This window comes from Phoenix dactylifera, unplaced genomic scaffold, assembly GCF_009389715.1.
Source record: "Phoenix dactylifera cultivar Barhee BC4 unplaced genomic scaffold, palm_55x_up_171113_PBpolish2nd_filt_p 000007F, whole genome shotgun sequence".
Lineage (NCBI taxonomy): Eukaryota > Viridiplantae > Streptophyta > Magnoliopsida > Arecales > Arecaceae > Phoenix > Phoenix dactylifera.
The window spans coordinates 3698278-3839103 of NW_024067666.1; the positions used below are offsets into that span (position 1 = coordinate 3698278).

Sequence of the window (140826 nt, forward strand, 5' to 3'; positions counted from 1 at the left end):
CTTCCTCGTCGACCTCCGGAGTCATTTTTGACTTGTAAAGGGGGCTCGGGCTTCCCATGGACCCGGCGACTCCTGCCGGAGTTGAGAGGATCTGGGGAGGCTCTGTTGATTTGTAGCCCTTTTTGAGATCGAGGGGGCTTAAGACCCTATGGTCGGACCTCGGAGCGCCTCAACCTTGGTCGAGGGATCTCACGTCAGGTCGGCGGGTTCGTGGACGCTTTGCTGACCTGTGATACCTCCCGAGGTCGAGGGAGCCTGGTTCTCTACGGTCGACCCTCGGGGCATCCCGACCTTAGTCGAGGGATCGTTCGTCAGGTCGGCTGGTCTGGGCACGCTCTACCGACCGGCGACGCTTCCCGAGGTCGAGGGAGTCTGGTTCTCTACGGTCGACCCTCGGGGCATCCCGACCTTAGTCGAGGGATCGCTCGCTTCGGGGATCGGGGATCGTCGACCGCTCCCGGGGGTCCACTTTGTGGCGCCCCGGGTGGAGCCACCCTTTCCACCCCTCACGGCGCCTTCCCGAGGTCGAGGGAGTCTGGTTCTCTACGGTCGACCCTCGGGGCATCCCGACCTTAGTCGAGGGATCGTTCGTCAGGTCGGCTGGTCTGGGCACGCTCTACCGACCGGCGACGCTTTCCGAGGTCGAGGGAGTCTGGTTCTCTACGGTCGACCCTCGGGGCATCCCGACCTTAGTCGAGGGATCGCTCGCTTCGGGGATCGGGGATCGTCGACCGCTCCCGGGGGTCCACTTTGTGGCGCCCCGGGTGGAGCCACCCTTTCCACCCCTCACGGCGCCTTCCCGAGGTCGAGGGAGTCTGGTTCTCTACGGTCGACCCTCGGGGCATCCCGACCTTAGTCGAGGGATCGTTCGTCAGGTCGGCTGGTCTGGGCATGCTCTACCGACCGGCGACGCTTTCCGAGGTCGAGGGAGTCTGGTTCTCTACGGTCGACCCTCGGGGCATCCCGACCTTAGTCGAGGGATCGCTCGCTTCGGGGATCGGGGATCGTCGACCGCTCCCGGGGGTCCACTTTGTGGCGCCCCGGGTGGAGCCACCCTTTCCACCCCTCACGGCGCCTTCCCGAGGTCGAGGGAGTCTGGTTCTCTACGGTCGACCCTCGGGGCATCCCGACCTTAGTCGAGGGATCGTTCGTCAGGTCGGCTGGTCTGGGCACGCTCTACCGACCGGCGACGCTTCCCGAGGTCGAGGGAGTCTGGTTCTCTACGGTCGACCCTCGGGGCATCCCGACCTTAGTCGAGGGATCGCTCGCTTCGGGGATCGGGGATCGTCGACCGCTCCCGGGGGTCCACTTTGTGGCGCCCCGGGTGCAGCCACCCTTTCCACCCCTCACGGCGCCTTCCCGAGGTCGAGGGAGTCTGGTTCTCTACGGTCGACCCTCGGGGCATCCCGACCTTAGTCGAGGGATCGTTCGTCGAGTCGGCTGGTCTGGGCACGCTCTACCGACCGGCGACGCTTCCCGAGGTCGAGGGAGTCTGGTTCTCTACGGTCGACCCTCGGGGCATCCCGACCTTAGTCGAGGGATCGCTCGCTTCGGGGATCGGGGATCGTCGACCGCTCCCGGGGGTCCACTTTGTGGCGCCCCGGGTGGAGCCACCCTTTCCACCCCTCACGGCGCCTTTCCGAGGTCGAGGAAGTCTGGTTCTCTACGGTCGACCCTCGGGGCATCCCGACCTTAGTCGAGGAGGCGCTACGGGGGGCCGCAAAGGTACTACCCCGTTGTTGGTGTCGAGCGCCACGGGGGACTGCGAAGGTACTACCCCGTCTTTCCGAAGTGTCGAGGGGTCTGGGCACGCACTGTGGACACTCGGGGCATCTCGACCTTAGTCGAGGAATCTTGCACCAGTCGACGTTTCACCGTCCTGCGATTCTTCCCGAGATCGAGGGAGTTTGGGACTCTACGGTCGAGCCTCGAGGCATCCCGATTTTGGCCGGAGGATCTGAGGATCACAGACGACCCAATATTAGAAGAGGATTACAGTCATCAAAATGAGAGAAATATTTGCAGAAAAAGGAGCCGAGTCCATTATCCTGATTATCTTGAACCCCTTGGGGTTTCACTGGTAGTACATTCGTAAATTCTCGGAGTTCCAGCTTCGTGGGATCAGAGTCCCTTCCAGGGACTTCAATTTGTACGCCCCTGGCCGTTGTACCCGGGCGATTTGATACGGTCCTTCCCAGTTTGGGGCGAGCTTTCCTTGCTCGGTTGGTTGAGAAGCCTCGGCTTTCCTGAGGACGAGGTCCCCTACGTTGAAGAGCTTGGGCTTAACTCTGGAGTTGTAGTATTGGGCCGTTCGCTGTTGATATCTCGCCATGCGCACCCGGGCGACCTCTCTTGTCTCTTCGACGAGGTCCAAATTGCTCCTGAGCTGGGAGGAATTGGTATCGGGGTCGTAATGCTCCACCCTCGGAGAAGGCAAGCCGATTTCCAATGGGATGACGGCCTCAGTGCCGTATGCTAGGTTGAAGGGGGTCTCTCCCGTGGGCAGTTGGAACGTGGTCCGGTACGCCCAAAGGACATTGTACAAGTCCTCGACCCACTGTCCTTTGGACCGATCAAGCCTAGCTTTGAGTCCCTGCAAAATAGTTCGGTTAGTTACCTCAGTTTCCCCGTTTGTCTGGGGATGGGCAACCGAGGTGAAGCGATGATCAATGCCGAGCTCAGAGCAAAACTCCCTGAAATGAACATTGTCAAATTGTCGACCATTGTCAGATATAAGGATACGGGGTAGTCTGAATCGGCAGATTATAGACTTCCACACGAAGTCCCGCATCTTTTGCTCGGTGATCCGGGCGACAGGTTCGGCCTCGACCCATTTGGTGAAGTAGTCGATGGAGACGACCAGGAACTTTCTCTGTCCGGTGGCCAGGGGAAAGGGCCCCAGGATGTCGATCCCCCATTGGGCAAACGGCCAGGGGGCGATGATGGAGGTCAGCAGAGCTGAAGGTCGGCGCTGGATATTGGCGTTTCGTTGGCACCGATCGCACTTGCGGACGAAATCTGTTGCGTCCTTCTGGAGTGTGGGCCAGTAGTATCCCTGCCGCAGGATCTTATGGGCCAAGGCTCGACCCCCCAGGTGATTTCCGCAGATCCCTTCATGGACCTCTCGGAGGGCGTAGTCCGCCTCGGAGGGGCGGAGGCATCGGGGAGCCTGGCGCTTAATTCGGCGAGCCTCCGTCTCGTCATGAGGTAGAGTTCCGTCCTGAAGATAGCAGACGAGCCCGTCGATCCAGCTTGGCTCGGAGTCGATGCACATAGTGGGCTCGGGTTCCTCCGTGCTGGAGACCCGAAGATACTCGAGCGCTGTTCCCTTGGGAAGCTCGCTCATGCGGGAGGTGGCCAGTTTGGATAGCTGGTCTGCCCTGAGGTTTTCCGCTCTGGGAATATACTGAATATTGAAAGAATTCAGGGCAGATGTGAGTTCCCGCACCTTTTGGAGATACTTTTGCATGGATGGCTCTTTAGCTTCAAAATCTCCTTGGACCTGGTTCACCACCAGCTGGGAGTCGCTGAAGGCCGTCAGGTCTCCCACTTTTAGTTCTTTCGCCAGCTTGAGCCCGGCGATGAGAGCCTCATACTCGGCCTCATTGTTCGAGGCCGGGAACTCGAGGCGCAGAGCTTGCTCAGCCACCACTCCATCTGGACTGGTGAGGATAAGTCCGGCCCCGCTGCCCCCCGGGGTCGAAGACCCATCCAAGTGCAGGACCCATGGCTGCTTCGGGGTCTCCTCCACGGACTCAGATGGCGGCTCGGGGTCGTCCGGAAGGGTGCACTCCACGATGAAGTCGGCGAGTATCTGAGCTTTGATAGCCGGCCTGGGCCGATATTCTAGGTCGAATTCCCCGAGCTCGACCGCCCATTTGGCGATCCTCCCCGCACGATCCGACCTCTGCAATATCTGCTTCATAGGCTGGTCGGTTAATATAGCTATCGTGTGGGCTTGGAAGTAAGGCCTGAGTCTCCGAGCCGAGATGATGAGAGCGAAGATGGTCTTCTCAAGTTTAGAATATCGGGTCTCAGCATCCCTGAGAACCCGGCTGGTGTAATAGACCGGCTTTTGGAGCTTGTCTTCTTCCCGGATGAGGACCGAGCTTACTGCAGCTAGGGAGACGGCCAGATATAAGTAAAGAATTTTGCCCTTCTGGGGCTTGGTGAGCAGCGGGGGAGAGGCCAGAAGGCTCCGAAGCTCTTCAAAGGCTTGCTGGCATTCTTCTGTCCACCGGAAGTCTTTCGGCCGTTTGAGGCTCTTGAAAAAGGGGAGGCAACGCTCGGCTGATCGAGAAACAAACCTTCCCAGGGCGGCTACCCGCCCCGCGAGCCGCTGCACCTCCTTAACTGTCTTTGGAGGCGACATCTCTTGCAGTGCCCGGATTTTCTCCGGATTGGCTTCAATTCCGCGTTGGGTCACTATGAAACCCAGGAACTTGCCCGAGGTGACTCCGAACGCGCACTTCGCCGGATTGAGTTTCATTTGGTATTTTCTGAGCTTGGCGAATGTCTCGTTGAGATCGGCTATGTGGTGTTCCGCCGCTTGGCTCTTTACCAGCATGTCGTCCACATAGACTTCCATGTTCCGGCCGATCTGGTCTTTAAAGATTTGGCTGACCAGTCTCTGATAGGTGGCCCCAGCATTTTTCAGGCCAAAGGGCATCACCTTGTAGCAGTAGGTGCCCTTGTCGGTGATGAAGGCCGTCTTCTCCTCGTCTTCTGGCGCCATTCGGATTTGGTTGTATCCTGAAAAGGCGTCCATAAAAGTTAGCAGTTGGTGTCCTGAAGTGGAGTCGACGAGCTGGTCGATGCTCGGGAGAGGGAAGCTGTCTTTTGGGCAGGCCTTGTTCAGGTCGGTGTAGTCCACGCACATACGCCATTTTCCGTTGGCCTTCTTTACGAGGACTACGTTGGCGAGCCAATCCGGGTAGGAGACCTCCCGGATGAAGCCGGCTCCGAGGAGTTTGTCCACCTCCTCGGCCGCAGCTCGTTGTCGCTCAGGGGCGGAGCCTCTTTTCTTCTGCTTTACAGGCCTGCTGGTTGGCCTCACCTGGAGTCGGTGGACCATGACCTCGGGGTCAATTCCTGGCACGTCCGCGGGCGACCAGGCGAAGACGTCAGCGTTGTCCCGCAGGAAGCTGACGAGGCGATTCCTCTCATGGGCGCCGAGGCCGGAGCCAACCTGCACGGTTAGCTCGGGAAAATTTTCTTGTAGTGGGATTTGAATAAGGAGCTCACCGGGCTCTACTTGCTTCTTCCAGAGGGTGTCCCTCGCATCGAGGGTTTCTATGGGCAGTGAAGGGCCCATCGGGCGGTCTGGTGCCTCGGCTGGTTGCTTTACTGTGTGGGCCGCCATGTAGCATTGCTTGGCGACCAGTTGGTCTCCGCGGACCTCGCCCACTCCTTGGCCGGTAGGGAACCGCATGAGCAAATGGCGAGTTGAAACCACGGCTCGAAGGGCGTTTAACCCTGGGCGCCCAAGGATGGCGTTGTAGACCGAGGGCAGACAGACCACCAGGAAGTCCATCCTCACAGTGCTCTCCCGGGGGGCGAGGCCAACTGTGACAAGGAAGCTAGCCTCACCTTCAACCGGGACCGCATCTCCGGTAAACCCGACCAGCGGGGCATTGATTCTCCGGAGGTGTCCTTCTGTCAACCCCATTTTTTGGTAGGCATGGTAGTACAAAATGTTGGCTGAGCTTCCATTGTCAACTAGGACACGCTTTACATCAAACCTATTTACAATCATTGAGATGACCACAGCGTCATCGTGAGGGGTCTCGACCCCTTCTAAGTCCTCGTCCGAGAACGAGATGACTTCATCAGTGCGTGGGCGCTTCGGGGGTGCTCCCTGGGCGGCTGTTCCTGCCGAGGTCCGCCCAATCATGTTGATGGTGCCGGCGATAGGCCTGTTGCCGCCAGGATTTTCGGTTGGTGCGACATTCTCCGCCGGCCTCCTTTCCTCATGTCGGTTCCTCACGAACCGGTTGAGTAGTCCCCGTCTGATGAGCGCTTCTATCTCGTCCCGGAGTTGGAAGCAGTCCTCCGTGTCGTGCCCGCGATCTCGGTGGAAGCGGCAGTACTTCCTGGAATTTCGGAGAAATCCCGTGTCTCGCATAGGAGGCGGGGGTCGGAAGAAGTCCCGACCCTCAATTTCCATCAGGATCTCGGCCCGAGGAGCATTGACGGGTGTATAGTTCTCGTACCTCGCCTGGTACGTCCGGGGCCGTGGTGGAGACCTCGGACGAGGAGGTGTCCTCTGCTGAGGTCGCCCCTGCTGACGGGGCGGGCTCCTCAGTCTGGGGAGATTCTTCTCTCGGCGGGGAGACCAGCTCCTTTGTCGACCGCGCTCCTCGCGGCGCTTCTTCCGCTTCTTCGAGGTGGGCTCGATTGCCCCCCGCCTGGAGGCGACTGCCTCCTCGGCCTTGGCGTACTTCCGGGCTCGGGCCAGCATTTCGGTGAAGTCGGCCGGGAAGCTCTTCTCGATGGAGAAGAGGAATCGGTAGGAGCGGACCCCAGTCTTCAGAGCCGACATGGCTATCGACTGGTCTAGCTCGCGAACCTCCCATGTGGCGGCGGTAAAGCGGTCCAGGTACTCTTTGAGGGACTCCCCCTCCTTCTGCTTGATGTCCAGGAGGGAGTCTGATGTCCGTCGCTGGCGCCGGCTGGCAGCAAAGTTGGTGGCGAACTGCCTGCCGAGCTGCTCAAAAGAGGACACCGTGTTCGGCTTCAGACCAGAGAACCAAAGCCGAGCGGTCCCTCGGAGGGTTGCTGGGAAGGCCTTGCAGAGCATGGCCTCCGAGGACCCTTGTAGGGCCATGAGGGCCCGATAACTCTCCAAGTGGTCGAGGGGGTCGGTGATTCCGCTGTAGGGCTCCACCTGAGGCATTTTGAACCTCGCGGGAACTGGCTCGTCCTCGATCTGGCGGGAGAAGGGGGACTTGGTAGTGAACTCAAAGTCCCCTTCCTGTCTTGCCTTCTTGCTGTAGAGTGCCGCAATCTGGCGCTCCAGATGCTCGACTTTTCGGTCGAGCTCCCCCACCCGTGGGATTGTCGCTGTGGTTTGCGCCAGCTCACGGTGATCCGGGGCTGACTCCGCCTCAGAAAGTTGGGGTCTCCGGTCGAAACCTTCTCCCGGTAACTCTCTCCGGGGAGAAGCTCGTTCTCCATTGTTGGCTCTGGAGGAGCCATGCAAATTTTGGCTGGGGAGAACCGGGCCGTTGGGGAGACACTCCGGCGGGGCCTGGGCCTGCGGGGGAAGTGTCGGTAAAGCCTCCACGCGCCGCAGGCCCTGAACGGCGGCGGCCAGGGCCTGGACTTGCTGTGCCAGGGCATTGAACTGTTCCGGCTGGACCTGAGGAGCTGGGTCAGCCGGAGTTGGAGAATTCTGGACGGAGTGTCCAGGACTTTGCGGGGGACGCCGGGAGACGTTAGAGGCTCCCTTACTTCTCAACTTCATGACTGCTACTCGGTCCCTTCCTCTAGCGCCAACTGTTGCTGGAAATTGGACCCGGGGGCAATCTTCGGTCGAGGAGAGGGAGCGACTGTTAGTCCTCACGGCGGGGCGGCGGTCTGTCGGCGGGCGGCGTCCTCCGTCCGGGGCGGTCGGAGAGAAGGAACAGCAGGTCCTCGCAGCGGGGCGGCGATCCGTTGGCTGGCGGCGTCCTCCGTCCGGGTGCCTGCACACGAACCGGTGGCCGGGTTCTCCGGCGCCGGCCCTCCGACGCTCAAGTCAGGGAGGGGGCAAATAGTGGGGAGAAGGAGATAAACAGTGATTTTTGGGTGTATGAATGTTCCAATCCCCTCTTGAGAGGCCAAGGCTCCCTTTTATATGCGGGGGTCGGTTTACCTGTGATGTAACAGGGCGAGGCCGTAGTACGGCTTGGCATGTTGTTCAGGTCGGCGCTCGGTCAGGCGAATCATTGCACTGATGTCGGCGGTATGGCCGAGATCAGAGACTTATCATAGTCGACTAGACCCTGCTGGGTCGATTTGCCGTGGAGAGCTGGGGATCCGTAGATGTCAGGAGCCATGCGCATTTATTGTGGAGTAAGTCGGAGATCCGCATTTATTGTGGAGTAAGCCGGAGATCCGCATTAATGGTGGAGTAAGCCGGAGATCCGCATTTATTGTTGAGTGTGCCGGAAGATTACAGCGGCCATGCGCAATAAATGCCGGAGGGGTGTTAGAGTACGGTCCTCGGACATCGAGGTTTCTCTTAGGTCGGAGGTTTCGGGGTCGGTCGTCTTGTGGCCGAGCGTTCCGAGGTCGGACGCTGACTTCGGCTGTCCGGGGTCGGAGGTTGTACGGCTTCTTAGGGGCATTTATGTCATTTGGGGGGAAACTTTATTTCCCCCAACATAATCTTTGCATGTTTATTTGTTTCTCGAATTAACCTAAAGAAGCAACAGTCCATGGTTTAGTTTGACAAGTCGACAAATTACGGTCTTTCATCTTAGCTCTCACTGCTGATCTCCTTCCCTACAAAAGACAAGCTAACCAATCGGCGTCTTTTATACCGGAAAGAAAAAAAAAAGGCAAGAAGAAAAATCATATGCCAAACTCATAAACAATAAGATCATATGGAGAGGAGGGGTGGGAGAGTATATCCTGATCATGATAGCACTTTAGATAGCCCACACCAATTTAAATGAGGATTTGCAGAAGGCCAGGTGAGGAAAGTTTAGCAAAAGCAGGAGCCTAGTGTGGGCAAAGATAACCATGCGACATGCTGTAACTCACTACAACATTGTTGCAGGATGCATGGTGTTATGTAAATTGTTGAGGACATTGTGTTTGGATTTGGCAACAACCATTGCTTATAAATAGGAGCGGCTCAATGCATCTGGGGCCTAAGACGAACTCACTAAGAGGGCCTTTTTTTTCCCATTTTTCTTTGAGGCCTTCTCTGTAGTGGGCCAGCTCAAGGCGAACTCACTAAGGAGGCTTTTTTCCTTTCTATTTTGTCTTTGTGGCCTTTTCTGCGGTGGGCCATCTTTGGGCCGGAATCTTAGGCGACCGCCTCAATCGCATAAGAATTGGGCCGCCCCTGCTTATAGAATATCCAACTGGTAGGTTTTTTTCAGTTTTTCTTAGTGAAGAGCCTTGCTACCTAACTACTGGAGTAATTTAGTGCTATTTCAAGAAGTTCCTGGGTTAGACCATACCTCAATCTTTCGCACGAGCATGCCGAGGCATCTACACCAGCTCGAGGTGCAATTATTAAAGAATTTGACAGATTCACACTCTCTGCAAGTTTGAACTCGCATAATTCTTTTAGGGAGCAAGCATCAGGTAAAACAGCTAAATGACCACCATCAGCTGCCAGTCTCCTACCCTCTCCAACATACCTTACATAAAATTTTTAGTAAGTTCAGAAAGTTCGATGATAAGAAAGACACAAGATGTGATAATTTGATAATAGCCTACCGATCAATAAGTGAAGAAGCCGAGCATATGTAGATTTAATCCAGAAGGATTATCGGACTCGATGTGGATCACTTTGGCCACTACGAGTATTCATAAAAATCACCAAACTCGATATGTATCACTTTGGCCACTATGAGTATTCAGGAGGATTACCAAACTCGATGTGGATCACTATGGTCACTATAAGTATTCAGAAGGATCACCAAACTCGATGTTGATCACTTTGGCCACTACGAGTAGGACTGGACAGGGTTCAAAAACAAGATCTGCCACATTGGAAAGCCGAGTCGTATGCCAAACTTTCAGAGGCCATAACTTGGTCATACGATGCCCAATTGAGATGATCCTTTTTTTAAAAAAATTAAATATATTTTCGAGATCTACAACTTTAGGCCAACCTCCTAAGAGGTTGAATTGGACCAAACTTCTATCATTTAGGCCTATCATTTAGGCTTTGAAATGGATTGGTCAAACCGAAAGTTTTCAGGTGGAGCGATAGAAGGTAGAATTGTTATAAAAGTTGAGATCTACCTCCTCAAAAGATTTTATCTTTTTTTTAGAATATTTTTATTAATCATATTTATTTTAGGATAATTAGTACTAAAAGAGGAATCCAACCCAAATTGTGAAAGAGAGGACCTCATTAGTATTATAAATAGGGACTATATACCTCAGTTTCAGATGTGAAGAACTATTAATGAAAAAAAAGAAGACTTAAAGCCCTATTTTCAAAATTCCTCCATTTTTTTCTAGTTTTCTTTTAAAAAATTCGAGTTAAGCGGGTTGAAGAAAATTTTTCTTCTTTCCAATCGAATCAAGATTCGTCATTAGTTGCCCGACCATACCCGTTATAACCCCATCATTAGGCATATGTAGGCATATGTAGATTTGTCATTAGAGTTATCATTTATATTGTAAGGCTTTGCATTGCATGGAAAGCAATATGCGGATTGCAAAATCTATCATTGAGCCAGTGCAACTGCAACATTACGGCAAGAATTCAGGTTGTATATTTCACATGGAAGAATCATTTATTTGTTTTCTTTTTTTTTTCTTCACAATGTGCACCATTATATCGTGCAATAACTGTTAGGTGACCTACAAAGGCAGATAAAAGAGAGTTTGGAGTACTTTGAGATCTATGCTAGATACGATCCAATAATTGATGTCGCGAAAGAAGATCAATCGTTCTTTCACATCAAATATATAATCCAAACCTCTATAGGAATGTTTGCTTGGAGAGAGTTAGGCTCTAAATGAGAATGAGAATGAGTGACTCTCATTTCAGCTATATTTCGTTGGAGAAAATCTCATCCCATTCCAATTCCAAAGAAAAATTGGAATACTCCAATTCTCTAAAATTCAATCCATTCCAATTCCAAAAAAAAAATTGGAATACTCCAATTCTCTGAAATTCAATCCAGATTATTAGTTAGTATTCGAATCCCATTTCAATTCCAATTATAGTCTCAAACCAAATGCGTCAAAAAATATGACCATTTTGATTCTCATTCTGATCCATTTCATTTCAATTCCGATCGCAAACCAAACGCCCCCCCAGATTTAATTGCATATAAAAAATTCTATGCAGATGTTGGAAAGGTTCAGAAAACGTTTCTGTGATGGAGGTAAAAAAGAGCTATTTGATCAACAGCCGAGATGGTCTGGTGCCGTGATCCTCAGGCACAAGAGAGGGTAGATCTCATCAACAACTGGCTGCTCTGTAATTAGTACAGGATATGGTAGCTGTACCAGCACATTACTCTTGAGCACACTTCAATGCCTACTCCATAATTTGCACCAGATATTGAAATCTCTTTGCCCATTGAAGTATGCATTTAATGAACTTTGTACTCCTGTAAGTTGAATCTGAGATTAATATACATAAGAGACGGCTTTGCAAAGTGGTTTTTTTCCATTGCCTGTTTTGATATTTCTGGTGACATGATCTGTGAACTTTCCAGTTAAGTTCTCTTCTAATATGATAACGCATAAAGATATGGAATAATATATGTTAAACCGTATGTTATGTTTTATGAAGAAAGAAAATTTGTGCCTCTCTTCCACATTTGATAAAATTCCAGCATAACTATTCTCATATGTGCAAAGGTTCTTATCACCATTTTTTTATTGCTGCACTTCGAAAAGCCTAACTGCATAAGGTTTTACCCTTGGAGAGGACTGAAACAGTGTGATACACAACCAAGGTCTGAATAGCACATCATGCCAAACCAAAAATATTCATGGCGAGCTCCACTTATTGCCAGGCAAAGTGGATACTCTCCATGCTCCCCATGAGCTACAATGCACAGGAAACTATACATTATTCTAAAATGCAACCTTATAATGTTTAATGCCACAACAGCATTTTGCATATTGTAGTCGCTGCTTAAGCCTGCTGCATATATGTAGTTAGTTTCGAAATGGGAAAAAAGAGGAAAAGAAAAGGAAAGAATGCTGCAGATCACTCTCGCAGCTTCTAATTTACCTTCACAGTTTCGTGATACTTTATTTTCTAACTTTGTGGGATATATTCACACTTGATAGGTGAGATCCATCCGGTTTATCAACAAAAATAAATCATAATACTAGGAAAAGAAAAGAAAGAAAACTCAAGTCCAAGTATCAACTTACCGATGTGACTGCTCTACCAGCAAGTCAGGCTTTTCTAAAATAAATCAACTTTAAAAAAAATCATACCAATAACAGATTCAATGTAAAAATAAACCTATGACACGAACTAAGACAATCTTTGGCCTGTATTTTGATGACTTCACCTGCATCCTCCCAAGAAATTTATGCTTTATAAAGTTAACCTCCAAGCCATCACACAAGAGTGAGATCTACAACCGGAGATCATGTCATTTCATTGAAAACCATCACCTGTCAAAAAGAACAAAGTTACAGTCATTAAATGGAGAAAAACAGAATAGTGGCACAGCAATATATGATGAAAAGCAAAAGAGAGAATGCATGGCAACACCCCTCTTGAGGGTGCCCCCTCTGCTGTGCAGCCTCTTTCATTCTATCAATGGAAGAGGTAGTAATTCCAACGTTTGCTCAAGTAGATTGCAAAGCAACATGTCTTGACAGAATGATAAGATGCGCAGCAAGTACTCGAAGAAGAGCTTTATGATGTCATAAGAACCTCAGATTGCATCATACAATGATGAATTCATATCATAGCATGGGATACGGGTTCGTGCTAAACTCACTCACTCACCAACATGATACAGGGAGTGCATATCATTTGCAGTTTGTATTGGTATGCCAACAATCTCAATCAGTAGCAATTTTGTGCCACAGAAATCACCAAGTATAGGCTGATAGATGTCTATATATGGCCAGACTACAAATATCCAAAGTTGAATAAATCATTACCATCATTTTCTTTTCAATGTCCAAAATCTCTTCAAATCTTTTTTTTTTAGCTTTTCACTGTAGACACCTGTTCAATTTAATGCGATAATAATCTGTTACAATATTTGGGCTTCTTTTAGTAAGCATGGTGCATGTTTAATACCCATTGGTAACAACTATGCTTCCACAATATGTTTTAATGATAGTAGATTGGTCTAGTCTGACAAGTAACATATAAGTAACATATATGAAAAGTCCAAAGCAAGCCTATTTGCCAGTAGAAAGCAATTAACAACATTTCAGATGCAAAAAAAGGGAAAAAAGGAAATGTGCCTTACCAACCTAGTTATGTATTTTTGAGTGGTAGCACGATGATACGTGGTGTGTATTGTGTATGCAAAACATGCACATATACACATACCCCATCCATGGCGAGTGAATGTTTTTAAGGAAGAAAAACCAGAAAATGACAAGAGAAATGCTGGTGGCAGTAAATAATGATCTTGGCAGAGACACATAGTACAAGATGGAAAATTTTGGCAATCACTAGTACAATATAGAAAATTTTGGCAATCACCCTCTTCCTTAAACCTCCATCTACTCAGTGTTTTGTTCAGTTTTTACTGGTACAGTACACGCAAAATCATCTTAATTTTGTTGTGAAAAGATTTACCAACACCTTTTTTCTTTCTTTGTATTAAAAAAAACCCTCCAACACCGGTTCCATATTTCAGACTAAAATCAAGCTATGTTATTTTTTTCTCAGAACCTCGTTCTTCTGAAAATATAGCCCTCAAATGTGTTAATATGCTTCATTATCTCTATCCTAACTACCAATGATTACTTTGCACTATTCATAAATGATATTTTCAGGCTCTAGGATAGGCTTATATAAGTGAATCTCTACAATCCATGTAAACATGGAAAGACCCAAGTCACAGACAACTGGGCGTATTCCAGAATTAATTTACAAGCTCCCGGTTTAATGATGCCATGTAAGTTGACATTAAAAGGCCAAAAGGTACTATTACCTTTCACAGGTTTGTATATCCTTTAGAAGGACTTTAAATATAAAAGCTACAGTTTGTACATTGCCCAATGTAAATAATTAGTTTTTTGAAGATTAGCCATGTAATAAATCTTCTTGCTATCCTGAAGAAGATTCCACACTTAAAAGTAGACCAAAAACACTATCAGGACAAGACCAATAATTGGTTAACAGAAAATGTTAGGAAAGGAAAAATCATGATGGAACCCACAATTGAAGATCAATTTTTATCTATTTCTCACTGAATTAGATTTCATTGCACTACTAGTGCCCTATATAAAACTCCTCATGGCTACATTTTGAACCTGAAAATTGATTTAAAATTGATAAGGTAATCCAAAAGCAATAAATGAATAGATTTATGGCTGAGAAGACTAAACGAATTGAAGCACCAAATGGGGGAAACCAGTCACCTTGCCACAGACTGGACAGGCTTCACTTCTCTCCATCCAATCATATATACAACAGAGGTGGAAATGATGAGTGCACTGCAGTATGATCCTTGGGTTCTCAGATGTGTACTCTGCACACAAAATCAGGAGAGAAAAAAGAAGAAACACTTAACATCGAATGCTACAAGCTTACTGAAGTCTGCATTAGATAAGCATGCTGTGTAAAGAAATATTTGCTTGCTCCATCTACCCTCCAGGAAGATTCAGAACTTTGATAGGAAATTTCAGCATAACGTAAAACCACATTTAGATAGACCTTTATCAAGATTTGTTTCATCCAGAAATTAGCCATGGCAACCATGCATGATAACAGAATATATTAGCAGCACCAACAAACATTCTCTAACTGCATATAGCAAATTTTACCATCACAGTAGAAATAACTTTGAATTTCTTGGAAAAAGGTTTCTTAATTCTCAATTATCAATGTCACTCCTAATTAGAGAAGGCACATGCAGGTAGCATAACTGCTATAACACAACCTGCTTCATAGCTAACTCGGTACACGCTAAATGAAGCAATTTGTCCATTCCATAAGTGGAATATTCAATGTTACGTGGATACTAGCATCTAGCTCCTAGAATCCATATCAAATACGTATTGAAGTTGGATAAGTATCGGATACTTGGATACTCGGAATGTTCTTTGGCAATGACTTTTAAAGATCAGAAGAGTTGAACTTTTTCAATAATGAGTTTGATCCTCTAATTTGATATTAGGAGCGAATAATTGTTTGTCTTCTAGATTTGTCAAAAATGTTGGTATTGAAATAACTTTACAAAATATTATTTTGCCAATATCTTTAAGTTAATTGGAAAGAATGAGAAATATGTATATTAAAAGACCTTAACAAATAGTATATTTTTAGCATTTGCTTTTTAATATTTAAAAAATATATTTAAAGGTATAAATATAAAATTTAGTTAAATTTATATGTGAACCTATAGATTATTGCCTCTATATTTTTTCCTCCCACTAAGTGGGACACTTAGATATATGTCCATATCTTATTCTCATATCTGTGTTGAAGCAATACTAGGAATATTTACTGTAGCTAGAGATACATTAAAATGAAGATATATACAAGACCATAATCCTGCTGGAATTGGAACTGTTCTTGTTTTGGAACTTAAGATTATTTCAAGCATTAAAGATGTGTGACAAGATCTTCCCTTAGCATTATGAACTCCAAGCAGTTAGCTCATGGTGTGTCGTACCACCCCTTACAGGGCGTATTGTACCATAAGAGAAGAAAATCGGTACGATACTCAACTTCGAGTCGGTACTGCCCATACCAAGCCGTACCGCTCCGTACCATATTGACCTCTATTGAGGTGTACGAAGATGCGTACCGATCCGTACCGAAGTATACCGATCCATATCAAGGCATACCGAGATAAAAATTGAGAAAAAATGATTAGAGAGCTATTTCGATACAAGGTGTATACCATACTGTATCGAATTGGTAAGGTACTAATACAATATTAGGTACTGAGATTGCGGGCCTGGAGTTAGCTTTTACATATTCTTGTCTTCTTAACAATTCAGCATGTTTTGCTATACCTTACCTTACAATCTAAAGTTCTTGTATATTTAGAAATCAACAAGTTCATCTCATTCAATGGGAATAATCTAGTCAAGCATGGTATCTAGAATGAAGAGTATAGAGAACAGGCTTCTTGAAATGCACCTTCAAGGCAAGTTGGACACACATCTTCATCTTCAGATGAAGAATCAACATATATAGCTGCACTTGCCACTTTTGTTGACAGGTGATCCAGTGAAGACTCAGGGCAGCATATCTTAGATCCCCCTTCATAGTCAGATCTACCCCACAATTTTGTTGTGCCTATTGATTCTTTGTCAGTATCATTGATGCGTCTGAGTGGGTGAGAAACCTCATGGAAATGAGCCGATCCCTTATCGCACCTTGACACACGCCCATGCTGATGCCGTAACTGGGAACATCTAGGATCGTCAAAAGGTAAAGGCCTTGGAGGAGGATGATAAGTATCAACTATGGAATTTTCTTCAGTGAGAGATGTAGAGGCTGAAGGAGTTGCCGCCTGCTCAGATGAAGGGGAAACACGTGCTTGTTCTCTTCGAAATAATGCAATGTACTGCAAATAATACATAAAACAGAAATAAGACTTGTTATTCACATGTAATGCTCAAATAAAACTGATTCTCTAAATATTCTCTCATACCAAAAGTAACCACCATGCATCAAAACTAAAGCTGATCATGGGTCGGGCATAGACATAGACAATGTCAAATTTTAAATAGGCCTAACCCAAAGCCTGACTAAAAATGAATATAATTTAGGCCTGAGGCCTGGCCCATGATCAGCTCTAATAAAAAATATTTGCTTTTTGGAATCAAAATTTAGCCAAATATTGGGACCCTCATACATTACCTCCAAAACATAATGTTGACAACATCGTAATATTATCAGTCAAAACTGACTCAAAACATATACTGTTTCTCCATACTAAAGACATGATTTCTAATTACCTAACAAGATTTCAAGAATAAAGAAGTCAGGAGAGATAAAACAGAGGAATCATGGGTTTGTACAAGTAAATAGTGACCCTCAAACGAGCTCCATGGAAACCTAGAAGCCCACAACTATTCACATGAAAATAAATGCATGTCACATGCTAAAACATACTGCTTTCATGACATATAGAAGCATGGACTCTTGGATTACACCATTATACTTTAGACGAAGTGAAGTTCTGCTGCAACCTGAATCCTTATGAGATGTATAGTTGAAAAACTTAACAAAATAAATTAAGATAGGACAAATTAAGACTGCTAGCAACCATGCAAGGTTTAAAACCTGCAGGAACTGAATGATATAAATCTGAAGTACATCCAGGTTCTACCTAGGGGGAAAAAAACAAAGTACCTCCAGGTCACTGGACCTACAACACCATGGCAAACGAGCAGTAATTAGCAAACTGTATACAGAAATGTTTAAACATTCATATGTGGCACTGATATACCTGTGATAAGCATGCAAGTTTCAAAGACACAGAAAATATTAGTTATGGCGAGAACCTCAACTATTGCGACTAACAAGGTGTTAGTTTGGTTCTACTTCAGCCTTTAACAAGCTTTCTGAAGGGTTATAGGTGTGCATTTAATTAGAATGCTTTACTGACAGTGAAATGTGAACTGCCTACATAAGTTAATTTAAAAGTAAGTTTGCAATATTGACTAAGAGTGACAAAAGCATATAGTGTGTTTAGTAGTTAGGTATTGGAAGCTTCTACCTAGGGTAATGCACCAATTTCGGAATCTTCCCGGATTCTCCAACCCGCACCCACTCCCTAAGCATGTCCTTACCACAAGTGTATCTTAAAAATCCGCTTCCCTGCACCCACACCAGATTCTGGCAACTAGGGTTTAGCATTGTTTTTGGTTTCCCAAGAGGGCTTCACAAGAGCATTTTCTTTGAATTGTTTTAAAGGACAACAACCGTTCACATGTTTGATGTTTGGTAAATGCATAACACAAAATATGATTTTCGAAAAAGCAACATGAAAGAAAGAGGGTCACACAGCAAAAAAGAAAAAAAAGGAAAGGTAGAAATATAGGTGCAAACAAGCCTAATGTAGTTCGATTCCTGCATGAAACAAATCTAGTATGAATTGGATAAGGATATAGGAATTAGAGCTGGAATCAACCAATAGGGGTTCAGTCCAACTCATGCCAAATTTGATGGTCCAATTTACAGTTCGGCAATTCCAACTCAGATCTATTTGATTATAATGGATTGAATCTAATTCTGCAAGATTTCAAGGCTGTTTGGTTGATAAGTTCTACTAAAATAGGTGGACAAAAGACTTTAAGTGAAGGAGTTTTACAAAAATGGTTGATTGTTTTCCATAAAATCTGTTTTACCAAATTTGGTAGGACATTAAAATCTGAAAAATGAGTTTTATGAAAAACAGGTTCTTCCTTATTTTTCCTAGAACATCCTTTACAGAATCATGTTTTCTGATTGTCTGTTTTAGAAAAAACTCACAGACAACCAAACAACCCTTTATTGTCACTTGGATAAGGTACAGAATCTAGATTTAAAACTCAATGACTTGGACTTGATATGCCAATTGAGATTTGGGGTTCATGTCAGATTCATGATGTATTAAATTATTCTGGTTTGGCCAAATCCACCTAAATCTCCAATGAGTTTGCTGTGAAATGATGCAAAGCCAATATTTTATACAAGTAGTAGCTTGCAATACACATAGGTCAGACACTTTTTTTTTTAAGCTTCTCCAGCAAGTTTACTCTTTTTCTGATTTTGGTTATATGAGAAATACTTTTGATTAGGCATTACTACAATGATCTCCCTTTTTTTCCTTTAAAATCCAAAAGATTATTATTTTCAACAACAACAAACTCACCAAAGTTACTATGCTAACAGAGGTATGTATATATATATATATATATATATATATATATATATATATATATATATATAGAGAGAGAGAGAGAGAGAGAGAGAGAGAGAGAGCTTTATTCAGGTTGAAGCTTCAGATCGTGGTCTAGAATCGATTTGTGGAAAATCATCATGCTAGCATCTTGGTAATGTGAAATTGCAGTGGTGACAATACAAGTAGCTAAAGCCTCTTTGAAATGAACATATACGAGCTTTTTCACTTTTTAACTTACATAAATTTAACCAGTCAGACACAATTCATCAATTAGGGGTCAGCTAGACAAATCATACATTGCATAAGTGCAGAGGAAGGCCAATTGAAAAAGTTTACAATTTTTTCTCACGACCTCTATTGAAGTATTACCTAGTCTTTCTTGAACCACTCCAATCATTCAACATGTATTCAGGACACCAATCCTCAACACCTTCATTGTCTTTGCTACATATGACGAGACAATCTCAAACAATTACCTATCACTGGTCTCAAATGCGACATTATGTCCTTATCTATCAATAGTTTAATGCCCACTTGAGTGCAAACAAAGATATTGGCTTCAATGACTAGATCACATAAATGCCGACTCCATAGTGTCATATTTATCATGCACATAGGAAATTATGTATCATATGGCAGTGCCACTTGTTTGCAGTAACCAGTCACCTATCTAACCAAAATTAAAAGGAAAGAAAAGGATGAGAATATTGTAAAATTTAAATGCTAAAACATTAGGGAAACCTTCACTTTTTCAGGATTCGCTGCATGGAACGTGGTTCTCTTCCTTGTTTGCCATGCATATTATGTCTTGTATTGTATTAAATGTTACGATAATGAAAATGTCTAAAAGGTTAACTACTATGCAAGTCTCAGGCTTGATCTGTTGAGGTGCACTGTAATATCAAAATACTTTAGGATTCCTCTTTCTTTGGCTTTTACTATTTAATGTGCTCCCAGATTTTTAGATGGCAAGACAAAATCAAAGCTAAAAAAATAGTATAGTTTGACTGTCATATAACTTGAATTAAATGATGGAGCCGTCATCTTGTAGAGATGATGTATTCTACCTTCATTAAGTGTCTTAAAGTTGCATCCAGTCATCCTGATCAATCATCTTACCTGATATCATATTTATGAGAAAAGGGGAAGAATCTTGAATGAAGCTAAAAGGGATGCATGGGCAAGACCAAAATAGTAACTTGGATGACAAAATTTCATAATCCCAACATACTGGTCATTAGAACAAAACTAAAGTATGTCACAAACTAAAAATTTGGAACGTACCACATTTATAATCTGCTGAGAAAAGCAGCTGGAGCAGACAGGAGTATTGGGATTTTCATTTTCTTCATGATCATCGGGGCGCAAACAGCCAAAAACAGAACCCATAATAACGGTTTCCTTTCTTGTTTCAGATTAACCTCTGGTAGTAATTCTCCGGAGTACAAACTAAAAGACAACAACCTGCAATCCCAAAAAGCAAGCTACTTCTTTCTGTAGTAATAAAGCAGACTCAAACTTCGTATGAGAGAGGAGCTCCGCTCACAGATTTGAGCCTGAAACCCCTCTCCTTTCACTCACTATCTGCAAGATAAGAAATCACCTCGTTCATCAATACCCAACAAAGAAGAGGGTTTACATAAATTCAAAAACAAAAGCAAACCATGGCAAAAGACCACATTCTTTAAGCCCCGTATGAACAAACGCACCAAAACTTTATCTAGAACGGGCATTATTCTACAACCCAGTTAACAATTACTTCAAAACTACCTAAAATTAACAAAAAATGCCATCTTTGATGCAATAAATAATAACAATATAAGTATTAAAGTGCTAAAATAAAAAATAAGTCCTCCCACAAACTTCAAAGAAAAACAACACAAAGAGCAAGTCATCAACAACGCCATCCAAAAAAAAAAACCCGACAATTAATAGGAGAACAAATCAAAGTTCTTTCTTCCTAGTCATCTCTTGCTATGCCTCCTATCGGCCACAGATAGTAGGTCAGACTCTATTTTCAAAGAAAACGTACCTTTCAAACGTAAATCCCTACGAAATCCCCAGCAAAATAATCAAAAATCCCTTCCAAAACTCGAAACCAAATCAGAAAATTCGAAACAGAGCCTCATACCAAAACCCACTTCGTCTCTTCTCATCCCCGAGTCGAGACAGAGGCGAGAGACAGAGAGAGAAGAAAGGTGCCTCAACGAGAAGAAAACGTGGAGGAATCGAAGAATACCAGAAGATAAGCGCAATCGAGGTCGATAAAATCGGAAGATTTTCTCGAATCGAAACTCCTTAAACCCTTCGGATTTATCGCCGAAGAAAAAGAGCGGAAAAAGGAAAGACCAATAAAAAAAAAAAAAAAAAGAGCGCGTATCGTAACCGGACTGCGCCTCCACCTCGGCCCCTCCGGTTATCCGTACGTAATGGATAATCTCTATCCCGGATTTTATTATGATTACGCGGCTGATGTTCTCCAACCGTTCTATCAGTATAAAATCTTCAATGATGAACGGTTGAGATTATGTGGGTGCATGATGTAGAATAACGAGAGTAAAAATATCAGGAGCGAAGCAGCTTCTGAACTGTAGCCGGTTTTGTCAAGGCGGTTTTGAGAGCTGTCCTTCTCTTTTTTTGTATTTCTTAAGAATGGTGGTTTTAGCCCATCTGATAGGAGACCGATTGGGAAAGGGACTCGCCATCTATTGTGTTAGTCCACTACAGGCCTAGAAATTTATGGGCATTGATTGAGTCTAAGTTAATGACTATATGTTCAGCAGGATCAATCTCATGATGATCCAGTCACTTGGACAAGATTACTAGATTGGACCCTTTGAGAGGCTCAATATGGGGCCTGAGTTGTTTAGTGCACTCATTTGTGGGACCAGGTTAGATTTAGATGGAGCAAGATTGGTCCCACTTGATAGGGAGCTTGCAAACATTTGGTATAATTTTGATTTATTTCCTTTGATGGTTATTAAAAGAGTTGTTAGGGTGGTTGGAGTAAATGTATCTTGACTTGTTCATCCAAGCAAACCCAAAAAAAAATAATTTGGATAGTTTTGTAAAGCTTAGAGCCTATGCCATGATATAATCAATAGTGAGTCACAAAATAAGCAAGGGCAATCTTTTCTGTGTTAGACAAAATCGTTATGAACTAGGGCTCATATTCATGATTACAATCGCTTCGCTTAACAACTAAGATTGTAGGTTCAAATCTTGAATGGTGCATCTCCAATAATTTAAACCTGGGTAACTGTATGCATGCACGTTTCTTTCGCTTTTTAAAAAAGTTGGACAAAATTATACCGCAAATAAAAGATAATATTGTTAAATTTATCATAATTTGCTCGTGTAGTCCATTTAATAATAAGGTTTGCCTTTGTTTTGCTATCTTTTTGTCGCTGGGAGATTTTTCTTCTTTTTATGGAAGCATGAGATAGGAATAGGTTATTTGACCTAAAACTAATTGTGGTTTATGTCAAGTTTTATTAAAATCCAATGGGCCATCAAAAAAGAAGGGCTAGAAATAGAGAGGCAAGGATAAGAAAGAGAAAACAGTAGAAAGTTTTGAGTAAAAAACTAAGGTGAACAGCGCAAACTTAGGGTGGAACAGAACCATTAGGTGGAACATGAGATGGATTTATATACTATAAGGCAGACTAGTTTTCTTTTCTTGATAAGAAAACTTGATGTCTTAAGGAATTCAATGGGAGTTTATATGGCGATTTTTTTTTATAGTTGGAGTACTTATTGCATGTATATATGGAAAGAAAAAATATGGTGAAGGTGAATCATCTTGGACGGCAAAGCTCCATCATGAGTAACAATAAGGGTGAATCATCTACTATTTTTCAAAATATTTGCCTGACTTAAGCATCGAAGAATCTCTCACCAAACAAAGTCCAGTGACCTTCGGTGTTTTCTCTTTTATTTTCAAGTCAGACTCATAACTCCAAACAAATTTGTTTGTCCAGCAAACCAGTCCAAGTAATACAAGCAGAACTAGCTAGTCAACATTCATCCATGCATTCAGTTTGGTCGGTTAGATTTTGGCAGGAACAAAGTTGAACCACCATGGATGACAATGCTCCATCATGGAGTAAGACTAAGGGATTGAGGTGCATCTTAGAGCATATTGATGTTCACACTTCATTCTATATATGGAAACTGCAATATACGATCCCCATTAAGGTCTATAATTAATTCTACTATCCTTATATCTATATAGCAACCAGTCATCGATAATCATCAAACAATCTTTTATCTATCTTCCTATATAGATAAAAGAATAGTTCATAGGTTCACAAAAAATATATTTCTAGCTAGATCCTAAATTAAACTTTTCAACATACCTATTTTGGTTGGCGAAGTTACACGATCTACAATTACATCATTTGATTCATATAAATTTTATCATACTTTCAACATCATCTCATATATAGATTTAGCAACATTTTGATAATGTATCCATAATAGATATGTTGGACTAGAATTCTATGGATAGGCCCAAAATCAGCCAAATAAGATAGAATTATGTTTTAGCTACAACTAAATTGGATATTTCCAAAATCCAGCCCAACCTTGGATCCAATATGACCTAGCTCAGACTTATGATTAATTAACTATGGATTATAAAATGGATTAAAGACTTATTAGCGACCCAATGATTTTGAAATGTGGATACAACAGAATAAATCATACATTAGTCAAGACATGTGGCAGGTTGGGGCCTAGTCAGACACAACAAGATCCAAAGATAAGACCTAAGCAATTTTGAGATTAGAAAATATAATCAAATTTTATTGGCCAAATTAGTTGAACCAATTACATAACAACTATCCTCCTGCTCTACTAGTGTTACTCAGCATAAAATATTATGCTACCAAACCTAGTCCAATATTGGCTCTCATCATTGGATAATTTCCTTTTTGCACTAATATTGATTTCTAACATCATTTGCTCCAAGGGCCCCTCAAATAACATATTAAAAAATACCCAACCAAAAAAGATCATCTTAAATAAGTTCATTTTTCTTCTAAACTCCAAAGTTATTAAACCAAATAATAACAATAGCAACATCAACAATAATAATGACAATACTTGCATCTAGTTTTAGTAATAAGAACAATGACATCAACAATAATGAGGAAAAAGAAGCATTTGTTATGATATTAATGCTTTAGGTATTTATCATCAACATATCTTCGACTTTATGCTGAATAGATTAAAAAAAGAATCTTTGATTATTGGATACTAGGACATAAATGTGATTCTAATGATTGCTCATCCCATCAGGAACATATGCTTGATCTCTCTAAATATGCTATTGATTGGGTTTAACCCTGCCAAGATTGTTAAATAGGTTTGGGCTACCAAAAAGTCATGCTTGATCTCTCTATCGTACTTGATATCTCCAAAACCGTCGAATGTCAGATTGTTCATTGGATTTGGCCAAGCTGGAACATCATACTTGACCCTACCAACATCTCCAAAACTAAATAAGGAGGTGTCAAACTAGAAAAAGAAAGATTCTGGTGCTCCTTTAAAATCTGAGCTTGGCTTGATCTTGATTCAGGCTTAAATTTCTAGACCAATCCATCATGTTACAAACCTCATTCGAGCTGAGTTGGGTGAGCTAGGCTGATTTTGCTCATGTTTAGATGACGGGTTTCATGACAACAAAAGTTAAACACTCCAAAATTGTCAAGTTGACAAAAGTTTTAAAGTAAAAATGCCCATCTTGATTTATATGTATCCCCATGGATCTCCATAGATTATTATGATTTTAGATTAGAGGGTGCAATTTATTTACCAATTAGTAAATCAAACTACTGACGTATATTGTATTAACTCATCATTAAAATTTAGACCCCACTTGTTTTATTATTTATTATTTCACGCGGTCAAGAATGCAATATCTTTCTACTTAAATAACAATTCTATTAAGAAAATCTTGCTTACACCCTCAACCTCCTATTAGGAAGTAGGTGAGCCGGCTCGAGCCCAATACCATACCGCTAAGATTCGGCTCATTACATAAGCAAGCTCCTCAATGCGAAGCTTTAGTCAAGCCGGATAAGTGTTTGAGTCTCCACTCATTTAAAAGCCAAGCTTTGAAATTTATTCAAGCACACACTAAGCTGCCATCAAGATGAGCCTTTTGAAAAACTTTGAATCATTTGCAGCCCTAGGGCTCTCATTTCTGTTTCAGACCCGAATCCGATATATGCACCCAGCCGGATTCGGATGCTGTTCCTCGTACCGGGCTGGAGCCTTTGCCACCCTCCTATTACTCTCCCGAAGAGAGTTTCCAAACCATGCAACGAATAATTAGTAAAGAGTAAAAAGAGGGAAGCGCCCAAAAAATCGTCCGAGCGAGAGAGAGAGGAGACTGGGAGGAGGGGAAGTCCCTCTGCTCGATGGCTCCGCCGAAGAAATCGAAGAAAACCAAACGGAAAGCAAAATTCGGCGACAAAAGCAGCACGGACCCCAAACCGGCAGAACCCAAGGCGTTGGAAATCGATTGGTGGTACAGCTTCTGGCAGAAGAATTGCAATTCTGGTAGGTGATTTAATCCATCATTCTTTGTTTCTAGTTATTTATTTTAAGCTTAGAAAATGCTAATTGGAATTCGATTTTAGGTAGTGTTGCTGGTGGTTTCGCCTAATTCGTGCTAAATGTGTGTTTTTTATTGGATTTTAAGTATGATTTCTTTTTGAAGAAACCCAAAAAGGAATTTTTGATAGCTTAATATGATTCGTAGCTATCTCAGTAGAATTATTTGACAAGAAGATTTTGATTTTTCTTTTTCCCCCTTTTTATTGTTGGCTTTAGTATAAGATTTGCTTCCCGATCAAATAACCTAAAATGCTCTTAATTTTCTTGGTATTGCTTTCTCGATTTCCCTTTCCAATGGCTTTTTTCTGCGCCAAGATTTCTGATAGCCAATGCGTTGTGACATAGAATCCCAGTCTGGACTTGGATGCTACCTACGCTCCTTAGTAGTTTCTTTCGACAACCTTGATGACAATATAAAACATAATGGAAAATTTCTTGTAGCTTTCGATTTGGTACTCTCTAACATTATCTCATCGTCTATGAATGACGAATCTTAATGGAGACTCAGTACGTGGATAAATTTAAGGAATAATATAAATATCTTATGTTACTTAATTTGACAACTGCAAAGAGGATTTGAATTTTTTTTCTCTGCATTTAAGATTTTTATATAGTGTATCAAATCAAATTGGGTGGTCCTATTTTATCCATGTTGTGGATTAGTCCATATGTTCTTGGATCGGTGTTTCCAAGAGATGCTCTTGGATTGACGAAGTCAAATTTCATCTGAGATGAACAAAATATGTTATCAGTTATGGGTGGCATATTTATGCGTTGGTTAGTTTGCAAGTTGGTACACAGTTTTCTAGATCATTACAGCACCGGTTGCTTACTTCTGATCTTGTACTTGGTAGAAAGAGCTTCTGTAAGAGAACAAAATGCAGGTATATGAAACATCAAAAAGGAATGACAAGGTTTAAACACCTGCGGAGACCAAAGTAAGAGGGAAAGGAAGCAGATAGAAAAGGAAATGATATATCAATCAATCCGAAATAACAAGTAAAAAGAAAGCAACCCATACAAAAGTCAACAGCAAATGAAAACTCTCATGACAAGATGAGGACCAACCTAAATGCAGAAGCTGGAACCAAGGAAACTAAACATAGTTGTCTCCAGGAAATCTCCTTCTAGCTCCAATACAAATTATCAAATAAGTTGCCTTGGATCTTCCATATTGATCATGTGAAATAAAGGATTCCTGAAATAGTTGCAACCAATTAAACTCAAACATTATTGTTCACTTATGAAAAACAAGCAATGAAATTATACCTTCGAATAAATGACCAAGTGAAGCAGTTGACAGAAATAATAAGTGTGCTTGAGGGATTAGAATAACTGCGGGAGTTTCCACTAAACTTGTTATGTTATTAAAAGATAGACAGTGTTCATTGTCCAGATTGCTGTGTAAGTTAAAAAGGCAGATAGAACCTTATGCTTCAGACAACTTGCCTATCCCAGATGTTGCAGGGTGGAGGAGATGTTGAAAATGGACTCCTTGTGCACTACCGAATACATAACTTTTTTTATCTCATATGTGTAAAGAAAATAATAACTGAAGATCAAAACTAAAATGAACATTTTTGTTGAAACCAAACTTCGGAATGTTTTTTTCTAAGCAAATATCGTTTTAACGACTACATGGCTTGTCTATGTTAACAGAAAGGGGCATTCTTTTAATTCTCTCTTTTATGTATAATATACATATTTACTGCTTTTCTTGAATTTGATTCTTAAGTAGAAAGTTGAAGTTGAATATCTTACTAGACTAGTTAGGTTATTTGCTATGAACAGCTTCCTTTGTTTTGATGCAATGGATCCAGAAGAAACTGATCATCTGACATGCAGGGCCAGCTGTTCCAACTGATGAAGATGAGGCATTCAAATATTTTTTCAGGGTGTCAAAGAAGACCTTCGAGTACATCTGTTCGCTAGTGAGGCAGGATCTAGTGTCAAGGCCTCCTTCAGGTCTCATAAACATTGAAGGCAGGCTTCTCAGTGTTGAGAAGCAAGTTGCCATTGCCCTGAGAAGGTTAGCATCTGGCGAGTCCCAAGTATCAGTTGGGGCTGCATTTGGTGTTGGGCAATCAACAGTTTCTCAGGTGACCTGGAGATTTATTGAGTCAATGGAAGAGCGAGCACGACACCATATCAAATGGCCTGACCCAGACAGAATGGAGCAAATCAAAAACCAGTTTGAGACAACCTATGGTCTACCTAATTGCTGTGGAGCAATTGATGCAACGCATATCATCATGACGCTGCCAGCAGTGGAGTCATCAGATGATTGGTGTGACCATGAGAGAAACTATAGCATGTTCTTACAAGGTATAGTAGACCATGAAATGAGGTTCATTGACATAGTGACTGGTTGGCCTGGAGGCATGACTGTTTCCCGCCTACTGAAGTGTTCGGGCTTTTTCAAACACTGCGAGAGTGGGAAGCGTTTGAATGGGCCAGTTAGAATGTCTGCAGAAAAAACAGAGATCAGAGAATTCATAGTGGGAGATGCAGCCTATCCTCTTCTTTCGTGGCTCATGACTCCATACGATGGTAAAGGCATATCAGCTTCAATGGCTGCCTTCAATGCGAAACACAATGAAGTAAGGTTGCTAGCAGGGAGGGCCTTGTCACAACTAAAGGGTGTCTGGAGGATCCTACACAAAGTCATGTGGAGACCAGATAAGCACAAGCTGCCAAGCATCATCCTCGTCTGCTGTCTACTTCACAACATAATTATTGATAACGGGGATGAACTGCATGCCAATGTTGCCCTATCGGATCACCATGATGCTGGTTACAAAGAACAAAGCTGTCAGCAAGTGGATCCTGACGGCAAGGCTATGAGAGAGACCCTGGCCGGACATCTGCACTGTTATGAGGCATCTCATTTGAGTTGAGAAAAATTGAATGGTGATGTAGTGGATTGAATGCCTGCTTACAGATGTATTTTTGTTGCATCTGACAGCTTAAGCACCTGGAAAATGGAACTTGGTGGCCGTTGAAGTATTTATCTATTTCCTTGATGCTTAATGTTCAACAGAATGAGATTCTATTTTTCTGCTTAATTCCTACTTTTAGCCTTATGTTACTTCTAGCAGGCTGTGTACAAAATGACAGGCCCCTGTTCTCTCTTCGCAGGGACTGATGATCTAGGAGGGACTGCTTTTTCGCTTTGTTCGCAGAATGCTCAACATGATCTTAGATCTCTGCTCTTGCCACCATTGGCAGATTGTGTTATTGGTTGCACAATTTGGTCTTTACAAAATTTTGAAGATTCAATATATAACTGGTTTCGTATCTGTTGCCTATGTGTTAATCAGCAAAGTCCTATCCAAACCTCGTTTCAGCTTGATCATAGTACCTTTTTGCCCTTTTTGTGTGTCAAGTACATGTTATCCAGCAACTTTCTCTGCTTCAAACCTTAACGGCTGCATCATCTATTTTGGCCAACTTTGGAGAGTCCTTTTTTATAATTCATTCTATTTTAGACACTTTGCTCTATAAAACATTTGAGATTTCTGTCACCTTCATTACCTACATATTACCTCGCTGACCAGCCTTAGTTAGGTGTTGGAATTAACCAGGGATGGACAAGTTACCACTATTGAGTCTTGTCACCTTCATGGGGCTTGCAATGTTCCAACGCGATCAGTACTACCGTTTCAGCTACCTGATCAAAGTATGAAAGCTAGAATTGCGTCTAGGATATCCCAGCTATATATTTAGTTTCTGCCGCATGGATATAAAAATAATAATTAAAAAAAACAGCTTACACAAGACTTTGGGTTCACTTTGGCCTCCACCAGTTAGCCAGTGGAATAGTAAGCATTTCAGAGACTTGGTCCTCCATGTCATGCGCATGAATGCATCTAATCAAGATTTGCCATTCCTCAAGGAAGCTACTAACTATTTCTATGTTGAAACATTTGATGGCAGCCAACAGCGGACCGGATGGTTCCCCGACTTTGCCGCCGGTGTCGGTGCAGAACGTCCAAAGTTCATATCAAAGATGCAGACATTCCATAACCAAACTATAGAGAAATATATTGAACCTCCTTTATATTACTGGTAGCAGAGTATGGTGGTTTGTACTGAAGTACTTCCATCAGCCAAGCTATCGTGCACTTTCGGTTCTGATTGGAGAGTTCTAAATGGATGCAGGTGGTGGATCGAAGAATGTTCCAACAACAGGCACAGATTCTTCAGATGGGGCTACTGTCAAAATCCAAGTTTGGATCATTTTCTCCCTTGTGTTTTTTTTGTGGCCTATTTTTCCCCATCTCAAATCACTTTGAGTAGGATCTGTTACTCTCCATACTAGGAGGCTCTTCTCCCATAGATTATGAGCATCAGTTGTGCATCATATATGGTTGATTCACTAATTCTTTGGTTCTCTTTTTGTGATTGATGTGAGACCCTTTTGAGGCCATTTGAGTATGTACTACATGATAAAGAGAGATAATTCTATATCCACTCTCTTTTATCGGCATCACCATCGCTTGTTTAAAACATCAAGAAGGGGGATTAAGGTAAATGAACCATCTTTCACCATCTACTCAGGTCAAATTATTGACCTAAATTCATCAACCAGCAGAAAATCCTCTTCAATTGATTTTTCAGACTTTCCAATGGAGGATGAAAAGGTGACATGTAATCTAGGTTATTGTCTCCTCTACTTAGTTAAGCGAAGCATGTTCGGAAGACATGTATTAGCAGGATAATCAAACAAATACATGTTGACCATGACTGCCATATATGGCTGAAGTGCGATGAAATAATTCTGTTTGCTATCTTTCACTCATCTGGCAAGAAGGTTTACTTTGTGCCTTGTATATACGTAAGAATCACGAATCAGTTGCAACTCTTGCATGAAAACTAAGACTTAAAATGTAAACCAATAGAAAATGATAATCAAAGATCCAAGACATGGCATCAATTAACTAGCAAGGATATTTTAAAACCAGTCAGATAATTTCACCTTTAGATAGAAAAGAATGACTTTAGCATGACTGACAAAACCAACATAATTTGAAAGTGTACAAGGCCATATTAGAGCTTGGTGCAGGCACTAATGACAGACTGATGCAAGGTCTGCCATACCGTACTGAAAGAAAACCGGTACGAAACACTCCTTCAAGTCAATGCTTGGCACAAAGGTGTACCGTACTGTACTGATAAGATACGGTATCTGATACTAAGATTGCAGACCATGGACTAACCAACAATATGACAAACTGATGGCCAACAGAATGAATAAAAGAGTTCATTTTTCTAATTTAATAGCAATGTTTACAGAAATAATTTATGATTTTATAATATTCATTTTAAAATGTCGTAATAGTTAATACTGGATGATAAGCATCAACCATTCCATTAACTTAAATCTATGATACTAGGAACTACCACATGTTACTGGTTTCACATCACAGAATTATAGGGAATTCATATCTATCTCAGCTTCACTGACGCAAAAATAGGTTTAGTGGTTCAATATTTTAGGGTAACTCTGGTAACAGAACCTTAAAGATGTTTCAGGTTAATTATGTTTGATTGTAAATAAGTCACTAATTGCTTCTTTCAAGACAAACATAATGCAAAATGAGGAAATTGTTTGACAACTGAAATTTGGTAAAGAAAACAGAAGACCACTAGCGACGTAACACGCTATCATAATAAGTTGCATCTAAACCACATTCCTTGGTTCGTCACACAGAATCAATCCATGAGGCTCGTTCAAGAGGAAAAAGAAATAATCATCTTAAGCTGGAGCAATTCCAGCATCTTTAACTGATTCACGCCAGGCATACTCCCTTGCTCCATCCTTGTCAACAATCTTGATCACAAAGTTTGGTGGGGCAACAACCAGTCTAGATCGGATTTCCATTATGCACTTATCCACCAAATCAATTGCTTCTTCCAATGACATCCCGCTGTGATAGTGCCGATCCATCATTGATAAGCTGAAGTAGGATCCGTAACCAAATGCACCCTTTTCAATTTTGTGCAGAGTTGCAATGTAGTCAATGTAGTAGAGCGATGGACCAATATCCTTGTCGTAACCAGCCAGTAGAATATTCACAAGATATGGGTTCTGGGAAACCAAAAATCCAAAGGGTAAATCAAATTAGCATGCTCATATAATAGCTTAAAATTCAAAAATTAAATAAGTATCCCAATTCATTGCCCTAGCTTGATTGTGATTACAGGAGAAAATATTTGGTCAAAATGCTGGGATTAGACAGAGTATCTTTTTCTTTTTATGTTGGCCAATTTATGCATATGGGACCTTTCTTTTCGAATAACACTATACCAGACCGCATTAATGGTCAAAGGCTGTGACCCCCTTGGAAGTCTTAGGTTACTTCCTGGGTTCCTGATTGGGTACTGCGAGAACTTGAGATGGCTGGACAATTAGGTCTTCATCTGTCATATATCAAAATATAAATACCATAAAAGAGTGCATGTCTATTATCTAATGCAGGTTTGAGCACGCACTGCCATCAACTTTTGCCCTTTTTCTATCAAATGGGTGTATTGGATTCATCTTGATGTTCACTAATAATATGATAGGAATAACTGATACTGACGCCATAATTGACACCAGCAGCAATCAATATATTATCATGAAGTTTCAAGTTGAGATTGATATTATAATACTGAAATCAGACCAACCAACAACAAAAAAAAGAGGATGTTTCTCATACAGAGTGCAAATATTGGTACTGATACCGTTGTCTTAGAATGATGAATTGTTGATGCTAATCTAAGTATGAGAACTAGTGCATAATATAATGCTACTGGTAATGCTTTATCAAAACTAAAGCTAACAAATAATGGCAGTGAAGATAGTACAATTACTAATTTCACATGCTACCCTTGTATCAAGCAACTACGCTACTGATACTATACATATACTGAACCAAGTAGTGCTAACAAAAATACTAACACCAAGAAAAATGCTTTTGGAGAAAGGCTTTGGTAGGAAGTATAAACTCAAACTGATAATGAGAAGAAAAGTTCTTGAAGGGTTGCATGGTGTCACGAAGACGTAGGAGTTCTGAAATCACTGGCATAGGACAAAAGGTGAGGTGCCATCATGAGTGAGATTGATGCTCAAAAATAGATGCAAGGTAGTTTAGAACTGCATAACTATCATAAATAGTTTTCTTCCATAAATTTCATTAATTAAAAAATGATCCCCCTATTGGCAATCCTGCTTTCACATGAGGAGAAGAGAAAAGTAGAGGGTCTCAAACCAATAGGTCCAGTCAAACTGGAATTGGGTTCTCCCTATTCTAAAGATGGTCTTTTTGAACCAACCTGGAGGATCCATTCTGAACTCTTCTTCCCCTGTTTATTTGTCCTTTCCATCTCCCCTTCCCAATCCTCCTCTTCCTCAGCCTCTCTTCAGCACCATTGGCATGACCTCCTCGACCCCACCCACTTTGTCATATCCTCTTTGCATCTCCAATGCCTCCCCTTCAATATTTTCTTTACCTACCCCCACCTAGAACCAACTTTCTTCATCCTCTTCTTCCATATCAGCATCTCCTCAGCTTATTCCTGGGCAAAGTGCTCAAGAGGAAGAAAAAGAAAAGCAGCACCGCGACATGATTGAGATGTGTGGTCGCATCAACTTTGAGTCTAGACTCCTAACCTCTTTGTCAAGGACTTCATCTTTGAAGTTAACCCCAATCGGATATTATTAAATCTGAATTCACTAATGTGAGGCACTTGCATAGACAAGGAATGGAGCTTTGAATTCAGAAAGACTGCTTTTCTAGTCATCATCTCCCAACATAGTCACAAACTTAGGCTGTATGAATTTTTTATAGGTTTGTTCTTTGTCCATGTTTGGGGTGTGCTTGGAGCTTCATAGATCCTGTGTTTAGCTCCCTTTATCTTTCTAGTAGCTGAAATCTAGACTTTGTATGACTTGTTTTTGGCTCCTTTTAGTTTTTGAGGCCGCCTTTAAGGCTTCGTTCCACTCCTCTTCTTTCGCTCTCATCTCTGCCTTTCATCCACATCGATACCCCCGATCTATCTCTTTTCGAGGAAAACAGACAATAATGAAGAGAAGATGAGAAGAACAAATCAAGGAAGTAAGGATTTTAAGAGAAGGTCCTTTGCTGGTTTAGAATCCCATTTAGATTGGACCAAACCTATCCATTTTAGAAACTAATTTTCTTCCCAATCAGAAAGCTGGACAAGTGTCCCTTCATGTGAGGAGGAAGCAGTTATTGCAATTGCAATATATTGCAACCTAAACCACTTCCTTGCTTAGAAAGAGATTTTGAGAAAAAAAAATACAGTTATTTTATAGAATTATGGATTCTAAAAATCAAGTATTGACAAGCCTAGTCGTTTGCCTCTGCTTCTTGCGGGGCAAGAATTTATCGAGTTAGATCAGCAGAATAAGAAATTTCAAGTCTTTTGTTGATCAGGCAACACCCAAATTTGAATTGAGGATAAAGGATTTGCATCATAGACAAACAATTGAAACTACATTCTTTATTGAGCATTGCAATAGTACTGGAGTGAATCTAATTGGTGTAATACTATTTGAAAACAAGTTCAAGCAACTTATACATTAACAACATACTGAACCATAGGCACACAAATTACATTCATAGATGCAGATATGTGCATATACAATAAATGTTAGAGACATAAGGTGTAGTAGTGATAGGGGAAGAGGCAGTCTCTAGTATGGATGCGAAGGAGTTCATGGTATAAGAGGAGCAGAAAGGAGAGAAAGGTGATAAGAGTACATTGCTCCCAAACATACAGGTTTGAGCATTTCCATAAGCAAGTGTACAAGAATGTTAATACTAAAAGAAACCAATCAAAAAAATTAGATGCCGCATATATTTCATAAGGAAGACCTAAATAAAATAATTTTGGCCCGAAACTGTCAAAGCATTTGGAGAACATAAGAACACTCACAAGTTTTTCTCTTTTAAAATAACATGCAGCTCAGCCATTAGATCTCTGATCTAATGGTTTTAAGGTTTATTCACTAGTTACATTATCATCTTCAAGACAGGACCAATGGCAGGGGGTGGAATGGGATGGAAGAAAGGTAAGAAAGCTGTAGCCGCAATACCTCCAACTCTCATGTTTCCCATTATCTTTTTCTCGGATACAAGAATAGCCTCTACAGTAGTAGTCGCAATCCCCCTCTATGTGTATGGCCTCTCATATTCGATAACCAGCAACAATCACACTCGGTAGCATCCCTTAAAAGAGTTCACTGTTACCAGCTTGGCTCTCTCAAAGATGAGAATAGTAGGGATCCCTTTTTTAATTCTCCCCACTCTGCTTATCTCCCTCTCCCCAAAGCTTACTACATCCAGAACCCACTCAATCTATTTTCCTCCATTCAATTCTCCTTCTCTGAAACCCCAAGGCATTGGAATCTCATGACGAAACCATTCTGAACAAAGCTAACAATTGAGCCTAAGCAAGAAAAACACGAGTCAGCTAATTATTAAAAGAGCCTAGCTAGAGCCTCACCTTCTTTACTCAACTCAAGCTCATGCCAAGCGTGAGCTAAACATATTTATTTTGGATGTAAGCTCAAACTAGCTTCAGATTTCTTGTATTTTGCTTGTCTACACCCTTACATGTATCACTACATCTGAAAATTCACTACAGCACAATTAAAATCCTACCCCCCCCCAAAAAAAAAAACAAAAAAAAGAACCAAAGAGCTTGGCCATCACAAGTGCAGAATTATTTTCACGTATATCAAAACTCTCTAAAACTAAGGAGCCTAGACTCCCACCCAAATCATCTATTCAACAACTGAATAGCACCACATCAGGATCAAAAAGGAATACCTAAGAAATTTAGGGGGTGGGTAGTGAGGCGGTACGAAATCTCCAATCTATAGGTCACTGCAAAATCTTATCACTTGTAACTAACTCTAGACCTAATAATTATATCAAAATGATTAACCTTTGTTATATCTCACATCATCGTGCCATAGAATAAAAAACGGTCAAAGTTTTTCTCTTAGCCATAAAAATGTTGTGATGAACTTAAAAAATACTTCCCAATCGAATTGTTAAGCAGCAACACATGAACCATGGTTTTTTCTATGCCTAATCCTTTAATCAAAACATTCAGATCTTATAGCAGGCCTGGAGACAAGGAAAATAGAGTTTATTGGCAATTCAAGATTTACAATTAACAAATATTGTGAAAACATATAAAACAATGTGAATAATCTGCAAGGCCATTCAAGATACTGATGTTTCAGCTCCAGAAATTAAATTGGGTGGACTGTTAGTGTTTACCCTTATTTTGCTGACAGAAACATTGAAAATGGAATTATGAACTTAAAGTTTAAGAGACTAGAGAACTACCACTACAAGGATGAGTATAAGTGGGAGGACAAATGCTTCATTCAACTCCAAGATAAAAAGGCACTCAGAAATTGATTCTAATTCAATCTGAATAACTGTTATATAAGTTCATGAGGAATCTTATATTAAATTTAGAAACATAGGAAAAGGTGTAGATAAATAGAAATGTACACATGCACCAACATATGCCCAGACCAAAAAATATGTAAATCAAAGGGGACAAAAAGAGGTAGACCATTCAGTTGAGGAATATGCATCACCACTATATGGAGCATAGTCACAAGGAAATAAGAACATGTACGAGCTAAGAAACATTTAACGAATCAAAAGCAAAAATCTCCACTTTATGGCCCAAAAACTGGGAGAAAAAAAAAATTTAAGAGTCTATATAACAATTTGTTCATTGCAAATTCTTTTTGACTATTGTCCATCAACAGGAGAACTAGAAAAGCATTCATTCCAATTTCATAGTTCTGCTTCATCCCATTAAGAGGGCACCACAGTTTTATCTTTAATACTTTTTAGCCAGATAACGTAGAATTAGTTTTTAAAAACCAATTATGTATCTCAGTCCTAAATGCACATTACAGCAATCAAAAGCAAAAATCTCCACTTTATGGCCCAAAAACTGGGAGAAAAAAAAACTTTAAGAGTCTATATAACAATTTGTTCATTGCAAATTCTTTTTGACTATTGTCCATCAACAGGAGAACTAGAAAAGCATTCATTCCAATTTCATAGTTCTGCTTCATCCCATTAAGAGGGCACCACAGTTTTATCTTTAATACTTTTTAGCCAGATAGCGTAGAATTAGTTTTTAAAAACCAATTATGTATCTCAGTCCTAAATGCACATTACAGCAAAAAAGAGAAGGAAAAAAACATTTGATCATCTAACATTATCGACATCTTCTTTTCAATCATAAAAGACATGAAATTAAGCATACTAATGTTCAATAATCATTGGGCTTTAACCGTTTTAATCTCAAATAAGCCACAAAATTGCTTCCCCAAATATTCATTTTTCAACAATTTGACTGCATACTAGTGAACTAAGCTAAAAATCACAACTTTCTTAGCTCTTCCTCCACAACGATAGCAATTTTAATTAATACCGGTACTAAGTACCAAAACCAGACCCTATTATTTAAGATCGACCACATATAACTGATTCCCCTAACAAGAAAGAACCAAACCCCAACTTTTCGACAGATTACAAACAAAGAAACCCTAGAAAAAAAGGGTGGATTCGGAGAGATATCCGCCTACCTTCCGGAGGGCGATGGCGAGCTCGCCGCGGGTGAAGTTGGCGGCGGCAGCGGTTGTGAGAGGGATGCCGTTCCGGAATTGGTACAGGTGCACGTTCTTCTGGATGTATTCCGTGAACTGCACCCTGCCATCCACCATCAGAGCCATCAATTGAGGAATAAGCGAACAAGATCAAGACTCAAGGGAGGTGCTCATTTAAGAAAGAAAGGAAGAAGGTAGGAACGAACCGATCGCCGCCCTCGCCGGAGGCTCCGAGGAGCTTATGGGAGTCGAGGATCATGACCTTGTCCTCATTGGACTTGTGGACCAGGATCGAGTGGACGGCGGATGAGTCCGCCGCGATCAAGGCGAAGCCGTCGCCAACAAGCCCGAACACGCACTCCATCTCCCTCGCCGGAGGATTTCTCTCGAGACCAAACGAAGAACAGAAGGAAAAAAGAGCGAAGAAGAAAACAGCGAGCCGAACGTTGGGCAGAAGAGATTCGTAGAGAAGAAATAGGGACCTTTGGACTTGTAGAACAAGCAAAAGGGCAAGGAGGGATCCGGTGGTCTAGCGGATCAACTTAACGAGACTTGTTATAACTTACTCCAAATCATCATGCATACATTCATACATACATTATATATATATATATATATATATAGTTTAAAATATAATTAATAGGAAGTTATAAAAATATATATATGTTAATTTTTAAACCAAAACCAAATGTTGCATATTGCTATTATTGATCCCAAAATGGAAATTACTTTCCAGCCTTGTAAGCTAATGCGTTTAATACGATTTATGTGGACCATCACTAATAGAAGAAAAATAATCTTTGTATAATATATGAGTTGAAAGTCATGCAACATGATTAGGTGGGTACTGAATGAACTAGCACTTTATCATTCCATCGCTGGTATCGAGGTTGGAGCTACCTGAAAGGGTGTCTCCTACGCCAGACGGATGCTGGAGGCGAACTGCATGATCCTTGAAAGGGATTCCGATACGGTGATCAAGGGAATCCAAAGTCCCAAAGAGTGCTACTAGGGAGATGCGACTGCTCCTCGACATTCGTCGATTCTTAGCGAATGCGTTGCCTTTTGGGCTACCCATGTCCTTAAAGAGGCCAACAACGTTGCAAATTGGGCGGCATCCTATGCGGCTGGTCACTCCAAAGATTTTATCTGGAAGAACCACACCTTTGTTTTATCTCTATTATATTTTGTTTTACTGTCTGACTCTTTAAGTTGTACTTACATCTATTATGTGTGAGTTGCTGATGTACCAAAAAAAAAAAAAAAAAAAAGCACTTTAGGTTCTTTTACACCAGCAGCCCTTGTGTCATTTGTCTCTGGTCTAAATATATAATAAGTTATCATGTTCATTTAAGCTGGTTGATATTAACTGTGATAGTCACCTGATTATCCATTTGTCATTCTATACTAGATTGAGAGTTGCCTGCAAGTCTTTTGCTGTGTACTTGTGAATCTAAACAATGCAAACAAGAAAAATTTATAAGCAGACATGCTTTTTTTTTGCCATAGCAAACCAAGATTTATTTATCATTTTCGCTTACGAGACGGTGATTCTCGTCGCGAGAAGAGACGGCGACGGATGAGTGGACTCCAGCTTATCTCGTGACTGTTAGATAGAACAAGAATCATTAATTCACTCAAATGTTAAGAACCATGCAACTTGGCTTGTTTTGCAAACAATCATATTTGTAAGAAAAGAATGAGAGAAAGAGAGAGATATATATTATATACGTTAAAGACAGCTCTTAAGACTGGCTTGCCAGAGCTCAGCTATAAATGACGGGGTTTTGTCCACCTGCACCGACGAACGCCTGCATGGGCACAAAAATTGGTCGTTAAGAACTTAGAAGATGACTTGGAGAGATGTGAGCGATAGTTGTATGTGGGTGACCTCAAACATGCCAGGAGTGGCTCCAGGCTGGAGGAGGCTGACTATAATGAGCTTCTCGTTACTATCTTTGTTTTTTTTTTTCCGCTCTAGAATAAAAGCATCATACATGACATGTATAGATACAGCCAAAAAAATCAAAAAGCAATACATCATGGAGAGCACTTAGCAACTCCATTTCTTCCACCTCTAGATGGTCCTCTGAATGATTGGCGACAAAAGATGCAATCCAATTTATAGTACTCCAGCGTGCACGAGCACTGCAAGCATGAATATAGAGTGAGCCAGCAGAGCGAGCAGAAGCAGAGATGGTGCGAGCATAGGCGCGAAGAAAAATATTGAGAAGAGAGGAGAGAGCGAGGTCAGGAAAGAAATGGCCAGTCGAGCAAAGGCCCTGAGGAGGAATTCCAGCAATGTCAGCAACAATGCCAGGGCCAAAATCCGAATTTTAGGAACCTTCATTAATTTGTCCTTCGGGGTGGTGCGTGAATGGATAGGGGACGTTCCCTCTCCCGTGGTGGTCGTCGTCTTCTTGATTTGATGGATTATAAGCGTTATATAACTCTAATCATAACTATATTACAATAAGCTTCACACACCCAAGCGGGGATAGCTCAGTTGGGAGAGCGTCAGACTGAAGATCTGAAGGTCGCGTGTTCGATCCACGCTCACCGCAATGTTTTTGAAATTTATTCAACCAGTTTAATTTTTATTTTTGAATGTCAATAAAATTTGGAAAATAAAAATTTCAAATTGACCCTTTTTAGAAATTGTTCTAATATTTTATATTATCTTTCAAAATAAGAAAAGTATTAATTAAAACTTCCGGAAATCAAGAGTATTTTGAAATTAATTCAACATTTTTAATATTTTGCTTTATAGATAAGAGGATTTGGAAATGGTAAAATTTACTATTGCTAGCAAGTTTAGTTGTCGTTAACTTATCACTCAATAAATTATTTGAAAAAAATATCATTTTATAAGTTAATAATTGATTCAACCACAAAAACCTAATAAACTCGAAATGGTGAACTACAATTAGTTGGGAGAGAATAAATACTAAATTCTAGTTCATAAGTTAGGTAGGTTGTGGCTCAAATGTGAAAGTTGAGATTGGAAGATGTTTCTCATTTTTTGAGTTATATGAGGGATATATTGTACAAAAGACTAAATTATTCTATGATTTCAGGCAAATATGTGAAATAGAAGTTCATGTAGAGCATTTCCTTCCCTTGTTATTCCTCGAATGTTTCATGTATTGTTTAGGAATTGTAACCACAAACTAATCGAAATTCCTAAGTGAATAATACTTTGCAACTTTACAGAACCCTAAACCATGGATCATAAGAAATCCATGTATAAATCAAAAGATAGGATTATGCTCTTGTGGCAAACTAGTTTATGAATAGGAATAGTAATACAGTGATGCAATTCAACCAATTACAAATTCTTGCAGGGGAACTAGATTAGTACCTAATTGGTTCACATATCGCATCATTAGAATATTTGTAGTCAATTGTGCTGAAGCAACAGCATGACAAGCAACATAAACATACGAACTCATATTTTTTGTTGTTTCTTTTGATCTCTCTTATATAATTAATATATTAGCAACATTTTTCTTGAACAAGGATAAATCTTCGTAGGTTAACTTGCATAAGGTTCCACTCTCATTTTTTGAGTTATATGAGGGATATATTGTACAAAAGACTAAATTATTCTATGATTTCAGGCAAATATGTGAAATAGAAGTTCATGTAGAGCATTTCCTTCCCTTGTTATTCCTCGAATGTTTCATGTATTGTTTAGGAATTGTAACCACAAACTAATCGAAATTCCTAAGTGAATAATACTTTGCAACTTTACAGAACCCTAAACCATGGATCATAAGAAATCCATGTATAAATCAAAAGATAGGATTATGCTCTTGTGGCAAACTAGTTTATGAATAGGAATAGTAATACAGTGATGCAATTCAACCAATTACAAATTCTTGCAGGGGAACTAGATTAGTACCTAATTGGTTCACATATCGCATCATTAGAATATTTGTAGTCAATTGTGCTGAAGCAACAGCATGACAAGCAACATAAACATACGAACTCATATTTTTTGTTGTTTCTTTTGATCTCTCTTATATAATTAATATATTAGCAACATTTTTCTTGAACAAGGATAAATCTTCGTAGGTTAACTTGCATAAGGTTCCACTCTCATTTTTTGAGTTATATGAGGGATATATTGTACAAAAGACTAAATTATTCTATGATTTCAGGCAAATATGTGAAATAGAAGTTCATGTAGAGCATTTCCTTCCCTTGTTATTCCTCGAATGTTTCATGTATTGTTTAGGAATTGTAACCACAAACTAATCGAAATTCCTAAGTGAATAATACTTTGCAACTTTACAGAACCCTAAACCATGGATCATAAGAAATCCATGTATAAATCAAAAGATAGGATTATGCTCTTGTGGCAAACTAGTTTATGAATAGGAATAGTAATACAGTGATGCAATTCAACCAATTACAAATTCTTGCAGGGGAACTAGATTAGTACCTAATTGGTTCACATATCGCATCATTAGAATATTTGTAGTCAATTGTGCTGAAGCAACAGCATGACAAGCAACATAAACATACGAACTCATATTTTTTGTTGTTTCTTTTGATCTCTCTTATATAATTAATATATTAGCAACATTTTTCTTGAACAAGGATAAATCTTCGTAGGTTAACTTGCATAAGGTTCCACTCTCATTTTTTGAGTTATATGAGGGATATATTGTACAAAAGACTAAATTATTCTATGATTTCAGGCAAATATGTGAAATAGAAGTTCATGTAGAGCATTTCCTTCCCTTGTTATTCCTCGAATGTTTCATGTATTGTTTAGGAATTGTAACCACAAACTAATCGAAATTCCTAAGTGAATAATACTTTGCAACTTTACAGAACCCTAAACCATGGATCATAAGAAATCCATGTATAAATCAAAAGATAGGATTATGCTCTTGTGGCAAACTAGTTTATGAATAGGAATAGTAATACAGTGATGCAATTCAACCAATTACAAATTCTTGCAGGGGAACTAGATTAGTACCTAATTGGTTCACATATCGCATCATTAGAATATTTGTAGTCAATTGTGCTGAAGCAACAGCATGACAAGCAACATAAACATACGAACTCATATTTTTTGTTGTTTCTTTTGATCTCTCTTATATAATTAATATATTAGCAACATTTTTCTTGAACAAGGATAAATCTTCGTAGGTTAACTTGCATAAGGTTCCACTCTCTAATCACATCATAGGAGAGTCTCCATGACGATGTAACACAACTTTGACCAAGATTTTTGCCTTCGCTGATAATTGGTTCTTTGATGCTGCCAAGAACTATACGTTTACAGAAAAGACTTGAATTTGTGATGGGAGGCTACTTGCTTTAGAAAGAGTATTAGAGATGCTCTCTAACATGCTTGAAACCATGAGGTTTGAAAATACATTAAAAGAATTGTTGTGGTTGAAATTTGGCCTAAGGGTGACCACGCCGGAGGAAGCTGAGAAGACGCCGGTCGGGACGGAGAAAGGGAGCCACCTCTTGCGCTCCTGTACCTGCACAAAGCCTTGGCCGGTGATTCCGGCGAAGGCCGTCCGATGGCTAAGTTAGCCGAGTTTTTGGAGAGGTTTCTGAATGTTTTGAATTGCTTCTAATGGCTTACCGAAGGCCTTTTTCTACATCCTTTTTATAGAGAAAGGGTCTCGGCCGTTACTTGAAGTCTCGGACCGTACTGTGATCAGCTAGCCATTAGCTGAAGGTGGCGTGAATCACGGAGATCAATCCCGCGGGCCGAGAATTTGAGAGATATCTTTCCAGATTTGTTCTGAGGATCTGCCACGTCATTCCAAACGGAAGCAGTTGAGGTGGGCTCTTCAGTGCATTGTGTGCACACTCCTTCTCGAGGCATTACCTGATGGTATGCGAGGGCCAATCATCAATGCCTCCCCCCTCCAAGGCGGCCATCATGATGACCGGCCTTTAATACCGCGATCCAAAAAGATCTGCTGTGGGAGCTTCTCTGCCACGTGGCATAATCTGACCGCTCGGCTGCCCGAGCAGGCCGATTAGAGCCGTTGAGGTAGACTATATAAGGCCTTGGGGGGGAACCGTTCCTTTTGTGCTGAGGATCCACAGAATTTTTGACGGAATCAAAGTTGACAGGGCTGAGGTTGGCTTGGCCTTTTGCGGGGTCCGAGGTTGGCCTGGCCTCTGTCCAAGGTCGGCTCGACCTTCGACGGGGTCCGAGGTCGACTCAACTCTTAGCAGGGCTGAGGCTGGGCATGCTTGGCAGGAATTGGGTGGTTCCATGCTGGAGTAGGACGATCTATTTTGCCTTCCATCAAGAATAGTATTTTTTTTTAATATGTGCTATTTCAACATCTCTTCCCTCTTTTTATGAGGGCACGAGGGTTGGAAATACATGGGGAAATAGAATTTTTATTATTTTGATGAAGAAAATGGTCTTTTTAGCACTACCCAACCTATTAGATGCTGTCACATGATTAATACCAAGCACACAGACATAGGAATGTACATTCTTGCACATCTCCATATGATTTTACCAAGCGGTGAGTCACTTGACTTCTTTATTCTATGGGAATCTTCTAATCTAGTTACTGCCTGAGTCTATCCGTATTCATGTTTACAGAAGAAATCCAAACCTTAAAAAAGTATTAAGTGAAAATTTTCTATACACCAACACGTACCACCACATCTTGCTGGGGATCGGCGCACATGAATCGAAAAAAAAAAAAGTGCAGTAAACTGGATGCAGACGCAAATGATTAATTACACAGAAACTCGGAGATTAAACCTAAAGGATTAGAATGATCGTGACTCCATAAAGCTTCTAGTTGTAACTCTACGGTGCTTCTTTTGCGCCGAAGAATTACCTACCATCATAGGTAACTGCTACATCATTTTATTTGGAGACGGACAACTTTCGTTTATTCCAAAAATATCTTCGAAGGCTTTTCAAATCGTATTATTCTTGAAAGCGATTCTACTATGGTGGTTGAGTAGATCTGGAGACAGAGACGCACGGTTGAGAATCGGTCGTTGATCTATGAGAATCGTAGATTGATGGAGAAGTGTAACTCGCATCAAACTTCACACATATACGGAGAGGCCAACATGACTACCAACTGAGTGGCTTACTATATAGCCCACCACTTCAGTGGTTCGTCTAAGTGGATAGTGGGTCTGTGCCATGATCTTTACGTAGTCTTCTGTGTTGGTCGTATTCATATTCATAGTGCGTGAGCTGTTGTTGTACCAAAAAATAAAATAATCTACGGTGCATCACAGGAAAAAAAAAAAAAACTGTCTTTGAGATAGATGGCATGGCAGCTATCCACAACGGTACTACACTCTGCCGTGCAGAAATCTCAATGTAGAGATCCGGTTTGTAGGATTTTTAGTACCAACTTTGCTTCTTAAAACTCGGGCCGGCGACCAACCCTTCCATTAAAAAACAAAGAAGAAGAAAAAGTTTGTCTCCTAACATGGACGACTGAACTGTACCTAAAAAAGAAATGAAACCTGATTTTTATTTTATTTATTTTTTTGGGCTAATAATTCTTCACTCAAACAACATGAGAGGTTTGCCTATTATTGTATACAAGGATACAAAATACTTCTTCCATGTTAAAAGACCTGCTCGGTGATAAGAGTAGAACTGTTAAAAATGTTTATATCATATTTTTAACCAATCAAAACTTTAGATACTATTATGCAATTAAGAATAAAAAATAGTTTCATAAAAAGTAAAATAAATTGGAATAGATCTAGATATTGGTTGGTTAGATAGTAGAAATAAATGAATAATGATTCTCAAGAGAAATTAGATCCCTCTATTGGCTCGAATAAAGCTGTCTGATGACCAAGTAAAGTCCCAGATGGAGCCAAGTATATGAACGCTTCAGGGAGACAACTTTGAACGCTGAAACCAATAAGAGCATCGAAATCCACAGTTGGATTCAGAAATGCAGAATTTTGTATAGACTTGGAACCATGCATGGTCTTCTAAATTTTTATCTAAGAACTCCGGATTACAGCTTTGAATCCCATGGAAGTCTGCTATGATATGAACTTAAAACATGTTTTGTTACATGTGAATCCAATCCTACAAGACTTGGATCTAATTTCTTACATATACATCAATTATATTGAAGGGAGTTGGTCACAGTTCTCAGCATTAACGAGACTGGATTTTCCTTTGAGAAGAAGAGCACTTCGATAGTTCTTGAAAGTGCTTCGATCCTGCTGTCTAAGAACGTTGCACGCTTCTGAATTCTAAAGACTTGGTTCATTAGGTAAGGGCAAATACAACGAGGCTAATTTAGATCATAAATTTGAACCAATGGCCTAAGGACACATGGAGCTTTCAGCCATCAAGAGGGGAGTCAAAAAAGCGTTTTATTCTAATAAACAAAAAAAATATATTTTTGCCATCCCTCTGACCATTTTTTTAGTCGTTAAAATTCGAACCCAAGAGTGCCCACAAGGTCTGTCATTTGCCTGCTTTTTATGCTCTCTACAATTGGAAAGGAGTAGAAAACAAAGTAACCTTCAAAGACCATCAATGGTACAAGCTTTTTCAGCTAAAACAATAAGCCATGCCCTCTGAACAACAAATCATAGCTAAAACAATAGGAAAGAAGCAATAGAAAACAAAGTAACCTCCAAAGACCATCAATGGTACAAACTTTTTCAGCTAAAACAATAAGCCATGCCCTCTGAAACAACAAATAATAGCTACATTCTTTTATCACCAAGCAATGAGTATGAATGCAGAGGTCATCCTCACTTTCCAACTTATACAACATAGAAGAACTATACACAATTATTTGCCCAAAATCATTCTCCTACTTCTCGAGCTACAAAAAATTCCCTACAACTTGCTCAGAAGAATCATGCCCTGTATCATGACTTGGCTTATATGGCAAACAACACCTTTCCACATTGCGTTCTTTCATCTTGTCATGGCTTCATTTTATTAATAGGCGATAAGGAACTTGAATTTAGGCACCTTCCTGATCAAATCGCAAACAACTCTTAAAGAGTTCTTCCATCTTGTCATGGCTCCATTTTATTAATTGGCAATAGGGAACTTGAAATTAGGCATCATCTTCCTGGATCAAATTGCTGATCTCCATTATCAACTGACTGCTTGGGCAGAACACTAAAATGAGTCTTAAGAATGCCAAACAAGCTGGTGGAGTGACATAGCAGCTGATTTATTGTGGAATAAGTTTTTCATTTGATGTGTTTGCTTTATGGACTTGGTTAGTGACAAAATTTGAACAGCCATTTCCTGTTAAAACCAAGAAGAGAAGCAGTCAGTACTAATGGTTAATCTGCTAATACAAGCAACAATGGTAAAAGCAAACCAAAACAAAAGAGAAAGGGAATTACTTTTGCGGTGGTATTTCTGGGAATGTTTCTTCTTTGGTCTCTGCTGGCAAGCCACAGAAGAAATAAGTCTCACAAAGCTGAATGATTAATTTGTTTTTTTCAACATTTTCCCATGATAGGATTCCAGTTTTCTCTTCTTATAAAAGCAAAGTAATGACAAACTGATAGAGATAAATCATCTAACCCAATGCACGACAAAATGCAAAGATCCTAAGATAACCAAATTTAGTGTTGCATAAGGTTATATATATAAGAAGAATCGGTAAAGGTTAGTTATACTAAAAGATGACTACCTGCTTGCTTAACTGGATTATTGCCCTCCGAAATTCAGAAAGAGATTAAAGCTTGTTTCTTTGGATTCAAGAGATGCAGAATAACCTACATTATCATAGAGCACATTTCAGTACTTCAATAAAGCGGAAAAATATATGCAAGAGGATTCTACAGTTGTTACTCCAAAAATATTAAAAAAAAAAATTATAGTAGCCGCCAATAACTCTTCATAGGTTTAGTAATATCTTTTTGATGGGTACATGCAATTGAAAGAATATGTGGGCATCTTTCATCATCACTTACCTTATGAAAAAACACTGGTGCTCTGTTTCCTTTCAGGTCTCTGCACATAGCAAAAACAACTATATATTTTCTTCCATCAAAAAAGAATCACTTTAACATAGGTCCTCTACAGTTGGCCCCATCAATAGAAGTTGAGATCAGTGTATCCATGTGGGTATGGCAAAAGTTCTTCAACTTCTATTCTAGAGCTAGAACAACCCAAGTTCTTTCTGCTTCGGCTATGACTGATTATTTCAACCTCTGCTGAAAAAATGCTGTACACTGGTCTATGGTCGGAGAATCTGGACTCACCACGAACATAAGCCAATTGATTGAGGCCTCTTCCATACCATAAAATGCGGTCACACCTTCACAATACAAATAGCGCAATTAGCTTTGCAAACTCAAATTAAACAATAGGATATGAAAAATTTTACATCCTGCAAGATGCCGTGCTTTGAGCTTTTACCATGCTGGTGTCCGCCGCTTCTCTTTAGAATGCATGTCATCCCCCGCATATCGATCTGAGTTAGTTGAATATTTATATGTTGGAGGGAAATATATTCTTCCTTCTTTCCAGCCCTCAAAAACACGACCACATCCTTGCTCTATCCGAAGCTGTTAAAGACATAAGAGATTTGGTTCCATGCTTCACAATAATTAAGAAAAGAAGAACAGAAGAATCATGGCTTTCTCTAAGTTCCAAGAGAACCTCCCTCTTTCCTCCTCTAATATAGAGAAAGTAAAGAAAATAATAGGTATTCTTGGGACACTGAAAGCCATCATGCATAGAAGATTTTCAAGACACCGAAAGCCAGACTAAGAAGCCCTGCTAATATATATAATAGTTGTCCAGCACTTAGCAATTGGGAAAACTACCTGATCTCTTTGCAGCAATGCTCCCCAGTTTCGCATTTCAACTAGAGCCTTTGCTGAGCGATATGAAAGAGCGACGCGGTAATTCAAGTCCCCAAGCCATATTATCCGACTGAAATAAATAAGAAAAGTGCAAGCTTAAAATAAATTTAAATTATTTCTCTCGGTCAGTCAAATCTAAAAAGTGGGCTTACTCATGCTCAAGAATTGTTTCAGGTGACTTTTCATCAGCAACACCATGCACCCATGGAAATCTAGTTTTCCTCAGAATCTCCATGACATCAGAGTTCCTTCGTAGCTCATCTCCCTCCTTCTGCCCTGATGTCAAGTGACTGCAGATGAAGCAGAAGCTTGTTTGGTGCAAAGACATGCTAATGGAAATTGATCCCTGAACGAAGGACAATATCCTCCACTTTACTCATGATGTTCAAAAATCACCAAAATGGATAAAGCACTGATAGAGCATCAATTTCTTGCAAAAAGGTCTTAGTTAATGTTGAAAGTGAAGTAATATTAAATAGTAACTTGTTTAAGCATTGTGGGGGGGGGGGGAGTTAATCTGAATCCGTGACATTTACCTTGTTACCGAGATAACCCATTAAACCTCTGCCAACACAAGATACCTTCAAGTTCTTTACATCATCTCTAATTTCACTCCTCACCCATACTGTGAGAAATATCCCAACCATCTGCTTACTTGCCACCGAGCAGTACCTGGCATTGTCCCAAGTTCAAATTTAAGACTATTTCAGCAATGGCAGAGGCTTGAGCATAGAGAACAAAGTGTAAAGTTAAATCATGATTGAAAAAGGAAGGAAAAGCTTCACATAGAGTTAGAAAAACATTAGACCAAAATTGTCAAAAAAATTATGAAAATTTAACAAGTCTTGCAAAGGGCTACCTAGATTTTCCTGATGGTCTCTCCCTCTCTTCCACTGATGAATCACCATAGCCATATGACATTGGTGAAAAAATGACAGTACTAGGTGACTCCATGCCAAAATTCTCATCATCAGATGACCCACACCATCTAAAATTGGGATCAAAATCACTTGGTCTGCTCCCAAAGCTGACACGTTCGCAGACACTGAATCGACGATCCAGCCTTGACTGTGGGACCATGATATCTCCATCAATTCTTAAACTGCGGCTCAGGGACTGGAACGACCGTCGATGAAGCAGCGATGAACTCTTTTGCCTCATTGCCGAACCCTCAAAGTCGGCATCAAGCTCAGCAATTGGATTGGGAACAGGGGAGGGCGTGTGGTAGCTTACACTACCACCAGTGCCAGGAAGATTGTTCAGTGTCTTTCTAATGAGAGCCATCCATTTTCTTGCTGGGCCATTGTCTTCGGAACCTAGAACATTCCCAGCATTCAAAGGAACAATCTCCTGAAACCTAAGAAGCGGCAAGGATTTAATTAATGAGATTTATGTTAACCATCAAGAAGTTGCATGCTTCACATTTAGTGTAGAGATATACCCCAAAACATAAATATCAGCAGGAGGATAAGCATGGAGCCAGTCCTCAAGTTTCAAGGAATTTGAGGGGGATTTTCCTCCTACATTCCATGTTGCGACAAACATTCTACACACCAAGTGGAGAAGAAGATTAAAGGTTCGTATCACACATTGGAAGACACATTGTAATTAGCAAGTGAGGAAGCTAAATAAGGTTGATGGGGAGATAATCCGAATTACTTGTATTCCTGAGTATCTGTAACTTGAGCTGATTCCAGATCATTCCTTCCTCGCCAAACTCGATCCGTGCTCCGTTTGGACAATCTCTCTGAGGATCCATGGGAAATTAGCAGGCAACGAGAGACAGTATTTAAGGTGCAGCCGATTCGAGGAATCAAAGGAATTTGAAGAAGAAGAACAAAAGAAAGAAACGCAAGCAGCAGCTTAGATGTGGTCCAAAGATATTAGGCAGGGAGGAGCCTGGCACTCTAACCTGTTCGGCTTTTCTTGACTGTGGATGCCTCTCTCTCTGAGAAGCTGGTCCTCCATTTTTCATCACCTCCTGTAAAGAACAAGCAATTAAAAAAAAGAGGAGATGAAGATTAAAAAGGCTGTCGCTTGAGTCCTTGAGTACTGTTGTCTTCATCAGAGATATGAACTTATACATTGAAATTATTTTTTTTAAAAAAAAGGAATAAGGATTGCAGAATTTATCAAGGGATGCTGAAGGAAAATCTCAGATATTTTGTGAAAATTAAATATATCTATTTACAACAATATGGATCCAAGGGAAAGAAGAGATCTTTAGGAACAAAAAGAAATAGAAGTATAGAACCGAGCCTCAAATCCAAGAGCTGGAGACTTCTACACTTAAAATCCCAGAAAAAGGAAATCACAACTAGTAACAGAGAACTGAGGCCAAATCCAGAAGAGAAGCAATGGACTTACCTCTGCCAACAACATCATCTGCATTAAAGTCCTGAGCTTTGCCCTTGATGCTGAACCACTTTCTGACTGTCTTGGACCATGATAGCTTCTCCCACAAAATTAGGGGAAGAAACTTAAATCAGCAATCCTAAAGACAAAATATATTAACTACATCAAAATGAAGGAAAAAATTTTTTCTTTTGAGGGGAAAAAACCTTGCTTTTCTTCGAATTTTCATCTCTCATGTTTCAGAACTCCTTCATACAGCTTCGAAGAAATGGTGCCCCCTCCCGTCCTCCACCTCCTTCAAAAGACTTTACCTCTGTTGCCGATGAAATGAAGTGGAAACAGAAAAAAATTGGATCTTTACCCTAATACTGCTAACAAACAGAAGAAAACCAAGGGGGGAGTGGCCCAGCTCTTTCCTCTAACACACCATTCCCCAATTTTTTTCCACCGAAACAGATCAGAAAGCAGAGCTTCCAAGCAGAAAACGATGGATGGTTTGTTTTTCTTCCCCCACCAGTCGAAATAGTTTCTAGGCTTTGTATAAGACTCACAAAGAACTCAACCATATACTGTAAAAGGAAAAAAGGAGGCCTTTTGCTCCTTCCTCACTGGGATTTCGAGATAAAACTCAAGTATCGGAACCAAAAAGATTAAAAAAAACTTGGAGTGGAGTAGTATAGGCTTGAAAACAAATGCAGTGGAGTTTAAAAATAGGATTTTGGAGACAAACAAAGCAATGCAGACACTGAACAACAGAGAACAAGAGAAGATGGGGGAGGGAAGGAAGGACACACGCTCTCTCCTTCGAAACCTCGTTCTCAGAATTACCGCAAAGTATCCAATCTGAAGAGAATAAAGCGCAAGGATTGAGCCCTCCTCTCTCCTTTATCCCACTCCCCTCCCCCCTCTCTCTTTCTCTCTCTCTCTCTCACTCTCTGTCTCTCCTTTTTTTCTCTCTCTCTTCTTCCTACTCTCCCCCCCTCTCGAGGCCTTTTGCCCCAAATCCAAGGCCAACCCAGAACAGGGCAAGGCAATAAAAAAATATTTTTGAAATTTTAGTCATGGTTAAAAAAAAAAAAGTTAAAACAGAGCTGCCCGGCAGCCGCCCGGGCCAGGTCACACTCCTCAGTATCTGCCTCCCACCTCTTGCCCGCGGTCAGTTTGCTGCCCCCTGCTCCATTTCGCCTTCCTCCCATGGGGACAGGGGAAGAAAAAGCAGGCAGTGGGGTAAAAAAAAAGTTAAAGATGAGAGCGTATTTGAGAGGGAGATGCGGATACAAATCCCCTCTTCTTTTTCTTTTTTAATAGTAAGTGTGGTGGTACGTATTTTTGTACGAATATGTGTGTTTTTTTAATGGTTCATTTTCTCAAATAGTTTTTTGCAAGAGCATAGGTAGGTATGTTTTGGTAGGTCTTTATTAGTGTGGGGTTTGTGAGGTGGTCTAGGGCAAGGGGAATGTTTAGAGAACCTTCCTTTTGGCATTGGGAACTGGGAGCTTTCCAGGGTTTTGAGGGTATTAGCCTTTGAGTAACCCTGCAACCCTATGGCTGTTGATGTGATCAGATGGTCCTAGAATGTTGGGCTGCATGGGGTTGGCCTTAGCTGAATCAATGGGCTACATCTTGTGTCTCTTATAGGGCTTTGATAGCTTATGAATGTTTGGTGGTGTTTTGAGACAACACAGCTTTTAGCATTGTTTGGATCCAGGATTTTGCCTAAGCTTATGGCTTTTGAGGAAGCAACATGGTTTGCTCATGTTCTTCAAAGCCAAAATCCAAATGCATGCACTGCAACTGGTTTGAGATCTTGTTTGCAACCTTTGAGCCATAAGCTTTTACCCTACGCTCTCCGTGGTACAGCCTCATCCGATCAACTTCCAAGCTTTTACGAAATAGATCTCATCGCAGTTCTCCGGACCAGAGCCCTCGCTTGACCAACCCCGATAGACCGCATCCAATGTCGGAGACCGTGTCGGTCCCCGTGGCACGGTCTTAGATCGCGCAAATCTAAGTCGCTGCAATCGAGTGAGAGCAATAATCTATCTCACGAGAGAATAAAATATATCGGGTTGACGGCGAAACACTTCAGGGGGAGGCTCATGGAGCCCATGCTTCCATTACCGAACGGGGGAGCCCCCATCGACAGGCTCGCTATTCTAGTGAAGGCTCCACTTAGATGCGGGCCCCAGATATGCGAATCTAAGGTGATCGAGAATTGTCCCAAGGTGCGATCGCTCGATGACTTGGCTCCAAATTAAGTGGACAAAACCATGGTGACCGTCTTTCAAGTCCGAGTCTTCCAATGCTTCCATGGATGGATATCGAGCTCAATTGATTTCCCATCAACAAATCCTGTTAAGACTGCAATACACCATGACCAAATTTGCAAGAGTGGGGCTTTTTGGAATGTATTGTTAGCCATTGACCTTGTGTTTTGGTGAGTCTCTGGAATCATTTGAGCCGATTGTAGAAAAAACTTTGCAAGGGCACACAAAGTTGTAGAGAGTGCTGGGCCCAACACCACTATGTTTGAAGATGACCCTCCTACCAACACCTTTTTTTTTGCCATCTGAGGTCCATTTTGATGATTCACCCCACCCATGGGCTTGAATGGGATCTATAGGGGACAGCATGGATCCAGATTCAATGAAGACATGATGATTGCATTACTCCAACACCTAAGGAGCATGACCTGGATACTATCTACTTATGGACCCATGTAGGTCGCCGCATTCTCGACCATTCGATCGATCGGAAGAAAGACATCGAAGCCATATCGCTACGAACGTAGTGTTAAATAATCCATAGGATCATCTGCTAAGGCTAATGATGCAAATAATAGTCTAGGGTCAAGACCTCAAAGCCAAGTAGTATATTAAACAAGACTAAATTTAACTGTTTGCTGAATATGATAATCCAAGCAATGGTTTTAACCACATCATCACATGCGTCACCGGATAGTTCTTATTAAAAACAGAGCAGCACTTTGGTCCCTTGCCATATCCACAATAAAGTTGCAGCATGTAACTTTTATCCGTATCTCTGATGAGGCCTATATATAAGGCAAATGGCTTGCCTCAGAAATAGCAAGTCAGCCTCATTTGATGGCCATGCCTGAAACTCCCTCCAAAGCCTCTATTTCATTTGATGGGTAAAAAACTTAGTAGATGGGGCAATATGTGCCAATTTTGAATGATAGAAACTCCCCTGCCTAATGGAACTCTCTTCTGTTCCACTAGATCAAGAGTGCCAATTTTTCTTTATGTGACAGAAGTGTCTCCAATGTTTGCACATTTTGGGAGGGTTGTACAAAGAACAGAGCTAAATATGAGTCATTTCATAGAATTTGTGGGCGCATATCCAGCTGCTTCTGTGACAGCCTTGAATAATAACATGTCTTGTCACCAGGAGAGAGGTGATGCACATAGTGACATGATGCTACTATTTTGGTCGCACCTTAACCTTATCAGAAAGCTGCTATAAGTGCAATAATGTTTTATAACATTATTTCCAAAATGCTGCTGCTGCATAAACAACATTATTATAGGTTAAAAGGTGTCAACAGACCAAAGTTGATAGAGCCACTTGCATGGATGGAAGAGACATGGATTCCATCTCACCCTCACCTACCATCCTACTTCTCATCAAAAGAATTAAACTGTTCTAAAAGAAAAAAACATTACCATAGGTTGGTTTCCAGGTGTACAATCCAATACACTCCCACCTCAAATTGTCTGTATTTTTTCCAATCTGCACCCGGCCCCAGATTTCTTTAGAGCTTAGGACCAAAGAGCATGACATTTAGATTGGAGAGAGAGGAGGGCAGTCAAAGATCTATGGTCCGTGCTTTGGGCAGAGTATTTCTCGCACTCTCTCTTTTACTTTTTTCAGCTTTAAGACCTTCTTAGCAATCATATTTAGCTCTGGTCTTTAACGGTTTTTACCAAGTTTTGGCCTTGTGTTCTCCAGCTTGGCTTTTTCTCCATGTCATTTTCTGGGAGCTCTTCGTATTGAAAGGATTATTTCATGATATATGAACTCCAAACAAAGCCCTTTTGGTACCTCCTAAGTGGCCATGTCTGCAGATACTTTCCAGGTATTTAATAACAGGAAGATGAATTTGTTTTTTTCTTCTCTCTCTCTCTCTCTTTCTCACACGCGCGCACACTCTCTCTCTCTTTTAGTCTTGTCTTCACAGCAAGAAAGGCAGATAAAACTCTCATTGGACCACTTGAATTGAAGAAAAGATGGGCCCTGTTTTGTCGATCAATTTCTTGATCAGAAGGCTACGAGCGAGATAAGATTTTGAGAACAGTTCCATTGTACCATCAGATGGCTGTTACGTAGTTGTCGAAGTTATTGGATCTTATGCTCGAAAGCATAGCCAATTATGAGTTCGGCAGTATCTTAGACAAAAAGACCTGATATAAGTTTGTGATATCTAGCATTCATTTTGGAGTGTCAAGTCTAATATTGGCCTTCAGTCCATCAATATTTACTTGTAGCAATTTATCTTTATAGTTGGTAATGGCATTTGTGGCTGTGACTGATACTATTCATTCTTGTGAATGTGCATGCTAGGTTAGACTCTCTGCAAGGCAGAGGAGGGAGAAAGAAAAAAAAAAATCCTTGTTTCTCTCCATCATAAGCACAACAAAGCAATATTAGTTCATGGCAGAGCATGATTTATTTATTCTTACAACATGTACGTCAACTCAAGCTTCATGGTGATAAAATCCAGCAGAAACCTTTCTTCCGTTCTAGCTGAGCAACCACCACCTCCTTTTCACCTCCAAAATAAGGTGTCGAAGATGATGTCGTTGCATGCCACACTCTGCCCACAAAGAAGAAGAGAGGGCCAAATTTGTGAGTGGTGTTTCCCCACCCTCTCAGATGAGCTCCTGGTACATGAATCAATCTATATCAAATTACGAAAACTGTGAGCATGATGAAACCATATTTCTCATGTTTTAATCTTTGTTGTATTAGACCAAGGTTAATCATATATAGCATATAATCGATAGCCATCTGTTCTTATTAGATGCACTTCCCTCATGCCCAGCATCACGCCTCCTTATAGCAAGCTGTTGGTTTTCTCGAGGAACATGTTTTCTGAAATAAAAACACCGCAAGATGGAATGGATAAGAAACTTATTTTAAAAAGCATGAGAACTGTAGGTAGTTGGGACAGTTCACAAAACTCCAAGAACGCACACAATTGGATCAGAACAGTTCACAAATCTCTGAGAGGCACCCCAAGAATTTTTGCATCACAGCCGGATCGGTAGACAGTCATCCCAGCATTATTCTGGTGGTAATATTACAGGCATTGGCCTCGTTTAACTATACACAGGCCAGCATCCATCAACTGAGATACAGCCAGCTTTTTGGGTTGCAGTGAAGTTTAGTTACTGCCAAGGTCAGTGAGTTCTTTTGGGGGTCTGAGTCAAGGGACCTATATAAAATTGACCTTTTTTATGCTGTTGACTTCACATTGTTGCTCATATGAAGGCTGTTCTCTTATATTTATTGAATCATGACTTCAAAGAATCAAGACTTGTCAAATGGGTGGACATGTCACATAAAATAAGGGCCCTCGATTTATGGGCGAACTTAGGAATGGAAATCTATAGGCGTTTGGCATGAATTTTTGAATGAAATAGTTGAGAGAAACAGTGATTCAATGAGATTTCTTTGCTGAAGAACAAACCATGATATCCAAAACAAGTCCTGAATGGCCGGGAACAGACAAGAGTGGGCATATATATGCTTTAGTGGACAGCAGGAAGCTTTGCACCATTCCATTATTTAAGACACAGGCAAGTCCCTGTTTTTTGGTGAGAACTGAGTGAACCTGACTCCATGTAGTAAGATATTTGTTTGATGCTGAAGTATTCCTTCCAAAGAATCTCAGAAGATTCAAGTACGTAAGAATCAATTCCGAGTCCAGTTAGGATGCCTGTATTTCTTTGGGAGTTAATTCTCTCATGATGGATCTACATCCCAGAAACAGCTTCCTGTTCTTGATCAATCTCCATAGTAACTTTATGAATGAAAAATGAAATAACTGAAAATATCCTGGAAAGAAAGTAGCTGGTAAAATTATTAGGTAAGCCTGGAATTTAAATATAGTAAACACTTATGTTGTCGCGTTAAAATTAATAGTAAAAATAAAGAGTAAAGCAACAAAAAATTTAATTTTTTTTTTCTTACTTAGTTTTTTTTTATCACCAATGTGATTCTCACTTTATGTGTCATCGAGAACCAAACTCGGCAAGAAAACCAGCCTGGGATAGCACTACAACTATAGCAACCTAGGACATCACCCAAGAAAGCTATCGGATGGTGTTACTTAAGTTGTTTGATAGGCCATGGGAATCCTAGATCATTAACCTTGTAATACCAAAACTACTCATGATAAATTCCATATATTTCATAACTATTAAACAGAATTCTCAAATAAATCATAAAAAAATGCATATGAATATAATTTAAATTATCTAACCTGCCATTCTAAACTAATTCAACAAAATCAAAAATTAATCAAAATCTATCGAAGTAACTCCGGGTGATTGTCGGACTTTCCTAACTACAAGATTTTTTTTTAATAGGATTGTCATCCTTCTAGAAGAACATTTTTTTTGCCTGGAGACCAGCAATTTTTGAAATAATTTTTTTGCTAGATTGAGGAGCAATTTTATCCTCAAATTTCAACCCGGCATCACTGGCCCTGGAGTAATCTTGGAAACCAATCTTCAAGAACAGATTTAACATCACTAGGTTAGATGGTGAGAGAGGAGTGATTTCGAATCACCGCCTCATAGAATCACTAGGCTACAACCAATTACAGTGATCTTGTCACCTCCACCCACATCGACATTAATCTTGGGGTCATAACTCCATACCAAAAACCATCTAAGTGTCAACTCAAAATTAGAGAGAGGGACTAGAACTTGATGATGGGAAATGTCAAATTGGCAATGGACTCGGAAGTGTTAAAAATTGAGGTTTGGTGGAACATAGGAGGAACATTTTAGTGAAATGATAATAAAAATCATATATAACTTTTTGTTACGAGTCAGAATCCCCACTACTTTGAGAATAGATAAATGAAAAAAAAAAATATCTAGTGTCCAAGCACCATATATCCCACATTATATGAGCAGCTGGTGGTGAGAGACCGACCAATTCTAAACTAGATATGATTTGAACGCTATTAGCTTAGTTTAGCATAATTCAGATCTCTAAGAAGTAGAAAGGAAGTCCTTGGGAGCATATTTTTTGCATGCCATGTGTTATAAATCTCACATGATGTGCATGGAAAAAACAGTGGAAACATCTTGTTAGATGGAAAAAAATAGCAATGTTTAATGAACCCAGACAGGGACCTGGAAGTCATATCAGCTGAAGTTAATATTTTTGAACTTGATTTGCAATTTGACTTGATGATACGACTTATGATCCTTCCATCTTTTAGGAACAGTAGTTTCTGAGATCAAAACTAAGGATAAAAAACCATGTTAGTGAGAGACTAAAGAATGCTTGCATCCAAACAGTATATATACGTATGTTGTGCCATTAATTATAAGAACAGAATGGTTGCTTCCTCCAAATTTTCGAAAGATTAACATTGTGAAGTAACATATTGGTCCATCTTATAGGACAGCAATTGAAATATATGTAGCATGCTTTATCTATACACCTGTAGATCCCTGTCACCTTTGGGTTCTATTAGGTGTGTTTTCCTTAAAACAGTGTAGGTCCACATTAACATGTCAATGGGAGAAGAGTACAATCTAAATCACATCAAGTGTGAGAAGATCTAGCACTTCTTGTACGTCAGAATAATTTTCATCAAAATAGGACAGAAGCTAAATATATAGGCCATGGCACATGGAATAGTTTTTATTGTAACGACCTAGGACCTCATTCAAAATGACTAGCTGGAAGGTATTATTTAGATTTCTTAATCTTATATAAGTACCCAAGATCTACCCAGCAAATAACCGGTGTGGGACTAAATACATGTCCTAACATCCTCGTCCGGTTAAAAGTTCAAATCCATTCAAATCTAATCATAAGCACTACGATCGGTCCATGGACAATCCGAATGGATCCGTGTTGCAGTGTCCTCTAGTCCGCATAGGTTATGGATCGGGTCCGCTCTGATACCATTTGTAACAACTCAAGACCTCACCCAAAATGGCTAGCCGGAAGGAATTATTGGGATTCTTTGATTCTATATAAGTACCCAAAATCTATCCAGCAAACAAACGGTGTGAGACTAAACATATGCATGCACGAGTCCTTATTACAGTGATCATATTACGTTACTTGGAAATAAAGAGCAAACAAGAAACTTTTTGAACTCCTGCAAGAAAAAAGAATACTGAACATGTAAATTTATCTGACATTGTGCTATAACAGACAAGCTGAACTCTCTCTGGAGCTTCGGTGCCTTGGGGCAGTGGAGATGGCTTAGAAGGACGGTCCCCATAGAAGCCTATGAGCTTAAATTGTTGGAAAATTAGATGCACTGATGTTGTGACAAGAAACATGGCACTGCGCGCGGAGAATGCTTGCCACATAATTGACACATCACCTCCCTCTTATCCTCGTCACCTGGGAGAGAGACCAAGAACCAAGTGGAGCAGAATTAATGCCTCATGCCATCTTGGCTGTACAAGACTTTTTTTTTTTTGTTTTTCTCCTCTATGATTCGTTAGATGGTAAGTGGAAGAAATGATGGATTGTGTTAATGGAACAATTCCTCTTATGTTAGGCTGAAGTAGTATTACACCATAAATCAAACTTCACCTTTGAATAGATATCTGTATGATGGTTTCTGAATTTGCCCGCTTACATCAAAGTTAAAATATTATGATGGATTATCTATAGAGTGCAAATGTTGCATTTCTACAGGGGTTTCAAGCCATTGTTTGACTATCATTTTATATTTAGCTCTGGCATTAGTAGCATCATATATATTAGTCCCTTCCACACATAAAAATATACAAGTTAGGCCTGTTTTTGTTTAGCTGCCGGCTTCAGATGTCAGCAGTAACTAAATATAAAATGGCAGTCAATCCAGGGTCAGACATCAATTTTTCATTTATTCTTCTATATCGATAATTATAACAGTTTCTGAAACCTTCCAGTTTTTTTTTATAAAAGTTGCATTTTACATACACAGTGGGTACTTAGATAATAGTCATCATTTCCTGAATAGAGCGTTGAGCAACAGAAATATCATTTGATCTCTTTGCACCATGTAATCAGCTTTACTTTTATCGAAATTTATTTTTTTTAAGAAAAAAACTTACACAGGTGATTAGCCATTTTGTTGCACCTATAATTCTGATCTTAAATGAAAAGTTTCATGAAAGAATTTTCTAGACCTAAAAACTGTAACCTGTTTGATAAATGTTTACACAGTAATTGCACTAATTTCATCACTGATCCAATAGGTATCAAAATCTTCCAGCTAATTTTTATAAAAAAAGAGAGAGGAAAAATGAAAAAAGGATTCTCGTAACCATAATTTGAGTTGCTGAAAACTATCAGGCAACAGTAGGACTTGTACACTTTCCTCCTAGGTTCCTTTGACATAAAAGCTGCATTACTCTAGGATCACACAAGCTCCCTATAATTTTGGTATCGTATGTATACTGATGATGAATGGCATTACAAGTAGGGTTTAAATCATACCACTATGACATGCCAATTGCTTGTCAAGGACATGATGAACTTTACAAACTACAATGAAAACAAAACCATGTTTATTATAAATAACAGTGTTAACCTTATTAAAGTTACAAATAACTTCAAAATCCATGGACGGCTGCAGCGACAATCGTTGCAATAAACAATTTTCTGCCACCTGACTCAAAAGGAAGCTTTTCAGATCATGAACTTTATGCCAGCAACTTGAAGGCATCACATCTGAAGCTCCTCAGATCCTACACGAACAAAGAAGGCAGTTGACAAAAGAAAAAGGACATCATGGGCCACGAGATCGAATGAAGCAGAAGCATCCACGAGCCTGGTCTTCGGGTATCATTCCACCTCCTTTGCTTGTGTCCACTGCCTCCAAAAGCCTCACAACTTCATCCATGTCAGGTCGCTTATCTGGATTAGCATCGCAGCATTTTCGCATAATATTTGCCAAAGCACTTGGGCAACATCGAGGAATCTCTGGTCGTAAATTCTGGCATATAATCAGAGAAAATTACAATGTTTAATGCTTCGTCTAAACTAAGTTGTGCTTCAAAAGTAAATTAATGAACAAGTTCATACTAGTCCTTAATATGCCAATTTATTAAGATATTGTTTAGAAAACAAGTGAAAATGACAGCTTCGATTTGGCGTATGTCCGCTAGAAAGAACAAGGAATAAACCTGCCAAACAACAGCAGAGGAGACTTCAGCAAAGCTGAGGTTAGGGTAAGGCATGTCACAGCAGTAGATTTCCCATAAACATATGCCAAAGCTGTAGACGTCACATTTTCTGTTGTAAGGCTTCCCATCAAGGACCTGGACATGAAATTTTGTAAGAATTCCTTGAATATCACAAACAAAAACTGATTTTTGTACTCCTGCAAAATGGTCTTGTTATCTGTCCTAAAATGATTCTTGTTAACATTATATATATTTATTCAGATACTGCATAACAATTTATCAAATATTCAGCTAGCCTGGTAAAAACCAAATAATTATTATAGTTCACAAATTTCATGCTACAAGAATAGTAAGATATCGGCAATACACACCTCTGGAGCCATGTACCCTAGGGTTCCCGTTTCACCGGTCATATCCCTGGGATTCTGAGCCTCAACACGAGCAACACCAAAATCAGCGATTTTAAGATTTCGATGGGCATCCAATAACATATTTTCAGTTTTGACATCACGATGCACGATCTTTCTCGAGTGTAGATAGCTCAGTCTGAAAAATAACAAATGCTGCTTTAAAATGCACGTTTTGAGTATTCAACATTTTTATTACAAAAAAAAAAAAAATCATTATCAGTGCCATTTACCCTCTTGATAGATCCAACGCAAGCTGAATCACAATCTTATAGGCGAGTTTTTTTCGCCTATTTTTAATTAGATATTGCTTCAGCGTTCCCCCAGGAAGATACTCCACAACTACACAACATGCTCGAGCTGGAATGGTAGTCTGAACACTGTTCGTGGAATTTTTTGGTGGAATCTTAAGGTCTGCTGTTCCCATTGATGCTCCTATAAACTAAATGAGATTTGCAAGGATAGGAATGGAATGTCCATTAGTTCCCACATAAAGAGCAGAAAACAGCATGAAGCTCCTATACGAGTATTGATCCAAATAGACAATGAAACACCCTGAGGTTACATGCTTACAGTTCATATATAATGCAATTTAAAGCCGGAAAAGATTTAATAAACAATTAAATCTACAGTTCAGTAGTTTTGGAATTCAAGACCACGATATTGGTAAGGACATACATCACACATAATGACTACTACTTAAAACATACCCTGTCCAGATGTTTACCTTTGTAACATTTGGATGCTCAAGCTTATGCCAAACAGCAACTTCCTGTCGAAATGATGCCCTAAGAGCTGCAGTTTCAGCATTTGTGGCAACACCATCTTCTCCCCAGTCCAACAACTTCACTATAATATGAAAATTGATTATTTTGTAATGTTACATTTAAAATAATATAACAAGACTGTTTTATCAGTAAATAATCATTTGTAGCAGTGCTGAAACAAGTATGAACTGTTTGAAGATATTATCTTGTTTCACATAGACCAGTTTCTAGTAAACTTTTTACTTTTCTTCAACATTTTTAGAGGTTTTTATTGCACAAATGTCCGTGAGGACTGCAAGCAGGTTAGAGATAAGGCTCGACCTTAAAATATCAAATTCCTTAAAAAATGGGTCTAGATCAGGCCTGTCAACTGATATGCAATAAAATAACACGTAACAAAATGGAAGCAATATGAAGAATGCATTGAACAAGTTAGATTTATTAACAACCACATCTTAGTTTTATAAAACAGATGATCATATACCTGAGATTTATTAGAACAAACACATTAGGATTATGATAACAACACAAAGAAACATACTGATTTTTCATCAATAGCCATATTTGCATACAGTAACTTAAGTTTTGATGTAAACTGGGAAAATCATGCATGCATTATCTTGAGATGGGTCACATCTGTTTTGAATCTGGTCTCATATAACACAAACCAAGTCAAATTCTAAACACTTCAAAATTCATCATCTAATATTGGATCAGATTCAGGTAATTCGCTTGCAGCCCTATCTCCATGTTGAAGGAATCTAGGGTTGTTAGAATAAAGATCTGCTGAGCCTAATAATGTCTGAATTTCAGCAGAAATGGAAAAAAAAGATCAGTCGATTGGAAAGTTCAAGTGCACGAAGTTCCCTGCATGAAGAAATAACAACAGAATATTGAAAATTCTTCTTTAGGTAAAGGTTGCCAAATAAAGCCTCATAGTATCTGTAATTAACATTATTGCCAGATATGGAAAATGTGTTTCCTAGTAAAAGAAATATTTTTATGGATGATAAGACACAGGCATTTTGCTAAAGAGAATCGTCGATGACAGTCAATATTCTAGGTGGGACATACATGCTTACATACATAGACATCACTGCAGAACAAAGCTAGAAGCTAGTACAAGAAGCAAAAGATCTCCCAAATCCTTCTTGTAGAAATAACATAAACTTAAATAAAGTTCTAGATCAGATGTCTTTCTTTTAAGATCTTTGCGAGCAACTTACCAGTTAGAACCACCTAATTGTTTTGTTGACAAATACTATTATCTGTTTAACAAGATCTGTATGAAATATTTTTATGCTCTAAATCACTGAAGAAATAGACAGTAGGATCGTAACCATTTCAAGGTCTCCAGAAAACGTAAAAGACAGCAGGATCAAAAAAATTTAGCATGCCTGTTATAGCAGGAAAAGGTCATGTCTAGACAAAAACTGTGAGAGACTTTTAAATAACATTTCACAAATATTATTGTTCATTGTCAGTATGCAAAGCATACCTCCTATTCATTTCCCTCAACAACAGCATCATATCCTTTCCTTAAACAAAAATCTTAAGATTTAAAAAAAGAATGGTCCAAATCAATGTGATTATGTTTGGCATATTGATAAGCTTTCAGTAGGCAATATTGGATATGCGAAAATGAAAAAGCATGACAAATAAGATGTTTAAAAGGTGACACTGTGAGAGACATCGAAATGATAGTAATAGTCTTCATGTTCATGACTTTACCTCCCCATAACCCCCCACCTCCCATAAAAAAAGAAAAAAGAAAAGAAAAAAAAACAGAATCAATAGTTGTGTGAGTCATAAGCTTGGTTCACTTTGCTTGTTGAACAATGACCAAGTCATATAAAGCCCACGAATAAGGATAGGGATGGTTGGGGATTAGTATATACATGTTGAATGGACGGATGCCTGTCATGACCATGAAACGCATGAAATAAGGTATCCCAGAGAATAAAAAAACTCTAATTGATGCTGGATAGAAACAAGAAATGAAAGAATAAGGTGAAATGGCTTAAGGATATGATGGTTCTATCCTACAAGGACACTTCCGATGCAATGAAGTCTATAAGGATAGCTCACAAAAAAGTTACCAACAGTCATTACATGCTAGCAAGAAGAGTAAATGGGGAAATAAAAGTAGATATAGGAATAAAGAATTGCTAGAAGCTGGTGATTCTAGGAGAATTATACTACAACGTAATCAACTATGACCCAGTTTGGTATAAATTAGTAATTAACACACCAACTCCACACAAACATACAGCTTAAATATAGAAATATCAATTTATTTCTCGGTTTAACAAACATAATTAACCAACAATTCAATATAAACATACAGTTTAAAAGAGAACAATATCGATTGATTCTCTACGGAAACATCTTCATCGATTAGGGGATTAATATGAACCCATAAGAAAAAAGAACCACGCAGTTTTTCTGAGTGCAAAAGAGTTGTCCATAGTGAAATCAAAGTTAACACCAAATGCACCACCAACACCAACAGAACACCAAACCTTCCCAAATTTTAACGCCACAAAAGAAAGGAGAAAGTACCTGCAACATCCCGGCAATCATAATTGCCTCGATACACAGTACCATAAGTGCCTTGTGCTACAACATAACGTATTTCCAACTGGGAGAGGTCAATCTCCCAGTCTTCTTTGGATCTCTGAGCACCATCCTTGTCCTTGCTCCATGCCTTAGTCAGATGATTCTCCAGCTGAATATCCAAGCTCTTTAGATCAATCTTGTCGGCCCTAAAGAACATATCTTTACTGCTAAAGCTCCCAAACCCCTTAAATTTCGATCTAAATCCCTTCTCCTTCACTTCAGCAGCAGTTTCCACAACTCCATCTTTCTCTTTACTCCGTAAATCCATACTGCCAAAGCGACCCAACACAATCCAAAACAAAGGTCCGGCAAAAGGAAAATTTAAGCAAGCACTAAAATTTTCTTGTTCCCTTCAGTCGGGACACCAAGCACCAACTACCAACAGCAAATTGGACGAAACCCTAGAAAGCTCCCTCTTTTACCGTGCTAGTCCCTAATTAAAGACTCTCCAGATAGAATGCACCTAATCAAACGATATATCATATGACATATAAAAACAAGGGAAAAAAAATGTACAGCCAGCTACTCCAAAAAAGAAAAAAAAAATCAAATTTTGCACCAAAATAACGAGAACTAAAGCCGATCTCCACCGCCAATCAATGCCAAGCGACGAGATTCAAAAATGACTACGATTCAAAGCCCCAATTTAACCACAATAAGACTTGAAAATATATATAAAAATAAAAACAACCAATCCAAAGAGCCCAATTCCCACGCAGGCACGGCAACAAAACCAGCAAACAGAAAACAAAGAGAAGAACCAAAAAAGCGATCAAAATCCACCAAAAAAGACGCTGCTTTCGTTGACCGCAGCACCGCAATCCTTGCTCAAACGTACGCTCAGCTATAGCTTTCAAACCAATTAAAGTATTGCGGAAAAGAAACAGGCATAACGTCGCCCTGGGCGTCGCCAAACTCGCGAAAGAGGGAGAGACAGAGAGACTAGAGCCCTAGAAGAGTGGTTTTAAAACCACTGCGAAGCCCCTCCGCAAGAGAGAAAAATCTAAGCAGCGGAAGCGCAGAAACGAAGTAGGCAGCGCGCGCGCGAGAGAGAGAGAGAGAGCCGCCCGGGTTCGTCCCCCGTTTCGCTGACTTTATTGGAATTTGGGGACCTTTTTTGGTAAAAATACGAAGTTGGGGGCTTTTCGGTGAATCTTGGCGGCTGGAGCCTGGACCCGAGACCCCTAATCTTGTACACTTGGGACCGGTGGGTGAACCTGCACCGACACCTCTGGCAGAATCCACCGAACACTAAAGTCAATTAATAGCGAAGTAGAGGGACTTGTCTGAATATTTTGTATATACTATTGCCAATTGATAGCATCCACCGAACCCTAAAGTCAAATAATTGTGAAGAAGAGGGACTTTTCTGAATTTTTTGTATATACTATTGCCCATTGGTAAGTGGGTGGACTGGTGGAGCCTACTTTTCTATAAGCTTGTTTCACGTTGTTGCATTCTTATATTGGGTTAAGTTTAAACCTAAAACTTGAAAGTGAATACACTTCTAAATTAATATTCTCTCTCTCTCTCTCTCTCTCTCTCTCTCACACACACACACACACACACACACATATATTCTCATAAAATACTAATTTTATCATTCTACTTTTTTTATCCTTATTTTTGCATATATATACCTACACCATTTAACGCCATTAAAAAATTAAAAATTTCAGAGTAAAATGGCTAAAATATCCTTAATAGATAAATGTGCAAAAAGAAACACTTATAAGGCGATCACAATAGAGAACAAAAAATAATTTCAAATTTTTATTTTAGTTTTAATTACAAAATAGTTTTTATTAACAATATTAGAAGAACCATTATATTAGAGGTATTTGTGTGCAGAAAAAATATTTTATGAGGGCACTGAAATAAATATAAATTTTAAGAGAGTACTCATATAAATTTTAATTTTTTAAAAAATAATCATGCAATAAAATTTAATTTTAAATTTGTCTATAATTATAGCAAGTTATATTTAAAAAAATTGTTTGTGCTGGTGCCTTTTTAATTATCATTTTAGTGGTTGTTTCCAAATTTTACATTTACCGAAGCTTGAGAGATTTGGATAATGTTACTCTTTCTACTATAGCCCATTATGTATAAATCTCTGCTGTCAAGGAGCGCTCACACCAATTCCCGTACAGTGTAATTCATTTAATCAAAGCATTTTATTTGTTAGTTTCTCCTTGGCTTTAATGTATTTAGCTCCGGGTGATATCATTAATTGTAGATTTCAATGTATATAGCTGGAGATCCCTTGCAAACAATCAAAAAAAAATATTTTATTTCAAAATGGGGGGGGGGGGGGGGGGGGGGGGGGGGGATAGAAAGATGTTAAAAGTATGTTTAGTTACCTGGGAAATGCTTTTTGCAAAAAAAAAAAAAGGTTTCCATTTGTTTGAATGGTAAGAAAAATAAAATAACACACAAATTTAATTTTTAAATCTGACAACATTTGGAGAATCTTTTTGAAAAGTTTCCAAGCATCCAAGAATTATCTTGAAGACCCATCACTGCACAGCGTAAAATGAGAAGGAAAGTTACATGGTATATGCCTATCCAGTCAATTTTATCTAAGTGCTTTAAAGCGCTCAATATGTCTACATAAAAAATTGTCAAAAGTTACTATAGCCGAGCTGGCAATTTCATAATAATAGAGGTGACAATTTATGACCATATCTGTCCATCCGACCTGTGAATCATCCACTTTAAGCATGCTTGGATTTAATATAAATAGGTTTGGATCATTAATAAGTCAATCCATCTAGACCTATTTATTATATAGATTTAGGTTCAAACCTCTGGCCTGCTTAGTCCGTTATGACATATTTAATAATTAGGTTGGATCATAACCTAACCCATTAAAATTGTTTCAAAACCTGGTTAACCCGACTCGCTTAACCTATTTAAATTCATTTAATTCATTACAAACTCATTTAACCTGATTTGACCTATTTAATAAATAGGTCATGTAGGTGGATTGGATTACATGTTTAATAAACATGTCGGATTCAAATCTGAAATTTTGACATATTTAAAAAATAGGTTAGATTTAAGTTGATAATTTTGACCTGATCTGTATCCAATTTGACCTATATCCGAACCGGCACAACCTTATTGCCACCCCTCACATATGCATCAATCCTTTTTGATGATTCCAATCCTTCGTTGCCATGTGTAAAAAAAAAGGAAATTTTCATATGCACATGATGGGCTCCATCCAGCATATAAAATGCATTCATATCTAGTATATTTGTTTCTTTTCTTAAATGATCTATCTTGGAACCAAAAAAATCTTAATTACCAAAAGGCATAGAGTTTTTTTTGGTTATCACACAACAATACTTCTAAATATACTATGTTGTAATTGTTTTAACATTTTCCAAAGAAACAGCTATTAAAATTATTGCTTTCTAAGTATTATGTTCTGAAAAAAAAATCTCTTGGACACAGGAAGAATTAACCAAACAGCTATTAGAAACTCTGCGGAGTAGATAGAGAGGATCTGGTCAGAGACTGTTCGAGCCTTATCAGGCTTATCTTTTGGATTCTTTGTAGCCTTTCCTTCCATTCAAGTCATCAGTTTTAAGTCAATCACGAGCACAGAAATCAGTTTTAAGTCATCAGTTTTGGTCAGAGAATGCAAGAAACCACCCTTTTTTATCCTTCCGGCCAACGACTCCTACTTAAAACTCTGACTCCGTCAGACTATAATCCAAGTGGAGCCCACCTCTGAGAGGAGTAAAGTGGGTCCGACTACAAAGTTTCAGTCAAAGTTCCTTTTGTTGAGAAATGTTCCCATAGGCCTCGCCCTTTTTTTTAATTTCTCCTTGGACTATAGACCTTACCTTTCATTGCATGGAAAGTGACTTTGTAATCGACTCAAAAACTTTTCCTAGGTTTCTACAGGATGGACTTTGGTGTCTTTGACTGAGATTTGAAGATAGAAGCTACATCATGAAGAGTGAATGAGATTTATATCTTTGATCATTCATGATAATGATTTCCTGGCTATCTTCGTCGTCAACCTTGTCATGATAATTAAAAGCAATAACAAATTAAAGTGAAAGATAATAAGTTTTGAATAGGGGTGCAAATGAGTCGGACCGGGTCGAATCATAAGTGACCCCGACCCAATCTGGTTTTTTGTTCGGATCTTAATTTTCGACCCAAATCCAACTCAATAGAAGATCGAGTCGGATCGGGTCAGGTCCACCACTACAATTTTTGACCCAACAAGTCATTCGAATCGGGTCTATGTATAACCCCAGACCCAATCCAAAAAAATTAGAGTCCAATTCGGATTAACCAACCTATGGCTGCAAAACTTGTTTTAACCCCCGCGGGCCCAAATAATTTTATATATTCAGATCGGATCGAGTAGGGGCAAATCGTAGGATCGAAAATCCAAAATTACTTAAATTTCAAATAGGTCGGGGAGGGTAGAGTCGTAAGATTGAAAATCCAAAATTATTCAAATTTCAAATAGGTCGGGTTATGTTTGAATTCAATAAACACAAACTCGATCCGGAAAATGGAACGAGTCTAATTTTAGAAAAACTAACAGACTGCGGACTGAGTGGCATCGTATGTGGCTGATCATTTTGGAGGTACTGAGTCGAGAAAAAAAAAAGAAAGTTACCTAGCGCACTCCATAATATAGTATTTTTTGATATTTTTTGAGGTACACGGATGAGCCATAGGTTGCAAGAAAAGGAAAAAAAAAAAAAAAAAAGTTGAGGATGGCCGGTGCAAGAATAAAATATATTCAGCGATTGTGGGCTCCACTCCGTGCGTGTGCATGAGGGTCAATCGGGATGGACGGTTGGTGGGTAGGGGAGATGCACGTGCGGCTTCGCTCGCTGATTGGATGGATGAGATTAGGAAAGAGAGTTGCGACTTCCTCTAACTGAGGGAAGGGTGTTGGTAGAATTTTCATGGGATCTTTAAAGGTGTAAACCGAGGGGTGAATTAAATCATCATGGAGTTACTCTAACAGGCACTGCTTCTTTGGTGAAATTCTTCTTCCATCTCTCAATTTTCCGACAGTTATTTAAGCTATTGAGAGCATCTTCTTGATCCGGATGTGTGATCATGATTCATAACATCCTCTAAATCGCACCGTCAAACTTGTATTTAGATAAGATCTTCGGGTGCGCATACAATGTAGTCACGTCCAGAAAAATTCTACCAGCATATTTGTTATATTTCGATAATTTGGTAAAATTTGATATATATATATATATACACACATATATATATATATATCATGCGCTGCATCATGATCCATGGAGGTTTTCGATGTGCACCAACCAACACCCTCTAAATCGCACCGTCAAACTTGTATCTAGATAAGATCTTAAGGTGCGGATACAATGTAGTCACATCCAAAAAAATTCTATCAGCATATTAGTTATATTTCAATAATTTGGTAAAATTTGGGATATATATATATATATATATATAATGCAATTATAGCAAATATAAAAATTATTAGACTAATAGTAGTGGAATGCATAATTATATTGATTAGATAGAATGAAGTTATCTGGTCATTTATTCATTGTTATCACTATATGTTATATAAAATCTTCTTTACAAATATTTAAGATACCTGAAATTCTATATACTTATAATTGTTCAATTGTGGATCTCATCTGTATACTGAATAATTCATCTAAAATATTGAGTAATAGCTAAAGCATATATTACAGTGCTGAAACCATAAAATAGATATTGACAAGGCAAAATCAGTGGTAAGAAAACATCCATGCATCAAATCAAACAAGAGAACAGTGTAGCAGCTATAAACGAAAATGAAATCAAAGAAATAACTCAAGGAGAAAAAAACAAACAATGGATGATAAACAAATCAATCAAAGAGTAGCTTAATCTAGGTAATATTTTGTAAATTTAAGAAGCAGGACACAGATCAAACAATATATCTCAATAATAGTGATATCTTACTTTAGTTTTCAGCAAGGAGGGAAGAAAAAAGCAGAAACAAGAGCCTGAAAATAAGAATAATTGATATACACATTGTTTGAAATATATCTTTTTTGATTTTAGTCAAGAAAAATTAGAGAGGAACAAATTCTTGTTTGGTAAAAAAATGATCTAATTAGTATAAGTCAATAAAAACCATGAAAATACTTGAAGACAGAAATCTTAAAAGGGAAATACCCTAGAAGTATTATTGCATTCCTTATTTACATGTGTTCTTTTCCCTATTCCTCCGAGAATCTAAAAAATATAAACCATTTTTATGGAAACTAATCTAACAAATTTCTTTCTTTAAAAAATATGAAAAAAGTGCACCTAAAACAATTCTATTTTTCGATATGCTTTAAATAAAATATCAAATGTAAGCATATCTTACATTAAGTGTGCCATATACTACAAGACCAGTTTAAAAAAAAAAAAAATACCCTACACATTGAGTGGGCTATAAGCTAGTATATATTTGAAATAAAAGCTTAATTTATGCAAAGCTCTCCATTCATTCAATTATACTAATATTAGTATGTTGATCATATTAAAATTCATTGCCTAGTATGCAACAAATATTAATCTATTATATATATCTAAATTGGAGGCTCGGCTTATGCAAAGCGCTCCATTCGGTATGGTAATAGTGATATAAATATTGATATATTTGATCATTATTAAAGTCATTACTTAATATGCAACAAAAATTTGACACTTGAATTTTTTTTTATTATAATTTGTTATATTGTCATGCACAAATTTAAAAAACAGTTGGAAAAGGAGAAAAAAAAACATATATGGCATATCATGCGAGGCCAATATTAATACTGAAGGCTCGGGCTATGTAGAGAATTTTTATTCATCATGTGGATGCTAGTATTAGTAATATCAGTACTAATTACGGAAGTTTTCACTCATGAATTATTAAAATTCAATGCTTAATGTACAATAAAAATTTGATTATTAAAATCTTCTTTTGATTATAATTTACTATATTGCTATGTCTCAAGAACCGTTAAAAAAGAAAGAAAAAAAATCATTTCTGCAGATCCAATCATATGCTTTTGGTTAATCAAGTGCCCAACTTGTAAACAAACATGCCATCATTCGAATTTATGGCCATTGTTCGAGGAGCAAACCATGCACCTCGTTGCAATGAAATTTTCTTTGCTCATTTATGACATTTGCATGAGATTAATGGGTGTTGATGATTTATGTTTCCCAATGTCTTATAAAAAGAAAAAAAAAAAGGTGATTGTGATTCAAGACTAGAAGAAAACATCATACTTCAATTATTTACATTTAGTTAAACCATTGTCTCAAATTCCTCCAAACCTCATGTTTTTACTATCTTCCTCCCTCCAATCTTCCCCAATCCAGATTATACCTGCTAAAGTACATCATCAGTAAAATTTACACAAAGAGCAAAGTTTAAAATTCCTTTCAGTCTTCACATATATAAAAAACCCAACTGTATGGTCCATTCGATTGCTTCTTATATTGTCCATCACCAACAATATCATATGAAACTCAATCTATAAGGTCTCTATGAAATTTCGAGATATTTTAATTGCTCACATCATCTCTGATTGGCTGCTGTTGGCCGAGAGCAAGGAAGGTGGTAAGACTCGGGATTGGTTCTCACTTATTAGACTTTTTACCCTATGCTAAGAGAAGGGAATGGAATTGTAACAACACAAAATCTCACCCAAAATGGTTAGCGGAAATATATTATTTGACTTTCTTAATCTTGTATAAGTACCCAAGATCTACCCAGCGAATAACCGATGTGAGACTAAACATTGCCCGCACGGATCCTCACATACTTCTTCCGTTCAAGTCCTAACGTCCTCGTCAAGCTAAGGGTTTAAATCCATTCAAATATATTCACAAACACCATGATCGGCCTGTGGTCAACCCCAATGGAATGTGCTGCACTATTCCCTAGTCTACATAGGTTATAGGCTGGATCCGCTCTTAAACCATTTGTAACAACCTAGGACCTCACTCAAAATGGCTAGCCAGAAGGTATTATTTGGATTCCTTGATTCTGTATGAGTACTCAAGATTTACCGAACGAATAACCGATGTGGGACTAAACACATGCCCGCACGGATCCTCACATGCTGTTGGTCGAGAGCAAGGAAGACGGTAAGGCTCGAGATTGGTTCTCACTTATTAGACTTTTTACCCTCTCCTAAGAGAAGGGAATGGAATGTTATTTTTCTTGGAGTGAGGAATGCGGTTAAAAATGGCGGGAAACATGCATGCGAGGAGTGCCAACAAAAAAAAAGTTCAGTGTTGGCTGCCTTCAGAGGAAAATATTTATCGATGTGATCACATTGCATGCTGATGCTCACCATATGGGTCATGGAGCCAAGCCCCATGCAGACTGTAGAAATAAACCATTTATATGGAAACCGGCTTAGCTTGCCTCTTGATGCAATGGAATGGAATAGGTGCCTGCCTCAACAAAAAAGATTAAAAAAAGAAAAGAGTTGTGCCATTTCCATTTGGAAAGGATAGATGCATCCAATTCCTCTCAAGAAAATGGCCACAAGTATGATCGTGACTATGCTTAGAGGGTGGATTTAGCTGTTCAACCAAGATTGCATGGGAGTGTTCCTTGTACAAATTTTTTCTAAGTGATATTTCATAGATGGGCTTAAATTGGCCTACTTGCAATCTCATGGATCAAATGCTCAGGTAATTTGTAGCAATTTTTTTCTTTGAATTCTTCAAATAATGTTTCACATGTACAGATCCAACCTTGGGTGAAGCAAACAAGAAATATACAAATCGACTCTCTAGGCCTTGCAAGTGATCGAGGGGTGGCAACTATTAGCTGCATCGAAGGTAAGGGGAGAGAGAAAAATGGGGGAGGGGACAAAGGATCCTGTGACTCATGCACTAAGCTACAAATTATCCAAACATGTGGAATATAAATATATAATACCAGTTTAGTTGTCCTCTTAGGACATGTGTGGGTACTGACATTTGTTATTTGCAACCAACTTTGTGCATGTTGACAAAAAAGATGTGAGGTGGTGAAAGGGAGAGATATCGAATCGCATGAACTAGTAATAATCATGAATTAGATTATTCCTAATCAGACTTTTCATCATGCATTGTATCATCGAATGCATAAGTTATCAATGGATGATCAATACCCGCATCTAGATTGGACCTCGAGTTTAGTTTGGTTTAGAGATAGCATGTGACAAAGGGGTTTATTTTGACCATCGTACCAAACAAAACTCTAAAGTAGTTGTTCTTTTAAAGAAAGTTTATCTTTTTCCACGAACTAAAAGTACGGACACGAGAAAAACTAAGTCCTTGTTTACATACTGAAAGATTTTTTTTATCTAGGGTTTTTGCTTCTAAAAATATGAGGGGAAGAGTGTGATTGAAAGAGTTGAGGCTATTAGTAAGATCTGCAATGGAACCAATGATATAGAGATAAATTAAATTATCTTAAAAAAAGTATTATTTATTTATAAAAAATATGGATTAATTGCCCCATCTAGCAACTCTAATCTCTTTCAACAGTTTCCTATCGTATTTTTCTTTCAGAAAAAGGGCTCACTGGAAAATTTTCGCAAACAAATAAATTCTTTCAGCATGCAAATTGGTTCTTACTCATCCTAATATTTCATATCTCTCACTTCACAAACAAATACACACACAACCTACCTACAACCATGTATATTATATGTGTTGATTATAAACAAGGCCAAGTATTAGCTCAAATGGTGTTGGTAGGTAGATTAAAGGATGAAGTCTCTCTTAGCTTCCCTTATTTTTCAAAAAATACATATTTATTAAATAATATTCTAATATATTATATAAGTATGCTTATATACATGCATATGCATAAGACATGGACATGCTGCAATGGCCAAATATTGGATCCAATTCAAGCCAAAACCTTGCCGTCACAAAAATAACTTCGTCTTAGTTGGTCCACTTAAATCTAGATCTTCTTTCAAAATGGTCGGCCAAGCATCATGAATTATTCCATTTTCATTCGATAAAAACAAAATTATTTCATAAAGATGATGAAAAATCTGTCCTTACTAAACAACATAGGAAACCCTCCTTCCCTTCTCAGCCTATACCATATCATATTGTACCCAAAAACAATACCCTATATCATACCATAAAAAAAATGCTTGTATATATTGTGCTTAGAAGCAAACTTTTCGCACCAAACCAGTCCTCGTGCACGTTTTTTACCGACAAGTTTGCAGTCTCACGGAAATATATGTTGACGTTGGCATCCTTCTCTGCCATGCCCAATCTATTCACTGTTTGCTGTTCGAACTGAACGGCTGATCAGTATTGACCGTGCTGGCAAAGTTAGGCAAAGCAGGCTGGCAGAGCGGCAATATCGAATCCAAGTTGCCGGACATCACTCGCCCAGGAATCGTAACCGTTAATTTTTAAATAACTAAAGGACGATACGTCCACCTCGAAGAACTCGATGCGTACCCGCAATATTATCCCGTGGGCACCACCATCTTCTCTCGTGGCTCGATTCCCGAGTTCCTTTCCGAGTCAACTTCGGGTCTCTTTATATTTCGAAACAAAAGAAAATCCTAACGTCGCCGTTTCCGCTCCCTCCGCCTCCCTTCCTCGTTGTAACAGCGCACCCGCCGGCGAAGGCGCGTAACGGAACCCGCCGCATGAACGCATCTTATTTGCGTCGCGAAGCACCAGATCCCACCCCCATCGCATAGCAAGGAGGAGAGGAACGACGTGAACGTACCGCTCCCTGGGAGCGGGAACCGCCCCGTTCTCGAAGGCGGTGTCGTGATCCGTCTTCCCAGGGGGCAAAAGGTTAAAATAATAACAGTAAAGTCCCCTTACATAGTTTCTTTTTTGTTTTTTTGAAGGAAAACGATTGCTTACCCTTTTAGGTCTTATTTTCACTCCCCTCTCTCTCTCTCTCTCTCTCTCTCTCTCTCTCTCTCTCTTCTCTTTCTCTTTTTTTTTTTTTTTTTTGCTGGAAAAAAAAGGAGAGGAAAGGACAAGCCCACCCCCGCTAGGTCCCCACCCCGAGAATGTTCGATAGGGTAGAAAAGACCGTGTGTTGGGCACTCCGGCCGGTTTTACTCATACTCTACTCACCTGTGGACCCGGCTCGGTTATCCCCTCTAGGGTCCGGTACGAATCCTTCGTGTGAGTACGTCACATCTGGCACCACTAAGGCTACCAGCCGATTAGTAGCGCTTCCAGACTCCATGTCCAGGCGTGGGGCATCCGGTCCCCAAATTTGATCGATGCCCATGCATTTCGAATTTGGAACCACTTAGGGCTCGTTTGGTTCGCGGGAAAAGAAGGGGGGAAAGTGTGGTCAACGGGAAAGTAATGAGATGCCTCTTGTTTGGTTGGAGTTTTCAAAGGAGAGAGATGAGAAAGTTGTATTCTCATGGGAATATGATTTCCATATTTCATGGAAAAGTTTTTTCCATAAGAAATATGGGAAAGTTACTTTCCAATGAGGTGGGAATCACTCCATCTTTATTTTTTTCCAAAAAGACCTTCAGTATTAAAGAGGCATTAAAGAATTAATTTTTATTAAGGGTATAATAGGAATTACATATTTTCAGAAAAATGGATGGTCAACCAAATATAAGCACTCTAGAAATTTGTCACTTTTTCATGTTTAATCAAACATGTCAAAAGTACATTTTCAGGCATTCTCTTCGTAGGAATCTTTCTTTCACAAATTATATTTCTAAGAAAAAAAATACTTTTTTGAACCAAACGAGCTCTTAGTTGAAAATAAACGCTCCGTTCAAACTAAGCTACCACCGGTGGCATTTTTACTCCTCTTCGCGCGGAGACGATGGGAGTTCTGGTGATTTATAAATATTTGGGTGTAACATGAAAAAGCGACCGGGGTAAGTAGGGACGGGCGATTAGGACGAGAGGAAAGAAAAAGATCGACTTCCCGCCCTTCGCCCTTCTTGAAATCTAGAGCGGTGGCGTAGAAAGAGACAGAATAGAATAGAAGAGAGAGAGAGAGAGAGAGAGAGAGAGAGAGGAGAGGAGAGGAGAGGGAGAGGAAGGGGGCAAGAGGGGGGAAGAGGATGTGGGAGAGCTCTGGGGCATTCCGAGGAGATGGACACGCCGGAGAGGAGCAAGATCGGGGGCACGCCAGTATCTAAGTTCGAGGTGATCTCGATTCGATGCCCTTTTCTTGAAGTCTCGCCTTTCCTTTTTTGCGATTTTCGGGATTTTTTTTGGCTGTTTCTTTGGATTGGAACGGGATGGGGAACTGTAGCGTCATGTGGGGGTTTTGATGGATTTTAATTCCTTGGATCGGGGAAGTTTGTGCTTCTGTGGACGGTGAATTAGTTTCTCTTAAGATGGTTTGGATGGGTCGTGTGGTCTTTGTTTTTCTGCTTTATTTTCTCCGGCATTGGAGATATTTGTAGTTCTTGGTCGGCGAAGATACGCGTTTTGATCTCTTTGGGATGTGGTGGGCTTGGTTCCGGGACTGACGATTTAACTGGAAGTAGAGGGGTTGTTGCTGATAGGTTTTTGATTTGCTTGGTTTGAAGTGTTATTAAAAGTTCCTCCTCCAATAGAATGTTATGTGCTAAAAAGAATGTCAATTTTGTTAGGTTGTTATTTTTGGTCTTGCTTGCACTCTAGGGTTTAATTTTCTGTTCCGTTTCCTCTTCTTGGTGTGCTACGAATTGGCATTTTAGTTCAGATGATTCTGGTTCAATGGATCTGAAAGGGTTTGAATTTAACGTACACCTTTGCTTCTCTCAATCCAAGTGCTAGGATCCGACAAATTAACTTATGGATCGGAGTATTCCCTCCTCTGATTCTTGAAAATGAGATGAGATTTCAAGTGGTGCTGCATTTTTTTGTTAGGTTTTAGCAGGCCTTGGTGTGTGTTTGTGTTCTTCATCCACGGATGCAGCCTTGCGCCATTCTTTGTTGATCTTCGTGTGCATCAAATTCCTTGTCCTTCTATCAAGATTACAGTTTGATTAGGTTAATTTTTGGCAAATCTCTCTATGTGAGAATTTCTTTTGTCTTTGTGTTCGTGCTGTTACTGACATCATTTAGTTCTTGCAGTGATGATGCAAATATAGGTTACTGTTCTTGATTCAATTCACATCTCATGTTCCATGATTTTATCTAATGTTGTTTTCTATCATACTAGTGGCAACGTCCATTCAATATCTTAGTCAATGCTGCTATGCTGGCCATTCTGTGACATCTCCTGTAATATTCTGTCTCTTGATCCAAGATTTAGGATACTTAATTTCCATTTTTTAGAGTTTATATTTTTTTCCTTCCTTATTTGACCTGCGATCTAGTTGAGGATTACATATCCCTATCAGTGGGCGTGCAGGGTGATAACATTCGTCCTGTCCAGTTCGGGACTTTTTTTCTCGTGGTCAGGCAATATGCGAAGTATGTATGCATAAAGTTGATTGGTTTTTTCCCCAGAAGTATGGCCTATGTAGTATGTCTAATTGTACATGGGAATTTAGCAGGTTTCGGGGGTTATTTGCCTAATGAGTTTGTATATCATTGCAGGATTCTCCTGTCTTTAACTTCATAAATAGTTTGTCTCCTATCCAGCCTGTTAAATCTGTAGATTCAGTACACAGTGTGCAATCGTATCTGCCATCTGTTTCTTCCATCTTTGCTTCACCACATGCCAATCCACAAAGGGAATCAAGATTCTTGATAAGGTATATAATCATCTTGCTTGTGCATATTTACAACCTGCTGTTGCCTATTTTGAATGTTTTGGCTATCCTTGTGCTTTTCTCTTTTCATAGGAATTCTTCATCCGACTTCTCAAAAGATGAGAGTTCTTCTGACAATGTGGATGAAAGCAACTTATGTACAGGGGTTCTAAATGCTGTTAGACTATCCAGATGCACTGTTATCGCACGAGAAAGTTGCAGCATAATTTGCTCACTTAATGAAGCTACTGTTGACCCTCCTGATGAATGTTCAACTCTACCTAGTAATGTGCCTCAGCCAGAGCAGTATAACTCTGGTAGTCCCAACCATAATACTACACCTTGGTATGGTATCAAAATGGATGTTAAATTGGACATTGACCATGCACCAGTAGAACTGGTTCCCTTTGTTCAAAATGGTCTGGACAAAAGAAAAAGTCTACTTGCTTCTGAATCTGAGTTTCTGGAAAATTATCCACTAGAGCAAAACAAAGATGAAGTGGTAGGGTGCAACTGGGTGAATTTAATTCCTGACAATGCTGATGGTCTGTTGAGTTTTGATTCCAACAATGAATCAGAGGCTTGCAAAGGACCCAGTGAGGAATTAGGAGATTCATCAAAGCCTGCAGAGGGCCTGGACAATTCACATAAAACACAACTCGATGAGTCTTTTGGTCCTTGTGTCAAAAATGCCGCAGGGGATCCTCCAGTCATCTGTAGTGCAGAAAATGGTAAGGAAGATGAAACAGATCATACCCTGCAAATTCTCTCAGGCACTTGTCAGAAGCAGGTCTTGTTAAGTGATCAAACCCAGAAGATGGCCAATGGAACTAGTGATCAAATTCAATCAGGCCACAAGGTAGATCTTATTCAGAAATCATGGTTACTATTGTTGACAATTTTTTTTTCTTTTCTGGAAATCTTGTTTGTTGTCTTTAAATTTCCCCCGTTTGAATTGTTTTGTTTGATCATTTGACTTGAATATCTCATATGTTTCACAACAAATGAAATGTATTAGTCAAAAAAAATTTGTTTGTGACTTTAACCCCTTGAGATTCTTCCCATCATTCTGCTACCAGCTGATATATTCAATCTTTTAGTGGACTTATTTGCTGCTCACTCGCCTTTGGGAAGCTGGGTAGATAATAAACTGCCTTGGAAGTGCTGTTGTTATAGAGCATACAAGTGTAGGTTGTTCCTTAAACCCTTCCTTAGAGGAGCCTGGGATGATGACTAAGCTGTATGCTTTTTCATTCCTCCTAGAGTTGTGGTGAGTCCAAGGTACCTTGAATCACACCGAATATAGCAATTTAGTGAATGAACTGCAGCTTGAGTGATGTCTCTGCATACTTTACTATTTTGATTATGATGTCAGTCATCACTTACACCTATCCTTACTTGCAATTATCCAACTACTCGCTGTTAATTTGCAAACGATGGCTATGATGAAACTTCTAATGTTATTATGTTTGTGGTGTCCAGATACTGCAGTTTTATACACGAAGAGTTGCTCAGATATTTAATGCCTTTGTCTGCTGGCCTTTCTGATTTAGGATGTCATTCTTGAAAATTGTGAATATTATGTCTAAAATGGTCTGGCATTCTCAAATTTTACATGTTCAGTATCCTCTGGGGTTGTTTTCTTTCGTTGTTTTATTCTCCAACTTCATCAAATAATATGTGGATTCGGTCTTGTTTATCCAATTTCACCTGTATCTGTGATTTGGTTAACAATATGCTGTCACTGTTGCTAATTCTCTACTACAGGTTGACTCCCAACAACAGCGTGGCATGCGAAGGCGCTGTCTGGTTTTTGATATGGCTGGGATTTCTAAAAAGAATTTGCAAAACAACTCGTATCACCATTCTTCAAGCTCATCGCTGTCCGATGAGAAAATGGCTTCTGATGATAAATGCTCGAGGCCTGGAACTAGTCAAGCACCATGTGTGTTGCCTGGAATTGGGTTACATTTGAATACTCTTGCGACAACCTCAAAAGAACGACCGGGCACTAAAGAGATGCTGGCTTCTGGGAAAGAATTAATCAGCATGCCTTGTCCTGTTGGCCCCTTTGGCCCAACAACATCTGGGTGGAAAGGTAAGTCATTGGCTGTTGAAAAGGATGCGAGTTCTACTGGAAATGAAGTCCAGAACCTTCATATTATGCATGATGATGCTTCTCAGTCACCTGTTCTTGGTAACGGTGAGGAGCTAAATCAAGTTAGTCCAAAGAAGAAAAGGTATATTATCTGCTGCCACTGGTTGTCTTGATTATTGCCACATTATCTGTCTTTCAATATATAACTGGTGCCGAAAAATCATGAGCCAGGCGCAAGTCAGAAAATGGAGTTGAAAGTGAGGCATGCAAGCGTTGCAATTGTAAGAAGTCAAAATGCCTGAAACTGTAAGATTCTGTCACTGCATTTAATTTTTCTCTAAATCTGAATTCATGTAACATAAATCTTGCAAATCTTTAATATAACTGCTCCTTTTGTCCCTCATATTTTTCATAATGCTAGGCTAGTACCAGAAAATTCTTCCATATACTAGAAAATTCCTGAACCTGATAGATTGTTCATTTTCCTTACTTGGGGTACTCTTGACAGGAAAATTGAATTTTTTTCCTTAGTTCTATGTATGTAGTTCATAATTCTAAGACGTAACTAGTTCGTTTCTTCGCTGTATCTAACAGGCTTGTAGATTCAATCTAAGCCTTGCAATTTATGCTTGATTCTGATATTGGTCAAGCTTGAAATTTAAGGCTGGTGATATCTCTGCTTTGATTCTTGAATCGTGCCTGCCCTTTCATTTGCATCATTTCTGTTGCAACAGAACTTTGTTTCTTCAGCTGGATAAGCAAATAGCTGAAGTCCGCCAAACTGCCGTACATATAATTGTCAAGAGAGCGCATCTTCTCTGACATGTTTGTTGTCTGACATCTTTTAATTTTTCGCCTTTTTTAATTTTTATCATTATTATCTTTTAGGTATAAAGAGGCCAGTGGGCAATGGGCTGCCCAAGCAGGGTAGCCCTTTGCTGAATCCCCTAACCCTCCCAACCCTGGTTAAAGCAGGATTGGCACCCAGGGCGCAGGAATAAGTCTGGATCCTCTATAGTGCATGTTTTGCATTGTAAGAGCTGTGCATGCTCGGATAGTCACCATCTCGCTCATCTTGGAAAGTGAGGGCTCTGATGCAGTTCCTTAACCATGTGTTAGAGAGGCCTTCGAAGAGTGTTGCCTTGGGCTGCCAAACATGCTGGGTCGAGACGTTGTGTAAGAGCCCTCCGTTTCTGAGTTGAGCGATGTGGCGCCTGTCCAAGCATGCACCGTAGAGGATCGTGAGTCCTCAAATACAACCATCAAGAGAATTTTACCATCAACGCGAGCTGGTACCTTCCTTGTCAAATAAGGCAAGGAGTAGAACACTTTCTGGAATTACATTTTTGTATGAACTGAGTTGTTTCTGACCTAATTCTGTATCGTATTACCTATCCCCTGATCTGGTAATGCTTTTGTAGAAGATAAATTTTGCACAATTCTGTTTTATAAGCTGTTTTTTGATTTCATCTTTTATCATCAATTTTACATTGAAATGGTCTGCCTGGTCAGAAATTGTTGGTTGTTTTGAAGTATTTTTTTTTTTTTTTGGTTGAATGTTGGTTTGGTTTCTGTGATAAAGTTTATCTTCTGGAGGAATTCGCTTATTTTGTGCGGTGTTTTAAAATTATTCTCAAAGCTTCCTGTGTGCAAATCTTAGAAGTTCTTCTATCTTTTTTGTTTTAAATCAAACTTGTTTCAGACTCTATTTGTAAAATGGTCATTTATTTTATTGACATTTCATGCAGTTATTGTGAGTGTTTTGCTGCTGGAGTCTACTGTTCTGAGCCCTGCTCATGCCAGGGGTGTTTTAACAAGCTGATTCATGTAGAAACAGTTCTGGCTACTCGCAAGCAGATAGAATCTCGCAATCCTCTTGCATTTGCTCCTAAAGTGATTCGCACTTCTGAAACTGGCCAGGAAATGGGGGTAGGAATTTTATGCGATATCTTTTTCTGCTTGCCACCACTCCCAACCTTTCCCCCACATTCTCCTCTCCTTTTTCTTTTCTCTTGCTATTAGTGAGATCACCTTTTTGGTACCCTTTAGGAAGATGCTAACAAGACACCAGCATCAGCCCGCCATAAAAGAGGATGCAATTGCAAGAAGTCAAGTTGCCTGAAGAAATACTGCGAGTGCTATCAGGTTCTGCCTCTTGGCTCACTAAACATGCTTTCTGTATTGCATGTTATCTGATATGGGAATGCTGGTTTCTATTTTAAGGGTGGTGTTGGATGCTCTATCAGCTGCAGATGTGAGGGATGCAAGAATGCCTTTGGAAGGAAAGAGGGTGAGTACTGAGTCCTATATTCATCCTTAGATAATTTGTTGTTACTTGGGTCCCTGACGGGATACTGCTGTTCTGATTTTTCTTCAAACCTGCAAACAGCTTTACTAAATGTTTTTTTTGCTTCTACTTTATTGTTGTGCTTTTTTTCCCATACTTCTTTGTAATCTGATTACTATATTTTGTCCAATTGCCCTTATTTTTTATTCAAAAATCTTTTGATTTTGTGCATTCTAATATTCTGAAGTTGGAGATCATGAAAAGTGGCCAGTTGAATTCCTTAGTTGTCAATCATTCCTATGCCATGTAAGGAATTGTGGAGCAGACCCTTATATTATCACTTCACATACTTTTACCATCTTTATAGTTATTTTTTTCCAGCTCGATAAACATTTCAATGGTGACTAAACGTGAGTAGAAATTGACACTCAGGAAAAAAGGTGCTATATGATATTTCAAGATTCTTCTGATTATGTTTGGTTTTGATAGGATGAAAAGAAGTAGGAAATAGAGATGCTAATTTACTTTTGGATGGGAATAAGATTGAAAAGATATTCAGAGGAGGCAATTGTTAGATCATGTGGAGTGTGTAGTTTTCTTCCCAGATATGTAAGACGAACTTTAAAAGTAGAAGGACAGGGTGGGCGGGGGAACATTATGATCAAGAAACAAAAGGAAAGTGGGAGAGCTCAAGACCTTTCCAAAAATGAACTTATTTCTGTCACTATCAAATATTTAACTGCCAAATTTGGATCGCCATGCAACCTGATATTTAGTGGCTGTGGAACTACTATAGATCTTATTTTTAATGTAATAAAAATTTCAGCATGAACTTTGAGTTCTAGAGACCCACTATCTTCATGATCTCAAATTCTATGCTTTACCAAGATTCTAAATTTTTGTACGTTTTGATATGTTTGATTTTTCATAGGTGGTGATCAGTTGTTAAAAGGAGATAGCTCAAAACAAAAAAAATATAAAATGTCAAAGAAGGAAAATGTATGGAGTTGGAGAATTCTGCTAAAAGTTGAATAGTCCAATTCTATAATCTCCAGAATCTTTCAAAATTTATTAACAGAAGCAAGGACAAATGCTGCCTTACATCATATCTTTGAATGACAAAATTATTCTAAATAACAAGGTATCATGATTTTGTATGCATCTGAAAACACTCTAAAACACTGCTCTTCTATATAATGAGCTGCTGACTCTCCAAAGAGTTGGCACTGCCTTTGGTATCTCGTGATGTACTGATATGTAGTCACATTGTAGCATTGTAAGTACTTGAATTTATATGTTACATGAGATGGCCATAGCCCAATGTAGTTGTACATATTGGGATGTTGCTTCCTATTTTTAGATTAATTGCATAGATCCAACTCCTGCTTTCTAGATTTTATGACATCATAAGTGAAAGTTGTCAATCTTGATAATGAATCTTGAACTGGATATCTCGGCTATTGCATGTAAACTCTCCTTGTCAAGTAGGATTTTCCTTTATCACGGAGATCATTGAAGCATTGTGTTAGTCCAATAACATGGGCAAGAGTTGAAAACTTCTTGGATCTTGAGTATGTGGTTTGGTTTTACATTGTGAGAGTAACTAAAATGTGTGTATAGATCTTCAAATAACTAATCAATGTTTTTGCCTCTGGCCAAATTTTGTACCTAGGTGAATACTGCCTTAGATTGCTTTTAGTTCACCATGTTATTTTGTTGCAATTTTTCTAACCTCTCAACCAAGTCTTTCGTGGTCAATTTAACTCATCCAATTTTTAATGGACGTATATAAAGCTTCATCTTTGCTTTGTTTGTTATAGACTTCTGCTATTTCTACTTTGCTATCTACATTGACCAGTTGTTTTATTCATTACATCGTCATTATGATGCCATACTAGATGCTCTAATCCATTCTTTGGGTTGTTTCATCTCGTTTGAACCCTTAAATTTTATTCTTTTTACTTTTCTTCCCCGATGTGTTTAGTTCTTGGATCTTGTATGATTTAAATGTTTGATTCTGTATGCTATTTTCCACTTTGTTGGCCTCCCTCAATGGTGCATGTTCTCTTCCTTTATTTTGACCATCAGGAGTTTGATGCACTGGTTGCTTGAAGTCCTTGTGCCTTTAATACTTATTTTAGTGTTTGTCATTCCTTCTTGGTGGGACATGCACTTTGTCTCATAACTTTATACTTCCACTACATTTTGGTTCTTTACCTAGGCTTGCAATGTTTACTTACCTAACTGTGTTGCCTGTAATTTTCTCCTGCTCATGAACGTCTAGCCCACTATTCCAGGAAATTGGACTTTTGGATCACCTAGAGTTGACTTTAGGGCATACAGGTGGCTTAGTTCCCCGGTCCATCTATTCTAAAATATTGAACTTTATATCCATTTCGTCTTCTGCCTTCTCATCTTGAAAAGGTGGCACGGAAATTTGCAAGGGTTGCTATGATATTCGGAGAGCCATGTATATGTTCTTTCATTTCTGATGTATATCAGACAGTGCATTTGTAGGGACTGACCACTTCAGGCTTAGTTTGCAGCCTAGTGGCCACCATGGCTGAGGGTTTATGCGCCCTCGCTAGTTCTCTTATCAAGGTGAGTGTTGAGTTCAATATTCCATTCGATTGTCTGGTTATGCTGAGCATTTTCTTATGGGGCAAGTCATGCTATCATCAGCCAAAAGGATTTTTTTACGCTTTAGAGTATCAATAATTCACATTTTTGATGCACTTACACTTTTGAGTTTGAGCCATGTTGTGCTACTTATTTCATAATATGACAGAACTGGTCTCCATGAATATCTTTGCTTTGGAGCAAAACAATTAGAATTAGTCTCAATCAACTGGAATTTGTATTATCCATATGGAAGATCTTCCAATTGAGAAGATCCATCAACCTGAGACAAAGAGAAAGTTCTATCCATTTTCTTTAGTTATTCAGTTAAACCAATGATTCATTATTGGAGCAGATACCAACAACCATTTTATTGGACATGCATATTTTTGATTTTCTGATGATTTACATGGTTTTATTAATAGAAATTGTTTGATGTAGTGAGTCCAAGCCTTTTGTTATGTGAGAAAGGTCTATCTATTTTCTTTAGTTATTCAGTTAAACCAATGATTCGTTATTGGAGCAGATAGCAACAACCATTTCATCGGACATGCGTATTTTTGATTTTATGATGGATTTACATGGTTTCATTAATGGAAATTGTTTGATGTAGTGAGTCAAAGTCTTTTGTTATGTGTTTGATCCACTACTTTTTATCTATCTGGATTGTGGATTTTACCTGCTTTCATATTTTGGTATTCTATTGTACTTCTGTAGACATCTTTGACATTGTGTTATCCTAGGCTTCTCAACCTTTTCTGTCCTTTTGCGTTTCTCCATCTTGCTCTTCTCTGTGTGTTTTCTGGTTCATGCATGACCATCTTGAGGTATTGTTGCTAGCATACTCACTGAGCTACTTTTCTTCATTTTGCCCGTGATGACTAACAAAAGTTTTTTGGTGCCTGGTGTTAGAGCTCATCACCATTAACTGGCATATGCAGCAAGACTTGAAAAGCTGACTAACAGCTCCATTAATATATTTTCCTTTCCAGTGCATGCCCCTTCTGGATGCCTCTCTAATTAAGGAAATTGGTTTTGGGGCTGCTGACAATTTGATGCAAATGATATCCCTTATATGCGTTATCCATGTCAGGTATACGCCCTTGCAAATACTTCCTGAGAGACCAAATTGAAAACCGGTTTGTTTTTTCCCTTTGGAAAATCGAAACTACTAATGTAAATTGGATTGCATGGAACCCATAATGAAATTCATGACAATTGATTGTGGAATAAGTTCCTGAGGCCTTTTCTATTCCTTTCTCTCTCTTACCATTTAGGGAGTGGCCCAGCATTTGGTACCTTCTCAAAGTGGTTGTGTTAAATTCTGGTTACATGCTTATATTGTGAAGCAGATAATTGACTAGGCCATGATGAGGTTAAAAGAAACATTTGTTATATATTTTGTGTTAGATACATTGTTTATGATGTCTGGATGCAACAAAAGCTGGTATATTGTTTGGCCATTGTGTCTAGTGCCTAACATCCAGGGACTGTGGGACCTATTACTCACAAGTATTATCTCAGATGAGCTGTTAATGTGGATCAATCAATATTCAGCTCATTAGTTGCTGGTCCAGTGATGTGATAGAGTCATGGTTGCACCTTTTATTTGCCAGGGCATTAGGGAAGTTCATGGTATTAGAACACCCTCCTCCCCAATATAACTTCCAATGGTGTGTGGGTTATTTGTAAAGCCTTCCTGCAACCATTATTATACATGGTAACTACATTCAATCGGTTTGAATACATAAAGATACAACTTATTCTGAAATTAAAAGTCAAAGATCCGTTAAGCATGTCATTGATTTCATTTTGTTGGTCTTTAGCTGCATTCTTGCTTCAACTCTTTCCTTCAACAGGTATTGTACCAATAGGAGCTGAAGAAATTGACCAGGGAGAGGACAAAACAGATCATTGTGAAAGGGACAAGGACAAACCAGATGATGATGGCCAACAACATGCTAGTGTGCAGATTGATGACAATCATTCTTCTGAAGGTGTCTTATCTGTGACACCATTGGAAACTTGCAGGTTCAGCATTTTCTACCTGTTTTCCCTAGTTTAGTTTCAGTTATCTTTCTAAAAAATAATACTAGAACCACAATACTTTTCAGACCATCGGTCAAACTGTCATTCTTTTCAAGTGCCAAGCCCCCAAGATCCTCTACACTTTCTGTTGGACTTTCTCCTTGGCTATATACATCTCAGCCTTTCCGAAAGTCTGAAATCCCACTTCTTCATCATAAGCTTGAGAAGCATGTAAATAATGTTCTTGAGGATGATACTCCGGATGCTCTGAGATGTGATGCATCACCAAGCAATGGTGTGAAGACTGCTTCCCCTAACCGAAAGAGGGTTTCGCCTCCACATAATGGAATTGAATTGCTCCCTAGCTGCAAGGGTGGCAGGAAGGTGATCCTAAAATCTATTCCTTCATTCCCTTCACTCACTGGTGATGTATCTGAAGATTATCCTTGAACTATTCCGCAATTTCTTTTCATTTGTCCACATGTAGCTGAGGTATGCCTTCTTTGTGCTCTTTATATGTTGTTATAATATTTCAATTTCGTCTATGAGTCATTTTTTTTTTATTTTTTTGGATCAGGTTGTTGTGAAGTTGCATGAGATTTGAGAAAGAAGACTTCCACACGTTACCATCCCTCGCTTCATAAGAGTCCTTGCACTGGATGAAACTCTAGTGTGACCTGGTGAAGTATAAATAGCAAGTGTCAATCATGGTTAAAGAACCGAGCTATGTTTAGATTTTCGTGTTGTATGATGCTTGTCTGATACTTTTCTGTTCGTTTTGCATCTTTCTTCACGTGTACTGTCTTCCTATTTCACTAAATTTATGAAGAGACCATTGTCTATTGCACTTCTCTTTTTCTTTTTCTCATTGTAAATAGAAGATGATAGATGCCTAATTCTCAACTGTTGTTGTGCCATTGTAGCTGGTAGGAAGATGAATAAACCTTCTGCATCTGGGTTGGCAATTCATTCAAGGTGGTAAAATATGCACGCATGCGTGCTGGTGCAGTCCATCCCTTTTTGGTGTGTCTTCCCATTTTGTTTTTCTTTATTTGTTTTCCTTATTCTGAACTGGTCGATTGATGTCCACTGCAATGTATGTTTGCAGCCATGCCTCCCCTTGGTAGTGGCTAATCAGAGATATAATTCAACATATGGACTAGGATCTGTGGCCTTGTTCTTTGGTGGGGCAGATGCTTTTATCCAGGGATTTGTAAATAAACATGGAAATCAAATGATTTCAAATATACAACATAGTTGCTGATGGAGATGGGAATTGGGTGAGTAAGCAGGGAAGCTTACAATGATCGAAGCAGATTGTGCTAAAAGAGTTTCTATTTTTTAAGATAAACCTGCTTGGGTGATGCCTGTTTGAAAGTTCAAGCATTAGAGGTATGTTTGGTTGCCTGGAAGAGGCTTAAGCCCAGTATGAGCAAGCTGGAGCCTGCTGTAATGCACAATAGCATGTCATGAACATGCCATACCATGGCATATTGCAATTATATATTACTGACAAAATAAGTAGTTTTAAACATTTGTCGGTTGAGTTTAGCTCAAAATATAGAGATTGATTTCATGATGATCAAAATTTTGCACGGCATGGTGAGGAATGCTTACAATCCAAACATCTTAATTAGAAGTCTCTTAATTTTAATTTCTCAATTTTATATATATATATATATATTCTAATATTGCCCCTATTCTTAAATAAATATTTTTAAATATGCTTAAAATATTTCCTGCTCATTATGCCGTCATGCCATCATCTTAGAATCCTAACATCATTTAAAAAGTCTCTCTATAGGTATCCCTGGTCACTCGCAATCTCCTATCATCTGGAGTCGAGTTGTTAAGAGTTCCTGATTTTCATTGTGTCGTACAATATCCAAGGTTTTCTTTTTCACTCCAAGGCACTGTTCTTCATGCTGGTAGATATGCACCACCCTTTTGTGATTCATTGAGTGATATGCACCACCCTTTTGTGATTCATTGAGTGATATGCACTGCCTTGTTTTGACTCATTGAGTGAATTGCTTAAGCTCAGGGTCCTTCCTTCCAAAGGGAGTTCTCTAGCATTTTCTTCACAAGTCCTCTTATTAGTTTTCAAAATCATTGATTTTTGATAAAATAATTGAATTCTAATTATTAACTCAAGTTGCTTAGGAGCAAAATCCTTGCCTCGTTCCATTAAAAAAAAAAAGCAACTCAGTATATATATATATATATATATATATATATATATATATATATATATATATATATATATATGCAGTAGAGGCTGTTTTTGTGTTTTGAACCCATAATTTCCAAGGCGCGATAAAGCAATCTACTTATCTGTTTCCATGAATTGGTAAATTGCTTAGGCACAAAATCCTTGCTTGATTCCATAGAGTTACCTGGCATTTGCACTTGCACCTTGAATTTTTAGTGCTTCATTTAATGCCAACCAAATATTGTCTTGTTGGATCTTGAACTTTAAGTGCTTAGATAATAATTAACCAATATTCATATGCCTTTTTGATTATGCTTACTTTTGTTTATATGGCCTTTGATTGGATGAAAAACATACCAATGGACCATATTTACTGGAAGCTGTTGATAGACCTCACCTACAAGAAAAAAAGCATCCCTTGCTCGGGGATCTTCATGGCCTTACAACTTCATAGAAGCTTTTTTTTTTTTAAAAAAAAAGAAAAAAAACTTGAGAGAGAATAAAATTGTGATAGTAACGGACAAAACCAAGTAAGCTTCTTGATAAAAAGATGTTTCCTTATTTGTTTGAGGCAAGGCATTGCTGCCTGTTGATTGACCTCTGCTGCTAATCGACTGAAATGTAGTTTCTGCTTTGGACAAGGCAAACCCTAAAAGGATGCTTCCTCGATCGAAATTGGCAAATTTATCACAAGTTTAATAAGACATAGGGGTACTGGGATGATAGCTCTTTGGAGGAAGATAGAATCATGTTGTCAAGATGCTGATTTCAATCTGATTTAGGAAGATTTAGCTAACTCAAGCAGCTCTAGAAGAGAATTCCATACTTCAACAAAGAAATATGGTATAACAAACGAGATATTTCACAATTGACATGAGACCCAAGACTTAACCTAGAGTTATAGAAGAAATCGACTTTGCTAAAAGAAAAATAAGTATATTCTTTTTATTCTATACTCATTCCGCTTCCATTTTTTTCCTAGTCCAATCTTATCATTTTTTTCACTTTTCACTGTTTGTTCCAAAATATCTACAAGACTTTTTCGAAGCTGTAGAAACACCAGCATCCAGCCCATATCTGTAAAAAGCTTTTAAATAAAGCACATCACGTATATAGGCTTTTTATAGACATAAACAAGTACCCAAATAGATAACTTTTGTTCATTGATTTTTGAAAAAAGAAATAAAGGGTCAGGACAACATGGACATATCTATCTGCATTTTGTTATTATTGAGTCCTACAAATTGTTTTCTGCTACCCGTTTTAGTAGACAATTCGTATTCATACGTTGAGAACTCGTATGGTTTCTTATATGGTTTATGTCTTGAATAACATATCTGAAAGAGTTCACTATGAGGAGAACCCATGTAGTATTATTGCGATGACCCAAGCCAACATGTATCAAACCCAACCAATTAAAATTGCAAACTTGTTTTGTAATTAATTTCTGGTCTGCTAACTCAAAATATGTAATCAGCTAGGTGATAACATGGCTGGGGCCACAAGCTAAATTGCCGGCATCCTTAATGAATATGCCAGTATAATTTTCTTTATAGTTCTCTTTCGGTCGAAATTAGCAGTAGCCTCACCTCTTTTCAATCCTTCTATAGTAGAGATTTTCAGATATTATGGCTTCTTTTAAAAAATGAATCAATAATGCACAATGAATCACCGATCATCTTCTGATCACACCGACATGCGCAATAATTAGTGAATATTTCCTCACCCAAATATTTGATAATGTAATAACACCGCTAATTCATCGATAATTTTTCTTTTCAATACACATGCATAAGCACGTGCATTATAACTAGTTTATAGAAAAAATTGCATCTCATGCGATAAAATTACAGGCAAACGACTGCGCCGTGACCTTACTCTAGGAGAATGCTCGCATTTTTTTCTGTTGTGGTATTTAGGTCCCATATAAGATTAATGGTTTGACTAATTTTCTATTAAGTTATGAACTAAAATGTTGGATCAAAATAAATTTTAGGAGGTTATGCATAGGTTTTTTAAACTATTGGAGATTAGTATAGTTTATCTCTAATCTTAAGAGGATTTTTATAATTTACTGTAAATTAAAAGCTCTGCTTGAGTAGTCCTAAATCAAATAGAAATAGATTAGCTTTGGTTGGATTTTTTTTTTTTAAAAAAGCAATTCATATATAAATGAGGTTTAATTTGTTGAATCATTCCAAAACCTGATCTGACCTCAATTTCATGTTCCTTGAAGGAGGGTTTATGTGAAACTAATGTATGTTTCCAATAGCAAGTATATTAACCTCTCTTAATGTCTCCAAACAAGTGTGCTGGCTCGCCCCATAGCTGGATCTGCAGTACAATTCCACTTGCGGTTCACAGCGATGAAGGTTGGAAGGTCAAGATCAAATAAATCTTCACATACTTTGGAGATTAGCCCTACACTAGAGGCATACCCTCTTATTAGTGAAAAACATTATATATGGATGATATATTTTAAAAACATTTTTTTTTTAAAATGATGTTCTCAAGAGTTAATAAAAAATAAGTTTTCAATATATGGACACAACTATTAGTAAAGTAGTAAATTATAGCATTATCATAAACATACACAAGAACAAAAATTATGAAAATGCCTTGTCAATATCCAGTTTTATGTCTAGATGATTAATGAGCAATAATATTTTACAAACATGTTGATGGATAGAGGAGCACCACCACCTCTTGTCTACCTTTAAGCCAGTATTAAAGGAATGAGTTACAAAACATTTAATTGGAAGAGAGAAAGAGATATTTAATTGGAAGAGATAAAGAGATATCTTCTGTGATCTTTCTACTAATGCTTTCTAGATATGCAACTCTTGCTTTGCATATCTTTGGAGTCATGGAGTTATTTGTTGTAGGATCAACTACACCGTCGAAAAGGAGAAATTATGCATGCACCAAGCGGCGTGCATGTCGCCACTCACAACCGCTCATTCCTATAGAGGTGCATCGAGATACGTGCTTGATGAGTAGAGCCTACAAGAATATGCAGCTATGATCGGTGGCGTGCTCCGCTATGCGGTGCATCCACAGTAGAGAATAATTTCTCGTCAAAAAGTCGTCATAAAAATACTTTGTACTACATCAATCCCACATTAGTTATACCAATCTATTAGTGCCATACCATCACAAGGAACTTTTTGTATGTCTTTATGATATATTTTGGCATTAATCACTATCATTAATTAATCACGTTATGTACACATTCTACGGTGCCAAGTTTTTCTTTTTTTCTTCTACCAGTTAAGAAAGTCATATAACCATCAGAAAATTATTAAAACCAGGAATTATTAAATCAGGAATAAAAAGAAACTTGAGGATGCAATTACAAGAGACAGCAACAGCACCGGATGCAGCGTCCATGGACTAGTCCTAATATAATGACTCTATCTAATAATTTAATGAATGCACTTACTTTTGTTAGTAGAATTTAGTGCCATTAGAAGAGGGATTGTGCCAGAGTTGGTGGATAGCCTTCTTGTTCATTGCATAGTTCCATGCAATTACTGCCCATAATTCTCCAATTGCACTCTTAATCCCAAAAATCTACCAATTTTGGCACCCAGAATTAATTTCCTGCGCTCTGTTTTATTTGCCTCTGCTTTCCTCCTGTCATCAAAACAGAACAGGGGAGGTCAATATTAGATAAGGAGAAGAATCCACATACACAGAGAGAGAGAGAGAGGAGGGAGAGAGAAGGGGGGGAGGGAGTTCTTTTTTGCTAGAGAAGCGGTTGGATCTTTCGGTACAGCTGCTGGCAAAAAAACGATTCGATCTTTTTCATGGTATGCTCTTATTCTTGCAAAAAAGGATTGTTTTTCCATGTTTTGATTGTAGTTTTCTATGTTTGATTAAATTTCAGCTGCAGACATACCATTTCTTGTGTTCTTCTAAGCGTTTGTTCCATAGGATTCGGTGCCATAGGCTGGGTCATTTTCATATTGTGATGGAAATTCAGGTGCCTTTTTTGCATCACTTTCAATTATCTATTATCCTTAAAAAATTTGTAAAACTTCAATCCTTTTAAAATTTTTAAAAAATAAATAGGTTGGTCTGGCTGATTGTTTTTTAAAAACATAAACATAGTACCAGCGATGATTGCAGCGATGAAGATAGTCGAGGTATTGATGGTGTTGGTGGCGGGGCAATAATAATAGGGTAGAGGTGGAGATGACGGTGATTACAGGGGCAATAGTGGCAAAGGTGCTAGTGATGTGGCAAGCAATAGTGGCGGTGATGCGGCGGATATGGTGGTAGGGATAATGGTGGCGATGGTGTCAACTATATGATGGAGGCAGTAGCGGTGTGTCGGTAATGATAATGATGGTGATGGAAGTGCTATTGACAAGTTATGAACGACGATGATAATAACAATGGGGCGGTGAGGATGGAATGACATCGTAGGTGGTCGAAATAGTAGTGGGGAGACGAGGACGGTGGTGGTATAAAACTTGAGTTCGTTATTTTTAAAAAAAATATTAAAAATTAGAATTTCTACTTTCATTTTTATAGAAATAATGAAAATATTTTTTTTTAAAAAATAGCAAATAAAAAAGAGCCACCAAAATGTTTTCTGTCTTTATTTTAAAAAAATAGAAGATAAGAAACAAAATCAATACAAAATAGGCCCTTAATGTCTTAGATTATGTTTTTTCCATTCATTCTTCATTTCCTAATCACTGAATGAATTGGCTTTCTGGTACTTGGTTATGGCTTCAATTGATCAGCGAGTCTTGCTGCTTGTAGAAAATAAAAATCTTTGGGAACTTTATCGGCGTTTTTGGTCTCTAACCACAGCTGTTATCTGCCCTGCATGTAATTTCTGTTTTGGTTGAGCTTCCATTCTTCAATTGATCCATTTGTTCCATGCTCGGATTAAAACTTGGTTACAGATGGTGGACTCAGTCTTAGGCTTGCTGGGTTTTTGAATGTATGATGATGTAGTTGCTGAAATTATTTGAATTGCTGTTGAAGGTGGAGCCTTTGGATTGATTTCTTCAAAGGAGGCTTTGTTCCTGCTTCTTCATTTTCTTTATCTTTCCACTGTCTACTGCTGCTGTCTTTAACATCACTCTTTAGTGACCCATTTGTTGTTTTCTGATGTGATCGCTGTTCATCAGGTGATTTTTGTAGCAAGAAAGCGAGTACTCAACTAACTTATCAGGTTCCTAATGTTTGTTATACGGATGAGGTATTCTTCATGCACCACCGACAGTTTTAGATTTACTTCTGTATTTCTAAACCTGATCTAATTTGCATTGTCCTGTAGGTGATTCAGAACTCATCGAATTTGGAATACGGGACTTCATATAGATTTCGTTAACATTCATTGAACTGAGTTGCTTTATGAATTGAGTTTGGCGAATATGTTCAGATTTTCTGGTTTGACCTGTCACCTAGGCTTTTATATTGGTAAAAATATCGAGCCTTTGTAAGACTAGATCAGATAGCTTTGGTTTGCTTGCTTGGAGAGATGGAAAAGTTGACGCGTGCTGAATCCGGACGCTTGTATTCATGGTGGTGGGCTAGTCATATCAGCCCAAAGAATTCTAAATGGCTCCAGGAAAACCTTGCAGGTATGCATTCTTGCTTCATGGCTGTCTCGTTACCGTTTGATACCATGGATAGAGTTTCAGTAGAGGAAGGTTTTCTTACAAAATTTATGAACTCTACTGTAAGCATGAATGCCAGAGTTATGGGTAGTGTTTCAGTAAAGGAAGGTTTTCTTTCAAAATTTATGAACTCTACTGTAAGCATAAATGCCTGAGTTATCCTGTTCAAAGAACTCAAGGTTGCGCTTTTAGAATTTAGATTACTTTATAATGCTCCCAGTTATACACTCGAGCAGATGCATAAGATTACAGTTCAGGAACAAAATTAATAAGAGACTTGAAATCCTATAGATAACATAATCGAACATTGGTAGTTCGTTCGGCGACAGGTATGAGTTTTTAATGAAAACAGAGAATTGGCATCATATTTTAGCTGTTCGTGGATCGTACTTCGACAAGTTCCAGGAATTGTGCATTTCACCATAAAGATACAAAATGTTCAACCAAGGAAAGAGATTTTGTGCCATGCGCAGGTTTTATGATGGCTGTACCAGCTTTGGCTGGCTGCTCAACACACTTAAAGCAGCCCATAGCTTACCAGATGAGATAGCTAAAAGTAGTGCAGATCAGAACTCCATTTCTTGCCACTATGGTTCAATCCTTGTTGCTTCATCTGTAATTTGTTATCTATTGTACTATATCTTTCTTAATTGATATCATCCATGCATCATATATGCATGTATGTGGGTTTATTCTACTTTTCATCCTTAACAAGTTTTAAGAATTTTGTTTGATAAAAGGAATGCATTCTCAAGGACAAGTTTGAAAAAGGAGGATGCTGTTTTATTTAATTATAATTTGATGCAAAACTTTGAAGGATATTGTCGTTGGTGAAGCTTTTCTCCAAAGGCATGCACATAGATGTGATTAATGAGTTGGAGCCTACTCTTTTTGTTATTTATGTTTAGGAATTGTTCTCTCTTGGTCTCCTCTTCTTCATAGTTTATGTTGAGAAAAGTCTCTGAGTAAACTTAGAGTTGACTTAGTGTTAAAAAACTTGTCTTAGATTCCTTTCATTTGGTTGGGTCTTATCTTTTTCTTTTTGGTTATGGATGCTGCATGTTTAGATCTTTCACTAAGATCACGCACGTATGTGGGCAGACATGGACAACAAGATCAAAGAAATGATCGAGCTCGTAGATGAAGATGCTGATACCTTTGCAAAAAGAGCAGAAATGTTCTATAAGAAACGGCCCGAGCTTATGAAATTGGTAGAGGAATTTTACCGAACGTACCGTGCTTTAGCAGAAAGACATGATCATGCCACTAGAGCACTTCGACAGGCTCATCGAACAATGGCAGAAGCATTTCCCAACCAAATCCCGTCAGTATTAACTGATGAGATGCCTCCACCCATCCATGAACTGTTTGATGACTTTCAGAAGGATGCTTTGGGCGGGTCTTCACATTTGAATGAGATGTTTGCATCTGGGGAGGAGACTACCTATTCAAATACCAGTGAAGAGAGGGCAAGACAAGGCTTGGATGTCCAAGAGGAGCAAGGAAAAGGTTCGGAGTATAAGCTACTGGAAAATGAAATTCTGCGATTGCTGATGGAAAACCAGGAGCTCGAGAGCCAAATTATGTCAGAGTCAGTCCATGCTAGCAGCGCTGAAACTGAAGTACGAAGCCTAAAAGACACCCTCTCTGAATTAAAATCTGAGAAAGAAGCTGCCATTCTTCAATTCCAGCAATCTATGGAAAGGATGGCTAGCCTGGAGATGGAAATATCCTGCTCCCGAGAAGACATTAGAAAGCTTAACAATGAGATGTTTATAGGAGCTAAGAATCTGAATGTTGCACAAGAGAAATGTCTTCTGCTGGAGAAAGCAAATCAATCTCTAGAGTTGGAGCTAAAGCAGATCATTAACAAACATGAAGAAGAAAAGGTTACTCATTTGCAGAACCTGAAACAAATGGAGGAGCTGTTAGAGAAGAATGCACTGTTGGAAAACTCTCTCTCAAATCTAAATGTTGAGTTAGAGAGATTAACAGAGAAGATAAAGACATTAGAAGACTCCTGTGGATGTTTCTGTGGCAAGATTTCCATCCATCCATCTGAAAAGGCTGTGCTGGTCTCCCAGGTAGAGGCTACTCTGCAGAATACGGCAAAGCGTTTGGAGAAAAATACATTGGAGAACTCCCTGTCTGATGTGAACATCAAACTGGAAGATTTGAGAGGAACGCTGGAAGGCCTTGAGAAACACTGTCAGTCTCTTCATGATCAAAATTCTGAACTTCTTGCTGAAAAGAGTTCTCTTGTCTCCAAGGTAGATGTTTCAAGAACCATTCCTCCAACCTCGTTCTTTGGCCCATTGGCTATTGCAAGATCTGTTTTTCTTTTTATACTTGTCCTTTATATTGATGTTTCTATTTTTTTGAGATTCATAATATGTTTCTGTAGCTGTTTTTATTTTCCTTTGAAAAAAAAAGAAAGAAAGAAAACAACTCATGTGTTTTCCTAGAATTCTTTTCATTATTCTTTCCTTGGCAGTAAATCCTGACGACATTGATGCCTCAGGTGGAGAGCATTAGCAAGAGTCTGGAAAACTTGGAAAGTAAGTATGCAGAATTAGTAAACAAATACTTAAATTTAGAGAGGGAGAAAGATTTGACACTACATCAAGTCATGAAGCTAGAGGAGTTACTGAAACTAGAAAAGGAAGCGCATCGAGCTGTTATCCAGTCTCGCAGGAGTCAGCTGAATACTTTAGAAAACGAGATCTTTTCCTTACAAGAAGAAATTCAATGTAGAGAGGAGGAGCTCGAAGTGGAAGAGCATAAACTTTTAAGTGCCCAGATTGAGATTTTTATCTTGGAGAGAGGCCTGCATGATATGAAAGAAAAATGTATGGTTCTTCTAGCAGTTCGCCAGAAACACGAAGAGACATCAAGAGATGCAGAAAAATTAATTTCACAAGATGAGCAGGACAACCTCATTCAAGAGAAAAATGTAGGATCTTCATCGGTAAATTATGAGAAGCTGAGGGAGGGTGTTCATCTGATCCTGAAAACACTAATAGCTGAAGAGTATGGGCCTCTGGATGGTATCAAAGATGAATTGCTTTTGCAGATTATTCTGCATGAAATTAGATGTTTGTTGAAATCGCTTTCGGAGGCCAGGGATGAAAAGCAGCATCTGCTTCATGAGAAATCTGTAATTCATGGCGTTATGGAGCAGTTTGGACATCATGTGGCAGATCTGCAGTCAGAAAAGAAGGTTCTCAAGAAAGAATCTAAAATGAGGACAGAGGAACCTTCAGTGCTGCATGGCCAAATGCATGAACTCTTTGAGATGAATGAAAAGTTGAGGCAGGATATGCAAGCAAGTAATCTAAGACAAGAAGCAATCAAGGCTGAAATGGGGAACCTTTATGGACAGCTATCAGATTTGTTGGAGGCTCGTTGCTTATTGCAAAGAGAGATTGGTAGGTTACTAGAAGAAAATTTCTCTTTGTCAAAGAGAATAGATGACATGAGGGTGAAACAAAACACATTGGAGGAGGAAAACAGCATTATCCTTGAAGAGGCCATGGCCCTAGAATATCTTCATCTGATCTTCAGAAGTTTTGATGCTGAGAATGCATCAAAGCTGCAATTGTTAAAAAATGACGTGGACTATCTTCATGGGGCTAGAAATGAGCTCGCCCGGGCGAACAGACCAATGGTCGTAAAATCAGGAGTGCTAGAACTTGAAAACGCGCATCTCAAGGACTTGGTTGTTAATCTGGAAGACTGCCGAAGACGTTTGGTGATACTTGAGAATGATCTTAGTGCATGCATAAGCGTCTGCGAACAACTGAACCGACCAATTGATTCAGGAAGGAACCTTCTAATAAAGAAAGACATGGAGCAGTTACAAGCAAATCAAAAGATCCAACAAGCAGAAGATGTGACAACAGAATTATGTCGAAGTATCAAGGGCCTTAAGTTGCACATTGATGAGGGTGAGGTGGCAAGAGAAGAGTTAGAGAAGAATATTTCGACATTGTCAGAAGATTATACCCACAAGAAAATTGAGACTGCATGTCTTCATCAAGTAAATGAGATGTTGAAAGGAGAACTTGATAAATTGCAGAAAGAGGTTGGAGAGCTTAGAAGAAGAGAGGAGCATTTGACTTCTAAACTGCAGAGCAGAAGAGATGAGGTCAAGTGCTATGAGGAAGAAATTGCATCATTATTAGCTGAAATTCAATCTACCACCATCAATGCAGCAATCTTTGAAGAAAGGTTGCTTGAACTAACAGCAACATATCATAACCTTGAGATAAGTGCCATGGTGCAAAGGAAAGTGCTAAAGGAGGAAATCACTCTAAGAAATGTGTGTGTGGATGAATTAAAGGAAAAATTGGAGGCTCGGGAAAGAGAAAACAAAGAACATAAGACACACTTGTCTGCATATGTGCCCCTTGTCATGTCTTTGTGGGGCGATGTCGCCTTGCTGGAAGAATACATCCTTATGCTGGCCAATCATAGTTCAGCAGAAAAGCAAGAAATACAGGTACTCCTCCCACCTTGGTGACAAAGAGAAGGTTCATCTTGTTTTCAACTTTGTATTGCAATTCAGTTGACTGATTTGCATTAACCGAAATTATTTTGCTCTCTTGCCCCTAACGCATGGGAATTTGAATCATAACAGATCTGATGGATTTATTAACTCATGCATGTTATTCCTGAATCATGTGTAATGGTTTTTTCGTGGCTTGATTATGTTTGGAAATGCATCTTGAAGTATTGCAATATAAAGAAAACATTAATAGAATTGAGCTGATCAAAGTAATGATTTCTAAAGGAAAAAAAATCTGTATCTTTTCTTTCAGGAAGTTCCATTGGTGCCTCTCCAGAGCAAGAAGAGCAGTCAAGAACCAATCAAAGATGACAGTGCCAAAGATCTGACGGGAATTCTGAAGCTGCAACAATTGCATGCCAAGGTTGAAGCACTTCAGAAGGTCGTCATGGATGCCAAAAATCTTTTAAGGCAAGAAAGGTTTGATGCATATGCTAATCTAGAGGCTGCAAGGAAAGAAATTGAATGCTTAAAATCAAAGGGAACCTCAGATGATCATATCACCAAAGTGAAGCATGAGCAGAACATGAAGGATGTACAACTAGATCTTGTTTCACATTCATCACAATCTGGAATTGGAAATAGTGTTGGTTCATATGGGCAAAGAAAGACAGGAAATGTTAAAACTAATGATGAGGGGTTTGAAGTAAGGGGAACAGCTGAAGGAGATCACAGCAACCAAATAGAGGTAACTCCATCAGGAACTATGGAGCATTATTTAGAGTATCGCCAGATCAAAGCAATGGAGGAAGGAAAAGGTAAGCACCCCATTTGTGAACTGCTGGATGAAAACGACTTGGGCATTGACAAGCTGGAACTACCAAAAAATGTTATGATGGAATCTCATAAAGAATGGAACAGAAAGGTCATCGAAAGGCTTCTTTCTTCTGATGCTCAGAGGCTATTGGTCCTGCAAGCAAGTGTACATGGACTAAAAGCAAATATGGAAAAATCTGAGGATGTTGATATACCTAGAGGTTTTGAAATTGATACAGTCAAAGCACAGTTGAGAGAGGCTGAGGAAATCACCTCACAGTTGATTGGTACCAACAGCAAGTTGACAAAGAAGGCTGAAGACTTAACTGTGTCCTCTGACAAAATGCTTGAGGAAAATGTGGATTCATGGAGCACAAGACAACGGATAATCTTAGAACAGGCACGAAGGGTGTCAGAAAGGATTGGAAGGCTGGAAGTGGAGCTGCAAAAAATCAAGTATATCTTGCTGAAACTTGGGGAAGGACATGTTAAGGGAATGCCAAAAATCACTTTGCAAGAATATCTCTATGGAAGGAGAAGCAACCATCGACAGAAGAAAGCCCCTACTTGTGGCTGCATCAGGCTTAAAGCAATAGATGACTAGTTCTCATTCCTACTGCTTGAATCACTTGGCTCCGCTTCTTTGATAGAAGCAAATGAAAGGTTCATGCAAGCATAGTATTCATAAGTTAAATGAATTCAGTAAGTTATTTCTGCATCGCCATCTCATTTTGTAAGAGAAGTCTTCAACTTGATACTTCATAACTAAGCAGTCCTGATTTAGCATGGAAATTTAGTCCTGATCCATATGGAAAACTCAGGTGAATTTTCTTTGCCATAATACACTCATGAACTAGATGCTTATTTGCATTCATGATTTCTTCTTTACGAATGGTTTTTCATTGCTGCTCTTCTCATTCTCCTCACCACCTCCCAGGGAATCTTGACAACTCTCCCACAAAGTAATGGAATTATGCAACTGTTCCATTTCTTGCTGAAATTTTCAAGGTATTTCGTTCTGCATCAGGAGTCTAACTTGTCTGTTCATAGCCTAATTTTCAGAAAGAACTAAAAGCACAGCATTTGAAGTAAAGGTTTCCTTGAAACATGGAAAGGTAATAGGCGACCTTGAGTCAAGATGTCCTCTGAAGCAGTTTAAGTTTGTTTGAAAGTTAACGGTAACCTTGTGCTGCTGACACCATTTTCTTGCTTCAGAACTTTGACTTCTAGTATATGGTTTCCTTCTTTGGAGAGAGGGCCAGATATCTCCTTCGCCAAGAATGACTACAGAATGAAAGTGTTCATCTGTTTCCAATCCCTTCGATCATTTACCTAGCCCACAACAATATTCAGTTTGCTACCTTAACTTTTGAACTTATCAGACAATGGGTAATCTGAAAATTGTCACAACAGGGATCTTATTCAGTTACAGTTAAGGGCTATTAAGGGGTCTCAATGAACTGAATAATTAGGTTCCAACCAAAGAATTCATTTAATGTTGGTTATCTGGTATCATACCATGTATAAATACAAAATTAATTTATTAAGATATTAGTTCTTGATACGATGTCTGAGTTGTCGATTACTATGCGATTAAGATATTATTATTACGATTTTTTTCACGTTCCTGCAAACAAACATTAGATGTTGCTATTATAAATGTGGAACGTATGGTACTTTTAGTTTTATTTACATAATTTGATGACTTTATTTGTGTTGAATGATAGATCAAACAAGATTTATCAGTTGCTGTATTTGCATATCTTGTACATCTAAATTCATATCCCTCCAGGAAACTGATTTGGTAGAATATAAATGAATCAGCTGATATCCAAAGCCTGAGGGTTCCTTAAACAAGGTGGAACAAATATAGGAGACTATTGATATGACTTGCATAAAGATTCAAATGCCTGACAAAGCAAAAGGGAAAGATAGTAGTAACATCTATGCTTGTTGAGATAAGAGGCTAGCCATGCCATAGAGAAAAGGTCAATTACGAATATAATTTAACAAATAGATGCACTTTTTTCGAGTACCAACAAAGAAATACACTTTAATTGGCATAAAATGAAGCCCAACTTGCAGATGTTCAATAAGAAGAACAAATGTAATTTTTCATTTCATGTAGTTAAAAAGGAATATCATAAGATACTCTTCACCTAAATAGATCAAATGTGGAGACTACATGCATATAATATACTCACTTAGATGGCCAGTGGAGCTATTTGTGAGTCCGTGACTTCTGCTTGTCAAGAAGGAAATCAACCCTTGGATCTAATTTCCAGTTTCATGCGGAGCCTTTTTTTTTTTTTTGGTAAATCGGATAAACTAAACAATTCAAGAATAAATATATCTATAGAAATCAGAAAATAAAATTTTCAAAAATTAAATAGAAAGTTTCATGCCAAACTTTAATAGCGGACTCCATTATATCAAAAAAAAATAAATCTTGCCACAACTCTGCAGCTCCAAATTTCGCAGAAAATTCAAAATTTTAAGGGTTCCAAATATTTTAACATGCTGATGTTAGATTGAATATTTTCCGCATCTTCAACCATCTTTTTTTCTATGGCTCATGCATTTTTTTTTTGGCAATCACAATTATACTGCTACAAAGCTGCTAGAAATGCAGCTACATTATCGCCTCAAAAAACAAAAATTTTATAAATTAAAAAAAAATCAATTGTCAAATGGTGGGGAAAAAATTTACAGCATATCTCTTCTGAGTAGAAACGTATATAGGCATTGATGTCATTTACGAATATATACAGAAATCCGAGTAGGCAGAGATACAATCTAAATATCTTGGCATCAAGCTTTTTGCTTGTAAGATGCCTTAGTTTACCGTCGCTAATTGGTGGTAGGTCCAATTACAAGATTTGTTACAAATAAAAATTATAAACAAAAATATTTTATTTTATAAAATAATAATAATTATATTATATTAAAAAATTTATATTACTATAATAACTTGTTGAATATTATTTAATAATTATTTAGTAATACAGTCATATTGTAATAATATTCATAATTATATATTATATTATTGTTGGGTGGCGGGGGTTTTGGGTTCCGGTCTTGGATTCTGCATATCGCGAGCGGTCGCTCTAGAGGTGGAATTATTTAACAAAGTCCTCGCCTTTTTCCTTAATCTTGTTTACCATTAGTTTCGCTGGCTGCTGCTCCCAGGGGATGCAAAGAAAAGGAATCGGAAAATCCAAACCCTAAACCTAACCCTAACCCGAGAGGGACAGCGATGGCGGAAGGGGGCGCTGCGGTGGGCGGAGGAGCGTCGCTCAAGGACAAGGGCAACGAGTTCTTCAAGGCCGGGAACTATCTGAAGGCCGCCGCCCTCTACACCCAGGCCATCAAGTTGGAGCCTAACAACCCCACCCTCTATAGGTTCTTCTCTCATCCAAATCTCCTTCCGTTTCGTTCCATTTTTTGTCAGTTGTTAGTTCGATACTCCATTAGAAATCCATTTAGCTATGTTAATTGCGGCGCTGGTTTAGGCTTTCGGTTATCTTTCCTCTGAGAATTGTTTGCTTTCTTGGGTGGTCGCAGGAGCGGGCGGGCGGGCTTGATAGTTGATTATCTTAACTTGGTCTGTTTGATTTTAGATTAAAAATTCGACTTTGGGTGGAAAGATTGTGATTGCAAACTCGCAAGCAAGAGAAGCTTTTCAAAAAAGAGGTTTTTTTAGCTTCTTTGGGTAGTCACTTTTGTGTGTAGTAAGTGGAAGTCTGCTGTAATTGTTCCCCTAGCTTGGATGTCGCGGTGTTGGCTTGATAGGAAAACGTTAAATGGAAAATGGATGCTCTTATGGATTAAATGCTTTGTTGATCGTCAGGGAATAGGGAATGCTTTGTATGTGGTTTGAGTAAAAGGAGAACGGTTTATTGTTCTCCAAAAGCTCCAGGGAAGGGCCGATGGAGTGCGTCACGCCTTACAAAGATTGAACAAAGGAATAGGAGGAATGGCCTTTACTTTATTATTATTGTTTTTGAGGGCCAAATGTACGACAACCTTGGGTTTTGGAGTTTTTTTTTGTCTGTTCGGAAGTGGTTTGACAGTAGAGTTGGTTGATATTTGCTTCAGATGTTCCATTACACACATGTAGCTTCTTTTGTCTTTACACTAGGCAATGAAAAGAAGGAACAGGAATTAGCACTTCAATTTGTTTCCATTGTGGATGCTAAGCCCTCTTTATATGACCATCACTATACAAAAAAGAATATGGTGATTCAACATTTCAACTAAGATGTTTGGTATGGCTTCAATGCTTATTCTATTAGACCACTCAGGTATAATGCAACTTAGCAAGGCAATTTGTGGCATTATTGTATTTGTATAATTTCAATTTATTTTCTTTCTTGCCAATGTCTATCTCCAAGGTAGTTCCAAGTTAACCGTAAAAGTAAATTATATTTTTAATTGTATGATGGTTACTTCGATATAATTTCAGGACTTCATGATTGTTAAACCTGATAACATTGTTGATCCCGTCCCTATCATTTTAAGCTTTTGGGATTAATTGGAATGAAAGATAATTGCTAGTTTCCTGTCTGGATTAAGGGTTTTTGCTGTTGCATTAGATGCTACTTCTAGATTCCTGTTGCTATTTACTGCTTTCTCAGAGAAATAGAAAGGTTCTTACAGGGTATTTTGTGGAAGCTCTACTGCCGATGCGCTGACAATTAGCAGTGGAAAATGGTTAGGGTAAAGCTGTGTTATCTTTAAATGAAAGTGTACTCCATTATAAAATAGTATGTAAATATAGTAGATTATGGAATGAGGTCTTGTACATGATGGATCATGGTGGGTAAAGATGCTTATGTAAAGGAAATTTTTCATTGTTTCTTGGGATGTGGAAACTTTATAGGCAAGTGATAAAATGATCAAGACAAACAATTTTAGTTACTATTGCATGTCATCAAGTGAAATGGAACAACTTTCATGGAAATCTGCATTGTTATAAGCTAGTAAATATGGGTAGTGGGATTGAAAGAAAACGGCAACAGGTAATGGTGAAGGTAAACTTGTTCATGGTAAAATTGTTCTTAATGGAGGGGTATTAGTTAATATTTTAGTCTTCAATTAGGATCTTAGCTAGACATTTAAAAAAGATTTAGAATTGGTTGTCATGCTCCTATAAAAAACTGCCAGATTTAAAATTTGCATCATTTTCTAGAACGAGGCTTATAAAATGACCAGATGGCAGAATGATAATATCACACCTAATTACCAAACATGAGAAAGATTTGAAGATTCCTTCATCATAGTTGAAGATCTTGGCTTAATCTATCCTTTTTATCGATTTATTTATTATCTTGTAGTCTATTTTTGCTTTCCTTGTCCTAAGAAAAGCAATCCACATCTTCTATCATAAAATTTCTATGATGATGTAATGATGCTTTTAGTAAAAATTTTATTTCACAATAAAACCCGATTAATAATCATCAAAATAAACAAGCTATTTGCACCCTTTGATAAAGCTATTATCTATATAAATCTATATAAAGTTATTGATACGACTCAAATGTGTATCTACATACTTAACCTTGTAGTGCACCAAGTATGGAATTTGACCCATCAATGATCGTCTATTTACCGCTATTAAAACTTCATTTCAACTAGTTTAAGTGAAATTTAATATATGTTGTAACTTCTGGAATCTCATGATTGTTTCTATTAAAATGCCTTCTTTTATTGTCTGACAGCAACCGTGCTGCAGCATTTCTGCATTTGGTCAAGCTCAGTAAAGCACTTGCTGATGCTGAGATGACAATCACACTCAACCCCCAGTGGGAGAAGGTAAATAAACATATACATTTATTTAAGATTTTGATTATTTTAATCCTTTTTTATCAAAAAAAGATCCTCAATTAAAACCCATGCTCAGTGTGTTGGCTTTTCTTCTAATTCATAGACTGACCATTTGTTTGTCTCATGCACTTCTAGGGTTATTTCAGGAAAGGGTGTGTTTTGGAAGCAATGGAGCGCTATGACGATGTAAGCCTAGAAATTTCTAGTACTTCTATTCTTTTGTATCCATATCTGGGAGGGGTGGCAATGGGAGACCAATGAAAGCAAGAGTCTTTATAATTAATGTATTCAGGAAATTCTGCTGCCTCAGCCTGACCTAGAGGATTCCAGTATATCGTCACTACTTAGATTGGATGGCCGGTCTTGTTTAGTACCTTTGGTGTAGCAAGATGTCAAACCAATTGACTAAAGCCTGTAAAATATCTTGAACTTGGGATATCTAATTAGTGTACCATTCATGCTCTGCATCAGCTAAGAATGCCCATGAATTGGATAACCATGTCTCATGGCTCCACCGAGCAACTAGACAAGAGAATAGAAATTTTGATTTTGTGACAGCGAAAAGGTCATTTCCAACTGTTTTGCTTTGCTGATACATTGAACTGTTATCCTTCTGCATTATTTTATTTCATGATTCCTCAAAAATGCAGGCTATGGCTGCATTCCAAGTAGCTTTACAGTACAATCCACAGAGTGCAGAAATATCCAAAAAAATTAAGAGGCTCACACAATTAGCCAGAGAAAAGAAGAGGGCTGAAGAAGTAGAAAATATCCGATCTAACATCAACATGGGAAAATATTTGGAGCCCTTGAAACCTGAATTTGTGAGTACATGATACCTAAAAAGCTTCTATTACTTTAGTTGATGATTGTAGTTGTGTGCATATACTGTGATCTTTCTCGAAGTTTTCCTTGTCTTTTTCCATAGTTCTATCATTTCCTTCTTTTTTCTCCCCTTGCATAAATGACCTCTGCAAAGAGGTATAGGGCATGTCCATTGCAGTTATCAACAACTTTTTTGATTTTTGGCTTTTATATATGGAAAGAATTTAAAACTTGACCTTATGTTAACTGCAGAATATAGATTATATCTCTGCTTCTAAAAGAAGCTTTGATTCAAATTTGTTTGCTGAAGTATTTTTTTATTATTTTTCTTGTCATGGGGCATTAGCAGGTTCAATCAAACATTTTCTTGCACCCAATCAACTGGCGATGAACTTGTGATACTATCTGATAGTAGAGGCTACAAAATGAGAGGCTGCACGTCAGCATCTTGATTTCGAAACTTCTGATTAATATTTTCTTTGTAGATATTGAGATTAGTTTTTAATAGAACAAGGAGTCAATGTAGATAATTAGTTGTCGCAAATTCTGTTCAGTTATTTCCTTTGTTTGTCACTTCTCTGAGAATGGCATAGGCTAGATTATTTTGAATTGCAGAAGGTGAGATTGTAATGGTGATTGAAGTTGGTGAGTTTGTCTCTTGCATGTTTTTCTCCTTCTCTATAAACAGCGCTATTACTAGATTTTCTTTTTAATTATCATATGGTAGTTAAATTGTCCCAAGGTGTTCTTTTTAACTGAATCGTGATCAACTGAAGTCAATTTGGCATTAGCAGGTCTGTTCAGACATTTTCTGGTGTACAAATCAACCAATAATGAACTTGTGATACCAAATATTTGCTAGTAGGGAACTGCAAAATCATCCAGATATCAAAATCTCTTTGACTAACTATTTTCTTTTGCACATACTGAGAAGTGAGAACAGACAAATGATTGTGCATAGTCCGAAGTCATTTGGCATCCTTGCCTTACATTTACTTGTTCTCGATCTGTGTTACTTGACTCCGAATAAAATAGCATCTGCTCGACATTTTGAATTTGGCTTAGGTTGAGATTTCAGTGGTGACAGAATTCGTTTAGTCTTTGGCAGGATTTTCTCCCTGAATTTGAACAAATCATATAACTATACTTTGGTTTTGATTTTCATCATGTTATAAGGTGTTCTTTTCTTTAAGAAAACACTCAGCTGAAGCTGAAGAATACTGAATACAATGACGTTTAATGAAAGACAGTGACAAGAGTCAGTCATTATTGCTCCCTACTTGGAGTTCTTCTTACTACTTATGGGCTAATCTTGTGGCTCTTCAATTCCTGTCTTCATCAACTTGTATCTCTATTTAACCAAAGGACTTTATGTCTACTGTTTAAGTGTTTATAGAAATAACAAATTAACTTCCTCGTTCATTTTGCTGTTTAACAATCTTTGAGTGCTCAGTTGAGATCAATCTGTCCACTTTTTTTTTCAATTTCTTCTTCAAACTTTCTTCTTATATATTTTATGAGTTATCTTTGCTAGTACTTATTATAGTTAATTGCTAAATGTTACTCAGTGATTCATAAGGCCTCCCTTTGACTCAGTTTTGTTAGTGCATTAGTTTAAGCCTTATGAATCATCACGGTTTTATGAAATAATCTTTCTTGTAGTATTTTTATGGACAAATTCTCGTAGAAGACTTTTTTAGAAAAAAAAAAGATCCTATGTTTTTGTCAACTTAATGCATTAGAAATGCGGAATTTCAATGCTCAACCACTCTGTCAAACAAAAACTAACTTGATGCTTGTTGCTTGTAGTCTGTGAAATTTGGAGCTGCAGAAGCGTGGCAAGATATCTTCTCTTTTCTTGTTGATATAATGGAGTCAGCTATTAAAGTTTGGCACGAGACTGGGAAGGTGGATCCAAGGGTGAATTTCCTTCTTGACAAGCAGAAGACGCAGAACGATAAATATGCTCCAGTAGTCAACATTGATAAGGTATTAAAAATTATCCTAGTATTAGTAAGTATATTATATGGATGTAGTCCCCTCATTTTTTTGCTCTGTTTCAATGAAAAATATGTATCTTATAGTATTCCTTTTATTTTTACGAACTCAAAAATTCTAATTGTTCTCCTTATTAAACATTTGCAGGTTAGGCTCCACTATATGCCAATTTATGTGCATTTATTTTTTAAACTGTATCTGTACTTCACCTTTCCTCTATGGCATGACTAACTGCTATCTCAACAAACCTCTCATCCTTATCATCTCTCTCTCTCTCTCTCTCTCTCTGCTAGGCATTTGAATCTCCCGACACACACAGCAGCTGTTTTGCATTTTTAAGGCAGTATGCAGAGGAGTCTTTTTCTAGGGCATCTTGCTTGGTAGCACCCAAGAACATTATATATTACCCACAGGTGCGTAGACTTTTATTTTGTTATAAGTTCTAATAACTGCTTGCATTTGAAGGATTTCATGTTTTATTGTGCTATTCTTATTTGAACTTCATTCATGCTAATGAGTTTCTCTTAGAAGTGTATGAGTGTTAAACAACTCCAACTTTTCACCTGATATAGGAGCAATATTTTATCAATATATATGATCTGTGCATGAAGCTTATAGTTTAGGAATTTGAGATACTTCTGTAGACTTTATCAGTGGTTGAATGATTTAATGATGGACCTGTAAGCACAAGCAGATTTATATGATTTCACTTCATTCAATGCCTGTGTAGGTTTGGAAAGGGCAGGGGTCAAGAAAGTGGAAGCTTGGGAACAGTGATGGCTTTTTTGTGCAATTTGAGTCTCCTGTATTACGTAAACTATGGTTTATTCCTAGTTCGACTGAAAAGGGCCGGACCTTGTGCAGGTAATAACATTTCCCAATTCAGAATTGTGGATAAATTGGTTTTCATCTTTCTTCAACTTTTCCATTAGTAATGGGTAAGTGGATGGTCTTCATAGATCTAATGGCTGTGATTTTCAACTGTGAGTGATCAACACACTTGTCCTTTGGTTTTAGTCCCTCATCTGAAGATCCAACCTACAAGAAGCTTAGTTCCTTTCTAAAAATATTTTAGATCTGAAATTTGATACAGATGCTAGGATATTTTGGTAACTATCTAAGATAAAGTCGCAAAGCAAACCATCTCTATGTGCCATTAACAAATTTAGATGCTTGAATGTTAGAGCTAACACCGCTCTTTCCTTCAGCTAGAAGCGCACATCCGTGCATGCACAGGACGATTGTAGATGTACCTTACAAGTATTTACTCTCATGAAATACATCATGGCAATCATTTTTTGTGAAACATGTTTCTCTGGGCATCTGCTGCTCAATGCTGATTGTTAGGTGAATTTGTCATGAGAGAAACTTTGAGCTCTCAACGTGCACCATTCATAATTCATATTGATAAAAAATATGCCCCTTATGCAAGTCATATTAATAGTCTCCTATTTTTGTTCCACCTTTCAGGGACCCTGAGGCTTTGGATATCAGTGCCCATGAAGTGCTTCCTCGTCTGTTTAAGGAGCCAAGTTCAGATGTCAGATAAAACTTCAAAAGACAGCATCGAGCACGCTAGCTTCCTGCCCTTTATTGTTTGTTGGTATGGCCTGCGTTATCACAAGCTTGATCGCCCCTCGGGCATTTCACTACCTAGAGTTTTCACTGCCATGCAAGGTGCTTCAATTTTTGTACATGTACCATGTCAATTTTGTTAGTCGAACCTGCCAAAGGTTTTCCTAAATGATGTATGATTTGCTTAAATGCTTCTTTTTTGTGTTGCTTAAATGCTCGTCCAATCTGTAATACTTGGTGGTTGCCATTTTGTTTTGGTTTTTTTAGGGGGGATCTATGTATTCTGGAACTAGTGGATTGCTCAGTTTTGATAGCTTAAACTGATATAATGTTCGTAAGAGGTCTCACAGGTTTGTGGTCTGCTTGCAGACCTCGCATTTGTACTCGTACTTTAGGCCTTATCTATTCTCTGACAGTAGCAAGATCCGTACCATCTTTAGTTAGCATTGTCCTTGTTTAATATCCAAATCGTTGCCCACCCTTATGCGGCATCTTGGTTTAAATATATTACGTTCTGAGAGAATGAAATGAAACTTGGTCGGTTGGTGAGGAGAATTCATGCATCCATTTAGGCAAAAACGAGACACTCGGATAGATTGGATCTTCTTGTTCATCTCTCTCTTCCCATTATTTTATTTTATTTTTTTTTGTCTAAACCGGAAATTTTACATTAAGTTCATCGCATCATTTCAGCATAGACTAAATCAGTGAATCCAAAGACAGGAGACACCAAGGTTTGCACCCAACTCGCAACCCAATATATTGCCTTCTACTTTTCTAAGAAAAGTTCGACAATGAAATTATAGGCTTGTTGAACTTAGAGCTTCGTACTAGTTTTGTTAGGTCTAGTTGGATCAGTCCAAATATGACCATGTTGAATACAATGAAATTTTTTTTGGAGGTAGTCCTTAGAACTCCTTTTGTGCACACAAAAACTTTATTAAATTCACTTTTTATCGACTCATGAACTCATCATCCAACAATCCTCATCTATTACACCAGTTTCCTAATTTACACAAATCAAGTTACATGAAAGGGAATTTTATATGCTTGCAGGATTCGAAATCCATAGCAGCAACCGAAACCATTTGCACCATTTGCGTCGTAATTTGATATCTTGACTTGAGTCTAATTTTGTTAGGTCTAATTGGATCGGTCCAAATATGACTATGTTGAATATAATGGAATTTTTTTTAGGGGGTAGCCTTTAGAGCTCCTTTTGCGCACACAAAAACTTTATTAAATTCGTCAACTCATCATCCAATAATCCTCATCTATTACAAATCAAGTTACATGATAGGGAATTTTATGTGCTTGCAGCATTCAAAATCCATAGCAATAACCGGACCCATTTACACGATTTGCATCTTGATTTGGTATCTTGCCTTGGGTCCCTAATGATCTGTAATGTGGGTCAGATTTGGACCTATCAGACCTGCAATTAATTTTCCCTTCTATTACCCCTTCACATATCTTGTCCTAATCCGATCATCCGATCCTACGGGGCCACTTAAGATTTAAGATTCGGGACCACTGCAGTTGGCCGGACCCCTTGGATCTTGGCTGCAATAGTCTGATAGAGACAGCCACAGCCGTTCACTTCCGTGGACTCACAGTCCATCGTCCTTGCGTAAGAGGACGGCTACAGTACATGGACCCTGGGTTGGTCTCCCAACCGTCCGATCGTGATCAGATGGTTGCTATATCACAAGTCTAAAAGCAGCTGCACAGCTGGGTTCTAGCTGCGTGATCACTGTGATCGAGGGAGGGGGACCCTGTGATTCCGACGTCACGCCAACTTTTGGTGCGACGTACACAACGCCTTATTGTGTATCTTATCGCTCTCGATCCCTTCAGTATCATTTGGAGTTACCGACGACGTCCTTTTTAGTCTTGCGACAAGTGGTTATGGATGCATTATGATCTTGTCGTTATCTAATAATTAGTGTTTAACGCAAATGATTAACATGTGAGAAGGAAATCTAGAAAGGGACTTCGCATAACCAAACATGGGAATCATGCCAAATGCTTGAGAAATGGTTATGCATCACCTAAGAATCAAACTTAAAATCTTCTCTCGATGAGTAGATGTCGATCGTTGTCACAAATCTCAATTCCCCATGGAAGACACATTTTTAAGTCCCACAAAAGCTCTAAGATCTTAGATACTTATATAGGACGGAGAAACAAAGAAGGTCGTAGGTTGTTATAAATGGCAACAAAATAGATTCAATCTCTAGCCTACATTAATTGTTTAGGAGATGATGCAGACAACGTGTACGTTGTAGTGTTTGTGATTGTATTTAAATGGATTTGGATTTTTAGTTTAGTGAAGATACTAGAACTTAAAAAGAGGAGTATACGAAAATCCGTACATACTTATATTTAGTTTCACATAAGTTCTATACTAAGTCAATCTTGGAAATGTATATAAGGTTAAAGAACCTCAATAACATTTTCTTGATTGGGTCAAGTCTTAGATCATTGCAATTTTGTTGCGATAAATTGTTATATGCTATACAGCTAAGAAGCATCAAGAAATCTAAATGATATTTTCAAAAAATAGTTTTTAAGAATTTGGAAGGCAATCTCACGGCCTGAATAATTCATGTGGTTTTATTAAACCAACTCTTTTTTTTTTTTTTTTTTGCTTAAACAGGTGTTTCGTACAAAAACCAACTCTTTTTGCTGGGGATTTGGCAAGAATAATGGCTCGAACTTTCTTGAATTAACCCAGCTTGAAGATTTTTAACTTGGGCTTCTTAAAAAGATCACGCAATAACCTAAGAAATTGGTTTGTCGGCAATCAATCTTGCCCAGGTTGTCTTATATGAAAGCTCGTCATTTAGTTCTCAACAACGAAATCTTTTGGTCAAAGATCATCCCAATTCGTTTCATTTATGTGCGGCCTCCACCAACCACGATATAAATGTTCGTGGCGTTAGCTATATGTAGGAGTCACAGATAGCTAACGGAAACATGATTGGCCCTTGTACAGTCTTCTCCTGCTTTATAATTACTTCTCTCTCGCCATCACAAAAGATGTATGTACTTGGATCTATTACTTGCCATCACAATCCTCTGACATACTACTTATATTATTATTCATAATTCTAAAATAAAAATTAGTTAAAAAATATTATTTGAATTCGAATAGCTGATGTGAAACTAAACATATGCTTGTATAGTTTCTGCATATACTCCTTCTATTTAAGCTCTGACGTACTCGCCATACTAAAAATCCAAATTTATTCAAATCTATCTAAAGCATGATGTATCTTCTAATATTTATATAGAACATAAGCTGAATCCACGCCGATATAATTTGACGTCATAATTCAGTACCTAATTAAAAAGACTACTGAAATGATGTTATTTGGATTTTTTAAATTTGTATTTGTATAAGTATCCAATATATATCTAATACATAGCTATGTAAGACTAAATATATGTGGTATCCTCACGGCTGATGCCATTAAATTAGATTTAAATGCGTCTTAAACACCTACCAACATTTTTTTTTAAGAAAAAAATATCAATGTTTAACAATTATTCACAAAATTTTTAAGGTGTTGGATATAAAGTACATATATAAGTGCATGCAACCACAAGAGTGCCGTAGCAAAAAGAACGTCTTCAGTTTCAAGATAATTGACTGTACGGGCTAACGCATAGGTGGAGTACCTCAAGATAGACCATACCAAGATTCAAGAAACTCCATGAGGGCTGTAACTCAAACTTCTTTATCCTCAAAGACATGACAATACGGACACTGACACATCAAAACTTAACCAACCTGACAGTGGCAGCTCTTGAGACCGGTCGGGCGAGCCACTGCCAAGAAAGTTGATGATAGCACATAGCCATACATGGCATTGTCCATGAGTCTAACAAGCTTTACCATGGAAGATGGGATGCATCACATGAGCTGTGCCTTTGTCCGTGCATGGAGACAACAAGAAAGCCACAACTTTATTGACAACCGCATAGCTATACTGTGCATATATATATATATATATATATATATATATCCTTTTTAGATGGATGCAATCAAAGGAGAAAATAAGAGTTTTCCACTCTCACGTCATTCCCATGGGCAAAAAATCTCAGTCCACAGTTGTAAAGGTGGTGGAAGAGTGGTTGGGGAAGCGAGAAAAGAACCAACATAACTCTGGTACCCAAAGACATAGGACTTGTCCCAGTTACGTGAACCTCCCAAAAAGTGTACCTCATCATGCGTGACTAGTATTAAACGGCTAGGCAGCACCGCTCTCTCTCTCTTTAATTTTATCAATCATTGTAATGTGGTAGATTAGTATTAACTTGTATAACAACAGACACTAGTATGGTAATAAGTATTATATAAAATATTATTCAAACAATAGTTATTTTATACAATAACTAGTATCAGCTTTGAATTATGATGGAAACATAGATTTTAGGAGACAAAAAAAATCTAAGTAAATGTCAAATAACAACTATATATTCCCTTATATTAATTCTACAACATGCCTCAACGTTGAGATCCCATTTTAAAGACTCCTGTGTTAATTAAATATTATATACGTAACTTAATCCTTATACCTAAGATACACATAACACATGGCATTCACCAATGCTTGTATACAAATTAGTAAATTAAGAAAAATTAAGAATCTTTCGCATGAATGCCCTTCTAAATATCAAATTTTGTATGAATACATTCTTAAAAATAATATTTGCATATATACCCTTGTAAAATACTTGTTTTGTTATTCTATTTTTTTTTAAATTTATTTTTGCATATATACTCATGTCATCTAATACCGTTAAAAATTAACGATTTTAAATTAAAATGACTAAAATACTCTTAATGGATAAACGTATGAAAAGAAATATTCATAAGGCGATCGGGATAGAGGACAAAAAATGTAATTTTAAAATTTTATTTTATTTAAATAAATATGGTTTTTATTAACGGTGTTAAAAGAACCGTTATATTGGAGGTATTTACAAAAAATAGTATTCTATGAGGGTATAAAAATAAATATAATTTTTAAGAGGATATTGATGTAAATTTGAATTTTTAGAAGAAAACTCATGGAAAAAAAGGGTTAAAAGTTAATTATGAGATTGGAAAGCTATTCCGTTCTTTGAAGATGTTGGACCGTAACTGCCGACATAACGGAAGGTCTTGGAGACGTCAAAAGAGACAGGGTGGGAGCATCCAAGGACCTCCACAGTTGGTGTCTCCTTCGAGACATGTCCCACGCGAATCATGTACCGTCCATTCAGGTGGGCACCCGGCTGATTGACGGCAGATTCGGAAATAGGTGGTCCCACTTGGGTCGTAAATTATTACGACAAAGCTTGGTGAAGTTATCGCGGAGACGGGGAACGGTGATTCTCTGCGCGTACTGGTTTGTTAGGTGTCCATCAATCGCGATTCATGACGTACATCTGAAAGCTGAAACCAGTGGGGAAACGGGAAAGATAAAGTGGAGCGTGGATCCTGCAGCGGGGCTTTTTGAATTTTGACGACAAACCACAGCGTCGGCAGCCTTCGTCAGTTTTTGCTGCGTTTTAATGATGATTTAGTGCATGATTAGCAGTTTTTAAGCAGATGGTTAACTGGATAACTGAAGATAAATATGGCTGAAATCTGTATGATATGGTCAGTGCCAATCCCAATGTTCTGCAGAAGCTAAATGACTGCTTTCAAAAAATATCGTGTATCTTCTATCGTGTCACTCATGCTTATAGAGAGGCTAACAGTGCAGTTGACTGAATAGCATTCTTCGTAACTTAGCACTCCGAAGGTTTCACTTGAGACAACCTATCCTTGGTTGTATCGTCCTTGTATTCTCTTATCCTTTTTGATCTATAGGCTGCACCCACATCCGTTATGTATGAGTCACGGTTGTACCAATATATATATATGGTGATCATTTACCATCATTCGTACTTGAATTAGAAATCTAGAGGTGTTTGTGTACCTATCCAGTGATGCCGAGTGTTATAAAATTTTGCTGCATGCAAATATAGTGGATGTATACACAAAATCCTCTTAATTATTGTTTTTAATAAAAATATTAATTTTTAATGGAAAATGATTTTAGGGGTCATTCGATAATTTTTTTCTTCGATTGAATGGGAGACAACTAAATCTTGTAGCAACCTAGACGGATCCTCACATAGGAGAATCAAATCATGTAGCAACCTCGACGGATGCTCACAGTCTTTTCAGGCTGAGAATATAAATCCATTTAAATATCAATCACAAATGCAATAATCAACTAATGATTAACTCAAATAGGCTCGTGTCAAATTATTCTCTATTTAATGTTGATTATGGACCAGGTTTACTTTGATATTATTTGTAACAAGTTAAGATTTTACTTAGAAAAGTTAATTGTAAGGTATTATTTGAATTTTTTAGGCTTATATAATTTCTAAGTCCTATATTGTGTATAATTGATGTGGAATTAAATATATCTATGCATGTGTCCTCACATATTTATAATTAAAAACATTCAAAAACCTCTACATATATATAATTTTATTTTTTCAAAGAAAACCATCATAATTTTTTGTAAACATTTATTGCAATCAAGTAAATTGGTCCATTTTAACAAATCCATATTACGAGATTTTTATTTTGTATTAATTAATAATTGAATAATTAACAAGTTTTATGTTATTTGTATGTTTCTCTTTTCTAAGTAGGATTTATTTTCCATGCTAGTATCACTCATCATGGAACTAAGTAAACTTATGCTGTATGATTTAAATATATCAATATGCTACGAAACATTAGTCATTACAACAAATTAGTAATTAAAATTTAGAATAGAATTCAAGATCTTTCAGTACTTTAAAGTGTTGATTTTTTAATAGTACATTGCCATAATAAGTCTTCGTTTTTTATAAAACATTAAGACCAGTCTACATGATAAAGTGAATAATTGCATATGATTCACAAATACACAAGCTAAAGGCTGCTGAATGACAAATTATACGAAAAAAATTTATATTTGATTTATTACACGTAACTAGAATTTTATAAAATATGAAAAATCACTTAATTTTATTATTTTCAACATTTTTTTCTTAAAAAAAAAAGAAGAAGATGGAAAGTCTCAAGATGTTTGCCCTTGCTATAGTAACATACCCATCCATATCTTCATCCAGTGTTTGAAAAAATTTGTGTAAACTATGCTCAAAGCAAACAATAAACAATGCTCAAATTATCATAGAATTTTTTCATAAAATCAAAGTTTAAATTACAGAGTCAACTTTTTAAAATTCGTGCAATCACTGTCCTGGGATTGCGATACAGGCAAGGCATTTCCTCATGGTGATAAACAATAACTTATTCTTGTGAAAGAAAGAAAGCTTACCCAATTTTTATTAATAAAATCAGCTGCATTTGTTCTGCAAAACTTTCTTTTCAACTGTCCTTTACGACAAAACAAGCAAAGAAAGATTGGTCACCAAACGGAGTCCGCGGAGAAGTGGATTAATTATTAAGAAATTAGAAATTACTCCAATTTTTTTTTACAAATTACTACCCCACAAAATTTTAATTATGTAGACCCTATGAAACCAAGCAAAGAATTATTTAAAACAAAAGAAACCATCACCCGCTGCCTTCCCTTCTGACCTTCCCACCGCCACCTTCGCTGCCCCACTCTGTCTCTCTCTCTCTCGTATTCCGACACTGCTTCGGTTTCTTTTGTTTTTAAAAACAGAAGACTTTGAAATCCCCAATCATCTCCTCCTTTTTAGCCTTTGCCGCCCCCGTCGCCACCCCCTACTTCCTTGTCTCTTTCTCATTTGCTCTCTCTCTCTCTCTCTCTCTCTCTCTGAGCGTGACGATGGGGGAAGCAGAAGAGGGAAGCTGGACCTTCGGCTCGGTCCTCGTCTCCTTCGAGTTTTCTTGTGTGATTCGGTAGCCTTCTTCTTCTATTATTAGTACTGAGATCTCTTTAACTCGAAAGGATCTGGAGATCCAGGTACTTCTCTTCCTCTTGATCTATGTTCTCATTGTCATGGATTTCCTTTTTCTTTTTCTTTTTGTTAATATAATGTGAGTCGATTTGCGCTATAATGTCACTGGATTTTGGTGTGGTGGGGTAGTTTGTTAGGTTTTCTCTTGACGGGTTTGTGGGGATGCGGCATTTCGAATAAATTGCTCTTTGGCGGTGGTTTCCCTCTTTTTCAGAGAGTTGGCGTCTTCGAGATTATTATTCGTCATTTTTTTTGCATTTTTCTAGATTTCTTTATAATTTCCTCTGTAACTTTTGCCCTTTTAGTTCTAGCGATCTATTGCCGCGTCCTTTTCGCTTTTTTTTAAATTAAAAAAATTGCAGTTTTATTCTAAGCGGCTAATAATCACGGACCAATATCTTTCTATATATAATTCTTTTGAACTAATATCTATGCTTTCTCAATTTTTTTCTCCAAAAGAAAAAAAACTAATGTACGATTCGCTTTTGATCCACATTTCCTGCTGTTGAAATAAATATCAGGAATTCTATGTCTCGCTTAGTGTTTCTTGGAAATTTCTTTTTTTGTAATTTCTTTAAAAGTTTTAGGGGAGCCAATTTATCGGAAAAACAGTGGGCAAGCCGCAGGTCCCAAAATGGATCAGTATGAGGTTTTGGAGCAGATAGGAAAAGGAGCATTCGGTTCAGCACTTTTGGTGAGGCATAAGGTTGAGAAAAAGAGGTAAGGAAGCCAGCAGCCAAACTCCATCTTTTTCTGGTCTTTTTTTTTTTTGGGCCCTATCTTTACCCCTTCTTTACCTCCTGTTTGAAGCTTCTTATGCTTTCCCGTTATTTTCTCGCAGGTATGTCTTGAAGAAGATCCGGCTTGCCCGCCAGACTGATAGGTGCCGCAGGTCTGCTCACCAAGAGGTAAGCATCTTTGGTTAACCTACATTATGATTTAACATATCATATTTTATATCACAATTACTGCAATACTTCTTTGGGTTGATTGGTTGAACTTTTTCTTCCCTGAGTTTTCCTATTTCCACCTTAATGACCAAAGTTTTAGTTTCTTTAAATGCATCATTCTTTTTTTTTTTGTGATTGATAAAACGAAAATATTGACCGCTAATGCTCGCCATAATATGGAGTTGAAGCATACGTAGATATCATGATTTTGGAAAAAAGAATTCAATCATGATTGCTCAGTCCTCAGAAAGTTGGTTAACATAAATAGTTCCAATGCCATTTATGACTTTTTTTTTGATTATTCAGCAGTTCCATGGAAAAGTATGTTTATTTATGGAAATGATGCAGTGGAGATGCATTATTAAAATGCCAATTTGATGTAATAATCCTGTGTTTATTCTGCTTGAAACTTATTTTCTTATCTTCTTTGCTCGACAGATGGAGCTTATTGCTAAAGTACGGAACCCATTTATTGTGGAGTACAAAGATTCCTGGGTTGAGAAGGTCAGGGAAGCTCTGCTTTCTATAAATTCTGCTGATACGAATTCTAGATTTCATTTGTGGTGGATCTCATATCTTCTTGCATCAACAATTATCATCACTGAGGCAGATCTCATAAAAATCTATCCTATATTCTTGCTCTCAGGGATGCTACGTGTGCATTATAATAGGTTATTGTGAGGGAGGGGACATGTAAGTTTCTTTCCAGGGTGAAATCAAATTGCAGATCCTTTTTCCAGGATACTCTATGTCTGAATTTGTAAACATCTCCTTTCCTTGTACAGGGCAGAAACTATAAAGAAGGCCAGTGGAAAATATTTCCCTGAAGAGGTTGTTTACTTTAGCACAATACCACTATATCTTTGTGGCCGTGTGTGTTATGCTCTAAATTAGTTTTCCCTCTCTTTGTATCCCTGTGTGCAGAAGCTTTGCAAGTGGCTTGTGCAGCTCCTTATGGCACTTGATTACTTGCACATGAACCATATTCTTCATCGTGATGTAAAGGTCAGTGACAATTCCATGTCGCTAGTGGGTTCCTTTTTGCAGAAACTTTGAAATTGGCAAATTGATGTTTAGTGATAGTGCTAAATTATTGTTCCAGTGTTCAAATATATTCCTTACAAAAGATCAGAACATACGGCTTGGTAAGTCTTTTGTTTTTTTAAATGTTGGAGCAATGCTACATCTATGAGTTTCAATAATCTGAAATGATGAATATTGCAGGCGATTTTGGGCTTGCTAAAATGCTGTCCTCTGATGATCTCGCATCCTCAGTGAGTTCTGAATTTTTCTAGATTAACTTGTCCTGTGAGATGTATCTGGTTGTCTTATTAGTGCTAGTTATTTGCTCCTGATGCAGGTTGTGGGAACTCCCAGCTACATGTGCCCAGAACTTCTTGCTGATATACCTTATGGCTCTAAATCTGATGTCTGGTCTCTAGGTGAAGTGTTTATTCTTTTTTTGGCACATGGCTGACATTTTAATCTTTCTCTGATTACTTAGGTTTCTTTATGTAATTTTTCAATTTATCCAGGGTGCTGTATATATGAGATGACTGCTCTTAAGCCCGCATTTAAAGCTTTTGTAAGTTGCAGCGGCACCTATGTTTTATCTGCAAATACAATTGTTTTCTATTATAGGGATGTCCTCGAAATTGCAGTACCAGATGCCTGCGTTTCTGTTGCAAATATTATCTTGAATCCATGTGAGCTTGTATATGTGTAATTGCTAGTAATTTATTTGGGTAGCAATTTCATGTCTCAGTAAGACAGTGCTTTGGAATTCTATGTATGTATGTAATATAACAATTTTTTATATACAGTTTGTGTCTATTGTACTTTTCCCCCTTACTTTATGGATTAAATTCTTGTAAGTCTTCTGTTCATGCAAAATAATTAAGTGTTCCCTATTTGTTGACTAATTATTGATGTAGATATTTTGAGTTATTATTCTGAGTCTTGCATCAAACTCTGATATAGTTTTATTCTTGCACGAACTGCCAGATCTGTTGCTAACTCTTGAGAGAAGCAGATTGTAGTGCTATATTTTATGTTTGCACGAACTTGTGATGAAGTTGAAATGATATTCTTGGGCCTTTCTGTTTTATATCCAACAATGGATAGATTTTATTTGTATGTTTGCTTTTAAGCAGGATATGCAGGCTCTTATAAACAAAATTAACAAGTCCATAGTGGCCCCTTTACCGAGTACATACTCTGGTGCATTGTAAGCCTGATCCTTTTCCTTTTTTCCAAATTTTGTCGACTGATTTCTGCTATGCTGGTTCTATAGTAAGACAGAACTTTCTGATTGATCTTGATTACTGTGTGCAGTAGGGGACTCATCAAAAGCATGCTGCGCAAGAGCCCAGAACGCAGGCCAAGTGTATGTACTCAATCAGGGATTATATACTATTGCTAACAAAAGCTTACTTGTGCACATACACATCTATACAAGCACAACAATGTTTATCTCCATATTTTTCAAACAATTTCGACTCATGTTTATAATCCTATCACCAGGCTGCAGAACTGCTCAAGCATCCACACCTTCAGGCTTATGTGTTTCAAGTCCATTTAAAGACTAGCCCTAGTCGCAATATGATTCCTATTGAACAGCCTGCAAGCAAGCACATAAAGAAAATTAGATTTCCTGATGACGAAGGTGCTTCTGCTTGGAAGGACAAGGAGAAAAGGCAATCTTTTGGCAATGAGAGGATCTTCGAACTGAACAAGCCTGCACCTGAGCAAAACTCTATGAGTTCTACACGAAGCATAAATGATTATCCGAATTATCTGAACCAAAGGATAAAAGAATTATCGGTCGGTAGTAATCAAGTTGGAGAGATTGGTGTTGACAAAGCAATCAATACAAAGCAGTCGACCACCATGAAGACCCCTAGATATACTCCTGCCAAAACCTTTACAACTCCAAGGAAGGGGATGGAGCCATCAAAAGCATTTCATACCGGACAAAATCGTGATGTGGTATGATCATACATAACTATGCTTATATGGTAATATACTTAACAATGATGTGATAATTTGTGTTTGATGATATGCATCTATATGAATGATGCATCAATAGTCAGTATACATGCATCCAATTCTATAAACCATGGTTTTTTTTTTTTTGAAATTCCTGCATTCTAAGTAATGAAGAAACAAATAATTCAATTGCATTCTTTATATGCTGGGCTATTAAGCACACTTTTTTCATGTATGATCGTATTGAGCCCCCAGTTCTATGCTTTGTGTTGATGTTGAGCATGGTCATGCTAGGTCACTAAGAAGCTATTAGCAACACTCTTCTTTGCTGTTGCAAATATGGGAGTCATTTTTCATTATTCTTTAAAAAAAAAGGGAACTAAATGTTCACTGCCTCCTGCCTATGAAAGGATTCTTGACCTAGCATCTAATTATTTGTGTTTATTATTATGTTGTAAATTCTATTATCCTGTCTAAAGTTTTCCTGTTGAAATGCTGAGAACCCTATGTACGAGTATCTTGCATCCATGATTTTATAGAATTTACAATTGTATGTATTAATGTGATCGGTGTGTTGTAAAGAACATGCACCTTATGCATTTACAATTGTTTGTTGTGCTTCAGATGCAGCTCAAACCATCGCAAACTCCAGCAGATAGAAGTTCTCGGCCCACTCGAAGAGCATCTCTTCCTTTGCCTACATTTGAAACCCCCCATCGACATCATATCAGTATTCTCCACCGCATGAATTCTCCTGATGTGTCTGTCAATGCGCCTAGAATAGATAGAATTGCTGAGTTCCCATTAGCGTCTTCTGAAGATCCCCTGTTCTCCTTCCATAAATTCTCATCAGCTCAAGGCTCCTGTTCTGTGAGCCCTCACTATGGTGACCGTACCATCACTAAGGATAAATGCACCGTCCAAATCTTCCGAACAGAAGCAGACAATGGGAGCGATTCATCAGACCGAAATCCAACAGCTGTGGATGTTTCAAGCCGGGGATCAACAGAATCAAGGCAGCGGAGGTTTGACACTTCATCATACCAGCAGCGGGCAGAGGCCTTGGAAGGATTGCTCGAGTTCAGTGCACAGTTGTTACAGCAGGAAAGATTTGAAGAGTTGGCAGTGCTCTTGAAGCCATTTGGTCCTGAAAAGGTCTCTCCAAGGGAAACAGCTATATGGCTGGCAAAGAGCTTCAAAGAAACAGCAATATAGTATAAGGACTTTTAGGCCTGCTGCCCGCTGCCTGGTGCTTAGAAACCGAAGTCAGATGCTCACCATACTGCATTGTTAACACAAGGTATCCTGGGAACTTTTCATCAGTTTTGTGATGTGAAGTAGCTGGATAGGCTCACAATGTAGCATGGGGTTGGTTGTTGATTTTCTTCAACATCATACTTGTAGCAGGTTGTGATGATTTTGTCTTTTTCTAGTGTCATCTCCCTCTTTTCCCATGTACAAAGATGATCTCCATTTAGTTGACCTTGGATAGAGAATTTACAGGTGCAGGTACTGGGAAGATCATCAGAACCACGATTGTTGAATCTGTTTTTTGCCGCACAAAAAACTCAAGTGAGTTGCTGATTGATAAATTTGGTCGAACTCATAGTCACCATCATCACTTTGCCAGGCCCCAATCCGGTTGGTTGTATATGGGTCCTATCTGCATTTGCAACCTAGTCTACCTGAAAAAGAAACAAATTATTCAGACATTATGAATTCCCAAAACAGATGGGAGTGTGCTTGTGAATTTGTGCTTAGTAGGTGATTTGAACATCGCAGAAAGGTGATTTTAACATCTCAAGCTTCTAATGTCTAAAACCACATCCTGTTAAGGTGATTTCTGGGGCCATAGCCTGGTGAAGTACTGTTTTCTGTGGCCGGAGCATGCAGAATTGCTGGTATGTCAGTGCAGTTGTACACTAGCTTCTGATTCATGTGTAAGCATATAGACTGTCATCTGGAAGCACAATGTATTTTGCTTTTATTTCTGGTTCCACTGCTACCATGCCTATAATTTAGAATCATCAATGCTTAGGATTTCATGTCACTGTTCTATGATGCTAATAGTAGGAAGTTGATGGAAGTTGGGATTTTGTATATTTTTTACATGTTTGTTGCAAAGTCACCAAATTGGTTTACTAATTGGCTAATTACTGTGGTTTAGGTGGTTATGCTGTGTTGTTTAACAGCTAGAAGGATGAAATCCAATCAGGGGCCACAGCAGAATAATGAAAACAGGTAGTGGGTAATTGGGCCATTTGGTTGTTGTTTTGTTGCGACATCTAACCGTGTGATGTTTTGCTTGTGACTGGGGGAATGAAGGGGAAGGACATTGTTCAATCAAGAAAAAGAAAACTTGTAGTTGCTTTGGCCAGCCAATTATACTGCTGGTCTTTTGCCCAGTTACGGGCTGCTTGGGAGGTGTTACAAGCTGCTGCCTTTTTGACTCAGGATCTATGAATATATTGTTAAAGCGTGATTCGATGTCTGTAATTTATCAGACTTTGGATCCATCATTTTGCACTTAGTGGGGATATCATGGGATCTAATGTATGTAACAGAGGGGTTTTTGTTTTTGTTGCTGCTCTGCAGCCAAATCTTGTAAGGGCAGACGGCTGTTGACCCATCTTCCAACAGTGATAAGGCTTGACCTCCATCCTTATCATAGGGTTAAAAATGAAACAAGCTGACTTTTGACAGCAAATTATTTGGCCATTTCCAACCTAATTATCAAATGGATATGTTATCAAATTATTTGCTCCACGGCATAGGATTCAGCAGGCGTACGACAGTAAAATCATACTGGGAACTATCAAAGCGAAGAAACATTTGCTTGATCAACTAATAATCTGCATCCTTAGGTCATTGTTAGGTTGCTGAGGAAAGTGAAGCCTCATTCTCTCCTACACCATTTTACAGGAGAAACTTCAGAATTAGGTCCACCCACCTTATGATTGAGCTTGATCATGCTGTAAGCAGCCGCAGGAGTTATATTACAATGCACCTAACCTTGGACCAGGTATTCAATTTAAGGAAAATTCCACCTGCAATTTTTTTGTTGTCGCATTCAAGGGACCTGCCAAACTAACCTACTCTTAGTGGAACAACTTGAAATCTATATCTGATCAAAATCTCCCATGTAATTTGCTTTTGAAAGAATGTGAGATCATTTTTCATCTGTGCACTTTTCTCATGTACAAATATGTTTTTCGCAAAAAAAAGAACATTGTAGTTATAACTTAACAGCATATATTTAGTCTTGGTGATGTTTTGGTATTACAATGCAATAATAAAATGAATTTCATATGCGAAATCAAAAAAATATCATCTATTAATTCATTTGTAGCTGCAGATATATAGCTTTAAATTATGGTCTGGATATCTGAAAATTTTTGATTTAGGATTATAAGAACATTAACCCGCGATTAATTCTTTCAATGCACATTATTGCTGACTCCTTGTTATTCTTGTAATCCTATTCCACTTTTGATGACTTTCCGACCGTTATTCCTGACTCCCTGTTATTCTTATAATCCTATTCCACTTTTGATGACTTCCCGACCGTTATACCTGACTCCTTGTTATTCCTATAATCCTATTCCACTTTTGATGACTTGCCGACCGTTATTCCTGTCTCCTTGTTATTCTTATAGTGCTCTTCCACTTTTGATGACATCCCGACCGGGGACTGCGAGAGCGAGCAAAGGAAGCTGGGGGTAGCAATGGCGTCCCCAACTCCGGTCCCGTTGCAGCGGGTCCCGATCACACGCTCGAAAGCCAACTCCCATGGCCACACCCCCTCTCTCGGGAAATATCCCATCGGCAACTCGTCCCCGCCGTTGCTATCTCTCCTCCAGCAATGCTCTTCCACTCGAGAACTCTCCCAAATCCACGCCCGACTCCTCAAATCCAATGCCGTCCAAGACCCTCTCTACCTCTCCAAGCTCCTCTCCTTCTACGCCTCCCTCGAGCCGGATGGCGACCCCTGCTGCTACGCTCTTCGCTTGTTCTCTTCGCTCTCGTATCGTGACTCTGCTCTATGGAATTCTTTGATTCACGGGTTTAGCCTCGGTTCGACGCCGGCACAATCCATACTGCTCTTTATTAGGTTGCTGGAAGAAGACCCGATTCTTCTGAATTCCCATTCCTTCCCCCCGGTTCTCAAGGCATGCGCGAGGATTAGGGCGGTCTCGGAGGGGACCCAGATCCATGGTTTTGCTACCAAGTGCGGAGCAGCGGCGGATCCCTATGTGCAGAGCTCGTTGGTTCGGATGTACTTTGGTTGCGGGAGATCTCGCGACGGGCAGCTCCTGTTTGATAAAATGCCAGAAAGGAGTGTTGTTGCGTGGAATTGTGTAATTGGGGGCTACGCAGAGTTGGGCTTGTGGGAAAAAGTGAAATCTCTGTTCGGGATGATGGTTTCGGAGTTTCGTTGTGTGCCCAATTCGATCACGTTGGTTAGGGTGATCACTGCATGCGCTCGGTCGGGGGACTTTGAATTGGGAAAGTGGGTTCATCAGTACATCAAGGAAAATGGGGTTCCTTTGTGTTTGAATTTGAGGAATGCACTGATGAATATGCACGCTAAATTTGGTGAGATGGGGGAGGCCAGGAGATTGTTTGATCAGATGCCAGAACACGATATCGTGTCATGGACTACATTGCTTAGTGGGTATGCTACCAAGGGACATTTGAGGCTAGCTCGCGAGCTTTTTGATAAGATACCTGATCGAAATGTTGTCGCATGGAATGCAATGATAGCTGGATATGTGCTAAATGGCTGCTTTGGAGAGGCGATTTTGCTTTACAAAGAAATGCTGGTAGGAACTCAACTTACTATTGGTTCATAGACAGCAGTAATTTAGACCTTTTCTTTCATTTCTAATGTCAGAAACATTAAGATGTGGGGAAATGCATGATTGCAGTGCCCACCTTACACTTCTGTCAGTGGTTAAATTCAGGGTAGTCGAAGAAGTTTATTGTTTTAACAATAGGGGATAAACTGTTAAAGAAAACCTTTTAAGATTGCATGGCCATGTGCAATGAGGACCAGAGGAGGCCTTGAGGAGATGACCTTAATTTCTTGTCAAATAAGAGAGGTTTAAGAACACCGAGATAGAAAATGCGTGACATGAATGTGCTTAAAAATCTGCACTGTTTGAGCATTTTGCTCTTGGTGGTTACATATTTCTTAGGATTATTCCAAGAGTATACTCAAATGGCTGGATCGAGACTCATTGGTCATGTTTGTTATGTACTGCTAGAATCAAGATACTTGCCGCATACTAAAATCACATGTCCAAATTTCTACAGTGGAGTTAGTGCTTCACCGTGGGCAGTATAAATATCATTTATGATGTAACACTTATTTTTCTTACATAATAGTCTTTGATTATATCTATTTTTGTCCTATACTATCTTCAGAGTTGTGAAAGACAGTGCAACTTTCAAGTTGATAAACCAGTAACAACTGTTCCAAGCAGCATTCTTAGTAGGGATAACAAATCAGATCTTATAAGTCAAGCAATCAAGTTTATTAAAGATTACTTATCACATTAATTTGACTGCCACAGGCTCTCAATGTGAAAATTGACAAAGCCACAATGATTAGCGTTCTATCTGCTTGTGCAAGGTCAGGATATCTACTCACTGGAAAAATGATTCATGGATACATCTATAAGGTTGGTATTGAAATGACTCTCGATTTGCTTCACTCTATTCTAGGCCTGTATTCAAGGTGTGGGAAGATGGACTTGGCTGAGTTTTTGTTCAGTAAAATGGATGTTAAGAATGAGATCTCCTGGACTTTAATCATGGTGGGATATGTGAATCATGGAGAAATAAAAGCTGCACTTGAAATCTTCAATCAGATGCCCCACAAGGATTTAGCTGCATGGAATGCCTTGATAAGTACACTGGCCCAATGCAATTATTTCAGCGAAGCCTTGGACATCTTTGAACAGCTGCAGAGGATGAAGGTGAGTCCTAATTGTTTGACTTTGGTTAGCATATTGTCCGCTTGTGCCAGGGTTGGGGCTCTTGAACTAGGCAAATGGGTTCATGCTTACATAGAGAGGAACGACATTGAAATGGATGCCTACTTAAGTTCTTCACTTATCGATATGTATTCAAAGTGTGGACGCATTGATCTATCCCTTGAAGTGTTCAATAGAATGCCCACAAAGGATCTATTATCTTGGAGTGCCATGATTGGAGGGCTGGCCATACATGGCCACGGCGAGTTTGCTATAGAGTTCTTTAGACAGATGGAAGACTATGGAGTGCAACCAGATGCTGTTACCTTTGTTGGAGTTTTGAGCGCTTGTAGTCATGCAGGATTAGTAGAAGAAGGCCAGCATTATTTCGATATGATGACTAAAAAGTATGGCATCACTCCTACAACTGATCATTATAGTTGCATGGTGGATCTCTTTGGTCGCCGTGGTCTCTTGAGGGAGGCCAAGGAATTCATAGACAAAATGAACATTTCCTCAAATGGGGAGGCTATTTGGGGAGCTTTACTTGGTGCCTGCAAACTTCATGGAAATGTTGAACTGGCTGAGTATGCTACAAGTCATCTTATAGAGGAGGATCCAAACAATTCAGGAGCATATGTGCTGCTATCCAATGTATATGCTAGTGCTTACAAATGGGATGATGTTGGAAAGGTCAGGAATATAATGAAGAAGAAAGGAATTGAAAAAGTTCCTGGTTGTAGCTCAATTGAAGTAAATGGTGAAATACATGAATTCCTTGCTGGGGATGCTTCTCATCCGCTGTCTAGAGAAATCTACATGACTTTAAATAGATTGGAGAAATTAATGGAAGCAACATGACATAACCTCAACTTGAGCATGAATAAAGAAGGAAATGGACCCAATATCATTTATTTATCGGACTACGATCGCAGACTATGGAATGATGATAAAAAGTGGCTAAGTTTTGAATTCACTCATTTGGCGCTGGGGGCAAGATTCCATCTCATTTATTTCTACTAGATTGGTTTATAAGTTGTGAAGCATGATTCTCCACAATGGACATAACAGTATTTGTTAATGGATGCTTTTGATACACTACAGGGAGACAATAATTCGCAGAAGTTTATCCTCTGCCATCAAATATGCTATTGTACATATTGAACATCTGTAATTAAATGCATACATTTTTAGAGCACCGATGTACAAAATTTTATGTCCCTTAAAGCTATTATTCCTACAAATGATGTAACCTTTGACATACAGATGCTTCTGGTCACTCAGAGACTAATTTAAAGAGGATGCATGGATGCTTTTGATACAGCATAGTTAGACATTAACTTATCCAAGTCTTTCCCGCCTATCAAATTTTATGTGTATATGCTCGCATACATATTGGACATCTTTAACTGAATTTGTATATTTTGAGTATTGATAAGCAAAAGTTTATGTACTTTTCTGCTATCTATTCCTCCGAACTATGTAACCTTTGGTATACACATTCTTCTTGTCACTCAAAGTAACTAATTCAAAGAGTGTCATTAGATGCTTTTGATACAGGATATGTAACTTTGTACCGATCGACACTTGTACAGGTGCTAGGAATTGAAAACAATGGAACAGTCACAAGGTGGCACTGGTGGGATGCTGAAACAAGCAGAAACAAAGGTTGTTAGATATATGGTCCATATGTGCTTTTATTTCCATATGCAGAACAAGCTTCTTGAGGTCATGGAGGCGGAGAAAAGAGGATTTGAGGGAGGAAGAGATGGGGGGAGGAGGAGGACGGAGAGGAGAGGAGGGATAAGGTGGCCATTTGGAGGGGAGTGAGTGGTGGATGGAGGTTTTTTCCTGCTTGTGCTGGAGGTTTTGGGGTTTGGGGTTTGAAGCAGGGTTTCTATGGAAGGTGGGATGCCTATCTGGAGGTTGGTGGGATTATTAGAGTATATATATAGATGGTCATAAGCAATGGATAGTCTCAAATGGATGGTTGGTCATAATAAAATTTGTGTCTTTTTTACCGGTTTCAAGAGTCTAGTTGTATATCATCACAACCATTGGATGCCCCCTTTTTTTTTTTTTTTTGTCTCCATACTATTTATTTATGTTTTTTTATTAATATCATTCTAAAAATTTAAATTTGTATGAATATTTTTTAAAAAATTTATATTTATTTTTATATCAGTATAAAATACTATTTTTACATAAATATTCCTAATATAACACGGTTAATAAAAATCAAAAATATTTTAATTAAAAATAAAATAGAATTTTAAAATTATTTTTTGTCCTCTATTTCGATCGTCTTATAAATATTTTTTTGCACATTTATCCATTAAAGATATTTTATTTATTTAATGTAAAATCGTTAATTTAATGGCGTTAGATTGTGTGGGTACATATGTAAAAATAAGGATAAAAAAATAAAATAGTAAAATAAGTATTTTTTGAGGATATATATGCAACTATAAATTTTGAAAGAATATTTATGCAAAATTCGATAGATCACAGGATATTCAAAAAATATTATTTATTTATTTTTCGTACTATGATTTTTATTTATTTATTTATTCATTCCTCGAACCAGGCCTTTAAAAACCTCCGCACTTCCTCGCGAATCAAGTACTGAAAGCAAGCCCGAGGGGATTTAGCGCTGCTCTCTCTCGCTCTCGCTCTCGCTCTCGCTCGCACGCATCGATCGCTCGCTACCTCCCCATGGCTTCGGTAGTTTCTGCTGCGATGCCACGAAGCCAGGTAACTATCAATCGAACCCTAGGTCTTTCTCCCCTTCCCACGCTTCCGATTCCGCGGATTCTTCTTACTTTCGGGACTTTTTCCCCGCTCCTAGGTGGATCTAGTCGATTTCGTGGACTGGAGCGGAGTCGAATGCCTCAATCAGAGCACGAGTCACTCGCTCGACAATGCCTTGAAACAGGTGATTGATTGATTGATTGATCGGAGGCGGGAGCTCTCTTTCAGCCGTCGCTTTTAATTTGATTCCTTTTTGATGAAGTTTTTGCTGGAGCTAGTTATTTTTTTTGGAATATGTGTCCTGCTTTGATTTTAGGGTTATAGGGATGATGATGGTTTGCATCTTGAGAGCGATGCAGATGAGCAGCTTTTAATTTATATTCCCTTCACTCAAGTGATCAAGCTGCATTCAGTAATTATCAAAGGGCCAGAAGAGGAAGGTACTGCTAGATTCTTGTGAAATTAAGATTTAAATTTGAATTAAGCCTGAATTTCGGAAATTTCAAATATATGCTAGTGCAAGAGAGGAGAAGACCATGGTGATGAGGTTTCGGTGATTCTTTTTTCTTGTTGCGTGGTTTCTTTGCCTGTTAATTCAGATCTGTACTACTCTAGTTTTAATGTTCCACTATTTTGAATTGGTGGTAGCACTACCTGGACTTTCTGTTATTGATATCTATCACAATTGCACCATTCTTTGCTTTTCTCTATGTAAAGATGGATTGCTATTAAAATGTTGTCATAATTTTTTTTACATTTGCTTTATATTAGTACCTTCTTTGCTAAACATAGTTGAGTTATACTTATTGCATTATAAAAAGGATAAATTAGATAAAAGGAGCATACTAAAGTTTTCTAAAGCTAAACTTGGAATTAGAGGTAATCCGAAGAAACTTATCGAGGAGTTTGATGGGGAAGGGTGAAGATCACCTTCTTTTTTTTTATAAAACCCCTCGAGAGAAAAACTAGGAGAGCTATGCTAAACCTAATCTAGATGGGCGGACCTAAGTGCATAAGTACAAACTAACTAGATAACAAAATTAAAAGAAAAGGAGAGAAAGGACTTCCCTGAATATGCTCTTGCCCCTGGCTGAACTCCTACAAGCATTGTTGGGCCCTCTGTGCCCTCAAAGACCATATAAAAAGTTTAATTTTTGGATACCTTAGTTAAGCAAACCACAATCTCTAGCAAGCATGCTTGTTGCAAGATAATTAATAAGCTCTTGCTGTGATTGCTTGATGGTTTTGGCCCTGCCTAAAGTGTATTTATAATGCTTAGGGAGGTTGTATATTCAATATGGGACTAAAGAAAACATTAAAAAATGAGTAAATTGTGGGAAAATTGTAAGGAGAAGAAACTTTAGGGGTTCAAGTCAAAGTAGGACGAGAATCCCTTCTAACGGCAGTTGACACCAAAAGCCAACTATGTTACCTAGCCATCAAAAGGGAATTAGGTGATACCAAATATGCTATCATAATGATCCGAGACCAGTTGAACTGTTGATGGCCATGACCTCTAGAGGATGAGGACCTTGACTGGCATTACCTCTTGAAAAATGCTAGTCAAGGAGGGGCAGCTATAGTCACCCTAGTTTTTCACAATGCTTGAAGAAGCATAGTAATCTGTGAATAATGGTACTCCGGGCATTATGACTCTAAAATGGGCCTTAACCATGACCATCACCATGATTTAAGGGGGGCTACAACCAATTCTACAAATCAACTGAGGTTAACCATTCTGCATCTGAAAGCCCAACTAATGGCTATTGCTCAGATCCTTCTAATGGCGTAGCTAGCACCATTAAATTTTTCTCCGATGATTAAGTATATGTTAGTTGGATTTTCACGGCAAATTTTGTGTTATGGAAACAGATGAGTCCCATTAGAACTTGAAATCCTAAAATTTCATCTCCATATGATTTTCCTATGAATTTACTTGATTTTCAAGGTTTTTCTTTAATCTTTCGTTGGATATGACATAAATCTACCACCGGAGGAGCACTATAAACACCTGACAAGCCCTAGGGCCAGAACATTTGAGCAGCTTCAGTAAGAATTTGTAGCTAGCTAGCAAAAAGCATGCTTGTGAGAGCTTGAGGCTTGCTTGACTAAGGTGACCAAAATTATTACTTTTTGCTGCAGTTTTGGAGGGTTTGTAGGGCTTGATGGTGCTTGTAGAAGATCGTTTAGAGTGCCAAGTATATTCTGGAGAGTCCTTTCTTATTCCTTTTCTCCCCCCATTATTTCATGAAAGAGCAATTAAAGTAACATAGTAGTTGGAAAAAGATTGCAATCATGAGAAGTACATTGGCCCCATGCTTTACCCTGCCTGGAAGTGAACCTAGAAGTTTTGGCATCTATTAACTCAATTTAAAAAATCCTAGGACCCACTTCTTCAGAATTGAAATAATTAAAATTTCATGTAAAAGTTGTTAACGGAAGTTGAAGCCTGCAAAAGACTAGTCAACCATCTTATTGTTTATCAACCTTGTTTTTGAGGCCAGCTCAACAACTATTTGCTCCCATAGTTGCTATCTTATTAAATAAACAAGATGCGTCTATTGTTCAATTTATGCCTCGTGCTCCTTCCAGTTTGGTTAAATCTCTTAGAATTAATATAATGCTAGATTCAAAATCTCCAATGGTCATTTGGCAGGCCCAAAGACGGTTAAGCTTTTTGCAAACAAAGAGCACATGGGCTTTAGGTATGCTCTACTTTGGTTTCAGATAAATCCATTTTGTATATAAAAATTGCATGGCAAACTATGGCTATTTTGGGCTTAAATCATTTATTTTTTTGGTATGTTAATATCTCTTGCAGTAATGCTAATGACTACGTACCAAGTGACTCAATTGCTTTATCCCCAGAAAATCTGAAGGTAAAGTGTTGTCAGATATCATCCTTGTTCATTTTGTTGTGGTTAAGGTTACATTGATATCTGTGCAATCATGCAAATTACTTATTTCCCCTAATATGTTACTGCTAAGATTGTTCATTTGGGGGACTATTCAAGTCATAGCTTGGTTTCATTTGCAGGGAACGCCTGTTAACTTAAAGTACGTCAAGTTTCAGAGTGTTCGCAGGTATGAACATTTTGTATTCTGTTTTCATGTTTTTGTTATGATTAATCATCTAGTTTGCATAAACAAATACAATCATGAGATTATCTTATTGTAAGTTAAATTTTATCAGCTTGACAATTTTTATTGAGGACAACCAAGGTGGTAATGATATCTCTAAGATTCAGAAGATTGTCCTCTGTGGAACTACGTGAGTACATGACTATTACTTGCTCACCTTTGTTTTTTTTCCTTTGAGACATCTTTTGATCATACTGACTTTTATCTCATCATAAATTTTTCCTTGCTGGATATTTTGACTGTAATATATCCAGATTTTTTCTCTCTCTATATATGTCTCTATATATGTATGTATGTATACATATACACGTACCATCACCTATAAATGAGTGATCGTGGGCCAAGTTGTAACTGATGGTGGGTCATTGGCCAGAGTTCTGCATGATCCAATAAGATCAAGTTTCCAGAATGCGAAACTATTCTCAATTATTTGCATTGAGATTTTCTCCATTTAAAATGAAATTAGTGAGTCAAGGTTTTGCTGTGGCCTTCTCATGGGGTGTCCTCTCCTGATCGTCTTATTCTGTGTTCTGATAAATGGTAGCCTAGGGATTGCATATTTCTCATGCACACCATATGACCATAGCACCACTTTCTTTGGACTAAAAACCATCATCTATTCCTTGGTTTGTCATGATTTTTGCAAAGTATATCACCATTATTATTCTGTGGGTGGGTTAATCTCAAGCCCAGTTCATTTGTCGATATAACATTATATGCTCACAAAAGATCTGAAATATTGGTTCAATACAAGCTTTTCAAATAGCACCTTTGTGCTCTACACTGTTGTATTCTTTGGTCTTCTTTTCTTTCCTGTCCTCTAAAACTCAAATTCAAGCCTCTCTTATTATGGTGCTATTGTTGAGGGCACGCATGGTTAGACCAGAGCACTTTGCACTTACATGACCTCTTACAGGTATCTTGGCCATATTATAAAGCTGTAATGAAGGTCACCCTTGAAGGTTGATTTATTTGCCAGGAAAGTGTTCATTGTTACAAGTATCCAATTGTAAGCTATACATTAGTTTGCTTATAGCTTTTTTTCCTATTGAGCTGGAATATATATTAAATTAATGTTGTACATTGAGAACAAAAACATTTTCTATAGCCCATGAAACATAAATGAAATATAAAGGACCTGGGGATTTCTTTGACATCAAGCTAGGCAGGTCAATGTGTAATGTTTTCTTGTGAAGTAGGAAATGACAGCGTTATACAGAAGCTGGTGCAACAAGGATGATAAGGACTTTGAAACTAGAGTTCAAAGATAAGCGAGGGAAAACATCTAAGGTTAATATATATATATATATATATATATATATATATATATATATATATATATATATATATATATATATATATATATATATATATATATATATATATATATATATACCATGTTTTTATAGTATCAAACAACATGTATTTGAAGAAGGGATATTCTCATGGTACCAGCCATGACCTGTAAAGGAGTATGCATTGGTGTAATATGAAATCCGAAAGTTCTAGAGTAATTTAATTTTATAGACTATAACATGCTGATATTTTTTCAATCAAAAGGCAAAATCCATGGGAAACACGAATGACCATCAAGACTAAAGTCGTTACTGTTAACAGACCTAGGACTGTAGTGGTAGTGCAACTTAATTAACTTAGACCTTTTACAAGATTGAGTATTAATATTAAGAACTTAAGATATCTATTCACACTTATGTGGCACTTATACTGATTAGACTTTTGTTTCTCCGCCAAATAAAGAAATTGATATCATAGCTACAATTCTGACAAAAATGATATCTCAAAGAATTTGGTGTTAGAGCATCTTATTTGACCCTTTTGCTATAGATCTTGCCCTGTAGCTTTTATAAAATGTAAACATATGAAAGGAGCATAACAAGACTTAACTGTGAAATGTAGATAGTTTTGACCTTGTAATCACACACACACACACATCTGAATAAAGATGTACAGGCATTTTTCACTCTCAAAGATTTGCAAAAAGGATATGGAACTGGATATCCCTTTTTTGTAACTTCGGGGGAATTCTGGGTTGGGCATATCAGCTCCCTGTATTGAAATTTTGATGGATTCATTTCCAACGAAATGTTTTTTCTTTCCCAGCTTGACTATGTCAAGACGTAGCTTAATCCAACATATACTTTGTATATCATGTTTTATGTTCTTTGGGTCTCTTCTATTTTACTTCTGTCAGGCCTATCAATACTGAATTCTGAATGAATATTATATATGCAGCATGCGCATTCATGCATCACGTTGATATAATGTTTTGCAGAATCATGACTTATACTGTCTCCAACACCAACCACTCTACCATTAACTGAGCAGGTTGACTTGTAGACTTAACTATTTTGAAGTCTAGGTTTTTATGGAGACTTGAATAAGAACACAACATAGAGAGTAACCTATCTGCTGGTAGTTTTCACCCTCTCCAAATCTCTAGACTCAAGTAACTCCAATGTGTCAACATTTAGCCACACCCACCCTTAGGCTGCAAGTTCTGTTTTTCTTTTGTTTTTTTAACTTTGTAATCACTTGTCACTGTAAGCTTGGAAAGCATGAATGAATATGGTAGTTTTTGCAAATATTCATGATCCACCATTGGAATTGAATAGAATGTAAACACAGAAGACTTGGTTCTATGACCTTGTTCTTACATGGTATGTATAGCTACTTGTGAAAACCTGCTCCTGTTACAACTCTCTCTCTCTCTCTCTCGTTCGCTCGTGCACTTGTGCCTGTTCACGTGCATGCATTCATGCCACCAACCGCTTCGTGTGATTTATCATTCAAGCATCCAGCAGCTTATGTAAGAAACCATGGGAACAAATAATATCCATTACAACATTTACATATTGGTGCTTCTAATCTGTATCTGTTGTATTACAAATTAATTTCGAGATGATAGTATTTAAAGATAGAAATAGCAATTATTTTGTAAGCTCTCAAGTCCTTTTAACCATGCCTGCTGCTTCAACTAAATAATGCAAGGTGGTTGAATTTTTTGGCCAAAGAAGTGTCTGTTGTAATATATAATGGTTTTGAAGTTGCAAAATTTGATACTGCATATATTGTTATTTCTGGTAAGAGTTGGTCACGTTCAATTTAATATGAAACATCCGGTATAAATTGTTGTAAACCAACTTAATTATTGCATCTTTGCTGTCATTTCAACTTGACTATTCCATTTCCAATAGCGTTGAAATGCCTTGGCTGATATGTTTCTCTATTCTTACATCTGTGCTGCTGTTTTCCTGCGATATCTTTGGTACTTTGTTTTATATGCCATTATGCCTCTGCATTGTCTAGATGCATTGGATCATCATGCCGGTTATTTTTCTACAGAATCTATTTATCTATCACTTCTAGAGTGATTCGCAGTGTCTCCTAGGATTTCATAATTCATGTAGGCATCTCTAGCGAGAATATCCTCCAAAATTTCACATCTAATCAGTGATCAATGATGCAGCTTTCTTTGGCCATATTAAAGAGAGATATGACCATCTTTCTTGGATCCAGTCGGATCTTAAAAAATGTTACTTCACAGGATAGAGGTAGATTGATGACACATTAACTATGGGCAGAGACGACCTTCATCTAGATCCAATAGAAAGGCATATCCTCCAATTTATCCACTGATCTCTATGGCAGGATGATTATTCTGTCAGGGCAGTCATTCCAAGGTTCCACTTGATCGTCCATTCTTTATATAATCTCTCTCTTTTTTTGAGGGGAGAGAAACCTTCGCATTCAAAACTAAAACTGTCCTTCTATAATATCTCTTTTTTTTAGGGGGGGAAATCCCTCACATTCAAAACTATAAATCTTAAATTCTAAACTTTAATTGCCTCTGTTCTTCTCCATGCAGGGTGGACACGACAAACATGAAGGATTTGAAGAAGATTGAAGAGCACTGAGTGTGTGATATCTGATGAGATGTAAGCGATGAAAACCAATACACATTTTTATGTTTCCCTCTAATGCATTCTCTTTTAACAGAATCAAATCATAATTTTTTAGGTTCTTACATTGTCCCCTTGAAGCTTCGTAGAGTGCTCCTTATGGTACTGGTCTTGCATTTTGTGGTTCCTATGGTCCTGGATTTCTATTTTGTATCACATAAAATAATGCATTCTCTTTCTCATTCGTGGGGACAAGGTGTTATGAGGGGTGGGGGCATGATCTCCATCTCTAGATTTTTGATTTGCTCCTCCCGTTCTTTATTGATGTGATCTCCTCTACCATTGCTTCTGTGCTATACTTCTATATTCTCTCTCTTTTCTATCCTTTCTCCTCTCTTTTGTTATAGGCACATCCCTCAGTTTACCTTTTACTTTCTCGTATCTTGCGGTACCATTGGATGGACAAAAATCGGTACCATTGGATGGACGAAAATCCTCCGGTGATCTCACTGGAGGATGTATGGGTGGCTCTCTGTAGACTGACATGCATACTGTAGACACATTTCTAAAAGTAAGAAAAGCAATAAACACTGATATAAAAGAAATAAGAAATTGACGGGAGTGGATCCTGTTTGTTTTCTCCCCTTCTCTGTTCCTATCTCGTCTCTCTCCTCCAGTATGCTGATCTAGCTCTGCTCCATGCATCATTAAGGGCTCCATACATCTTTTTTTCTGTCGCCTTCTTTCTCTTATACTCAAACCTCAACATCTGAAATTTGCTCGAATCTGATGTTCTTTGCCTCGCTGCCAGCAGCCTTCACTTCTTAGCATTCATTGTCCTCATCGGACAAGGATAGTACCGAACCTTAGATCAAACTGGATAGAGGCTCAAGTGTGTGACTTAATGATGTATTATGTATTAGCAGGATAACAGTTTAGATTATGGATTACTTCAGTTTGATATGTATATTAACAAAACACAAGATATGTATTAACAAAGATAACGAGTGTGTATTAATGAACTATTAAATACATATTGGTGCATGAGGCTCATGTGTACTACTTGGACATATGTTATATATTAGCCAAGTAATGATCCAGACTGTATTACCTCACTTGGAGAGGTATGTACTAATACATGTTAAGGTGTGTATCAAGAAAGCAACGGACATGTATCAATGATCTGTTGGGTATGCACCAACACACTGAGAAGTTTGTATTAGGGATGGCGGTATGTCGATTCTCTGGCCAGGTTTCATATAGAGAGAGAGAGGAGGAGAAACAAGAGGGAAGTAGTGACACAGATGGTGAGGAAGGTTAACATCAAAGGGGTCTTGCAGAAGAAAAGAGCAGAATGATAGAGAAGAGGGATGCTATAATGTTGATTTGGAGGAGCTGGCATTAGAAGCCTTCGAGTTTAAGAGACGGTAAAGGAGAGTGTAGGGAGAGGTTGGAAGGGGAAGGGATGGATCACTAAGCTACTCATCGTCTTCCACTATATATGTATATATGTATATATATATATATATATATATATATATATATATATAAATTTTTGGTTTGGCCTACCAATGGAGGCGCCGATCAGCTGGGTGAGAGAAGTGATTGGGGCTTTATGATCCGTGAATAATGCAACGTGGCGCGATAACATTACCTCCCTATACGATTTCCTATGATGAATTTCCCAGAGAATTCCCACCCCCGTTGAACTACAAGTTTTGACCGTCTGCTCTCCTCTCACCCCGCTCGCCCTTCTCTCTTTTTGTTTCCTTTGTAGCTTTCGAATGACCTGCATGATGTCCGGTTTCTATTACGTGAATGACATTTCTTTTTGCTCGAAACTTTTAGTTGGATCGACATATCAAGTTTGCCGTCTCTTGGCAGTGTTCTGGATCGGTGCGATGCAGCGAAGGAGCCACGAGGTAGGGTATGGCTGAATTAAATATTTTGAGCGTGTGGGCTCTAAATTGCTGTCGTGTGAGCGTTGGGCCATACGTTAATGGCAACAAAGACTCATATATTGAGTTGTGGTTTTGGTAGTTGGATCAGTGGCAGGTGTGGCTGCAAGTGATCTTTTTGGATGGCCCCTGTGAGTTGGATGCTTTAGATTAATTAGCTTGTGGCTCTTGTTCTGGAGTACAGGGAGAGTCTTTATGACCATATCACAACCAATGGGTCTTTTGTTTCAACTAGTTGTGGTTAGTTTTATGGAATCCTTTTCACCATTCACTCTTTGTTATCACAGAGGATGGATATCTTCTCTCATACCCAGACCCCACTTTGCAGCCTTAAAGGTTCGGGCACCCTGGGAAAAGTCCTGAGTGGGCAGTAGTCTCAAATTAGTAAAATCAGATGCCATTACTAGTCTCAAATTAAACATTATATACTTGAGCTTCTACTAATATTTCACAGATCATGGGTGCAAAAAGTTAGTCAGTGAAACCTTTACACTTAGCCTAACATGGCTTATTTTACCTTCGTATCTTAATTTCTATCATAGATGCAGTTATATCACGGTACGCTAAGTCGACACCTCCTTCCATCTGCCTGGTCG

The 140826-nt window shown here is 38.6% G+C and overlaps 11 protein-coding genes and 1 non-coding gene across 31 annotated transcripts in view; 8 read left to right on the plus strand and 4 right to left on the minus strand.

Annotated features, from left to right (window-relative positions):
* Window positions 1-11912: 11912 nt before the first annotated feature.
* On the minus strand, window positions 11913-21205 carry LOC103704496 (E3 ubiquitin-protein ligase At3g02290). 5 transcript variants are annotated; one of them, XM_008787812.4, is made up of 5 exons: window positions 21127-21205; window positions 20025-20324; window positions 15986-16415; window positions 14257-14366; window positions 11913-12318 (listed from the first exon to the last, which is right to left on the minus strand). In XM_008787812.4, exons 2-5 carry the CDS (start codon window positions 20127-20129, stop codon window positions 12292-12294), a joined length of 672 nt encoding a protein of 223 aa, XP_008786034.1. In that variant the 5' UTR covers window positions 20130-20324; window positions 21127-21205; the 3' UTR covers window positions 11913-12291. The 5 variants fall into 5 exon arrangements, with proteins under 5 accessions (XP_008786034.1, XP_008786032.1, XP_008786033.1 ...); XM_008787810.4 differs by lacking the exon at window positions 21127-21205 and adding an exon at window positions 20980-21114; XM_008787811.4 differs by lacking the exon at window positions 21127-21205 and adding an exon at window positions 20872-21114.
* Window positions 21206-25063: 3858 nt separating this feature from the next.
* On the plus strand, window positions 25064-28721 carry LOC103704497 (protein ANTAGONIST OF LIKE HETEROCHROMATIN PROTEIN 1). 2 transcript variants are annotated; one of them, XR_603622.4, is made up of 3 exons: window positions 25064-25307; window positions 27210-28367; window positions 28503-28721. XR_603622.4 is itself a non-coding variant. In XM_008787814.3 (2 exons), the coding sequence occupies exons 1-2, from the start codon at window positions 25166-25168 to the stop codon at window positions 28259-28261; spliced, it is 1194 nt and encodes a 397-aa protein (XP_008786036.1). In that variant the 5' UTR covers window positions 25064-25165; the 3' UTR covers window positions 28262-28661. The 2 variants fall into 2 exon arrangements, 1 of the variants encoding a protein (XP_008786036.1); XM_008787814.3 differs by having other exon boundaries at window positions 27210-28661.
* Window positions 28722-30874: 2153 nt separating this feature from the next.
* Window positions 30875-37516, minus strand: LOC103704498 (proteasome subunit beta type-2-B-like). Its single transcript, XM_008787815.3, has 3 exons — window positions 37230-37516; window positions 37003-37126; window positions 30875-31455 (listed from the first exon to the last, which is right to left on the minus strand). The coding sequence occupies exons 1-3, from the start codon at window positions 37385-37387 to the stop codon at window positions 31123-31125; spliced, it is 615 nt and encodes a 204-aa protein (XP_008786037.2). The 5' UTR covers window positions 37388-37516; the 3' UTR covers window positions 30875-31122.
* A 1998-nt stretch (window positions 37517-39514) lies between these two features.
* On the plus strand, window positions 39515-39587 carry TRNAF-GAA. The gene has a single exon. It is a non-coding gene; the product is annotated as a tRNA-Phe (tRNA).
* Window positions 39588-45640: 6053 nt separating this feature from the next.
* LOC103704499 (type IV inositol polyphosphate 5-phosphatase 7) lies at window positions 45641-51163 on the minus strand. Of its 3 annotated transcripts, XM_039115783.1 has the most exons (15): window positions 50424-51163; window positions 50230-50314; window positions 49775-49843; window positions 49522-49609; window positions 49304-49408; window positions 48722-49219; window positions 48399-48534; window positions 48015-48208; window positions 47824-47932; window positions 47414-47562; window positions 47257-47312; window positions 46966-47005; window positions 46683-46767; window positions 46390-46429; window positions 45641-46288 (listed from the first exon to the last, which is right to left on the minus strand). In XM_039115783.1, exons 1-12 carry the CDS (start codon window positions 50451-50453, stop codon window positions 46998-47000), a joined length of 1527 nt encoding a protein of 508 aa, XP_038971711.1. In that variant the 5' UTR covers window positions 50454-51163; the 3' UTR covers window positions 45641-46288; window positions 46390-46429; window positions 46683-46767; window positions 46966-46997. The 3 variants fall into 3 exon arrangements, with proteins under 3 accessions (XP_038971711.1, XP_038971709.1, XP_038971710.1); XM_039115781.1 differs by having other exon boundaries at window positions 46966-47312; XM_039115782.1 differs by having other exon boundaries at window positions 46390-46432; window positions 46966-47312.
* An 8684-nt stretch (window positions 51164-59847) lies between these two features.
* Window positions 59848-65481, minus strand: LOC103704501 (serine/threonine-protein kinase STY13). Its single transcript, XM_008787817.4, has 6 exons — window positions 64351-65481; window positions 61749-61870; window positions 61255-61463; window positions 60986-61160; window positions 60615-60749; window positions 59848-60424 (listed from the first exon to the last, which is right to left on the minus strand). The coding sequence occupies exons 1-6, from the start codon at window positions 64673-64675 to the stop codon at window positions 60218-60220; spliced, it is 1173 nt and encodes a 390-aa protein (XP_008786039.2). The 5' UTR covers window positions 64676-65481; the 3' UTR covers window positions 59848-60217.
* Window positions 65482-76477: 10996 nt separating this feature from the next.
* Window positions 76478-88124, plus strand: LOC120104513 (protein tesmin/TSO1-like CXC 3). 2 transcript variants are annotated; one of them, XM_039115784.1, is made up of 11 exons: window positions 76478-76584; window positions 77971-78128; window positions 78219-78984; window positions 79893-80365; window positions 80455-80529; window positions 81972-82152; window positions 82273-82368; window positions 82447-82513; window positions 86989-87160; window positions 87244-87649; window positions 87735-88124. In XM_039115784.1, exons 1-10 carry the CDS (start codon window positions 76531-76533, stop codon window positions 87605-87607), a joined length of 2406 nt encoding a protein of 801 aa, XP_038971712.1. In that variant the 5' UTR covers window positions 76478-76530; the 3' UTR covers window positions 87608-87649; window positions 87735-88124. The 2 variants fall into 2 exon arrangements, with proteins under 2 accessions (XP_038971712.1, XP_038971713.1); XM_039115785.1 differs by having other exon boundaries at window positions 87244-87541.
* A 6529-nt stretch (window positions 88125-94653) lies between these two features.
* On the plus strand, window positions 94654-101991 carry LOC103704582 (protein NETWORKED 1D-like). Of its 2 annotated transcripts, XM_039115786.1 has the most exons (6): window positions 94654-94972; window positions 96110-97278; window positions 97530-99509; window positions 99829-101152; window positions 101269-101446; window positions 101547-101991. In XM_039115786.1, the coding sequence occupies exons 1-4, from the start codon at window positions 94870-94872 to the stop codon at window positions 100933-100935; spliced, it is 4359 nt and encodes a 1452-aa protein (XP_038971714.1). In that variant the 5' UTR covers window positions 94654-94869; the 3' UTR covers window positions 100936-101152; window positions 101269-101446; window positions 101547-101991. The 2 variants fall into 2 exon arrangements, with proteins under 2 accessions (XP_038971714.1, XP_017697616.3); XM_017842127.3 differs by having other exon boundaries at window positions 101269-101991.
* Window positions 101992-103427: 1436 nt separating this feature from the next.
* Window positions 103428-110932, plus strand: LOC103704502 (serine/threonine-protein phosphatase 5-like). 2 transcript variants are annotated; one of them, XM_039115787.1, is made up of 9 exons: window positions 103428-103444; window positions 103521-103733; window positions 106052-106145; window positions 106293-106343; window positions 106808-106981; window positions 108792-108971; window positions 109274-109393; window positions 109711-109844; window positions 110451-110932. In XM_039115787.1, the coding sequence occupies exons 2-9, from the start codon at window positions 103588-103590 to the stop codon at window positions 110527-110529; spliced, it is 978 nt and encodes a 325-aa protein (XP_038971715.1). In that variant the 5' UTR covers window positions 103428-103444; window positions 103521-103587; the 3' UTR covers window positions 110530-110932. The 2 variants fall into 2 exon arrangements, with proteins under 2 accessions (XP_038971715.1, XP_038971716.1); XM_039115788.1 differs by lacking the exons at window positions 103428-103444; window positions 110451-110932 and adding an exon at window positions 110189-110442 and having other exon boundaries at window positions 103472-103733.
* A 7250-nt stretch (window positions 110933-118182) lies between these two features.
* On the plus strand, window positions 118183-124627 carry LOC103704503 (serine/threonine-protein kinase Nek2). Of its 3 annotated transcripts, none has more exons than XM_026803598.2 (15): window positions 118183-118549; window positions 119126-119264; window positions 119386-119452; window positions 119933-119998; window positions 120141-120187; window positions 120280-120325; window positions 120419-120499; window positions 120597-120639; window positions 120719-120768; window positions 120855-120936; window positions 121030-121079; window positions 121648-121721; window positions 121829-121880; window positions 122018-122482; window positions 123107-124627. In XM_026803598.2, the coding sequence occupies exons 2-15, from the start codon at window positions 119179-119181 to the stop codon at window positions 123695-123697; spliced, it is 1800 nt and encodes a 599-aa protein (XP_026659399.1). In that variant the 5' UTR covers window positions 118183-118549; window positions 119126-119178; the 3' UTR covers window positions 123698-124627. The 3 variants fall into 3 exon arrangements, with proteins under 3 accessions (XP_026659399.1, XP_008786044.1, XP_026659400.1); XM_008787822.4 differs by having other exon boundaries at window positions 119132-119264; XM_026803599.2 differs by having other exon boundaries at window positions 119157-119264.
* A 1486-nt stretch (window positions 124628-126113) lies between these two features.
* LOC103704504 (pentatricopeptide repeat-containing protein At3g22690-like) lies at window positions 126114-129779 on the plus strand. Its single transcript, XM_008787823.4, has 2 exons — window positions 126114-127305; window positions 128059-129779. Exons 1-2 carry the CDS (start codon window positions 126208-126210, stop codon window positions 129319-129321), a joined length of 2361 nt encoding a protein of 786 aa, XP_008786045.2. The 5' UTR covers window positions 126114-126207; the 3' UTR covers window positions 129322-129779.
* Window positions 129780-131052: 1273 nt separating this feature from the next.
* LOC103704505 (PITH domain-containing protein At3g04780-like) overlaps window positions 131053-140826 on the plus strand; it is a 10436-nt gene continuing 662 nt past the window's right edge. The window contains exons 1-9 of one of the 8 annotated variants that reach the window (XR_003385114.2): window positions 131053-131214; window positions 131309-131395; window positions 131528-131651; window positions 133868-133916; window positions 134033-134090; window positions 134249-134295; window positions 134405-134482; window positions 138239-138308; window positions 140773-140826. The exon at window positions 140773-140826 is cut by the window's right edge and continues 45 nt beyond it. Coding sequence is in view for 6 of the 8 variants with exons in the window: in XM_008787826.4 (XP_008786048.2) it covers window positions 131176-131214; window positions 131309-131395; window positions 131528-131651; window positions 133868-133916; window positions 134033-134090; window positions 134249-134295; window positions 134405-134482; window positions 138239-138287 (531 nt within the window). In the remaining 2 variants the exon portion in view is untranslated. Of the gene's footprint in view, window positions 131215-131308; window positions 131396-131527; window positions 131652-133867; window positions 133917-134032; window positions 134091-134248; window positions 134296-134404; window positions 134483-138238; window positions 138653-140156; window positions 140502-140772 lie in introns of those variants that run through there. The other 7 variants (XR_003385115.2, XM_008787826.4, XM_008787825.4 and 4 more) reach the window with 7 other exon arrangements.

Coding starts and splice junctions, on each gene's coding strand:
- LOC103704582 (XM_017842127.3), top strand. CDS start 94,870: ATGGAAAAGTTGACGCGTGCTGAATCCGGACGCTTGTATTCATGGTGG. Junction 94,973..96,109: donor GCTCCAGGAAAACCTTGCAG/GTATGCATTCTT, acceptor GTATGTGGGCAG/ACATGGACAACAAGATCAAA. Junction 97,279..97,529: donor AGAGTTCTCTTGTCTCCAAG/GTAGATGTTTCA, acceptor TTGATGCCTCAG/GTGGAGAGCATTAGCAAGAG.
- LOC120104513 (XM_039115784.1), top strand. CDS start 76,531: ATGGACACGCCGGAGAGGAGCAAGATCGGGGGCACGCCAGTATCTAAG. Junction 78,985..79,892: donor AAATTCAATCAGGCCACAAG/GTAGATCTTATT, acceptor TCTCTACTACAG/GTTGACTCCCAACAACAGCG. Junction 80,366..80,454: donor GTTAGTCCAAAGAAGAAAAG/GTATATTATCTG, acceptor ATCATGAGCCAG/GCGCAAGTCAGAAAATGGAG.
- LOC103704503 (XM_026803598.2), top strand. CDS start 119,179: ATGGATCAGTATGAGGTTTTGGAGCAGATAGGAAAAGGAGCATTCGGT. Junction 121,881..122,017: donor GCCCAGAACGCAGGCCAAGT/GTATGTACTCAA, acceptor TCCTATCACCAG/GCTGCAGAACTGCTCAAGCA. Junction 122,483..123,106: donor CCGGACAAAATCGTGATGTG/GTATGATCATAC, acceptor GTTGTGCTTCAG/ATGCAGCTCAAACCATCGCA.
- LOC103704496 (XM_008787812.4), bottom strand. CDS start 20,129: ATGGGTTCTGTTTTTGGCTGTTTGCGCCCCGATGATCATGAAGAAAAT. Junction 16,416..20,024: donor CTCAGCAGATTATAAATGTG/GTACGTTCCAAA, acceptor TATTATTTGCAG/TACATTGCATTATTTCGAAG. Junction 14,367..15,985: donor GTGTCCAACTTGCCTTGAAG/GTGCATTTCAAG, acceptor TTTTGTGTGCAG/AGTACACATCTGAGAACCCA.
- LOC103704504 (XM_008787823.4), top strand. CDS start 126,208: ATGGCGTCCCCAACTCCGGTCCCGTTGCAGCGGGTCCCGATCACACGC. Junction 127,306..128,058: donor TGCTTTACAAAGAAATGCTG/GTAGGAACTCAA, acceptor TGACTGCCACAG/GCTCTCAATGTGAAAATTGA.
- LOC103704501 (XM_008787817.4), bottom strand. CDS start 64,675: ATGGATTTACGGAGTAAAGAGAAAGATGGAGTTGTGGAAACTGCTGCT. Junction 61,464..61,748: donor AGCATCCAAATGTTACAAAG/GTAAACATCTGG, acceptor AATCTCATTTAG/TTTATAGGAGCATCAATGGG. Junction 60,750..60,985: donor TAGGGTACATGGCTCCAGAG/GTGTGTATTGCC, acceptor TTTCATGTCCAG/GTCCTTGATGGGAAGCCTTA.
- LOC103704498 (XM_008787815.3), bottom strand. CDS start 37,387: ATGGAGTGCGTGTTCGGGCTTGTTGGCGACGGCTTCGCCTTGATCGCG. Junction 37,127..37,229: donor TCCGGCGAGGGCGGCGATCG/GTTCGTTCCTAC, acceptor GGTGGATGGCAG/GGTGCAGTTCACGGAATACA. Junction 31,456..37,002: donor TCGCCATCGCCCTCCGGAAG/GTAGGCGGATAT, acceptor TTGGTTTCCCAG/AACCCATATCTTGTGAATAT.
- LOC103704497 (XM_008787814.3), top strand. CDS start 25,166: ATGGCTCCGCCGAAGAAATCGAAGAAAACCAAACGGAAAGCAAAATTC. Junction 25,308..27,209: donor GCAGAAGAATTGCAATTCTG/GTAGGTGATTTA, acceptor TCTGACATGCAG/GGCCAGCTGTTCCAACTGAT.
- LOC103704502 (XM_039115787.1), top strand. CDS start 103,588: ATGGCGGAAGGGGGCGCTGCGGTGGGCGGAGGAGCGTCGCTCAAGGAC. Junction 103,734..106,051: donor AACAACCCCACCCTCTATAG/GTTCTTCTCTCA, acceptor ATTGTCTGACAG/CAACCGTGCTGCAGCATTTC. Junction 108,972..109,273: donor CAGTAGTCAACATTGATAAG/GTATTAAAAATT, acceptor TCTCTCTGCTAG/GCATTTGAATCTCCCGACAC.
- LOC103704499 (XM_039115781.1), bottom strand. CDS start 50,453: ATGAGAGATGAAAATTCGAAGAAAAGCAAG. Junction 49,610..49,774: donor AGTCAAGAAAAGCCGAACAG/GTTAGAGTGCCA, acceptor ATGGATCCTCAG/AGAGATTGTCCAAACGGAGC. Junction 47,933..48,014: donor GAAACAATTCTTGAGCATGA/GTAAGCCCACTT, acceptor TATTTATTTCAG/TCGGATAATATGGCTTGGGG.